At 43.8% G+C, this 144,179-nt stretch overlaps 1 protein-coding gene across 1 annotated transcript; it reads left to right on the forward strand.

The window, feature by feature from the left end:
* The first annotated feature begins 7,689 nt into the window (after positions 1 to 7,689).
* LOC121005192 (oocyte zinc finger protein XlCOF7.1-like) lies at positions 7,690 to 83,459 on the forward strand. Its single transcript, XM_040437779.1, has 7 exons — positions 7,690 to 7,741; positions 36,894 to 37,046; positions 67,292 to 67,480; positions 67,563 to 67,686; positions 68,137 to 68,234; positions 74,833 to 74,944; positions 82,092 to 83,459. Exons 2-7 carry the CDS (start codon positions 36,966 to 36,968, stop codon positions 82,808 to 82,810), a joined length of 1,323 nt encoding a protein of 440 aa, XP_040293713.1. The 5' UTR covers positions 7,690 to 7,741; positions 36,894 to 36,965; the 3' UTR covers positions 82,811 to 83,459.
* The last annotated feature ends 60,720 nt before the right edge of the window (positions 83,460 to 144,179 follow it).

Here is a 144,179-nt window from a genome sequence, read left to right on the forward strand (position 1 = left end):
CACATGTGGTATCGCCGTACTCAGGAGAAGTTGGGCAATGTGTTTTGGGGTGTCTTTTTACATATACCCATGCTGAGTGAGAGAAATATCTCTCTAAAAGACAACTTTTCCCATTTTTTTATACAAAGTTGGCATTTGACTGATATATTTATCTCACCCAGCATGGGTATATGTAAAATGACACCCCAAAACATATTGCCCAACTTCTCCTGAGTATGGCGATACCACATGTGTGACACTTTTTTGCAGCCTAGGTGCACAAAGGGGCCCAAATTCCTTTTAGGAGGGCATTTGTCACAGCTGAGGATGGGGAAAACCCTCAGCCGTGCGCTGCCACGAGATGTAAGTGGCTGCTCGGCCAGGACCACAGAATTAGGGATCAGGTCACCTCCTATGGCATCCCTAATCTGACCCTGACTCCTAGCTGCATGAGCCGACCTTGAAGGTAGGAGGGCTCATGCTCAGGAATCTCGGATCCCTACTGACCCTCCGCCGATCCCTGAACTAGGAGCTGGGTAGACCACCTGTTCCTCCTGGATGCGGAGAAACAGGAGTCTAAACTGGCCGATCTGCAAGGGGATATAAACATAAACAGACTATGGATATGGCAGGAGAGTGAAAGACTTCCACCCCTACCTGCCACAGACACACTGACTGGATCCCTGGACACAAGTGCTGAAGTCCACACACAGACATAAAAGGACACAGCACACATAAACACACAGGAAGCCAGAACCATAGCTGCACTAATAACAGACACAGTGCATACACAAAACTACACGTTGCCAACGACAACCGCATGCATGGACAGCAAGTCGCCCAGCAACCAGCTCAGGCTGCTTCACTGCCCAACAGCCACAAGTTGCCAGCGGCAACCACACGTGAGGCAAGATACTAGCCCTCACCTGTGGTTGACAACAATACAAGACCGCGGGCAAATGCATGCGGCTTCGAAGGAGTCACGACCATGACCATAGTCGTGACACTCCCACCCCTCAAAGCCCCCCCACCAAAAAAAAGGAAACTGGAGCGGGACCCAGCAAGGGGATAGGAGAAAGGGAAAATAAAGGAAACAGCATCAGTACCTGCGAGTCTCCCCAGGACTGCTGCCGGATCCTGGAGCAACACACAGGAACCAGGATCCGACTGCCAGCCTCTGGAGCAACACACAGGAACCAGAGACCAGCAAATAAACAGCCCGAAGCGACCACACTGACACTGCGTCCACTCTCTATTAACGTCCCTACTCCAGCCGCTGCCAACAGACACTCCTACCCAGCACACAGCCGGAACACTAACGGAACGCTGCCAGCAGACGACCAGAGATAGGAATGTAGAGAGGGACATGGGATCACCAACACGGACACGGAAGACATGGTGGCGGGGAAAAGCCACCAACCGCGCCGTTAACGGTGATCCCCGGAACGCTCTCCCTCCGGAGAACGGGCATGCACCCCACAAAGATGGCGATGCATGCTGCACCCTCTTTCGAAGGTGTGCAACCGCACACCACACAAACAAGGGTAAAAGAATAAAAATAAGGGGACACCAAGACAGACAACGGTGAAGGAATGGCGGGGAAAAGCCACTCACTGCGTCGTCAGCGGCGAAACCCCCAAAACTCTCTCCCTCAGGAGAACGCGCATGTACGCCGAAAACAACTGGCAATACATGCTGCACCCTCTTTCGAAGGTCTTGCCACGTGAGGAGCCATTGTGGTCATACTGTCACGGCTGAGGATGGGGAAAACCCTCAGCCGTGCGCTGCCACGAGATGTAAGTGGCTGCTCGGCCAGGACCACAGAATTAGGGAGCAGGTCACCTCCTATGGCATCCCTAATCTGACCCTGACTCCTAGCTGCATGAGCCGACCTTGAAGGTAGGAGGGCTCATGCTCAGGAACCTCGGATCCCTACTCACCCTTCGCCGATCCCTGAACTAGGAGCTGGGTAGACCACCTGTTCCTCCTGGATGCGGAGAAACAGGAGTCTAAACTGGCCAAGCTGCAAGGGAATATAAACAGACTATGGATATGGCAGGAGAGTGAAAGACTTCCACCCCTACCTGCCACAGACACACTGACTGGATCCCTGGACACAAGTGCTGAAGTCCACACACAGACATAAAAGGACACAGCACACATAAACACACAGGAAGCCAGAACCATAGCTGCACTAATAACAGACACAGTGCATACACAAAACTACACGTTGCCAACGACAACCGCATGCATGGACAGCAAGTCGCCCAGCAACCAGCTCAGGCTGCTCCACTGCCCAACAACCACAAGTTGCCAGCGGCAACCACACGTGAGGCAAGATACTAGCCCTCACCTGTGGTTGACAACAATGCAAGACCGCGGGCAAATGCATGCGGCTCCCAAGGAGTCACGACCATGACCATAGTCGTGACAGCATTTTTAGACATTTAGATTCCAGACTTCTTCTCACGCTTTAGGGCCCCTAAAATGCCAGGGCAGTATAAATACCCCACATGTGACCCCATTTTGGAAAGAAGACACCCCAAGGTATACCGTGAGGGGCATGGCGAGTTCATAAAAGTTTATTTTTTTTGGCACAAGTTAGCGGAAATTGATTTTTTATTTTTTTTTCTCACAAAGTCTCCCTTTCCGCTAACTTGTGACAAAAAGTTCAATCTTTCATGGACTCAATATGCCCCTCAGCGAATACCTTGGGGTGTCTTCTTTCCGAAATGGGGTCACTTGTGGGGTATTTATACTGCCCTGGCATTTTAGGGGCCCTAAAGCGTGAGAAGAAGTGTGGAATATAAATGTCTAAAAAATTTTACGCATTTGGATTCCGCGAGGGGTATGGTGAGTTCATGTGAGATTTTATTTTTTGTCACAAGTTAGTGGAATATGAGACTTTGTAAGAAAAAACAAAAAAACTAAAACAAAAAAATCTATTTCCGCTAATTTGTGACAAAAAAAAAAAATCTTCTATGAACTCGCCATGCCCCACAAAAGTGATCTTTTTATAGCGCCGCAGCGATTTTACTGTGTTTTTGCAGTGATCAGAAAATAAAAATTTCTGTCACTGCGGTGGGGCGGACTGAACGCAAGTGTGCGCACAAGATCAGGCCTGATCGGGCGAACACTGCGTTTTTTGTAGAGCCTATAGAACATGTCCTATTCTTGTCCGCAATTGCAGAAAAGAAAAGGCATTTTCTATATAGTTCTGGCAATGTGCGGATCCGCAAAATGCGGAAAGCACATTGCCGATGTACGTGTTTTGTGGATCCGTGGATCCGCAAAACACATACGGACGTCTGAATGGAGCCTTACAGGGGGATGATCAATGACAGGGGGGTGATCAGGGAGTCTATATGGGGTGATCACCCCCCTGTAAGGCTCCATTCAGATGTCCGTATGTATTTTGCGGATCCGTGGGTCCGCGGATCCGCAAAACACATACGGACGCCTGAATGGAGCCTTACAGGGGGGTGATCAATGACAGGGGGGTGATCAGGGAGTCTATGTGGGAATAGAAAAAAGAAAAAATGTAGCAGCACTACAAAGAATTAATATTGTTCCTTACTGTGGTGGTGCCCGCTGTGTCAGAAGCCAGTCTTGTACTTTCCAAATCCAGACGCAATTGTAACAAAACTGCAGCACTTTGTTACAATGGAGTCTATATGGGGTGATCACCCCCCTGTAAGGCTCCATTCAGACGTCCGTATGTGTTTTGCGGATCCGTGGGTCCGCGGATCCGCAAAACACATACGGACGTCTGAATGGAGCCTTACAGGGGGGTGATCAGGGAGTCTATATGGGGTGATCACCCCCCTGTAAGGCTCCATTCAGACATCCGTATGTGTTTTGCGGATCCGCAAAACACATACGGATGTCTGAATGGAGCCTTACAGGGGGGAGATCAATGACAGGGGGGTGATCAGGGAGTCTAATATGGGGTGATCACCCCCCTGTCATTGATCACCCCCCTGTCATGCTTCATTCAGACGTCCGTATGTGTTTTGTGGATCCGCGGATCCACAAAATACATACGGATGTCTGAATGGAGCCTTACAGGGGGGTGATCAATGACAGGGGGGTGATCAGTGACAGGGGGGTGATCAGGGAGTCTATATGGGGTGATCAGTGGTTAATAAGGGGTTAATAAGTGACAGGGGGGGGTTAGTGTAGTGGTGTTTGGTGCTACTTTACAGAGCTGCCTGTGTCCTCTGGTGGTCGATCCAAGCAAAAGGGACCACCAGAGGACCAGGTAGCAGGTATATTAGACGCTGTTATCAAAACAGCGTCTAATATACCTTTAAGGGGTTAAAAAAATTGGATCTACAGCCTCCCAGCGAATGATCGCCGCTGGCAGGCTGCAGATCCACTCGATTACCTGCAGTTCCTGTGAACGCGCACGCCCGTGTGCGCGCGTTCACAGGAAATCTCGCGTCCCGCGAGATGACGCGCCGGCGCGTCTTCTCGGAATAACAGGGCCGCCGCAAAGACGCAATCCTGCGTACGGCGGTCCTGTAGTGGTTAAGGCCCCTTTCACACGGGCGAGTATTTCGCGCGGATGCGATGCGTGAGGTGAACGCATTGCACCCGCACCGAATACCGACCCATTCATTTCTATGGGGCTGTGCACATGAGCGGTGATTTTCACGCATCACTTGTGCGTTGCGTGAAAATCGCTGCATGCTCTATATTCTGCGTTTTTCACGCAACACATGCCCCATAGAAGTGAATGGGGTTGCGTGAAAATCGCAAGCATCCGCAAGCAAGTGCGGATGCGGTACGATTTTCACGCACGGTTGCTAGGAGACGATCGGGATGGAGACCCGATCATTATTATTTTCCCTTATAACATGGTTATAAGGGAAAATAATAGCATTCTGAATACAGAATGCATAGTAAAATAGCGCTGGAGGGGTTAAAAAAATAATAATAATTTAACTCACCTTATTCCACTTGCTGGTGCTGCCGGCATCTCGTCTGTCTCCTTCTTTGCTGAACAGGACCTGTGGTGAGCATTCATTCCAGGACCTGTGGTGACGTCACTCCGGTCATCACACGATCCATCACATGATCTTTTACCATGGTGATGGGTCATGTGATGACCGGAGTGACGTCACCACAGGTCCTGGAATGAATGCTCACCACAGGTCCTGTTCAGCAAAGAAGGAGACAGACGAGATGCCGGCCGCGCCAGCAAGTGGAATAAGGTGAGTTAAATTATTATTATAATTTTTTTAACCCCTCCAGCGCTATTTTACTATGCATTCTGTATTCAGAATGCTATTATTTTCCCTTATAACCATGTTATAAGGGAAAATAATACAATCTACAGAACACTGATCCCAAGCCCGAACCTCTGTGAAGAACTTCGGGTTTGGGTACCAAACATGCGTGATTTTTCTCACGCGAGTGCAAAATGCATTACAATGTTTTGCACTCGCGCGGAAAAATCGCGGGTGTTCCCGTAACGCACCCGCACATTTTCCCGCAACGCCCGTGTGAAAGAGGCCTAAGTGTTCCCTTTATTTTTTTGAGCAGTGTATATCTACATGAGAGGAAATATATATACGGCCATACAGGAAATATATACTAACTATAAGGGGACACATATAAGGGGGGCACAGATCATATAAGGGGGCACAGATCAACCAGGGACCACATATTTCCCACAGGGGCCACAATGAGCCCCTGTGGGCCACCAAGGGCAGTTGTGCGCAGATGCTGGGCACATCTGCGCACATCATCCTATGATGTGGCAGTCAATGCATGCATATATATCATACATGCATGCACGTGTTTGCATGCATATATGGATATATATGCATACGTCTCAACCCTTCCTCAACAATATATATATGAATATACATACACATATGTATATATACATATTTATATACATATATTTACACACGTGTGTGTGTGTATACATTGCAATGCATGGGTGCCGACAGTGTGTCCACTGTCTGCAGACATGAACCCATTCTTTTAAATGGGGTTTGCAATCTGCATCCGACAGTACTTTTTCGCAGTGCAGAGGCATAGACAGAAAACCCATGGATGCACTCCATAGGTTTCCGATCTGTGCTTCCATTCCAGACCACACCGTATCTTTCGGATTTCAGACCCATCACTTGATACGGTGTGCACACGGCTGGTGCCTGTATATTGCAGACCCCCTGTTCGCTGGCCACAATACAGGCACAGGCAGGCTATGGTCATGTGCATGAGGCCTAAAGCCATACCTCCTTCCAGTATCTGGCAGGACAGTGCCGGATTTCAGTGGCGGTCCTGGCACGGGGGAGGTATGTTGAAAATTGATCAGTTTTGCCCTATTTCATTCTGAATGGAAAAGGATCCATTCAGAATGCATCAGTTTGCCTCCGATCAGTCACCATTCCGCTTTGGAGGCGGACACCAAAACGCTGTCCGCCTGATGAAACTGAGACAAACGGATCCGTCCTGGCACACAATGTAAGTCAATGGCGACGGATCCGTTTTCTCTGGCACAATAGAAAACGGATCCGTCCCCCATTCACTTTCAATGATGTTCAAGATGGATCCATTATGGTTATAGAAGACCTAATACAAATGGATCCGTTTATGACGGATGCATGCGGTTATATTATGGTAACAGAACCGTTTTTGCAGATCCATAACGGATCCACAAAAAACACAAGTGTGAAAGTAGCCTTGGGCACGTAGTGTCCCTCTTCCTTCTATTCTAAAGTTGGGAGGTATGCTAAAGCACTGATGAAATGACCCCTAATGTGCTGTTGTCACTATGGCATCACAAGTAGGCAGAGATGTCATGTGACTGCTCCCCTGGAGACGCTTTGCTGTGATGCATGCTGGGATTTTTACTTTCACTTTGCAGCTGCTCTGCCCAAACAGCCTCTCATTAATGGGAGCATGCTATGCCGAATGCAGTAGAAAAATGATATATATACAGTATATCTGTCATGATACAAATTGCTCTTGGCTTTAGTTATTGTCTGGGGCACTTTATTGTTTTTTATACTTATGGTGGCCAACCCCTTTGACTTTGTCTACATGATGAATGCCGTTTGCTAAAGTGAGACAATCACTTCAACAAAAAAACAAAAAGTACAAATTATGTGAATAAGGCCTGTTTCACACTGGTATTAATGGTTCTGTCTGCCTGTTCAGACAGGGGAACAGCCTGCCTGATCTGTAACTACCGCGTGTAGCTGTACGCTGCCTGAAGTCTGCCCAGCCCCATTCACTATAATGGGGACCGGTGGAGATCCGGCTGCAGCATGGCAACACACCATAAATGGGGCCTGAGGGACTTTCAGCAACACACAGCTGCACATAGTAGTTATGGGTCCAGCAGGCTGTTTGCCAGTATGAAGCAGGTCTAAGAAACCAACTATAGGCAGAATAAGAAACCATTGAAAGTAAAATTCCATGATCAAGAGATGTGTTCCAATAGTTTTGTCTATAGTGTATCTGTAGTCTGTGTTCACACTCTGGTCATATGAGCCCAAGACAATGTTATAGCATGCCTGCAATAATCACTGTGGCCATAAGATGTCAGTACATACCACAAAATGTTGTCATTTTCTTTGTGACCTCAAGAGGTAGAACCACCTCTACAGGAAGAAGCAAGGCACGTTGGGAATTGTAGTTCAGGACAATTCAAAAAGGGCTTGGAAAGCTGAGACAGGAAATGGTGCCAAAGAGCTTCCGGGTGAGAAGTTTAAACAGAGAAGAGAGATTGACCAGACTTGCAGTGGGTACCTGAATGCTTATACAACCCTATTGTATGTCAGTAGTTTGTTACAATACAGGTGGAGTAGTCACTGGTGTACTTTATCTGGTTATTGTTATACAGGAATAGAAAACTATGACGTCTAGTGTCTGGTTACTATAATACAGGGAGAGCAGACTATGGTATCTAGTGTCTGGTTACTATAATACAGGAGGAGCAGACCCTGGTGTCCTGTATCTGGTGTTATAATACAGGGATAGCAGACTATGGTATCTAGTGTCTGGTTACTATAATACAGGAGGAGCAGACTATGGTATCTAGTGTCTGGTTACTATAATACAGGAGGAGCAGACTCTGGTGTCCTGTATCTGGTGTTATAATACAGGAGGAGCAGACTATGGTATCTAGTGTCTGGTTACTATAATACAGGAGGAGCAGACTCTGGTGTCCTGTATCTGGTGTTATAATACAGGAGGAGCAGACTATGGTATCTAGTGTCTGGTTACTATAATACAGGGAGAGCAGACTATGGTATCTAGTGTCTGGTTACTATAATACAGGAGGAGCAGACTATGGTATCTAGTGTCTGGTTACTATAATACATGAGGAGCAGACTATGGTATCTAGTGTCTGGTTACTATAATACAGGAGGAGCAGACTATGGTATCTAGTGTCTGGTTACTATAATACAGGAGGAGCAGACTATGGTATCTAGTGTCTGGTTACTATAATACATGAGGAGCAGACCCTGGTGTCCTGTATCTGGTGTTATAATACAGGAGGAGCAGACTATGGTATCTAGTGTCTGGTTACTATAATACAGGGAGAGCAGACTATGGTATCTAGTGTCTGGTTACTATAATACAGGAGGAGCAGACTATGGTATCTAGTGTCTGGTTACTATAATACAGGAGGAGCAGACTCTGGTGTCCTGTATCTGGTGTTATAATACAGGGATAGCAGACTATGGTATCTAGTGTCTGGTTACTATAATACAGGAGGAGCAGACTCTGGTGTCCTGTATCTGGTGTTATAATACAGGAGGAGCAGACTATGGTATCTAGTGTCTGGTTACTATAATACAGGAGGAGCAGACCCTGGTGTCCTGTATCTGGTGTTATAATACAGGAGGAGCAGACTATGGTATCTAGTGTCTGGTTACTATAATACAGGGAGAGCAGACTATGGTATCTAGTGTCTGGTTACTATAATACAGGAGGAGCAGACTATGGTATCTAGTGTCTGGTTACTATAATACAGGAGGAGCAGACTCTGGTGTCCTGTATCTGGTGTTATAATACAGGGATAGCAGACTATGGTATCTAGTGTCTGGTTACTATAATACAGGAGGAGCAGACTCTGGTGTCCTGTATCTGGTGTTATAATACAGGAGGAGCAGACTATGGTATCTAGTGTCTGGTTACTATAATACAGGAGGAGCAGACTCTGGTGTCCTGTATCTGGTGTTATAATACAGGGGTAGCAGACTATGGTATCTAGTGTCTGGTTACTATAATACAGGGATAGCAGACTATGGTATCTAGTGTCTGGTTACTATAATACAGGGATAGCAGACTATGGTATCTAGTGTCTGGTTACTATAATACAGGGATAGCAGACTCTGGTGTCCTGTATCTGGTGTTATAATACAGGGATAGCAGACTATGGTATCTAGTGTCTGGTTACTATAATACAGGAGGAGCAGACTGTGGTGTCCTGTATCTGGTGTTATAATACAGGGATAGCAGACTATGGTATCTAGTGTCTGGTTACTATAATACAGGAGGAGCAGACTCTGGTGTCCTGTATCTGGTGTTATAATACAGGGATAGCAGACTATGGTATCTAGTGTCTGGTTACTATAATACAGGGATAGCAGACTCTGGTGTCCTGTATCTGGTGTTATAATACAGGGATAGCAGACTATGGTATCTAGTGTCTGATTACTATAATACAGGAGGAGCAGACTCTGGTGTCTTGTATCTGGTGTTATAATAAAGCGATAGCAGACTATGGTATCTAGTGTCTGGTTACTATAATACAGGAGGAGCAGACTATGGTATCTAGTGTCTGGTTACTATAATACAGGAGGAGCAGACTCTGGTGTCCTGTATCTGGTGTTATAATACAGGAGGAGCAGACTATGGTATCTAGTTTCTGGTTACTATAATACAGGAGGAGCAGACTCTGGTGTCCTGTATCTGGTGTTATAATACAGGGATAGCAGACTATGGTATCTAGTGTCTGGTTACTATAATACAGGAGGAGCAGACTCTGGTGTCCTGTATCTGGTGTTATAATACAGGGATAGCAGACTATGGTATCGAGTGTCTGGTTACTATAATACAGGAGGAGCAGACTATGGTATCTAGTGTCTGGTTACTATAATACAGGGATAGCAGACTATGGTATCTCTAGTGTCTGGTTACTATAATACAGGGATAGCAGACTATGGTATGTAGTGTCTGGTTACTATAATACAGGAGGAGCAGACTGGTGTCCTGTATCTGGTGTTATAATACAGGGATAGCAGACTATAGTATCTAGTGTCTGGTTACTATAATACAGGAGGAGCAGACTGTGGTGTCCTGTATCTGGTGTTATAATACAGGGATAGCAGACTATGGTATCTAGTGTCTGGTTACTATAATACAGGAGGAGCAGACTCTGGTGTCTTGTATCTGGTGTTATAATACAGGGATAGCAGACTATGGTATCTAGTGTCTGGTTACTATAATACAGGAGGAGCAGACTATGGTGTCCTGTATCTGGTGTTATAATACAGGGATAGCAGACTATGGTATCTAGTGTCTGGTTACTATAATATAGGAGGAGCAGACTCTGGTGTCCTGTATCTGGTGTTATAATACAGTGATAGCAGACTATGGTATCTAGTTTCTGGTTACTATAATACAGGGATAGCAGACTATGGTATCTAGTGTCTGATTACTATAATACAGGAGGAGCAGACTATGGTATCTAGTGTCTGGTTACTATAATACAGGAGGAGCAGACTCTGGTGTCCTGTATCTGGTGTTATAATACAGGGATAGCAGACTATGGTATCTAGTGTCTGATTACTATAATACAGGAGGAGCAGACTCTGGTGTCCTGTATCTGGTGTTATAATACAGGGATAGCAGACTATGGTATCTAGTGTCTGGTTACTATAATACAGGGATAGCAGACTATGGTATCTAGTGTCTGGTTACTATAATACAGGAGGCACAGACTCTGGTGTCTTGTATCTGGTGTTATAATACAGGGATAGCAGACTATGGTATCTAGTGTCTGGTTACTATAATACAGGAGGAGCAGACTCTGGTGTCTTGTATCTGGTGTTATAATACAGGGATAGCAGACTATGGTATCTAGTGTCTGGTTACTATAATACAGGAGGAGCAGACTCTGGTGTCTTGTATCTGGTGTTATAATACAGGGATAGCAGACTATGGTATCTAGTGTCTGGTTACTATAATATAGGAGGAGCAGACTCTGGTGTCCTGTATCTGGTGTTATAATACAGTGATAGCAGACTATGGTATCTAGTTTCTGGTTACTATAATACAGGAGGAGCAGACTCTGGTGTCTTGTATCTGGGTGTTATATAACAGGGATAGCAGACTATGGTATCTAGTGTCTGGTTACTATAATACAGGAGGAGCAGACTCTGGTGTCCTGTATCTGGTGTTATAATACAGGGATAGCAGACTATGGTATCTAGTGTCTGGTTACTATAATACAGGAGGAGCAGACTCTGGTGTCCTGTATCTGGTGTTATAATACAGGGATAGCAGACTATGGTATCTAGTGTCTGATTACTATAATACAGGAGGAGCAGACTATGGTATCTAGTGTCTGGTTACTATAATACAGGAGGAGCAGACTCTGGTGTCCTGTATCTGGTGTTATAATACAGGGATAGCAGACTGTGGTATCTAGTGTCTGGTTACTATAATACAGGAGGAGCAGACTCTGGTGTCCTGTATCTGGTGTTATAATACAGGGATAGCAGACTATGGTATCTAGTGTCTGATTACTATAATACAGGAGGAGCAGACTATGGTATCTAGTGTCTGGTTACTATAATACAGGAGGAGCAGACTCTGGTGTCCTGTATCTGGTGTTATAATACAGGGATAGCAGACTATGGTATCTAGTGTCTGGTTACTATAATACAGGAGGAGCAGACTATGGTATCTAGTGTCTGATTACTATAATACAGGAGGAGCAGACTATGGTATCTAGTGTCTGGTTACTATAATACAGGAGGAGCAGACTCTGGTGTCCCTGTATCTGGTGTTATAATACAGGGATAGCAGACTATGGTATCTAGTGTCTGATTACTATAATACAGGAGGAGCAGACTTTGGTGTCCTGTATCTGGTGTTATAATACAGGGATAGCAGACTATGGTATCTAGTGTCTGATTACTATAATACAGGAGGAGCAGACTCTGGTGTCCTGTATCTGGTGTTATAATACAGGGATAGCAGACTATGGTATCTAGTGTCTGGTTACTATAATACAGGAGGCACAGACTCTGGTGTCTTGTATCTGGTGTTATAATACAGGGATAGCAGACTATGGTGTCTAGTGTCTGGTTACTATAATACAGGAGGAGCAGACTCTGGTGTCCTGTATCTGAGTGTTATAATACAGGGATAGCAGACTATGGTATCTAGTGTCTGATTACTATAATACAGGAGGAGCAGACTCTGGTGTCCTGTATCTGGTGTTATAATACAGGGATAGCAGACTATGGTATCTAGTGTCTGGTTACTATAATACAGGGATAGCAGACTATGGTATCTAGTGTCTGGTTACTATAATACAGGAGGCACAGACTCTGGTTTCCTGTATCTGGTGTTATACTACAGGAGGAGCAGACTATGGTATCTAGTGTCTGGTTACTATAATACAGGAGGAGCGGACTGTGGTGTCCTGGATCTGGTGTTATAATACTGGGAGAGCAGACTATGGTATCTAGTGTCTGGTTACTATAATACAGGAGGAGCAGACCCTGGTGTCCTGTATCTGGTTACTATAATACAGGAGGAGCAGACCCTGGTGTCCTGTATCTGGTGTTATAATGCAGGGATAGCAGACTATGGTATCTAGTGTCTGATTACTATAATACAGGAGGAGCAGACTCTGGTGTCCTGTATCTGAGTGTTATAATACAGGGATAGCAGACTATGATATCTAGTGTCTGATTACTATAATACAGGAGGAGCAGACTCTGGTGTCTTGTATCTGGTGTTATAATAAAGCGATAGCAGACTATGGTATCTAGTGTCTGGTTACTATAATACAGGAGGAGCAGACTATGGTATCTAGTGTCTGGTTACTATAATACAGGGATAGCAGACTATGGTATCTAGTGTCTGGTTACTATAATACAGGAGGCACAGACTCTGGTGTCTTGTATCTGGTGTTATAATACAGGGATAGCAGACTATGGTATCTAGTGTCTGGTTACTATAATACAGGAGGAGCAGACTCTGGTGTCTTGTATCTGGTGTTATAATACAGGGATAGCAGACTATGGTATCTAGTGTCTGGTTACTATAATACAGGAGGAGCAGACTCTGGTGTCTTGTATCTGGTGTTATAATACAGGGATAGCAGACTATGGTATCTAGTGTCTGGTTACTATAATATAGGAGGAGCAGACTCTGGTGTCCTGTATCTGGTGTTATAATACAGTGATAGCAGACTATGGTATCTAGTTTCTGGTTACTATAATACAGGAGGAGCAGACTATGGTATCTAGTGTCTGGTTACTATAATACAGGGATAGCAGACTATGGTATCTAGTGTCTGGTTACTATAATACAGGAGGAGCAGACTCTGGTGTCCTGTATCTGGTGTTATAATACAGGGATAGCAGACTATGCTATCTAGTGTCTGGTTACTATAATACAGGAGGAGCAGACCCTGGTGTCCTGTATCTGGTGTTATAATACAGGGAGAGCAGACTATGATATCTAGTGTCTGGTTACTATAATACAGGAGGAGCAGACTCTGGTGTCTTGTATCTGGTGTTATAATACAGGGAGAGCAGACTATGATATCTAGTGTCTGGTTACTATAATACAGGAGGAGCAGACCCTGGTGTCCTGTATCTGGTGTTATAATACAGGGATAGCAGACTATGGTATCTAGTGTCTGGTTACTATAATACAGGAGGAGCAGACTCTGGTGTCCTGTATCTGGTGTTATAATACAGGGATAGCAGACTATGATATCTAGTGTCTGGTTACTATAATACAGGAGGAGCAGACTCTGGTGTCTTGTATCTGGTGTTATAATACAGGGATTGCAGACTATGGTATCTAGTGTCTGGTTACTATAATACAGGAGGAGCAGACTGGTGTCCTGTATCTGGTGTTATAATACAGGGATAGCAGACTATGGTATCTAGTGTCTGGTTACTATAATACAGGAGGAGCAGACTGTGGTGTCCTGTATCTGGTGTTATAATACAGGGATAGCAGACTATGGTATCTAGTGTCTGATTACTATAATGCAGGAGGAGCAGACTCTGGTGTCTTGTATCTGGTGTTATAATACAGGGATAGCAGACTATGGTATCTAGTGTCTGGTTACTATAATACAGGAGGAGCAGACTTTGGTGTCCTGTATCTGGTGTTATAATACAGGGATAGCAGACTATGGTATCTAGTGTCTGGTTACTATAATAGAGGAGGAGCAGACTCTGGTGTCCTGTATCTGGTGTTATAATACAGGGATAGCAGACTATGGTATCTAGTGTCTGGTTACTATAATACAGGAGGAGCAGACTCTGGTGTCCTGTATCTGGTGTTATAATACAGGGATAGCAGACTATGGTATCTAGTGTCTGATTACTATAATACAGGAGGAGCAGACTATGGTATCTAGTGTCTGGTTACTATAATACAGGATGAGCAGACTCTGGTGTCCTGTATCTGGTGTTATAATACAGGGATAGCAGACTATGGTATCTAGTGTCTGGTTACTATAATACAGGAGGAGCAGACTTTGGTGTCCTGTATCTGGTGTTATAATACAGGGATAGCAGACTATGGTATCTAGTGTCTGATTACTATAATACAGGAGGAGCAGACTCTGGTGTCCTGTATCTGGTGTTATAATACAGGGATAGCAGACTATGGTATCTAGTGTCTGGTTACTATAATACAGGGATAGCAGACTATGGTATCTAGTTTCTGGTTACTATAATACAGGAGGAGCAGACTCTGGTGTCTTGTATCTGGGTGTTATAATACAGGGATAGCAGACTATGGTATCTAGTGTCTGGTTACTATAATACAGGAGGAGCAGACTCTGGTGTCCTGTATCTGGTGTTATAATACAGGGATAGCAGACTATGGTATCTAGTGTCTGGTTACTATAATACAGGAGGAGCAGACTCTGGTGTCCTGTATCTGGTGTTATAATACAGGGATAGCAGACTATGGTATCTAGTGTCTGGTTACTATAATACAGGAGGAGCAGACTATGGTATCTAGTGTCTGATTACTATAATACAGGAGGAGCAGACTATGGTATCTAGTGTCTGGTTACTATAATACAGGAGGAGCAGACTCTGGTGTCCTGTATCTGGTGTTATAATACAGGGATAGCAGACTATGGTATCTAGTGTCTGATTACTATAATACAGGAGGAGCAGACTTTGGTGTCCTGTATCTGGTGTTATAATACAGGGATAGCAGACTATGGTATCTAGTGTCTGATTACTATAATACAGGAGGAGCAGACTCTGGTGTCCTGTATCTGGTGTTATAATACAGTGATAGCAGACTATGGTATGTAGTTTCTGGTTACTATAATACAGGAGGAGCAGACTCTGGTGTCTTGTATCTGGGTGTTATAATACAGGGATAGCAGACTATGGTATCTAGTGTCTGGTTACTATAATACAGGAGGAGCAGACTCTGGTGTCCTGTATCTGGTGTTATGATACAGGGATAGCAGACTATGGTATCTAGTGTCTGGTTACTATAATACAGGAGGAGCAGACTCTGGTGTCCTGTATCTGGTGTTATAATACAGGGATATCAGACTATGGTATCTAGTGTCTGATTACTATAATACAGGAGGAGCAGACTATGGTATCTAGTGTCTGGTTACTATAATACAGGAGGAGCAGACTCTGGTGTCCTGTATCTGGTGTTATAATACAGGGATAGCAGACTATGGTATCTAGTGTCTGGTTACTATAATACAGGAGGAGCAGACTCTGGTGTCCTGTATCTGAGTGTTATAATACAGGGATAGCAGACTATGGTATCTAGTGTCTGATTACTATAATACAGGAGGAGCAGACTCTGGTGTCCTGTATCTGGTGTTATAATACAGGGATAGCAGACTATGGTATCTAGTGTCTGGTTACTATAATACAGGAGGCACAGACTCTGGTTTCCTGTATCTGGTGTTATAATACAGGAGGAGCAGACTATGGTATCTAGTGTCTGGTTACTATAATACAGGAGGAGCAGACTGTGGTGTCCTGTATCTGGTGTTATAATAAAGGGAGAGCAGACTATGGTATCTAGTGTCTGGTTACTATAATACAGGAGGAGCAGACCCTGGTGTCCTGTATCTGGTTACTATAATACAGGAGGAGCAGACCCTGGTGTCCTGTATCTGGTGTTATAATGCAGGGATAGCAGACTATGGTGTCTAGTGTCTGGTTACTATAATACAGGGAGAGCAGACTCTGGTGTCCTGTATCTGGTGTTATAATACAGGGATAGCAGACTATGGTATCTAGTGTCTGGTTACTATAATACAGGGATAGCAGACTATGATATCTAGTGTCTGGTTACTATAATACAGGAGGAGCAGACTCAGGTGTCCTGTATCTGGTGTTATAATACAGGGATAGCAGACTATGATATCTAGTGTCTGATTACTATAATACAGGAGGAGCAGACTCTGGTGTCTTGTATCTGGTGTTATAATAAAGCGATAGCAGACTATGGTATCTAGTGTCTGGTTACTATAATACAGGAGGAGCAGACTATGGTATCTAGTGTCTGGTTACTATAATACAGGGAGAGCAGACTCTGGTGTCCTGTATCTGGTGTTATAATGCAGGGATAGCAGACTATGGTATCTAGTGTCTGGTTACTATAATACAGGAGGAGCAGACTATGGTATCTAGTGTCTGGTTACTATAATACAGGAGGAGCAGACTCTGGTGTCCTGTATCTGTTATAATACAGGGATAGCAGACTATGGTATCTAGTGTCTGATTACTATAATACAGGAGGAGCAGACTATGGTATCTAGTGTCTGGTTACTATAATACAGGAGGAGCAGACCCTGGTGTCCTGTATCTGGTGTTATAATACAGGGATAGCAGACTATGATATCTAGTGTCTGATTACTATAATACAGGAGGAGCAGACTCTGGTGTCTTGTATCTGGTGTTATAATAAAGCGATAGCAGACTATGGTATCTAGTGTCTGGTTACTATAATACAGGAGGAGCAGACTATGGTATCTAGTGTCTGGTTACTATAATACAGGGAGAGCAGACTCTGGTGTCCTGTATCTGGTGTTATAATGCAGGGATAGCAGACTATGGTATCTAGTGTCTGATTACTATAATACAGGAGGAGCAGACTCTGGTGTCCTGTATCTGGTGTTATAATACAGGGATAGCAGACTATGGTATCTAGTGTCTGGTTACTATAATACAGGAGGAGCAGACTATGGTATCTAGTGTCTGGTTACTATAATACAGGAGGAGCAGACTCTGGTGTCCTGTATCTGAGTGTTATAATACAGGGATAGCAGACTATGGTATCTAGTGTCTGATTACTATAATACAGGAGGAGCAGACTATGGTATCTAGTGTCTGGTTACTATAATACAGGAGGAGCAGACTCTGGTGTCCTGTCTATATAATACAGGAGGAGCAGACTATGGTATCTAGTGTCTGGTTACTATAATACAGGAGGAGCAGACTCTGGTGTCCTGTATCTGGTGTTATAATACAGGGATAGCAGACTATGGTGTCTAGTGTCTGGTTACTATAATACAGGAGGAGCAGACTATGGTGTCCTGTATCTGGTGTTATAATACAGGGATAGCAGACTATGATATCTAGTGTCTGGTTACTATAATACAGGAGGAGCAGACTTTGGTGTCTAGTGTCTGGTTACTATAATACAGGAGGAGCAGACTATGGTATCTAGTGTCTGGTTACTATAATACAGGAGGAGCAGACTCTGGTGTCCTGTATCTGGTGTTATAATACAGGGATAGCAGACTATGGTATCTAGTGTCTGGTTACTATAATACAGGAGGAGCAGACTATGGTATCTAGTGTCTAGTTACTATAATACAGGAGGAACAGACTCTGGTGTCCTGTATCTGGTGTTATAATACAGGGATAGCAGACTATGGTATCTAGTGTCTGGTTACTATAATACAGGGATAGCAGACTATGGTATCTAGTGTCTGGTTACTATAATACAGGAGGAGCAGACCCTGGTGTCCTGTATCTGGTGTTATAATACAGGGATAGCAGACTATGGTATCTAGTGTCTGGTTACTATAATACAGGAGGAGCAGACTATTGTATCTAGTGTCTGGTTACTATAATACAGGAGGAGCAGACTCTGGTGTCCTGTCTATATAATACAGGAGGAGCAGACTATGGTATCTAGTGTCTGGTTACTATAATACAGGAGGAGCAGACTCTGGTGTCCTGTATCTGGTGTTATAATACAGGGATAGCAGACTATGGTATCTAGTGTCTGGTTACTATAATACAGGAGGAGCAGACTATGGTATCTAGTGTCTGGTTACTATAATACAGGAGGAGCAGACTCTGGTGTCCTGTATCTGGTGTTATAATACAGGGATAGCAGACTATGATATCTAGTGTCTGGTTACTATAATACAGGAGGAGCAGACTTTGGTGTCCTGTATCTGGTGTTATAATACAGGGATAGCAGACTATGGTATCTAGTGTCTGGTTACTATAATACAGGGATAGCAGACTCTGGTATCTAGTGTCTGGTTACTATAATACAGGAGGAGCAGACTATGGTATCTAGTGTCTGGTTACTATAATACAGGGAGAGCAGACTCTGGTGTCCTGTATCTGGTGTTATAATGCAGGGATAGCAGACTATGGTATCTAGTGTCTGATTACTATAATACAGGAGGAGCAGACTCTGGTGTCCTGTATCTGGTGTTATAATACAGGGATAGCAGACTATGGTATCTAGTGTCTGGTTACTATAATACAGGAGGAGCAGACTATGGTATCTAGTGTCTGGTTACTATAATACAGGAGGAGCAGACTCTGGTGTCCTGTATCTGAGTGTTATAATACAGGGATAGCAGACTATGGTATCTAGTGTCTGATTACTATAATACAGGAGGAGCAGACTATGGTATCTAGTGTCTGGTTACTATAATACAGGAGGAGCAGACTCTGGTGTCCTGTCTATATAATACAGGAGGAGCAGACTATGGTATCTAGTGTCTGGTTACTATAATACAGGAGGAGCAGACTCTAGTGTCCTGTATCTGGTGTTATAATACAGGGATAGCAGACTATGGTGTCTAGTGTCTGGTTACTATAATACAGGAGGAGCAGACTATGGTGTCCTGTATCTGGTGTTATAATACAGGGATAGCAGACTATGATATCTAGTGTCTGGTTACTATAATACAGGAGGAGCAGACTTTGGTGTCTAGTGTCTGGTTACTATAATACAGGAGGAGCAGACTATGGTATCTAGTGTCTGGTTACTATAATACAGGAGGAGCAGACTCTGGTGTCCTGTATCTGGTGTTATAATACAGGGATAGCAGACTATGGTATCTAGTGTCTGGTTACTATAATACAGGAGGAGCAGACTATGGTATCTAGTGTCTAGTTACTATAATACAGGAGGAACAGACTCTGGTGTCCTGTATCTGGTGTTATAATACAGGGATAGCAGACTATGGTATCTAGTGTCTGGTTACTATAATACAGGGATAGCAGACTATGGTATCTAGTGTCTGGTTACTATAATACAGGAGGAGCAGACCCTGGTGTCCTGTATCTGGTGTTATAATACAGGGATAGCAGACTATGGTATCTAGTGTCTGGTTACTATAATACAGGAGGAGCAGACTATGGTATCTAGTGTCTGGTTACTATAATACAGGAGGAGCAGACCCTGGTGTCCTGTCTATATAATACAGGAGGAGCAGACTATGGTATCTAGTGTCTGGTTACTATAATACAGGAGGAGCAGACTCTGGTGTCCTGTATCTGGTGTTATAATACAGGGATAGCAGACTATGGTATCTAGTGTCTGGTTACTATAATACAGGAGGAGCAGACTATGGTATCTAGTGTCTGGTTACTATAATACAGGAGGAGCAGACTCTGGTGTCCTGTATCTGGTGTTATAATACAGGGATAGCAGACTATGATATCTAGTGTCTGGTTACTATAATACAGGAGGAGCAGACTTTGGTGTCCTGTATCTGGTGTTATAATACAGGGATAGCAGACTATGGTATCTAGTGTCTGATTACTATAATACAGGAGGAGCAGACTCTGGTGTCCTGTATCTGGTGTTATAATACAGGAGGAGCAGACTATGGTATCTAGTGTCTGGTTACTATAATACAGGAGGAGTAGACTCTGGTGTCCTGTATCTGGTGTTATAATACAGGGATAGCAGACTATGGTATCTAGTGTCTGATTACTATAATACAGGAGGAGCAGACTCTGGTGTCCTGTATCTGGTGTTATAATACAGGGATAGCAGACTATGATATCTAGTGTCTGGTTACTATAATACAGGAGGAGCAGACTCTGGTGTCCTGTATCTGAGTGTTATAATACAGGGATAGCAGACTATGGTATCTAGTGTCTGGTTACTATGATACAGTAGGAGCAGACTCTGGTGTCCTGTATCTGGTGTTATAATACAGGGAGAGCAGACTATGGTATCTAGTGTCTGGTTACTATAATACAGGAGGAGCAGACCCTGGTGTCCTGTATCTGGTTACTATAATACAGGAGGAGCAGACCCTGGTGTCTTGTATCTGGTGTTATAATACAGGGATAGCAGACTATGGTATCTAGTGTCTGGTTACTATAATACAGGAGGAGCAGACTATGGTATCTAGTGTCTGGTTACTATAATACAGGAGGAGCAGACTCTGGTATCTAGTGTCTGGTTACTATAATACAGGAGGAGCAGACTGTGGTGTCCTGTATCTGGTGTTATAATACAGGGATAGCAGACTATGGTATCTAGTGTCTGGTTACTATAATACAGGAGGAGCAGACTCTGGTGTCCTGTATCTGGTGTTATAATACAGGGATAGCAGACTATGGTATCGAGTGTCTGGTTACTATAATACAGGAGGAGCAGACTATGGTATCTAGTGTCTGGTTACTATAATACAGGGATAGCAGACTATGGTATCTCTAGTGTCTGGTTACTATAATACAGGGATAGCAGACTATGGTATGTAGTGTCTGGTTACTATAATACAGGAGGAGCAGACTGGTGTCCTGTATCTGGTGTTATAATACAGGGATAGCAGACTATAGTATCTAGTGTCTGGTTACTATAATACAGGAGGAGCAGACTGTGGTGTCCTGTATCTGGTGTTATAATACAGGGATAGCAGACTATGGTATCTAGTGTCTGGTTACTATAATACAGGAGGAGCAGACTCTGGTGTCTTGTATCTGGTGTTATAATACAGGGATAGCAGACTATGGTATCTAGTGTCTGGTTACTATAATACAGGAGGAGCAGACTATGGTGTCCTGTATCTGGTGTTATAATACAGGGATAGCAGACTATGGTATCTAGTGTCTGGTTACTATAATATAGGAGGAGCAGACTCTGGTGTCCTGTATCTGGTGTTATAATACAGTGATAGCAGACTATGGTATCTAGTTTCTGGTTACTATAATACAGGGATAGCAGACTATGGTATCTAGTGTCTGATTACTATAATACAGGAGGAGCAGACTATGGTATCTAGTGTCTGGTTACTATAATACAGGAGGAGCAGACTCTGGTGTCCTGTATCTGGTGTTATAATACAGGGATAGCAGACTATGGTATCTAGTGTCTGATTACTATAATACAGGAGGAGCAGACTTTGGTGTCCTGTATCTGGTGTTATAATACAGGGATAGCAGACTATGGTATCTAGTGTCTGGTTACTATAATACAGGGATAGCAGACTATGGTATCTAGTGTCTGGTTACTATAATACAGGAGGCACAGACTCTGGTGTCTTGTATCTGGTGTTATAATACAGGGATAGCAGACTATGGTATCTAGTGTCTGGTTACTATAATACAGGAGGAGCAGACTCTGGTGTCTTGTATCTGGTGTTATAATACAGGGATAGCAGACTATGGTATCTAGTGTCTGGTTACTATAATACAGGAGGAGCAGACTCTGGTGTCTTGTATCTGGTGTTATAATACAGGGATAGCAGACTATGGTATCTAGTGTCTGGTTACTATAATATAGGAGGAGCAGACTCTGGTGTCCTGTATCTGGTGTTATAATACAGTGATAGCAGACTATGGTATCTAGTTTCTGGTTACTATAATACAGGAGGAGCAGACTCTGGTGTCTTGTATCTGGGTGTTATAATACAGGGATAGCAGACTATGGTATCTAGTGTCTGGTTACTATAATACAGGAGGAGCAGACTCTGGTGTCCTGTATCTGGTGTTATAATACAGGGATAGCAGACTATGGTATCTAGTGTCTGGTTACTATAATACAGGAGGAGCAGACTCTGGTGTCCTGTATCTGGTGTTATAATACAGGGATAGCAGACTATGGTATCTAGTGTCTGATTACTATAATACAGGAGGAGCAGACTATGGTATCTAGTGTCTGGTTACTATAATACAGGAGGAGCAGACTCTGGTGTCCTGTATCTGGTGTTATAATACAGGGATAGCAGACTGTGGTATCTAGTGTCTGGTTACTATAATACAGGAGGAGCAGACTCTGGTGTCCTGTATCTGGTGTTATAATACAGGGATAGCAGACTATGGTATCTAGTGTCTGATTACTATAATACAGGAGGAGCAGACTATGGTATCTAGTGTCTGGTTACTATAATACAGGAGGAGCAGACTCTGGTGTCCTGTATCTGGTGTTATAATACAGGGATAGCAGACTATGGTATCTAGTGTCTGGTTACTATAATACAGGAGGAGCAGACTATGGTATCTAGTGTCTGATTACTATAATACAGGAGGAGCAGACTATGGTATCTAGTGTCTGGTTACTATAATACAGGAGGAGCAGACTCTGGTGTCCTGTATCTGGTGTTATAATACAGGGATAGCAGACTATGGTATCTAGTGTCTGATTACTATAATACAGGAGGAGCAGACTTTGGTGTCCTGTATCTGGTGTTATAATACAGGGATAGCAGACTATGGTATCTAGTGTCTGATTACTATAATACAGGAGGAGCAGACTCTGGTGTCCTGTATCTGGTGTTATAATACAGGGATAGCAGACTATGGTATCTAGTGTCTGGTTACTATAATACAGGAGGCACAGACTCTGGTGTCTTGTATCTGGTGTTATAATACAGGGATAGCAGACTATGGTGTCTAGTGTCTGGTTACTATAATACAGGAGGAGCAGACTCTGGTGTCCTGTATCTGAGTGTTATAATACAGGGATAGCAGACTATGGTATCTAGTGTCTGATTACTATAATACAGGAGGAGCAGACTCTGGTGTCCTGTATCTGGTGTTATAATACAGGGATAGCAGACTATGGTATCTAGTGTCTGGTTACTATAATACAGGGATAGCAGACTATGGTATCTAGTGTCTGGTTACTATAATACAGGAGGCACAGACTCTGGTTTCCTGTATCTGGTGTTATACTACAGGAGGAGCAGACTATGGTATCTAGTGTCTGGTTACTATAATACAGGAGGAGCGGACTGTGGTGTCCTGGATCTGGTGTTATAATACTGGGAGAGCAGACTATGGTATCTAGTGTCTGGTTACTATAATACAGGAGGAGCAGACCCTGGTGTCCTGTATCTGGTTACTATAATACAGGAGGAGCAGACCCTGGTGTCCTGTATCTGGTGTTATAATGCAGGGATAGCAGACTATGGTATCTAGTGTCTGATTACTATAATACAGGAGGAGCAGACTCTGGTGTCCTGTATCTGAGTGTTATAATACAGGGATAGCAGACTATGATATCTAGTGTCTGATTACTATAATACAGGAGGAGCAGACTCTGGTGTCTTGTATCTGGTGTTATAATAAAGCGATAGCAGACTATGGTATCTAGTGTCTGGTTACTATAATACAGGAGGAGCAGACTATGGTATCTAGTGTCTGGTTACTATAATACAGGGATAGCAGACTATGGTATCTAGTGTCTGGTTACTATAATACAGGAGGCACAGACTCTGGTGTCTTGTATCTGGTGTTATAATACAGGGATAGCAGACTATGGTATCTAGTGTCTGGTTACTATAATACAGGAGGAGCAGACTCTGGTGTCTTGTATCTGGTGTTATAATACAGGGATAGCAGACTATGGTATCTAGTGTCTGGTTACTATAATACAGGAGGAGCAGACTCTGGTGTCTTGTATCTGGTGTTATAATACAGGGATAGCAGACTATGGTATCTAGTGTCTGGTTACTATAATATAGGAGGAGCAGACTCTGGTGTCCTGTATCTGGTGTTATAATACAGTGATAGCAGACTATGGTATCTAGTTTCTGGTTACTATAATACAGGAGGAGCAGACTATGGTATCTAGTGTCTGGTTACTATAATACAGGGATAGCAGACTATGGTATCTAGTGTCTGGTTACTATAATACAGGAGGAGCAGACTCTGGTGTCCTGTATCTGGTGTTATAATACAGGGATAGCAGACTATGCTATCTAGTGTCTGGTTACTATAATACAGGAGGAGCAGACCCTGGTGTCCTGTATCTGGTGTTATAATACAGGGAGAGCAGACTATGATATCTAGTGTCTGGTTACTATAATACAGGAGGAGCAGACTCTGGTGTCTTGTATCTGGTGTTATAATACAGGGAGAGCAGACTATGATATCTAGTGTCTGGTTACTATAATACAGGAGGAGCAGACCCTGGTGTCCTGTATCTGGTGTTATAATACAGGGATAGCAGACTATGGTATCTAGTGTCTGGTTACTATAATACAGGAGGAGCAGACTCTGGTGTCCTGTATCTGGTGTTATAATACAGGGATAGCAGACTATGATATCTAGTGTCTGGTTACTATAATACAGGAGGAGCAGACTCTGGTGTCTTGTATCTGGTGTTATAATACAGGGATTGCAGACTATGGTATCTAGTGTCTGGTTACTATAATACAGGAGGAGCAGACTGGTGTCCTGTATCTGGTGTTATAATACAGGGATAGCAGACTATGGTATCTAGTGTCTGGTTACTATAATACAGGAGGAGCAGACTGTGGTGTCCTGTATCTGGTGTTATAATACAGGGATAGCAGACTATGGTATCTAGTGTCTGATTACTATAATGCAGGAGGAGCAGACTCTGGTGTCTTGTATCTGGTGTTATAATACAGGGATAGCAGACTATGGTATCTAGTGTCTGGTTACTATAATACAGGAGGAGCAGACTTTGGTGTCCTGTATCTGGTGTTATAATACAGGGATAGCAGACTATGGTATCTAGTGTCTGGTTACTATAATAGAGGAGGAGCAGACTCTGGTGTCCTGTATCTGGTGTTATAATACAGGGATAGCAGACTATGGTATCTAGTGTCTGGTTACTATAATACAGGAGGAGCAGACTCTGGTGTCCTGTATCTGGTGTTATAATACAGGGATAGCAGACTATGGTATCTAGTGTCTGGTTACTATAATACAGGAGGAGCAGACTTTGGTGTCCTGTATCTGGTGTTATAATACAGGGATAGCAGACTATGGTATCTAGTGTCTGATTACTATAATACAGGAGGAGCAGACTCTGGTGTCCTGTATCTGGTGTTATAATACAGGGATAGCAGACTATGGTATCTAGTGTCTGGTTACTATAATACAGGAGGCACAGACTCTGGTGTCTTGTATCTGGTGTTATAATACAGGGATAGCAGACTATGGTATCTAGTGTCTGGTTACTATAATACAGGAGGAGCAGACTCTGGTGTCTTGTATCTGGTGTTATAATACAGGGATAGCAGACTATGGTATCTAGTGTCTGGTTACTATAATATAGGAGGAGCAGACTCTGGTGTCCTGTATCTGGTGTTATAATACAGTGATAGCAGACTATGGTATCTAGTTTCTGGTTACTATAATACAGGAGGAGCAGACTCTGGTGTCTTATATCTGGGTGTTATAATACAGGGATAGCAGACTATGGTATCTAGTGTCTGGTTACTATAATACAGGAGGAGCAGACTCTGGTGTCCTGTATCTGGTGTTATAATACAGGGATAGCAGACTATGGTATCTAGTGTCTGGTTACTATAATACAGGAGGAGCAGACTCTGGTGTCCTGTATCTGGTGTTATAATACAGGGATAGCAGACTATGGTATCTAGTGTCTGATAACTATAATACAGGAGGAGCAGACTATGGTATCTAGTGTCTGGTTACTATAATACAGGAGGAGCAGACTCTGGTGTCCTGTATCTGGTGTTATTATACAGAAATAGCAGACTATGGTATCTAGTGTCTGGTTACTATAATACAGGAGGAGCAGACTCTGGTGTCCTGTATCTGGTGTTATAATACAGGGATAGCAGACTATGATATCTAGTGTCTGGTTACTATAATACAGGAGGAGCAGACTCTGGTGTCTTGTATCTGGTGTTATAATACAGGGATTGCAGACTATGGTATCTAGTGTCTGGTTACTATAATACAGGAGGAGCAGACTGGTGTCCTGTATCTGGTGTTATAATACAGGGATAGCAGACTATGGTATCTAGTGTCTGGTTACTATAATACAGGAGGAGCAGACTGTGGTGTCCTGTATCTGGTGTTATAATACAGGGATAGCAGACTATGGTATCTAGTGTCTGGTTACTATAATACAGGAGGAGCAGACTCTGGTGTCTTGTATCTGGTGTTATAATACAGGGATAGCAGACTATGGTATCTAGTGTCTGGTTACTATAATACAGGAGGAGCAGACTATGGTGTCCTGTATCTGGTGTTATAATACAGGGATAGCAGACTATGGTATCTAGTGTCTGGTTACTATAATACAGGAGGAGCAGACTCTGGTGTCCTGTATCTGGTGTTATAATACAGGGATAGCAGACTATTGTATCTAGTGTCTGGTTACTATAATACAGGAGGAGCAGACTCTGGTGTCCTGTATCTGGTGTTATAATACAGGGATAGCAGACTATGGTATCTAGTGTCTGGTTACTATAATTCAGGAGGAGCAGACTCTGGTGTCCTGTATCTGGTGTTATAATACAGGGATAGCAGACTATGGTATCTAGTGTCTGGTTACTATAATACAGGAGGAGCAGACTCTGGTGTCCTGTATCTGGTGTTATAATACAGGGATAGCAGACTATGGTATCTAGTGTCTGGTTACTATAATACAGGAGGAGCAGACTATGGTATCTAGTGTCTGATTACTATAATACAGGAGGAGCAGACTATGGTATCTAGTGTCTGGTTACTATAATACAGGAGGAGCAGACTCTGGTGTCCTGTATCTGGTGTTATAATACAGGGATAGCAGACTATGGTATCTAGTGTCTGATTACTATAATACAGGAGGAGCAGACTTTGGTGTCCTGTATCTGGTGTTATAATACAGGGATAGCAGACTATGGTATCTAGTGTCTGATTACTATAATACAGGAGGAGCAGACTCTGGTGTCCTGTATCTGGTGTTATAATACAGTGATAGCAGACTATGGTATGTAGTTTCTGGTTACTATAATACAGGAGGAGCAGACTCTGGTGTCTTGTATCTGGGTGTTATAATACAGGGATAGCAGACTATGGTATCTAGTGTCTGGTTACTATAATACAGGAGGAGCAGACTCTGGTGTCCTGTATCTGGTGTTATGATACAGGGATAGCAGACTATGGTATCTAGTGTCTGGTTACTATAATACAGGAGGAGCAGACTCTGGTGTCCTGTATCTGGTGTTATAATACAGGGATATCAGACTATGGTATCTAGTGTCTGATTACTATAATACAGGAGGAGCAGACTATGGTATCTAGTGTCTGGTTACTATAATACAGGAGGAGCAGACTCTGGTGTCCTGTATCTGGTGTTATAATACAGGGATAGCAGACTATGGTATCTAGTGTCTGATTACTATAATACAGGAGGAGCAGACTCTGGTGTCCTGTATCTGGTGTTATAATACAGGGATAGCAGACTATGGTATCTAGTGTCTGGTTACTATAATACAGGAGGCACAGACTCTGGTTTCCTGTATCTGGTGTTATAATACAGGAGGAGCAGACTATGGTATCTAGTGTCTGGTTACTATAATACAGGAGGAGCAGACTGTGGTGTCCTGTATCTGGTGTTATAATAAAGGGAGAGCAGACTATGGTATCTAGTGTCTGGTTACTATAATACAGGAGGAGCAGACCCTGGTGTCCTGTATCTGGTTACTATAATACAGGAGGAGCAGACCCTGGTGTCCTGTCCTATATAATACAGGAGGAGCAGACTATGGTATCTAGTGTCTGGTTACTATAATACAGGAGGAGCAGACTTTGGTGTCCTGTATCTGGTGTTATAATACAGGGATTGCAGACTATGGTATCTAGTGTCTGGTTACTATAATACAGGAGGAGCAGTCTCTGGTGTCCTGTATCTGGTGTTATAATACAGGGATAGCAGACTATGGTATCTAGTGTCTGGTTACTATAATACAGGAGGAGCAGACTCTGGTGTCCTGTATCTGGTGTTATAATACAGGGAGAGCAGACTATGGTAACTAGTGTCTGGTTACTATAATACAGGAGGTGCAGACTCTGGTGTCCTGTATCTGGTGTTATAATACAGGGAGAGCAGACTATGGTATCTAGTGTCTGGTTACTATAATACAGGAGGAGCAGACTCTGGTGTCTTGTATCTGGTGTTATAATACAGGAGGAGCAGACTATGGTATCTAGTGTCTGGTTACTATAATGCAGGAGGAGCAGACTATGGTATCTAGTGTCTGGTTACTATAATACAGGGATAGCAGACTATGGTATCTAGTGTCTGGTTACTATAATACAGGGAGAGCAGACTATGGTATCTAGTGTCTGGTTACTATAATACAGGAGGAGCAGACTCTGGTGTCCTGTATCTGGTGATATAATACAGGGATAGCAGACTATGGTATCTAGTGTCTGGTTACTATAATACAGGGATAGCAGACTATGGTATCTAGTGTCTGGTTACTATAATACAGGAGGAGCAGACTCTGGTGTCCTGTATCTGGTGTTATAATACAGGGATTGCAGACTATAGTATCTAGTGTCTGGTTACTATAATACAGGAGGAGCAGACTGGTGTCCTGTATCTGGTGTTATAATACAGGAGGAGCAGACTATGGTATCTAGTGTCTGGTTACTATAATACAGGGAGAGCAGACTCTGGTGTCTAGTGTCTGGTTACTATAATACAGGAGGAGCAGACTATGGTATCTAGTGTCTGGTTACTATAATACAGGGATAGCAGACTATGGTATCTAGTGTCTGGTTACTATAATACAGGGAGAGCAGACTATGGTATCTAGTGTCTGGTTACTATAATACAGGAGGAGCAGACTCTGGTGTCCTGTATCTGGTGATATAATACAGGGATAGCAGACTATGGTATCTAGTGTCTGGTTACTATAATACAGGAGGAGCAGACTCTGGTGTCTTGTATCTGGTGTTATAATACAGGGATAGCAGACTATGGTATCTAGTGTCTGGTTACTATAATACAGGAGGAGCAGACTATGGTATCTAGTGTCTGGTTACTATAATACAGGAGGAGCAGACTATGGTATCTAGTGTCTGGTTACTATAATACAGGAGGAGCAGACTCTGGTATCTAGTGTCTGGTTACTATAATACAGGAGGAGCAGACTCTGGTGTCCTGTATCTGGTGTTATAATACAGGGATAGCAGACTATGGTATCTAGTGTCTGGTTACTATAATACAGGAGGAGCAGACTTTGGTGTCCTGTATCTGGTGTTATAATACAGGGATAGCAGACTATGGTATTTGGTGTCTGGTTACTATAATACAGGAGGAGCAGACTCTGGTGTCCTGTATCTGGTGTTATAATACAGGGATAGCAGACTATGGTATCTAGTGTCTGGTTTCTATAATACAGGAGGAGCAGACCCTGGTGTCCTGTATCTGGTGTTATAATGTAGGGATAGCAGACTATGGTATCTAGTGTCTGGTTACTATAATACAGGAGGAGCAGACTATGGTATCTAGTGTCTGGTTACTATAATACAGGAGGAGCAGACTCTGGTGTCCTGTATCTGGTGTTATAATACAGGGATAGCAGACTATGGTATCTAGTGTCTGGTTACTATAATACAGGAGGAGCAGACTCTGGTGTTATAATACAGGGATAGCAGACTATGGTATCTAGTGTCTGGTTACTATAATACAGGAGGAGCAGACTCTGGTGTCCTGTATCTGGTGTTATAATACAGGGATAGCAGACTATGGTATCTAGTGTCTGGTTACTATAATACAGGAGGAGCAGACTATGGTATCTAGTGTCTGGTTACTATAATACAGGGATAGCAGACTATGGTATCTAGTGTCTGGTTACTATAATACAGGGATAGCAGACTATGGTATCTAGTGTCTGGTTACTATAATACAGGGAGAGCAGACTATGGTATCTAGTGTCTGGTTACTATAATACAGGAGGAGCAGACTCTGGTGTCCTGTATCTGGTGTTATAATACAGGGATAGCAGACTATGGTATCTAGTGTCTGGTTACTATAATACAGGAGGAGCAGACTCTGGTGTCCTGTATCTGGTGTTATAATACAGGGATAGCAGACTATGGTATCTAGTGTCTGGTTACTATAATACAGGAGGAGCAGACTCTGGTGTCCTGTATCTGGTGTTATAATACAGGGATAGCAGACTATGGTATCTAGTGTCTGGTTACTATAATACAGGAGGAGCAGACTCTGGTGTTATAATACAGGGATAGCAGACTATGGTATCTAGTGTCTGGTTACTATAATACAGGAGGAGCAGACTCTGGTGTCCTGTATCTGGTGTTATAATACAGGGATAGCAGACTATGGTATCTAGTGTCTGGTTACTATAATACAGGAGGAGCAGACTATGGTATCTAGTGTCTGATTACTATAATACAGGAGGAGCAGACTATGGTATCTAGTGTCTGGTTACTATAATACAGGAGGAGCAGACTCTGGTGTCCTGTATCTGGTGTTATAATACAGGGATAGCAGACTATGGTATCTAGTGTCTGGTTACTATAATACAGGAGGAGCAGACTCTGGTGTCCTGTATCTGGTGTTATAATACAGGGATAGCAGACTATGGTATCTAGTGTCTGGTTACTATAATACAGGAGGAGCAGACTCTGGTGTCCTGTATCTGTATCTGGCGTTATAACCAGGGCTGTGGAGTCGGAGTCGGGGGAAATTTTGGGTACCTGGAGTCGGCAAACAATGCACCGACTCCGACTCCTACTAAATTTAGATTGGAATAAAATAAAAAAAAGCAAGTTTAAATGTCCCAATTCACAAAAAGTTATAATTAATGACTTCTCTACTGTAAGAATAAAGACCAATGCATGCAGTGCCTCACGTAACCGCAAAACGAACACGTTAAGTGACCGTGAAGAAGCATGCTTTTCATGTGCTTCACTATATGACACGCAACGCACAATTAGGAGCTGCAATACTTATACTTTCCATAGTGTTGTGTTCTGCTTTTACAGGGAACGCAGCGTCCATGTGTAACCTAGCCTCTCACTGATAAGGGATTAAATAAATATGTTTTTTGCAGCACTAGAGAGTGAGACACTTGTATAAGTGAAGGGAATGGAGGGCCAATAGTTCAAGACTGAAGCTGTAAACCATTGGAAAAACTGCTGTCATTTAGCTAAGGCTATAAAAACTTGTTGGCTTCCCAGCCAGTAGTCCTGTGGTAGGTTGCGTTTCTTTCCCTCAAGGAATGTATAAAATACATTCGCATATTAATACAGAGGAGTCTGAGTCGGGGAGTCGGAGTCGGAAGTACATAAAACTGAGGAGTTGGAGTCAGAACATTTATCTACCGACTCCACAGCCCTGGTCTGCTATCCCTGTATTATAGTAATCAGACACTAGATATCAGTCTGCTCCTCCTGTATTATAACACCAGATACAGGACACCAGAGTCTGCTCCTCCTGTATTATAGTAACCAGACACTAGATACCATAGTCTGCTATCCCTGTATTATAGTAACCAGACACTAGATACCATAGTCTGCTATCCCTGTATTATAACACCAGATACAGGACACCAGAGTCTGCTCCTCCTGTATTATAGTAACCAGACACTAGATACCATAGTCTGCTATCCCTGTAGTATAACACCAGATACAGGACACCAGAGTCTGCTCCTCCTGTATTATAGTAACCAGACACTAGATACCATAGTCTGCTATCCCTGTATTATAACACCAGATACAGGACACCAGAGTCTGCTCCTCCTGTATTATAGTAACCAGACACTAGATACCATAGTCTGCTATCCCTGTATTATAACACCAGATACAGGACACCAGAGTCTGCTCCTCCTGTATTATAGTAACCAGACACTAGATATCATAGTCTGCTATCCCTGTATTATAACACCAGATACAGGACACCAGAGTCTGCTCCTCCTGTATTATAGTAACCAGACACTAGATACCATAGTTTGCTATCCCTGTATTATAACACCAGATACAGGACACCAAAGTCTGCTGTCCCTGTATTATACACCTACAGACAGGACACCATAGTCTGCTCCTCCTGTATTATAGTAACCAGACACTAGATACCATAGTCTGCTATCCCTGTATTATAACACCAGATACAGGACACCAGAGTCTGCTCCTCCTGTATTATAGTAACCAGACACTAGATACCATAGTCTGCTATCCCTGTATTATAACACCAGATACAGAACACCAGAGTCTGCTCCTCCTGTATTACAGTAACCAGACACTAGATACCATAGTCTGCTATCCCTGTATTATAACACCAGATACAGGACACCAGAGTCTGCTCCTCCTGTATTATAGTAACCAGACACTAGATACCATAGTCTGCTATCCCTGTAGTATAACACCAGATACAGGACACCAGAGTCTGCTCCTCCTGTATTATAGTAACCAGACACTAGATACCATAGTCTGCTCTCCCTGTATTATAACACCAGATACAAGACACCAGAGTCTGCTCCTCCTGTATTATAACACCAGATACAGGACACCAGAGTCTGCTCCTCCTGTATTATAGTAACCAGACACTAGATACCATAGTCTGCTATCCCTGTATTATAACACCAGATACAGGACACCAGAGTCTGCTCCTCCTGTATTATAGTAACCAGACACTAGATACCATAGTCTGCTATCCCTGTATTATAGTAACCAGACACTAGATACCATAGTCTGCTATCCCTGTATTATAACACCAGATACAGGACACCAGAGTCTGCTCCTCCTGTATTATAGTAACCAGACACTAGATACCATAGTCTGCTATCCCTGTAGTATAACACCAGATACAGGACACCAGAGTCTGCTCCTCCTGTATTATAGTAACCAGACACTAGATACCATAGTCTGCTATCCCTGTATTATAACACCAGATACAAGACACCAGAGTCTGCTCCTCCTGTATTACAGTAACCAGACACTAGATACCATAGTCTGCTATCCCTGTATTATAACACCAGATACAGGACACCAGAGTCTGCTCCTCCTGTATTATAGTAACCAGACACTAGATATCATAGTCTGCTCCTCCTGTATTATAGTAATCAGACACTAGATACCATAGTCTGCTATCCCTGTATTATAACACTCAGATACAGGACACCAGAGTCTGCTCCTCCTGTATTATAGTAACCAGACACTAGATACCATAGTCTGCTATCCCTGTATTATAACACCAGATACAGAACACCAGAGTCTGCTCCTCCTGTATTACAGTAACCAGACACTAGATACCATAGTCTGCTATCCCTGTATTATAACACCAGATACAGAACACCAGAGTCTGCTCCTCCTGTATTACAGTAACCAGACACTAGATACCATAGTCTGCTATCCCTGTAGTATAACACCAGATACAGGACACCAGAGTCTGCTCCTCCTGTATTATAGTAACCAGACACTAGATATCATAGTCTGCTCCTTTTGTATTATAGTAACCAGACACTAGATACCATAGTCTGCTATCCCTGTATTATAACACCAGATACAGAACACCAGAGTCTGCTCCTCCTGTATTACAGTAACCAGACACTAGATACCATAGTCTGCTATCCCTGTATTATAACACCAGATACAGGACACCAGAGTCTGCTCCTCCTGTATTATAGTAACCAGACACTAGATACCATAGTCTAAGCAGACTATGATATCTAGTGTCTGGTTACTATAATACAGGAGGAGCAGACTCTGGTGTCCTGTATCTGGTGTTATAATACAGGAGGAGCAGACTATGGTATCTGGTGTCTGGTTACTATAATACAGGAGGAGCAGACCCTGGTGTCCTGTATCTGGTGTTATAATACAGGGATAGCAGACTATGGTATCTAGTGTCTGGTTACTATAATACAGGAGGAGCAGACTCTGGTGTCTTGTATCTGGTGTTATAATACAGGGATAGCAGACTATGGTATCTAGTGTCTGGTTACTATAATACAGGAGGAGCAGACCCTGGTGTCCTGTATCTGGTGTTATAATACAGGGATAGCAGACTATGGTATCTAGTGTCTGGTTACTATAATACAGGAGGAGCAGACTGTGGTGTCCTGTATCTGGTGTTATAATACAGGAGGAGCAGACTGTAATATATAGTGTGTACAATCCTGAAAGCATGGAAGGTGCAGCAGCGCTATTCGCCTGCGTTTTCCATCAGCTCTGCTTTTCTCGTATGCCATATAGGGATCCATAGAAAGTATATGGAATCTGCATACTGGGAAAGCCAAGGCTGCAGATCGCTCTGACAAGTGCTGCTGTACTTTCTGCGCTTTCAATTAAAGTGCTGCTGTAGACGCAACACAGATGATTAAAACGGTACCTTTATATGCTTTTGTGGACTTGTAAAACTGTCAAAAACGAACTTTGATGTATATGTAAATGAGTGCTTGCAAGTGCCCAGGGGCGAAGTCCACCGCGTTGGTGCCCAGGCAGTTTTTCCTCTTCGGCTCTTATCCCTGCCCAGTCTCTTCCTCTGCCCGCACATCTGTTTTCTCTCCCCCTCAGCGGGATCCCGCGCCTGCGCGCTGACTTCCTTGGCCGGGGCATGCGCACTGCGATGCCCATTGCTGGCACGGCATCGCAGTAGCTTATGCGCATGCGCCGGCTAACGGATCAAATGGATAAATGTACCTCTGTTGGCTCTCTGTGTCTGCAGTTACAGCTGCTCGCTCGACTTTTCTCTTCTTCTCCTGCGCCGATGGACCGCCTCCTTTCTGCAGTTTTTGCGCTGTTAGCCGGCGTATAAGCTACTGCGATGCCGTGCCAGCAATGGGCATCGCAGTACGCATGCCCCGCCCAAGGAAGTCAGCGCGCAGGAGCGGGATCTCGCTGAGGGGGAGAGAAAACAGATGGGCGGGGATAAGAGCCGAAGAGGCAGAGCTGCCTGGGCACCAACGCGGTAGACGCCGCCCCTGGGCACTTGCAAGCACTCATTTACATATGCATCAAAGTTCGTTTTTGGCAGTTTTACAAGTCCACAAAAGCATATAAAGGTACCGTTTTAATCATCTGTGTTGCGGCTACAGCGCTATGGGAACTGTTAAAAAGGGGTAAATGTGCTGACAGACTCCCTTTAAAGAGGACCTTTCACCTATTATGACACTGTGAACTAACTATACAGACATGGAGAGCGCCGCCCGGGGAACTCAGTGCACTTACTATTATCCCCGGGCGCCGCTCCGTTCTCCTGGTATGCCCTCCGGTATCTTCGGTCACAAAGTTATGGTAGGCGGAGTCTGCCCTTGTTCTGCTGTAGCGCTGGCCCATCGCATTGCAGAGCTCACAGCCTGGGAGAAAATAACCTCCCAGGCTGTGAGCTCTGCGCTGCGATTGGCCAGCGCTACAGCAGAACAAGGGCAGACTCCGCCTACCATAACTTAGTGACTGAAATCTCCGCCTACTATAACTTAGTGAGCGGAGATACCGGAGGGCATAACGGGAGAACGGAGCGGCGCCCAGGGATAACAGTAAGTGCAGTGAGATCCCCGGGCGCCGCTCTCCATGTCTGTATAGTTAGTTCATAGTGTCATAATAGGTGAAAGGTCCTCTTTAAGGTTTAAGTGCTTTCTGGGAGAAAGAAGCCCCCATTCTGTTATTGGGGAAACTTTTCTGAGAGTCCAGGAGGTCTCTCCTTTTTCCGGGAACCTTACGGACATTCTATGGGATCGGCAATTCTCATCTCTGCCTTGTTGCACACTCTGGTTATTATTCCATGGGATAGGCGGATGCTGACGTTCTGTGAGTGGTTGTTTTAGCACAGTCCGAGGGGTGTGTGGTGCCTGGTTCCCTTTTGGATTTTCTCTGTTACAATATCAGACACTGGGAACATTTGTGGTTATTAGGATAGCAGGTGATCCTGTATTAAAATACCCAGGGGCTGGCAGACCACCAAATTCTGCCCTCTCTGTATCACAATCTCTAGGAAAGGATGTGGAGTTGACTTCAGTGCCCCTTCTTGTGTTTGTTTTTACTACATAAAATAACTTCAATCTGTACCTAAACAGTTATGTCTGTCCACGGATTCTTGTGACCACTATTCACATGGTCAACTAATAGCCTCAATTTGCAGCCCCCTGTCCATAAAGAGGTGAGTAACCGCTCACTCCCTTTATATTGAATTACGAATTACAATATTTCTCCTAACAACCATTTTACCCTTATTTCTAGAGGGTACCTTCTGGTCACCTGGCACTGGCATCAGACTTAAGGGTCCTGTGTAAATCACGCCATTTACCGAGGATGGATGAGGACATAAATTGTATGACTGAGAGAATTATAATAAACCTTACCCTTGAGATCATCTATATCCTGACCGGAGAGGTGAGGAATTCTAAGAATGATGATGTTGTGATATCTCTGTTACCTTATTACTGAATCATGGAAATCATTAGTGTGGTAGGCATACGAGAGATTGACTGTTTTGTGAGCTTAAAGGGAACCTGCCACCATGAAAATCCAGTGCAATTTGCCAGAACCATGTTATAGAGCAGGACGAGCTGAGCAGGTTGATTTATAGTTTTGTGGGAAAATATTCAGTAAAACTTATTTATTCATTTAAATTCCTCCTCTTTCTGAGCTTTAAAGTCCAGGAGGCGGTCCTACAGTGACTGACAGCTCTCTCTGTATACACAGTCATAGAGGGAAGACTGTCAATCACTGATAGGACCGTCTCCCTGACCTTAAAGCCCAGAATGAGCAGGAATGAAAATGGGTAAATTACAAGTTTTACTGGATATTTCCCAACAAAACTATATATCAATCTGCTCAGCATTTGCTGCTCTAGAACATGATGCCTTGCTGTCAGATTTTATGTTCAAGCTAACATAGTAACATGGGGGGTCATTTACTATGCTGAAATACTAGGCTACTTTCACACTAGCGTTAATATTTTCCAGTATTGAGATCCGTCATAAGGTCTCAATACCAGAAAAAAACGCTTCCGTTTTGTCCCCATTCATTGTCAGTGGGGACAAAACGTAACTGAACAGAACGGAATGCTCCAAAATGCATTCTGTTCCGTTCTCATACCGGAGAGAAAACCGCAGCATGCTGCGGTTTGCTTTCCGTCCTGGGATGCGGAGCAAGACTGATCCATCATGACCCATAATGCAAGTCAATGGGGACAGTTCATGACGGATCTGTCTTGGTTATGTTAAAGATAATACAACCGGATCCGTTCATAACTGATGCCGATGGCTGTATTATCAGTAACGGAAGCGTTTTTGCTGAACCCTGCCGGATCCAGCAAAAACGCTATTGGGAAAGTAGCCTAAATTAGGTGTATTTCAGGCACAGATGGCGGCTTTGGTTTCTACAGTTTAGTTTAATGTCCACTAAAAGTCCTTTTCCTTGTCCGTGTTACCCGGTGGTTTTACCATTTAGTATGTACAGGTGACTTGCATTACTCCTACCCACGTGCATAACCTTACATTTGTCAGTGTTAAACCTCATCTGCCACTTTTCTGGCCAAGCCTCTAATCTTACGGACAAAGATGGGACAGTTCTATTATGGGCCTAATGTTCCGTTCCACAAGATGAGGAGCATCTGTGTTTTGTGGACCACAAAAATGGCTACGGCCGTGTGAAACTTTAAGAATATAGTAACTAAAAAAACAATGATGAAAATTACTTTTATTCTATATTTAGGCTGCCATTTATCCTGCATAAAAGAAGGCATCAAGCAGAGAGGTAAAACTAAAAATATGCAATTGATCATTACCCAGTTCCTGACCGCCCATAGACTGTAGAAATCCTGCCAGTCGGGACTATTCTCTACAAAGGTCTGGTATGATCTTATGGGTGCACAATACAAAGAATAAAAAAAATTAAGTGTTTGAAAAATAAAAAAAACTGGATTAGGCCTCTTTCACACTGGCGTGTGCGGCCCGTTGCCCTATTGTGGCCCGCAATACACGGGTGCCGTTTCGTGGGCATTCCGCATCACGGATGCGGACCCATTCACTTGACCGCGACCACGGGCCGCACACACCAGTGTGAAAGAGGCCTTACACTTACCGGTAATTTCCTTTTCATAAATCCTCCACGATGGCATACCATGAGAGATGACATTCCTCCAACCAGGTAGGGACAGAAAGTTTAAAAGTAGGCAATCCTCCATCTCGCCTTCAGTGTCTTTCTGGACTGAAGCCTAGAGAGCCTTATCATTCATCCCACAACCAGACTTATCTATAAATACCTATTCTATTTCATAGGTGAACAAACCCATGTATAATATCATACATACATAATATAAATATATATGATCATCACTCTTTAATTTTTATATTTTTTCTCAAGTATATTTGCGCCATATACTTATCCATAGCATTGGTGGAGGATTCATGAAAAGGAAATTACCGTTAAGTGTAATCCAGTTTTTCTATTTCATTCTCCACGACGGCATACCATGAGATGTAACAGACAAAGTAATCTAGGGAGGGACAGTGGCCTGCAACACTTTTTGGCCAAAGGCTAATTCCTGCCCAGAACTAACATCTACCCTGTAGTAGAGTTGTTGCGATACCAAATTTTTGATTCTATTTCGATACCATAAAAAGGTATTGCAATACTCAATACCATTCGATACCACGCGAAAAAAATAAAACGCCAAAAAAGCCACGTGCATTCAGCATTAAAAAAAATGGCGAATCTCGCCGTTTTTATTTATTTCTTTTTTCTGTTCTGACGTTCACCGCATAGATTTTTTTAAATATTGTAATAGTTTGGACTTTTCGGGCGTGGCGATATGTAATATGTTTACTTATTTATTGTTTATATATTTTATATGTAAAATTGGAAAAGGGGGTGATTTATACTTAATATTTTGGTGTTTGTTTTTTTTAAACTTTTTTTTTCTTTTATAACTATTAGCCCACTTAGGGACTAGAACCTGGGATCTTTTCATCCCTTGTCCTATTCACACTGATAGAGCTCTATTAGGTTGAATAGGATATCACACTCTCCCAGCTGCCCTGTGCATAGTACACACAGCAGCAGGGAGATTACCATGGCAGCCAGGGCTTCAGTAGCGTCCTGGCTGCTATGGTAACCGATCGGAGCCCCAGGATTACACTGCTGGGGCTCCGATCAGAAGCTGCCACTGCCACCAATGAGAAGGTGAGGGGACCCTGTGGCCACTGCCACCAATGAAGAGGAGGGAAGGGGACCCTGTGGCCACTGCCACCAATGATTTTAATAATGTTGAGGGGGGCGGGTGCACTGCGCCACCAATGATAATTAACCTTTAATACAGGAGGCGGGTGCCAGAAGCAGATCAGCGGCAGTTAACCCCTCAGGTGCCACACCAGAGGGGTTAACTGCCGCTGATCGCATCTCCCTGTCAGAGGCAGGGTGCTGGCTATGTGATTCTGCTGCCGGCACCTGCCTCCTGTATTAAAAGTTATAGACTACCTTTCATGGGTTCGGACGTTGTTAAATTAGCAGGCTACATAGAGTGGTCCCCAGGGATCTCCCTGCACCTACTATTATTCCCGTTCGCCCGCTGTGGCCCAGTTACTGTCTCCTCTCCATTGCTCCGATAGTAGTACTTAACATACGGAGCAGGAGACAGTAACTGGGCCACAGCGGGCAAACTGAGATCCCTGGGCGCCGCTCTATGTAGCCTGCTAACTTAACAACGTCCGAACCCATGAAAGGTCCTCCTATCATTGGTGGCGCACTGCACCCGCCCCTCTCTCTTTATTGGCAGCGCGGCACAGGGGGGAGGGAGAGACTGCTTCCTTCTCCCCTGTGCTGCTGAGGGAGCAAGAGCGCGCTGACAGCAGCGCGCTCTTGTTCTGTGATACTAGAGTGTGCAGCAGCGCAGCCCAGTATCGAAAAAATGGAAAAGTATCGATTGGGTATCAACATTTCGATACCCTCAACAACCCTACCCTGTAGAGTTTGATAAAAGTATATGGAGATGCCCATGTGGCTGCTCGTCAAATTTGCTCAACCGAAGCATAGGCTTTCTCGGCCCACGAAGCCGCCACTGATCTGGTAGAGTGAGCTTTGAGGAACCCCGGTGGATCTTTCCCAAATGTTTTGTATGACTCAGATATGGTGGATTTTACCCGTCTGGAAATAGATCCTTTAGTAGCTTTTTTTTCCCCTTATTGCCACCCTGAAACTGGATAAATAGGAAATCAGTCTACCTAAATGGACCTGTAGACTCTAAGTACTGTAGTGCTGCCCGTCTCACATCAAGGGAGTGAAATCTACATTCCCCTGAGGATTTAGGATTCTCACAAAAAGAGGGAATGAAGATCTCCTGCCTATGGAATGTGGACACCATCTTTGGGAGAAAGGAGGTATCTAAGTGGAATACTACTTTGTCAGGGAAAATCCTGCAAAATGGCTCGATCATTTTTAAAGCCTGGATTTCACAGACTCTACGGGCTGAGGTGATGGCTACCAGAAAAAACAATGGCATAACCAATGGAGGCCTCAGACAGAGGTTCAAACGGGGATTCTGTGAGGCCTGAAAAAACTAGATTAAGGCCCATGGAGGCACTATAGTATATAGACGACTTTTATCAAGGCATGCAGGTTTTTGTGTACTGGAAAAACCTTCCTTTTCTTTTGTTCTAAGCCGCTAAACATTTCGTCTTGAATAGATCTATGAATCTTTTTGTCTGAAAGATTCATAGTGGTTCTGACGGCTTTAATAAGCTCTCTGGTATCCTCAGAAGAAAACAAATAGCGTTTAAACTCTAAGTCGTATCCGGTTGAATCATCCGGATCTACCGGCTCTACCTCCGAATCTGAGTCCGATGATGAGGAGTCAGAACCCACTATTTTGGTCTCTCTCTCTTTTTAGTTGAACAAGAGGAAGAGGGCTTAAAAACTGCAGACCGCATTTCTTGTTTAAGGACTTCCCTAAGTTCGTCCTTAACGGAAGGAACAATATCTTTAGCGATTTTACTAGTGCATCTAGAACATAATCTGCTTAAGGAAGATACTGACAATTTAGAATAACAAACTGCGCATTTCCTAGCAGTTGTTTTAGGCTTATGAGTACCATCTCTATCACTCTACACACACACAGGGAGAGAGAAAAAATATATATACCCCTTTACTTACAGACCTCAGATCAGCTGGGCTTCCTTCTGGGCTGGTAATACATCTTGTTTGGTCATTTGACCATAAAGCGTTTTTTTACATGTGCTGCTAGTTTAAAAGTTCACTTTTATTTTGTTCTCATTAAATGAAATACTTATACAAACCATAGCTTACAAAAAAAAAACAGCTTACAGCTATAGCTTACAAAATATTTCAGTAAATATGAGGCAGATAGCCTTAATAAGATTTTTCATCTGAGATATGTAAAGTGTTGCTGTTTGTATTTTTCCCAGCAACACTTAACTAATCGCAACTCTGTAGCAATGAACAGCCAGTGCGTGCTCTGGCTGGCTAAATTTTATTTCTGTTTGCCTTTGATTGTAAACACTTATTTCCTTTAACAGGCTATCCACTTCCTACTAATTCTAAAATTACATACAGATGCACACCCTGCCTCCCGTCTTCAGGGGATTGTGCAGGTATGTATGTTGGGGGCGGGGACCATCTTTTATTAGATATGGCTTCATTACACTGGTTCCTTTTTTTCCCACAGCTATCTTCTTTCCTTATATTTATTTTGAAATTGACGGTGTTATTAATCACGTACTTTTTATTATACATTTATTATGTACCATGTCGGATATACCAAAAAAAATTATCTTTCAAGAAACTATTACAAAAATAATGCGTATGTAAAGCCTTCATTTATTCCCAATGGTGAAAGGGACTAGAGGCGATAAATCCACTTAGTTTCCTCTTGTTGCAGTCTTATATCAATATCACCTTGTCTTGGGCCTATTTAAATGTTTTGTATTCCCCATATTTTGAGACCTGAAGGGTTCCCTCTATAGTTTTGATTTTTATATGTTTAGAGAGTGGTGTCTCTTCCTTGGTATTTCAATTGCTAAAATGTTTCGATATACATCTCCCCAATTCTTGAATTGTCTTCCCAATATATAGTTTGGGACACTCACATTGGATGGCATACCGCCTAGTAGTCCTACAGTTTATATAATCTTTGATGGTATACTTTTTTCCATCGGTTGGGTTTAATAAACTCTTTTTTTGGGAACATATAGTTACAGAACGTACAACTACCACAGGAGTATGATCCCTTCGCCGCCAGCCAAGTTTCTGTTCATCTTTGCTGTTTTTGAAAATGACTACCAAATATGTACCATTATTTCCTTTAGATTTTTACTTCTCCTATAAGTGATTGTTGGGCTAACTGAAAAAACTTCTTTCAATTCCCTATCCGCTCGCAGGACATGCCAATGACGCTTCAAAATCCTATACACAGTTTAAGTGATGGTGGGTAGAAGCTTCCCCAGTGTAGAAAATTGTTTGTTGGAGTGGATTTTCTATATGCTTCAGTCGTGATACTACCATCAGGTTTTAGGGCAATCTTCAAATCAAGGTAGTTGAGTCTCTCTTTTTGTATTTCTGCTGTGAAAGTAAGTCCAGGAGACTATCGGTCTTCCCGGGATCGGCTGCCGTTTTTTGTTTACTTTTGGTATTGCATAAAATGTAGCAATGGTGGGTCGAGGTTTATACAAATCTTCATTGGTAATTTAATTGTTTTTCTTTTGCATCCAATAGTAAACTTTTAAGTTCACTGTTGAACTTCTTTTCGGATTATACTCTAATTTCTTATGTGGTTGTATCATTCAGTAATGTCGTCACCATTGCTACATAATCCATCTGGTCTATCAGCACTACACCCCCCCCTCCTCCTTTATCTGATGGTTTTATTATTAGATCATCCTTATCCGTTAGTTCTCTGATAGCTCCCCTCTCTTCCTTGGATAGATTCCCCCCCACCATACTTGTTTTGGTTTTAATTTTCTGGAGGTCTGTAACTAGATCAACAAACGTCTGTACATTGGCATACCCTGCGAACAGAGGGGTAAATCTGGATTTGGGGCTCATCTTACTGAAAGGTGCTTGGGGATTTATTGCCTCTCCAGCTCCCTCTTTGGACAGCTGTTCTAAAATATTAAAGGCTTCCGCTTCTCCTTTAAATTTCGCCAATGTTTTGTTCTCTGCTTTTAAATTCCTTATGCAATGCTAACTTTCTAGCAAATAGATTAATATCTTTTACCCATGAGATACCATCAAAATGGGGAGCTGTATTGAACGATAGACCTTTCCGTATAAGAATTTCATGCTCAGGTTTAAGAACAGTATGTGGTAAATTTATAATTTGCATTGCTGAGTTATCTGAGTTTCTCATTAAGTTTTTTTATTGTAACCCCATTTGTCCTGATCTCTTAGGGCTGTTTCACACGAGCAGATGCCGTGCGTGACATCCGCTCCGTGAATGACAGCCAAGACCCGATGCAGACTGCAGAAGCACGGAGCATTAACATGATTGATAATGCTCCGTGCCTCTCTGTGATCTCTTTACTCCGAAATCACAGTGACAACTTTATCTCACTGTGATTTCGTAGTAAAGAGGTCACAGAGAGGCACGGAGCATTATCAGTCATGTTAATGCTCCGTGCTTCTGCAGTCTGCATCGGGTCTTGGCTGTCATTCACGGAGCGGATGTCACACACGGCATCCGCTCGTGTGAAACAGCCCTTAGGGCTCATGCACACGACCGTTGTTTTGCGGTCTGTTTTTCACGGATCCGTTGTTCCGTATCTGAGGGTTTTATTTCTCTGATTTAAGTCCTCTTCCATTCCGTTATTTCACAAAATATATCCTTATAGTTTCCGTATGTGATCTGTTTTTTGCGGATCGGATTGAAGACTATAATCCCAGCAAGCGTATCCGTTGTTTGTAGTATACTTTATTCCAAATACATCATCAATTTACAGGACGCGTTTCGGCCCGTCCAGCCTTCCTCAACTGCACAATGTGAACTGACACCATACAGCATTTTATAGGTACAAATTACAATCACATTACCATGACCTCATCAAAATGACATCACTATATAATAACAAAATAAACCTCTTATCCTGATCCATATCCATCCCGACTATGATCGTGGTGCTGTAGTCTGCAAGAGAATATATACCTCACATTAAAATCAGAGACACATAAGCTCATAATCTCTATGTAACCCTTTTAGGATGTAACGTATCCAAAGTGTGGATCCAAAACGCCTCTCTGCGTAGTAATAGCTTTTTCAAATTTCCTCCCCTCCTTGGTTGTTTCACCTGTTCTATGACCTGATATTTTAATTGTGCAATTGAATGGTTACAACTGTAAAAGGGAGAAGGAATCGGTAACAATAGATTCTTTTTGCGTATTGTGGATTTGTGTTTACATACACAATCCTTTACCATTTGCATTGTCTCCCCAACATACAGCAGTTCACATAGGCACTTAATAAGATAGATCGGATCGAAAACGGAAACGGTAACTTATTTTTTAAATCAGATAATTTTTATTCATTTTCCAAGAGGTAGAAGTAAATTACAGTATGAGGTATACATAATCTCTGTTAATTGACATATATTATCTCAGCAGTAATACAAATTATGCATATTATCAAACAACTGTGCAAGATATCAATGATTTCTTATCAGTGAAGAATGGTAGCTATTATAACCTATTCACTCTTAAAACCCTCAACCTCCATCAACCCCAACCCTTCCCCCCGGGCGATGAGACGGGCACTACATCAACTGTTCAGTTGAACTCCATAGGATAACCAACCTTCCTAAAGTACCATACCAGATCACCAATCATATCACCCCTTCCGTGTATGACTTCCATTTCTAGGCATGAGCACATGTACACCCAACACTATATTGCCTTCGTATGTAGGCAACTCCACAGTGAGAGACCTAATTACATTGCATCATTCCTATAGTCCACCCATTTGTCCCAGATTTTGTTAAATTTTCCCAGGCACTGCCTCTTAAGATATATTTCCTTTTCTAGACGAATGATATCAGTCATTCTGTTTATGAATTCTGGCCTCGATGAGGCCAGGGGTCTAAGCCAGTGTTTTAGCAATCAGTTTTCTGACTCTGCACTCCCAGACGATAATGACTGTTTGTTTGTTTTTAATGTCCAGTATTCCCAGTACACATGTCCTTGGGTTAGCCGAGACCTCAATATTGTACGCGTCTTTAATAGTTACCAACACATGGGGCGTGGTCTGCACGTTGATGGCAGCGGCTGCTTGAGAGTGTAGCTCCGCTTCCCGCATATCCACAGCGGCTCACAAATTACTCCTGAGGGACCACAGAATACTCTACACTCGCCTACCTGGCTCCCAGAATGGGCAAGATTAAGAAAAGACAGGTGCCGAAGAAAATGACAGAGTTTTTCCCCAGAACACCATCGTCAAGCGCCGGAGCTGAGGGATCTCCCGCTTCCTCTCCCCGGCTCTCTGTGACTCCTACCTTCTCCCCTGCAGCATGCGGAGGCCCGCCGCTTTTCCTCTCTGCTGAGGCTGGGGCTCTCCCGATTACAGAGGAGACCCTGCGCACACTGCTGGACTCCCTAAGATCCTCGCTGAAAGCTGACATCTCCAGCATGATCAAAGATCTGCAGCGCGATATACAGGGTGTAGGAGACAGTCACCCACGTGGAAAGCAAGATGACCGAATATGCTGCGTCACACAACTCTCTGATTGATGCGCATGATGCGCTTGAGGTAGATGTGGCGGCCATAAAAGATAAGATCCAAGATCTGGAAGACCGCCACAGACGCAATAATGTGCGTATCAGAGGTGTTCCGGAGGCGGTAGGCCCAGCGGGAGTTTTATTTGCAAACTTTGCTTAAAGAAGCTGTGCCTGAGTTAGCTGAGCGTGATCTACTGATTGATATGATTCACCGCACCCCTAAGCCAAAAGGACTAGATCCTTCTCTCATTCGTGATGTCATAGTGCAAATTCACTTTTATCACGCCAAAGATTATTTTCTCTGGAGCCTGCGGCAAAATCCGACACCAACTGCAACCTTTAAGGATATTAAAGTATTTGCAGATCTGTCCGCAGCCACGCTAGCAAAGAGAAAGGAATTTGCGCACTTTAAACGAGTTCTTCGTGACAAGAACATCCGTTATCGCTGGGGCTTTCCTGTAAAGCTACTGATCTCGGTGAAGGGTCAGATGATCGCTTGCAGCACACAACAGGATGCATCTGCCCTCCTACACAAGATGGGACTGCTTTCAGTCGGGGACAATGCCAGAGGGGATTATGGAAACAAGCCTGCCAGAATTGGGCCCGAATGGGAACAAACGCGATTTCCTGGACTCCCTCTCCTACTTCTGGATGTGCAGGATAGGAGATACGTAAGAACTCTATCTAGCCCCCCCCCCCCCCCCCCCCCCCCACAAGATGGGACTGCTTTCAGTCGGGGACAATGCCAGAGGGGATTATGGAAACATAATGTGCAGGATAGGAGATACGTAAGATACGTAAGAACCCCCCCCCACAAGATGGGACTGCTTTCAGTCGGGGACAATGCCAGAGGGGATTATGGAAACATAATGTGCAGGATAGGAGATACGTAAGAACTCTATCTAGCCCCCCCCCCCCCCCCCCCCCACAAGATGGGACTGCTTTCAGTCGGGGACAATGCCAGAGGGGATTATGGAAACAAGCCTGCCAGAATTGGGCCCGAATGGGAACAAACGCGATTTCCTGGACTCCCTCTCCTACTTCTGGATGTGCAGGATAGGAGATACGTAAGAACTCTATCTAGCCCCCCCCCCCCCCCTAGGTCTGCTCTTTTGGTGTTAGGGTGTTCACCCTCTATACAGACCCCCTTTTTAGACTCTATGATCCTGCTCACTGCAGTTCTGTGATGTCTAATTGCCTTCTTCTTTTTACTGGTTCTGTTTCTGTTTATCATCAGTTTTATGTTGTTTTTTGTTGTCCTATTTTGCTTGCGCTTTCCTGTGTGGCCCACATATTATCTCTGCCTCAGCCTCATAGTGCCCCTCACGGCTACACCTAGTACGTTACACACTTACTTATGGCGGGGTTGAAATTTTACTCCAATAATGTACATGGCCTGAATTCCCCATTCCGGCGCTCCCAGATGTGGCGGGATCTGCTCCGCAGCAAATGTGATGTGGCTTTAATACAGGAGACGCATTTGGTGGGAGCAGACCAGCATAGATGTACTCATCGTTTTATGAGTGCATCTATGCACATATTTTTTACTCCCCTGCTGCCCAAAGGCGCAAGGCTGGCACCCTCATATGTATAAGGGGCTCTGTTGCTTTCACATTACACCAATGCATCACTGACAGGGAAGGCAGGTATGTCATCTTGATATGTTCCCTCGAAGGTAAAATGTGCATGGTAGTTTCGGTCTATGCACCAAATGTTAGACATATTTCCTTTTTCAACAGATTGCATAAGAAAATCTTGTAGGTGGCGAAAGGAGCTATCATATTGGGCGGGACTTTAATGTCCCAATTGATGTGGGGATGGACTGTCTCACCCATGCTGGATCCCACCGGAAGAGCCTAAAAGAAGCTCTTAAAAACACCTCCTTACACAACATCTGGCGGTACCAGCATGGGGGAGAGAGGGATTATACACATCTCTTCCTCACATCACACACAGTCCCGTATCGATTACTTCCTGGTTTCTAGGGACATTTTGCAGGGGGTGCTTAGAATGGATATTCTGCTAGCTACTTGGTCGGACCATGCCCCCGTAACGATGGAACTGAATATGGGTCTACCTCCCCAATCACCCCCGGCATGGCGGCTAAACTAGTACTTACTTAAAAGTTCTAAGAGACTGGATGAATTCCGCGCTAGCTTGAAGGAATTTCTCCTTCTAAACAGCACTCCTGATATTTCGTCCTCTACTCTGTGGCTGGCTCATAAGGCCTTTATGAGAGGTATATTTTTTCAGACGGCCTCTCGTTTGAAAAAAAATAGAGACCAGCAACGTAATGAGGCGTTATCACAGTTAGAATCAGCACACCGACGGTATAGGGATAATCCCTCTCCAGCACATCTCTTGGAGCTACAGAATGTCCGCTCTAAGTTGAGGTCGCATCTCTTATATGAACATGAACGAGTAATTGGCAGGTTTAAGATGACTCACTATCATATGGGGGATAGGGCAGGCTCTTTATTAGCAAACAGGCTTAAAAAACGGGCGGTTAACTCTAGAATAGAGAAATTACACTATGATGGGTCCTTAATTATGCATCCACAAGAAATAACTAATGCCATAGCTTCATATTATGCAAAACTTTATACCTTGAAGGAAGATGTTGCAACCCCTCAACCAACAGATGCATCTATTGCAGACTCCCTAGAGCATTTGAAACTCCCCACGCTGTCAGATGCGCAGTTATCCAAACTTAATTTACCAATCACGGAAGCAGAAATACGAGCAGCTCTAAAGACCACCCCCACAGGGAAAGCACCAGGGCCGGATGGCTTTATTGTGGCATACTATAAGGAGTTCATGCCCCAGCTCCTTCCCAACCTGTGCTCATTATATAACACTTTTTTGCAAATGGGGGTTATTCCAACAGAGATGCTTTCGGCCATGGTAGTAACCCTTCCGAAGCCGGGTAAGACCCCAGATGCTCCTGCCAATTTCCGTCCCATCTCCCTGCTTAATGCGGATCTAAAACTGTACGCAAAAATCTTAGCTTCCAGGATTAATCAGTTTCTACCCGAATTGGTAGACCCAGAACAGGTTGGGTTTGTACCGGGAATGCAGTGCAGGGACGGCACCAGGCGTATGCTTGACCTGATCCAGATATTGGGAAAGTCCAGGACCCCCACAATGTTTATTTCCCTTGATGCTGAAAAAGCATTTGAAAGGGTGCATTGGGGGTTCCTGGACCGGGTGCTTCAGGCTTTTGGTTTTCAGGGAAATATTAGGACGGGTGTGATGGGCCTATATACGACCCCCTCAGCCACAGTTCTCGCCTCAGGATATATGTCAAGGCCTTTTAACCGCCTCCAGACCGCCTAACGCAGGATCGCGTTCCGGAGGCGGCAGCCCTGCGCAGAGTCACACATATACGCGTCATCTCGCGAGACGCGAGATTTCGCTCAAAGCCGGCCCGCGCATGCGCATCGCGGGCCGGCAAAAGTTAGAGGGGGGTCGGGTCATCAGCTTGCCAGCCAATGATCGTCGCTGGCAAGCTGATGATTTTTTAAAAATCGAATGAAAAGCCAGATAACACATCATATTTGTAAATATAAGGTGTTAAATGGCTTCTCTGCTCCTCTGCTGGTCCTTTTCGTCAGTTGGTTCCAGCAGAGGAGCAGACATCACAGTGAGTAGCACCAAACACTTCACTTAGCCCCAGATCACCCCCCATCACCCCAATTAACCCCTTGATCGCCCCTGTCAATCACCTAGTGAAAGGAAAAAAGTGATCAGTGTAAACTGTCACTTTTTTTTTTCACTGGTATTATATGGCACTGGTATGATAGGTTTTAGGATAGTTTAGGCCCCTTGGTTAGGTAGTTTAGCGTCAGTTAGCGCCCAGCCCACCGCACCGCAGTCACTGATTCCCTGATTAGCGTATCGCTAATCAGCATTTGTACTTTTATAGTATCTGTAAGTGATCAAAACTGATCACAGTCAGATCTATAATTGTATTAGTGTCACCTTAGCTCGCCCTCCACCCAAAACGCAGTGTTTGCCCGATCAGGCCTGATCAGTCGCCCACACGTGCGTTCACCCACGCCCGCCCTGCCGCAGTGACAAAAAATATTATATTTTTTGATCACTGCACAATCACTTTCCAAGCGCTGCGGCGATAAAAAAAAATCAGTTTTGATATTTTTTATCAATCGCAGCGGCCTCTGGTACTTCGCTAGCCTCCCCTTTGTAAGACAGGCTTGCTTTTTTTTCTTGGGTGGTCTCAGGGAATACCCCTAAATTTAGTAGTCCAAATGTCAAACAGGGGGTATTCTTCTGAAGAGGCCTACAGGCTTCTGACCCAGTCGGATGAGGAATGGGAACCCTCATCTGACGAATCTAGCGGGTCAGAATATGAACCTGTAGAGAGCAGTGGCAGTCTGACCCAAAGTTCGGACGAGGAGGTTGAGGTCCCTGATAGCACCAGGCGTACCCGGCCCCGTGTCGCTAGACCACAGGTTGTGCAGGATCCGTTTCAAGAGCAGCAGAGTGGGGCTGGCGCTGTGGCATACACCAGCAGCGCAGCCCTCCCTGGACCTAGTACCAGCACTGCCGTACAACATGGTGAAGTGGCGAGCACCAGAAGGGCAGTTGAAGCTGGTACGGTGGCACGTGCAATAGTTACCCCGTCGCAGCCACCGCAAAGACAGACCCGTAGAGCACCTAGAGTCCCTGAGGTGCTGGCAAACCCTGATTGGCAGTCACCAACTTCAGCCGCACCTGTAGTTCCCCCTTTCACTGCCCAGTCTGGAGTTCGGGTTGAGACAGCTCAGATCGGTTTGGCCCTGGGATTTTTTGAGCTGTTCTTGACTGCGGAGCTCTTGGACTTAGTCATGGCATAGACAAACCGGTATGCCACACAATTTATATCCGCCAACCCGGGAAGCTATTATGCCCAGCCTTTCAGGTGGAAACCAGTCCAAGTTTCCAAAATTAAAATTTTTCCGGGCCTTCTCCTGAACATGGGTCTAACCAAAAAGCATGAATTGCGGTCATATTGGTCCACGAACCCGATTCATCACATGCCCATGTTCTCTGCTGCTATGTCCAGGGCACGTTTTGAGACCATCCTGCACTTTAGCGACAACAGCACCTCCCGTCCCAGATGCCACCCAGCTTTTGACCGGCTCCACAAAATTCGGCCCCTCATAGACCACTTCAACCAGAAATTTGCAGATTTGTATACCCCCGAGCAAAACATCTGCGTAGACGAGTCCCTAATACATTTTACCGGGCGCCTTGGCTTCAAACAATACATCCCAAGCAAGCGTGCCCGGTATGGGGTCAAATTGTATAAGCTCTGTGAAAGGGCCACAGGCTATACCCACAAATTTCGGATCTATGAGGGAAAAGATCAGACCCTGGAGCCGGTCAGTTGCCCTGACTACCTGGGGAGCAGTGGGAAGACAGTCTGGGACTTGGTGTCACCCTTATTTGGCAACGGGTACCATCTTTATGTGGACAATTTTTACACAAGTGTGCCCCTCTTCAGGCATTTGTTCCTAGAACAGATTGGCTGCTGTGGCACCGTGCGACCTAGTCGCGTGGGCTTCCCCCAACGGCTCGTTACCACCCGTCTTGCAAGGGGGGAGGGGGCTGCCTTGTGTAACGAAGAACTGCTCGCGGTGAAATGGAGAGACAAGCGTGACGTTTACATGCTCTCCTCCATTCACGCAGACACGACAATACAAATTGAAAGGGCAACCCGTGTCATTGAAAAGCCCCTCTCAGTCCACGACTATAATGCGCTCATGGGAGGGGTGGACTTCAATGACCAGATGTTGGCTCCCTATTTAGTTTCCTGACGCACCAGACGCTGGTATAAGAAGGTGTCTGTATATTTGATTCAATTGGCGATGTACAATAGTTTTGTTCTCTACAGTAAGGCTGGGAGAACGGGATCCTTCCTCAAATTTCAGGAAGAGATCATCGCGAACCTCCTGTATCCAGGAGGTTCCGTGGCTCCATCCACCAGTGTAGTTAGCCGTCTACACGAGCGACATTTCCCCAGTGTCGTTCCTGGTACCTCAACCCAACCGTCACCCCGAAAAAGATGTTGTGTCTGTAGCAGGAGTGGAATAAGGCGTGACACCCGCTATTTCTGTCCTGACTGCCCTGACCACCCTGCCCTATGCTTTGGAGAGTGTTTCCGGAAGTACCACACACAGGTACACTTAGCATAGGGATTGCATCTCACAGGACAGGCACACAGGGCTATTAGGGCCCTTTCTCTCACAGCTGCTGCAAACCTCTCCTTTCACCTGGGATAAAGTGCATAATGTACTTCGCATCATCTTTGGGCGATTTGCGCTTTGCACATTGTCCCATGGGGAAGGAGAGGTTTGTCCTATAAAGGTAAAAAAAAAAAAAAAAAAACACCAGTAAGCAAAAAAGTTAACTTTCAGTTCAAAAAGTAAAAAAAAAGTTTGTTCTGTTGAAAAGTTATTATAAAGTTAATAAAAATTTATTGCGTTGCGGCCTGGTTTTTTCTTTTTTGTTTTGTTTTTTTTACCTTCCACGTGGACCAACCGATCGACTAGCTGCAGCACTGATGTGCATTCTGACAGAAGTATGCGCTGCTGTCAGATTACACACAAGTCTGTGTATGCGGCGCTGCAAGACGAGATTTCTCCTCTGCAGTAAAAGATACGTTTGCCGAGGCATATGAGCTGAGGAGGCGGCGGTGTTCATATGCTTTGGCAAACACTTTGTATATATAAAAAAAAATAAAAAATCCCGGCAATGATTTATTCATCCACATCGATTGATGTGAATGGAGAAATCTGGTTTGCCAGGGCATATGGGCTAAGTGGGTATGGATGTTGGGCGGAGCTCCTAAGTCCTGGCAGACGCCTTTCCCCTCCTTTTTTTTTTTTTTTTTTTTTTTTGGCAGAGATTTTTTCATCCACATTGATCGATGCGAATGAAGAAATCTGTGCCGTTCATTTTTTCTTTCAGCCCTAAGGCTGAACGGAAAAAAAAAAATCTCATTACCCGTATGCTCAATATAAGGAGAATAGCAGAAACTCCTAATGCTGGCCATACATGTAATGATTGCGGAGACCCTCAAATACCAGGGCAGTACAAACACCCCACAAATGACCCAATTTTATAAAGAAGACACCCCAAGGTATTCACTGAGGGGCATATTGAGTCCATGAAAGATTGAAATTTTTGTCCCAAGTTAGCGGAAAGGGAGACTTTGTGAGAAAAAAACAAAAAAAAAATCAATTTCCGCTAACTTGTGCCAAAAAAAAAAAAATTCTATGAACTCGCCATGCCCCTCATTGAATACCTTGGGGTGTCTTCTTTCCAAAATGGGGTCACATGTGGGGTATTCTGCCCTGGCATTTTAGGGGCCCCAAAGCGTGAGAAGAAGTCTGGTATCCAAATGTCTAAAAATGCCCTCCTAAAAGGAATGTGGGCCCCTTTGCGCATCTAGGCTGCAAAAAAGTGTCAAACATGTGGTATCACCGTACTCAGGAGAAGTTGGGCAATGTGTTTTGGGGTGTCATTTTACATATACCCATGCTGGGTGAGAGAAATATCTTGGTCAAATGCCAACTTTGTATAAAAAAATGGGAAAAGTTGTCTTTTGCCAAGATATTTCTCTCACCCAGCATGGGTATATGTAAAATAACACCCCAAAACACATTGCCCAACTTCTCCTGAGTACGGAGATACCACACGTGTGACACTTTTTTGCAGCCTAGGTGGGCAAAGGGGCCCACATTCCAAAGAGCACCTTTCGGATTTCACCGGCCATTTTTTACAGATTTTGATTTCAAACTACTTACCACACATTTGGGCCCCTAGAATGCCAGGGCAGTATAACTACCCCACAAGTGACCCCATTTTGGAAAGAAGACACCCCAAGGTATTCGCTGATGGGCATAGTGAGTTCATAGAAGTTTTTATTTTTTGTCACAAGTTAGTGCAATATGAGACTTTGTAAGAAAAAAATAAATAAAAAATCATCATTTTCCGCTAACTTGTGACAAAAAATAAAAAGTTCTATGAACTCACTATGCCCATCAGCGAATACCTTAGGGTGTCTACTTTCCGAAATGGGGTCATTTGTGGGGTGTTTGTTCTGTCTGGCCATTGTAGAACCTCAGGAGACATGACAGGTGCTCAGAAAGTCAGAGCTGCTTCAAAAAGCGGAAATTCACATTTTTGTACCATAGTTTGTAAACGCTATAACTTTTACCCAAACCATTTTTTTTTTGTACCCAAACATTTTTTTTTTATCAAAGACATGTAGAACAATAAATTTAGAGAAAAATTTATATATAGATGTCGTTTTTTTTGCAAAATTTTACAACTGAAAGTGAAAAATTAAATTTTTTTGCAAAAAAATTGTTAAATTTCGATTAATAACAAAAAAAGTAAAATTGTCAGCAGCAATGAAATACCACCAAATGAAAGCTCTATTAGTGAGAAGAAAAGGAGGTAAAATTCATTTGGGTGGTAAGTTGCATGACCGAGCAATAAACGGTGAAAGAAGGGTAGGTCAGAAGTGTAAAAAGTGGCCTGGTCATTAAGGGTGTTTAAGCTAGGGGGGCTGAAGTGGTTAAAATAACCAACGGGATCAGACAGGGGTGCCCGTTGTCACCGTTGATTTTCGCGTGGGTTATGGAACCCCTGGCCGCTAAAATACAGGCATGCCCCAGTATACAGGGAATTAAAGCAGGGGGTGACTCGCATGTGATCGGATTATATGCAGATGACGTTATATTAACGATATCGAACCCTGAAAGCTCCTTGATAGCGCTATACCAAATACTGAAGCAATTTTCAGATAGTTTTTTATTACAAACTAAATGAAAGTAAAACCAAAGTTTTAGATTTCTACTTACCTGTAACCACAATGAATAGGTTAAAGCAAAAATACCACTTCCAATGGACAGACCGGTCCATTCCATATTTAGGGATAGAGTTGGCACGAAGCTCGGCTGAGACCGTTGCCATTAACTTTAACCGCCTAAGGAAGGACCTACAGTGTGATTATTCCCGTATGGCGCAGGTCCAGTTATCCTGGGTGGCGAGAATCAATGCTTCAAAAATGCTATCCCTACCAAAAGTACTTTATTGTTTCAGATGTGTCCCGTTGCAAGTCCCTAAAAAATTTATAATAATGCTCCAAAAAGATCTCTTGGCGTTTATTTGGCAGAATAAGCACCCTAGAATTCCGAGAGCTTCCCTATATCCTTCGGTCAGAGCTGGAGGGTTTGGGGTACCGGATTTATATAAATACTATTTGGCCTCTTTGGCGGAGCAGGCGCTGGAGTGGTGGTCTCCATCTGCACCTCACAAGTGACTTGAGATAGAAAGGACGTTTGTTAAAAGTCACTCACTCCCAGCCATCCTAGCAGCTCACGAATTGGGAAGACTTATTTTTGAGGTTTCTCCCCCTACAATGCAAGCCTCTCTTTTCGTATAGTCATACCTGAGAAATGTAAAGAAGTGGTTTATGGTACCAAAAGATAACATCCCTCTCGTAGCACTTGAATACCATATTTCTGATCTGAACCTGAGATTGTGGGCGGATAGAGAATTGGATAAACTGGGGAGTCTTTATACAAGCTCTGGCCTAAAAGACTTTCAGACCCTGCATGACACCTACTCCATCCCTAACACCCATTTTTTATCAGTTCCTACAGATACATCACTTGTTAAATAGCTCCCCATTAACTCAACCCCATTCTTGTAGGAGTGCTTTGCAGCCCTATGTCGCATCATCCTCGTCATTTCGCGTGAGAATATCTGCTATATACTTAAACTTGTTATTAGACCCAGATGGTGGGAAGCAATCTTTTATGTTAAGATGGGAACAAGAACTGGGTGCTGTGTACTCCATTAGTCAGTGGAAAGAAGCAATGTCATGGTCCTTTTAGGTGCACCAAATATCTGAATCATATAGAGCAAGCTAGGAGAATACAACTCAGATGGTACTTAACCCCCAATAGGTTAGCCCACTGTTCACCCGGCTACTCTCAGCTATGTTGGAGGAATTGTGGGTTAGTTGGTACTCCCTTACATATGTGGTGGGAATGCCCCTATACCCGTAAATTCTGGCACATGATGGAAGCTTTAATCCGGTGGGTCACGGATTCAGCACTCACTCTAACCTCTGCTCTTTCCATTCTGGGAATAGGTCTAGAGGTCATTCCTTAAAAAATAAGATGGGTAACGGCTCATATGCTCAGCGTAGCATGGAATGTAATAGCCCGTCAGTGGAAGTTACCTCGTACCCCATCACTGTCGTAAGTGGTTGAGTCCATTAATCATCATATGCATTGTGAGTTGATGTTTGCTACTTCTTCCACCCGCATACGTTATCTTAATCACTGGATGCCTTGGTTATCTAGTCCTTATGCTACACCTCTGCCGGATTGTCTCTGGTGACTTGGGTACATTTGGTGGGTTTGGGGAGGGTTGGCTGGGAACTTGGGTAGGGATTTACATAATTTTACAACATCTGCCTCAGCATGGGCAACATCAGCGCGAGATTAGATGGGACCTCATTTGTTCCTCTGTTATGTAATATATGTTTGTTTTCTATTAAATGCACTTTGATATGCTTTACATTGTGATATTGTGTCATGTTGGACACGCATTTTCTGTTTTGCAAAATACTTTATAAAAAACTATTGAAGACTAATAGTTACCAACACATCAGTCCAGAATTTATTAAGCTCTGCAGAGTCCCAGAACATATGTAGCAAGGAAGCAGGACTTGCTCCACATCGAGGACAGGATGCATCAGATCTAACTCCTATCTTGAACAGAAATGCTGGAGTCCTATATACCCTGTGAACAAGAAACAGTTGAGACATGCGTTGGCCTTCACAAAGCGACAACCGAGGTGTCAATGCCAATATCAACTTCCATTGTTCCTCTGATATTGGTCCAACTTCCCCCTCCCATTTATACTTGACCACTAGTGTATCCTGTTTCACTGATTTCACAAATTCCTATAAATGGACGAAATTAATCCACTCGAGGAGTAGCCCGTGAGGATTTGTTGGAACAGTGGGACAGTCGTACATTTAAGTGACATAGATTTCGCCTGGACCTGTCGTTGCTGCAAAAACTGATAAAAGGCTGTATGAGGAAGAGCAAACTCATTTCTAAGTTGCTCAAAGGACTTAAACTCGCAATCTTTCTGCAGCTGATATAAGAATTTCACGCGCTTACGGTCCCAGGGCGAAAAACCTTCTAGGCAAAATATTTCAGGCAACTGGGGGTTCTTCCACACAGAAGTGACCTGGGTGAAGCCTTGTATAGACACCTCTGTCAGACTTTATGTATCATACTGAGTGTAGGGTGTTCCACTATCTTATCAGAGAAACCACTATTTTCCAGCAAAGCTACCGGTGAGTCATGACCTATGATATATGCTATCAGCCGGGCAGACGCAATGTCCCGAGGGATCCTTCCCCACTCCCTCAACTGATGCAGCTGCGAAGATATATAATATAGCCAGGAGTTAGGGATAGAGAGCACCCCTGCATCTTTTCCTCTCTGCAACATATCTAGTCGGATCCTAGCAGTTTTTTTTGCACCAAATCAGATTCCTAAATAGTCTATCTATTCTAATAAAGATCAGACGAGGTACCCATACAGGGGAATTATGCAGGACATAGATACGTTTTGGCATAAGAACCATTTTAAGGAGATTGTTCCTACCAATTTCTGACATTGGGAGTTTGCACCATGCCTTAATTTTTTCAGATATAATGTCCAGGATCGGCTCTATATTGTTTGTCAAATTATGCCCCAGGTTCGTTGAGACCACTATTCCCACATATTTGAATTGTTGAACAATCTGCAGCTGAGTGGACCGCAGGAGGGAACTATCTGAGGACACATCTAGCGGCAACAGAGTGGATTTATCCCAATTAATACAAAGACCAGACCTGTCACCAAAATCTTTTATGAGGGACATAATAGGACATAGCGACTTCTCTATGTTCCCCACATATGAGCATGTCATCAGCGTAGAGAGCTACCCGCTCTTCCCCATCTCCCATAGGAAATCCTACAATTTTTTTTCTGAGGAACGGAGTAAACATGCCAACGGCTCAATCGGAATGGCAAATAAGAGAGAGGATAGCGGGCACCCTTGACGCATTCCGCTCCCCAGCTTAAATGCCTCTGATATCCCCCCATTAGCTCTAATCCTAGCTGTGGGGCCCCGGTATAGTAAATGAACCCAAGATATAAAGGTTCCCCAAAAGTCCATGACTCGTAACACTGCCCAGAGATAGTTTCATTCTACACTATCAAAGGCCTTGGCCGCACCTAGGGAGAGTATGGCCCGTCCTCCATCCGATTCTGCCCTCCTTTTGAATATTAAGAAAGAGTCTTCTAAGATTTACCGAAGTGGATTTATCAGGCATGAATCCCGCTTGATCACTATGTATAATGGTCGAAATGACCATTTGTAACCGGTTTGCTAGAACTTTCGCTAAAATCTTAACATCAGAAGTCAATAGTGAGATTAGCCTATACGAGTCAAGGAGATTTGGATCCTTTCCAGACTTGGGCCGTACCACTATTATGGCCTCCTTCATGGAAGCAGGCATTTCTCCTGTTAGTAGGAAAGGAGTTTTTTTATTTGGAAAGGATTTAAGTGCCAATTCTAACTCGGGCAGCATCAAGGGCCGGTCTAGATAGGCCACACTCTCCACAGAGAACCGTGTAACACTAATCCCAGCAAGATATTCAGTAATATTAGAGGATTCAACTGTAAGCTGTGTTCTATATAGGCAATCGAAATATGTATGAAATACCTCCAGGATATCAGTGTCTGCTGTAACCACAGAGCCATCAGTACCTCGGATAGACAGTATTTTAGATGGCCCATCTTGCGCCCTGACAACTCTGGCTAATAACCTCCCAGCACTTTCCCCCGCTTCTAAATATTTTTGTTTCAGAAAGAAACGTTTATATTCGGCGGTGTTCAGGAGATGTTGCTTTAAATCTGCCTGAGCTGCTATAAATGACTCTTCATGAGCACTGGAGGGGTGATTGACATACCTTCCCTCCGTTTCTACCACTAGAGCCTGCAGTTTTCTTGAGTGTCCCTGGATTTCGTTTTATGACGACTTATCCTTTGAATGCAAAGGCCCCGGATAAATGCCTTGCATGTATCCCACACTACCCCAACAGGCGCCGACCCAGTATTAGTAGTGCAGCACGCCAGACCTGCAGGGTATTGCGATTGTGAGGTCACGGTTATGGGCAATCGAGGGTTACTCACTGTTTGGAGGAGAACCCTGGGCAGGCATGCGGCAGTGAAGGAGAGGCTGACACAAAATTCCTCTGGGGCACACTCTGTATGTAGGGACCAGGCCTGATGGTGGATGAGGTGCCCTGGATGTTACAGGTATTTCGAGTGCCTGGGGCAAGGTTCCTTTAAGGGTCGTGACGCCAGTGCCTGTAACGGTGGCACACAGATTTATAGGAGTAGTAATTGAGGTACACAGATGGTATGATGAACCAAACGTTGCTTTACTTAAAACAGTCCAAACTTTGTACATACAGTTGGTAATGATGCAGTCCCTTTTATCATATATTCCACAAGCAGGCTTACTTTCAATAATGGCAGGTATAATCTTGCAAGATACTTGGAGGGTATACAATTAATGCTTCACAGTCCAGGCTGACTGTGAGGACACAGAGAGCCCTTCAACGTATATCATATTCTCTTTTAACACTTCACTACTATAAGGGGGAGTAACATATACTGCCACTAAAACAAAGGAGAAATTATTACATGTACAGTGCAAACACACATACCTTCCTGCTGAGTCTATACGGGACGAATGACAGACAAACGATATAGAGTTGTGCACAAGGATACTCCCACCCCTAGAATGCGTGAAAAACGTGGAGTGGTAGGAATGGCCTACCCATGGTTTGTGTATGACATAGGTAGTAGTGGGAATCAGATGTGTCTCTGATAAGCAGATTATTGCAGGCTGGAAATGTTGTAGCGCTAAAAACATCGCAGCTCTCTTAGTTGGGTCCCCCAATCCTCTTATGTTCCATCCTATCATTTTAAGCCTGTCAGCAATATTTCTCAGAGTTATATGTAGTGACAAGGGGTACCTCAAGTATACTAAAATTACCTTTCGGCCACTTCCACTCCGACCCAATATGTCCCATGCCCGTCTCATCGCCAGACCCACGCAATCCCAACCCCCGTAATGCAACCATAGACATTAATACAGCTTCAAAGGATGGGCTCCAAAAAGGAGGCATCCCAACATTTAAAATAGCAAGTAGAGCGAAAATATACCCTGCAACCGGGTACCCACACTGCAAAGTAACTGTCAAAAACATAAGAACTGATCAAATCAATTACTATGCAGCGGGTTGGTCTTACAGACCTGCCCTATAGATTTAGAATTCTGCAGCGCGCCAGAAGTAAACAGACCACAAAATTGCAGTCCGAATGATCTAAGAGTAACAGAAAATTCTAACAGAAATAGCGTAGTGGCTACTGAACAGATGCTAGTGCAATTTGCATCACTAATGCCGCTATAAACAATAGTCCTTTTGATAAGGGAAAAAGAAAAAGATAAAAACACACAACCACGCCTTGTGATACTTATCAAGCGCATCTTACAGCTCTCATAGGATTCAGCACGGTTCCAGAAACCTTGTATGGGGAATGTTTATCCCTTGTTCGCCGATGCTTTAAGTGCTGGTTCGTTGGCGTCCACCCACTGTGCCGCGTCCAATGGAGTTTCGAAAATGCAGACTTCTCCATGTGCCACGACTCTCAACTTGGCCATATAAAGCATAGAGTAGGGAATCTGCAGGTCCCGAAGACAGCATTTCACATCTTAGAACTTCACTCTTTTCCTTTGAACCTCGGCAGAAAAATCAGGATATATAGCAATTTTATTTCCATCAATTAGAAGCTCAGGATGATCTCTCGCTTTCTTAAGGATAGTGTCTCTATCTCTAAAATGCAGTAGTTTCATCAAAACTGGGCGCGGGGGGCTTCCGGTGGTGGAGCACGGAATGGCACCCTATGTGCTCTCTCAATGGCAAACATACAGGATAAAGAATCTTTGCCAAATTTAAGCGTGAGCCAATCTTCAAAAAAAGACACTGGATCAGAACCTTCTGCCTTTTCCGGGACCCTAACTAGCCGCAGGTTGTTTCTCCGGGACCTGTGCTCCAGGTCATCAGTTTTAGACATCAGCAGAGTCACATTATGTATAATCCTACCAAGATCCCTCTTAATAAGGGGCAGTTGATCTTCAATAGTACCCACTCTGATTTCAACCTCTGTAATCCTCTCACTGACTTTAAGATCTTGTCTGATGAGGGAAACCTTCTCCTGCAAGCTGCCCATATGTGTGGTAAGTAGAGTCAGAGAGCTGCTGCAATGTTGCACAGCAGCATATATATCTTTGGATGTGGGTTCACTACTCTCGGTAGCAAGCTGGCCATGCTTCATAAGGACATACCCAGCATCATAGGGAGGAATCTGTAGGCCAGAGGCTCCTGCCATTGCAAGCTGCTGGGTCTCCAATCCAGAGATCTCGGGCGCAGAGTCAGCGCCAGCGGCAGGGATTGATGCGGTTTCCTCAGGGGGCTTGGAGGGAGTGGTGGTTACAACTGGAGGGGGCATAGAGGATGAGCGGGCATATTTGCCCAGGCGGGCCGCAACCACCGCAGCTCTCGCCTCCGATGCGGCGCCATCTTGTTTTGACGGTGTAGGAGGCCGGGCGTCCCTCAGTTCCTTTTCCCTCTTCCCGGCGTGGGTCATAGTGGCACAGGCAGGATCCGCTCCTCCAGCGATGTCCCCCAGAGCACTTTTGTTGTCAGCGAGCCCTGTAGAAGGAAGATGGGTAAGGATTATAGTCGGCAGGCTCGGAGCTTCCTGCAAGCACGTCCTCTTACATGCCCGACCAGGCCACCCCCGAAACAGTAACTTATTAATCACCAAACACATGACCAATATGGGCTGGGCATAGCGTTTCTACAGTATGGATCTGCAAAATACGGATGATATACAGATGTGTTCCCTGTGCGTTCCGTATTTTTTGCAGACCCATTTACTTGAATGGGGCTTCGGACCGTGATTTGTGGACAATAAAAGGACATGCACTACTTTTTTACGGAACGGAAATGCTGAAACTGAATGCACATGGAGTACCTTCTGTTGTTTCTGCGGACCCATTAAAGTGAATGGATCCGCATACGTTCCGCAAAAAATACGGAAAGGAAGCGGAAAGAAAATGTATGCATGAGCCCTTAGCTGTATGCCTTGCGGTAAAAAAGATGTATTTAATGTTGTCGTTAGGGGCATTGTTGTTGAGGTACTCGATGCTGCTGTTAATACTGAAGCAGAAGGCAATGATGGCAATGATTGTTGTGATCCTATATTGGGTGTTTGAATACTCTGATTTAGATGTTGTCCTTATTGCCATTCTTGGTTACTGCTTGGATTAGGGGGATTTTTTTCTCTGTGAATATCCTACTTTATTTCTCGCCTTTCTCTTAGTTCCTACTTTCTGATTAATGGTGCTCCCTTTTGATTCTGAGATCTCAGACTCTATATGGTTTCCAATTTGTCATGGGGACCTACTTGTTGCTTTAATGTATATATGACCTGTGTCGAAATCTCTTTTATCTCTATCATACTTTCGGTGTTTTCTCTCTTTAATTTCTGTTTGTAGATTTTCTATATTTTTCTGTAATTTTAATTCAAATGTACTAAATTCCGACTGTGACCTAAATATTTGTATATCTTGGATCTCTTTTTCTAATTGTGCTGAAATTTTATTTAATAGCTTTTTTTTCATACTCATGCCTGCATGCGTAATGAGTTCTCAGTCAGTAGGGATTTTCAACCTTTGATAAATTCGGTGTCCTACTGATGTGAGTTGGGCGTAATATTTATTCTTATCCCTCTATACACTATCTTCTGTTGGAGATATGTCTCTAAGCTAGTTATTTCCCATATGGATCTCATATACCTTTTGTAAGTTTTATTATTCTCTTTGAACGCCTAAGTTATGTCAAGGGTATTGATTGGGAGACTTTCAGTAGAGAAAACTCCTTCTGGGCTGGCGTGCTTTTTTTCAAACTTTAGACTCCGCCCTCACATCACGCCCATATGCCGGGTACCGCTGCAGGCCGGATCCACATGGCCCTGCTCCCCTGCGCTTTCCGGTGGATCTCTGCTAGTGCCAACTGATAGATGACAGGGACTGCTTCACATCACGACCGGTGGGACTCCCTGAGAGTCCGGCGTTCCATGGGGCCTTCCTACTACGCCTGCAGGAAGGAGAAAACAGATGTCGGGCCAGAAGCACCGCTCCAGCTCCCGCAGCACCAGGTACCCAAGTTAGGGGTTGTGGTTGCCGTCTGCCTCCATGCAAGTGGCAGATTTTTTTATTTCTTCACTTCCACCCAGCACTGCCCCCTGAGTGGTCCCATAGCAAATGCCATGAGAGATGGCCTCTCCCCACCTAGAGGGACAGTAAGACACTGAAGGTCCTGTCCTGTCCCTACCTGGTTGAAGGAGGGTCAACTCTCATGGTATGCCGTCATGAAGGATGAAATGGAAAATTAAAGTTTCAAGTTTAAAAAAAAAAAAAGTACCCCTGTCCCCTATATCAAGTCATTTAAAAAAAAAAAAAAAAAAATTATAATTATGCCAAAACATTTATTTTGTTTGTCAGCTCACCTCCCAAGAAACTTGAATAATATCAAATGATCAAAAAGTCGTATGTACCTCAAAATGCTACCAATGAAAATGTCACCTCATCCCACAAGAGTCTTTACACAAGACCCATCGCCAAAAAAATAAATAAAAATAGGGCTCCAAGAAAATGGCCACAAAAAAAACTTATTGTATAAAACTAAAAAAAGGCATATTTGGTATCACCTCATCGGCAACCACCAGCTCTATGACAATATGACATGATAGTGATATTCTCCTTTTATCCCTTCTGAAAAATAAAGTTTGGGCCTAACGCACTATTTTCTTGTAAAAATGATTTTTTAGTTTTCATTTTCACAGCAAAGTGTTTTTAAGTAATGAAGCACTTGTTGGGTCAAAGTGATCACTGCACCCTTTAAAAATTCCTTTGGAGGTGAAGTTTCCAAAATGTGGAAACTTTTTTTCGGGGTTTCTACTGTAGGGGTATCTCGGGGTCTCTTCAAATGCAACATGCCGCCCAAAGACCATTTAGCAAAATCTGTCCTCCAAAAACCATATAGCGTTCCTTGACTTGAGCGCTGCCGTGTGCCCATACAGCATTTTACAAACCTATATGGGATGTTTCTATAAACTGCAGAATTGGGGTAATAATTATTGAGGTTTGTTTTGCAGTTAACCCTAGCTGTGTTACAGGAAAAAAAAATCATTAAAATAGATAATCTGCATAATTTCACCTCCATTTTGCTTTCATTCTTGTAGAACACCTAAAGGGTTAACAACATTTCTAAAATCTGTTTTGCATAAATTGAGGGGTAGTTTCTATAATGGGGTTATTTATGGGTGCTTTCTATTCAAATCTGAACCAGCCCTGTACCTCACATAGATCTAGAGATCTCCCCATTCATTGTTCTGCTAGATTTAGATCAAGCTGACAGCTCAAGGGGAGTGTCTTTTCTGCTGCAGCTAAGGGGCGTGTCTTAGCTCTCCCTATCACAGCTTCGGAGGCAGCCAAAGAATGAAACTGAGCATGTGCGGCCTTCTCGGTGAACAGGTCAAAAAAATAAGAAGAAAAAAACAGCAGGTTGCGCTATACAGATACATTTTATTAAATAACTCAGTGGCTATGCAAAAATTTTTATTGCATGCAATTACAAAATTATTCAGATCCAGGTGCTGGTTTGAAAACTGTAGAATATTTTTCATGGGACAACTCCTTTAATAGATAACACTTACTAATGTATTGTTATTGTCCATATTACCTCCTTTGCCGACTAGATTCATTTTTCCATCACATTATACACTGCTCATTTCCAGGGGTTACATTAATTTTGTCTACATGATAAATGCCATTTGCTGAAGTGAGACATCCTCTTTAAGGCCCTCCCTTGCCTTTCAGGACCGTTGTGGAGACTGGAATAACTGTTTACTCTAAAACTAAATGAGAGAATGGAAATGGCAGCATGTCGCCCACTGGTCACTGCAAGACTTTTCCTGAGATAACTGTAGGGTTAAGGACCATTTACTTGGGAGAGCTGTCAGGAAAGAACTTTTGTACAAACTATCATTCCAGATTATCGGTCCATGTAAAGGTACACCTAAGGCCTCATGCACACTGCCGTTGTTTTGGGGCCGCAAAAGATGCAGACAGCACTCAGTGTGCTGTTAGCATCCGTTGCTCCGTTCCGTGGTCCGCAAAAAAAATATATCCTGTCCTATTCTTGTCCTCGTTTTGCGGACAAGAATTGGCAGTTATATTAATGGCTGTCTGTGCCGTTCCTTAAATTGCGGAACGCACACGGACGCCATCCGTGTTTTGCGGATCCGCAAAACACACAACGGTCGTGTGCACAAGGCCTAAATCATGGTTTCATTGGTGATCTGCTGCCCAGAAGCAATGAATCTGTATGGGGATGAGCAACTGCACAGCGGAGGTTATTTCTTCAAGTAACTGCAGCTCTCACCTCTGATAAGCTGGCAGTTATCGAAAATGAATAGTTTGTTCCCTATAATTGCCTGTTCAATCAGCCACTGTAGTTTGACAAAGATTTTTTTGGTATGAAGCAGTCATGAATTGTGATGAATGAGGCAGCACAAACAAGACAGCAACATATGGCCAAGATCGCAACCAAGAGGCTGACATGTAAGGCACAAGTTCCACCACAGTGCTGCTGGTCTGAAGTCGGGGTCGGATTCACATATCTTACACCAGAGTTGTCAAGGGTGTTTACAGAGCATGGAAATGATATAGCAAAGTGTTCAAGAGACATTTGAATTGAGAAAAGGACATTTCAAAAAAGCTTTATTATATGTGATTTTGAGTGGGCCTTCTCACTTTAGGTATATCTGTTTAAGTTCAGTAGTACAAATGTACTTTAAAGGGAACCTGTCCCTGGGATTTTGTGTATAGAGCTGAGGACATGGGTTGCTAGATGGCCGCTAGCACATCTGCAATACCCAGTCCCCATAGCTCTGTGTTCTTTTATTGTGTCATCTCAGGTTAATTTGCATATGTATCAGGGTTTTTTAGACAATAAAAGCACACAGAGCTATGGGGACTGGGTATTGCGGATGTGCTAGCAGCCATCTAGCAACTAATGTCCTCAGCTCTATACACAAAATCCCAGTGACAGGTTCCCTTTAATCGGAGGATTCTTGTATAATAAATCGAGACGGCTCACATACTGACATAAGTACTTGGTAGGAGACGGCAGCACATGAACTTGAGCTTACAAGGAAGTGCATAGCAAATAGAAGCTGATGAAGCTGGTGGAGAATACATATTTAAAGATACCAGTCAGCTTTTTTTTGTAGTATAGGGTATACCTTATACAGGTTATGAATTGCTGCACAACACCCCAATGAGACTTAAAATAAGAATTTAAGGGAGGATCTTAAAAATCTTGTCTCCTGGCCACACATCTACCTCCTGGCATCCCTGGCAAACAGCTGATGGCTTTGGGGAAGCCAGGACCAGCCAGACATTTTTGGTACAGTGGGGCTTCAGGTGAAATAAAGTATATACAAGAATGACTTGAGTATGCCAGAACGAGAGCCCGTTCTTAGCTCTGGCTGATTGATGAGCTTCCCCATCCCACCACTGTGACATCCTCATACCCTAATTTATGCTTCCTAGTATAAAAATGGGACACAGCTGAATTCAGGGACTGTATATAGTTTTATTCATCATTCTGTCTTTTCCCATATACAGGATTACACAGTAGTGAAGAAGACTGGTATGGAGTGTGTGACACCCAGCAGCACTCGCAGCATGTTAGTAGGCTGGAGACGAGCTCAGAGCTCCTTTACTGTGCCTTCACCTCACTCGTTACTTGAGAGAAACAAGAATGTGAAGATCCTAGAACTTACCAATAAGATCAATCAGCTGCTGACTGGAGAGGTGAGCTCTTATGAGTATTAAGTGTAAAATAACTCCATGGGCTCTGTCTGGATGATGATGGTGATTTCATTATGTGTGTCAGGTTTCTATAAGGTGTCAGGATGTCACAGTCTATTTCTCTATGGAGGAGTGGGAGTATTTAAAAGAACATACGGATCTGTACAAAGACGTCATACAGATTAATCACCAGCCCCACACAGGTCCAGGTAAAGCTTATTTACTATGAAGTTTCAATTTTGACCGACTTTGATTACTCCGCATTGAAGGAGACCACGGCTATTACATGCAGCGATCTCCTCCATAGTATGGGGAGAATTGATCACTAATGCCATCGCTTGTCCCCATACAGAATGATTATTTGCCAGCAGTAGTACATGAATAGACAACACGATCTGCTGCCAGCAGTGATTTATATAATTATTTTTTTTATGGACTGCATTAAATTTGCGATTACCTGATGAATGATGTTCATTGTGTAATTAATTGCAATTTTACACCAGCAAATCATCACTAACAAGCGTTCCTACGAGTGCTTGTTAGCACTGATTTGGCCGAACCCTCGGTCAGTGTAATACTGTCCTTAGATTTGAGGGTCATCATCAGATAAACTCTTGTAAGTAATCTATTTAGCTGCTTTGTTTGTATCTCTACGACAGATGGATCCAGTGATATTACTAGCCTAGGAGGATGCTTCAGTTCTCCTTATACCGAGGGTTGTCCAACAGAAAGTCCCTGTACCATGCCAGATCGTCAGGTAGGCATGCTTGATGTCTTAGGAAACAGAAAACTAAATGCACATTGAATAGTTTTTAAAAGCTAGATGGTTGATTTGTGCTCGGATCGGCTCATGCTGAGAGGGTACCCTACCTAAGCCTATACTCCACCCCCCCAACCTAGTAGCAGCAGAGTTATGCCGGAACTGCTTATCGAAGGGTAGCCTAAAGGGGGCTACCCCAATGATGAGACCTGAAAGAAGGGAGGGCTCCTGGGTGGGTTGAAATCGTTCGAACCGACAAGTGGGGGGAGGAGGGCCAGGTTTAAATAGTGAACGCCCCGCCTCCCCTCACACAAATACGGCACTCTTAATTGCCTACCACTTGTGCTCGGATCGGCTCATGCTGAGAGGGTACCCTACCTAAGCCTATACTCCACCCCCCCCAACCTAGAAGCAGCAGAGTTATGCCGGAACTGCTTATCGAAGGGTAGCCTAAAGGGGCCAAAAGAACCATGCATAGGAGTTTGAAAACTAGATAACAGAAACTACAGACCAAAACTCGAAAGCCAATGATATTTCGTATAAGGATCCGGGATATTACGCATGGAACACGTGGAACTGCGACGACCCAAATGTTTGATGACATGTACTGGCACCTTATGCATGGACGCCGCTGCTGCCGTGCCCATGCGGAAGGAATGTCCTGTGATCCAGCGAGGACCGACCCCTGAACCTGTCAACTAACCTGAATGTACGTAAGAAAGGCCGCGGTGGTTAGCCGGGCATTGCCTAGTTCGAGTACGGGAGAACATGCCGCTTGGACTAAATACTACGCAGTCAAGCCTTCAAGGCCTGCCCGGACACCATCTGCTGTCCGTGGGAAAGTATCTGACCGCCACTGATTGCCCCGGCCGTGACGTCTTGGACGAGGCCAAGGTGAGGACATAGATGGACCCGCGCCGGATGAGCTGACCTTTCCGCAAGCACCCAGCCAGCGTATTGGTGCCCATGAGCTCGCCTGACCTGAGGAATCCATGGAAAGCCAGGTACAAGGCTGTTTCTACCAGAGCGCTAACCTGCGGCCCGAACGGTTTGCCCCTGCAGTTTGCCTGTCATGGCCTGAACAAGCTACCGGTAAATGGCTGACGCCCATGTCGTTTCACAACAGACATCTTGCGCAAACCCTTCAACGCCGCTTTGATCGGGTGGGCAGAGAAGAGTGACGGTAGGTCCGGATGTAGCCTGTACCAATGGTGCTGAATACCTGCCATGTATAGTTAACAATGCTATAGGACAGGTTTAATTGAGAGTGGCAAAAACCCCGACAAAGCCCAATAGGTGAGTGATAGGTCCCCGGCCAGCAGCCGGGTAGGTGTTCTCATATCTCTGAAACAGGCGCCAAGCTGTCTTGTAAGCCCTCAGAGTGTTACTGGCCAAGGAATTGGCCATCAGTCTCTTAGCTATGGTGAGATGGGAGACTAGTCCCAGCGCAGCTGGGCCTGGTGAGGAATTATTATTATTATTTTATTTATTTTTTACCTCCATGCGTGAGAGACTCTAATGGCGGAGTCCTGTGTGTAAACCTAAAGCGGAGAAGCCATGCGCGAGAGACTAATGGAGCCATGCGTGAGAGACTAATGGCGGAGTCATATGTGTAAAACTAAAACGGAGAAGCTCTGCGTGAGGGACTCTAATGGCGGAGTCATATGTGTAACCTAAAACGGAGAAGCCATGCGTGCGAGACTCTAATGGCGGAGTCATATGTGTAACCTAAAACGGAGAAGCCATGCGTGAGAGACTCTAATGGCGGAGTCATATGTGTAAACCTAAAACGGAGTAGCCATGCGTGAGAGATTCTAATGGCGGAGTCATATGTGCCAACCTAAAACGGAGAAGCCAGGCGTGAGAGACTCTAATGGCGGAGTCATATGTGTAAACCTAAAACGGAGAAGCCATGCGTGAGAGACTCTAATGGCGGAGTCATATGTGTAACCTAAAACGGGGAAGCCATGCGTGAGACTCTAATGGCGGAGACATATGTGTGAACCTAAACGGAGAAGCCATGCGTGAGAGACTAATGGCGGAGTCATATGTGTAACCTAAAACGGAGAAGCCATGCGTGAGAGACTCTAATGGCGGAGTCATATGTGTAAAACTAAAACGGAGAAGCTCTGCGTGAGGGACTCTAATGGCGGAGTCATATGTGTAAAACTAAAACGGAGAAGCCATGCGTGCGAGACTCTAATGGCGGAGTCATATGTGTAACCTAAAACGGAGAAGCCATGCGTGAGAGACTCTAATGGCGGAGTCATATGTGTAAACCTAAAACGGAGAAGCCAGGCGTGAGAGACTCTAATGGCGGAGTCATATGTGTAAACCTAAAACGGAGAAGCCATGCGTGAGAGACTCTAATGGCGGAGTCATATGTGCCAACCTAAAACGGAGAAGCCAGGCGTGAGAGACTAATGGCGGAGTCGTATGTGTAAAACTCACACGGAGAAGCCATGCGTGAGAGACTCTAATGGCGGAGTCATATGTGTAACCTAAAACGGAGAAGCCATGCGTGAGAGATTCTAACGGCAGATCCGTATGTGTAAACCTAAAACGGAGAAGCCATGCATGAGATACTCTAACGGCGGATCCGTATGTGTAAAACTAACACGGAGAAGCCATGCGTGAGAGACTCAAAAATGTATTTTTTTTATTTTTTATTTATTTATTTATTTTTTGACTATCAACCACTTAAGCAGCTCCCGTATGGGCACAGCTCTGAGTACGAGCATGAAGAGCATGGTATAACGCAGATCACCTGCACGGACTAACTAACATCTTGTGCCTAAATAACCCCCTTGGAACCTTATGTACGGCCGGCAGCAGGAAGCCAGCCACCGCCTATGATCTGCTCCCCCTGACCGAGCCTAGTACTCCTTCCCCTGATCCCTGCCTACCTAACAGCACGGCGGCCCGTGCCAGACTTTATTGAAGATGAGGAGCCTTACCCCCCAGCCGCGTGGGGAGCTCACGCTGCTCCCTGGCAGAATGCACCAGTGCGGGGGAGCCCCCCTCCTCAGCTAGGGCCGACCCACCGCCGGCTGGACACTCGTACCACGTGGGGAGCAGCGCCACTCCCTGGCAATGTGCATCGGATCAGAGGGAGCCCTTCCTTTACCGTGGGCCCCGGCCCCCGCTGGTTTGAAGAGTGTGCCGCGTGAGGAGCCGCACAGCTCCCTGGCATTGTGTGCCGGTGCGGGAGTGCCCCCCCTCACCTAGGGGCTGGTTATTGTGACTGGAACCCGCTGGGAGACTGAAGCCTAACTGGACCTACCTGTGACCGTGAAGGCTGACCTCCCAGGCCGTGGCTGACCCACGTGCGTAGTCGTGACGCAACTACCCGTAGATGCCCACCCAGTGCCTGTAGTTAACGGGAGTGCGACCGAGTCTGTGGATGTGACCGACTACCCCCTGTAGTCGTGAGGGGAGCCTACATCGAGAGTAGCGGTAACGGACCATCGCCTGTAGATGTGGTAGTATTACCTCATGAGTCTGTTGACATGAGACTAATGCCTGCAGTCGTGGCCGGTCTTAATAATGAGTCTGTAGTCGTAACGGATTTGTGCCTGCAGTCGTGGCAGGGCTTTAGAGCGGGTCTGTAGTCGTGACAGACTGATGCCTGCAGTCGTGGCAGGACTTTATAACGAGTCTGTAGTCGTGACAGACTGATGCCTGCAGTCGTGGCAGGGCTTTATAACGGGTCTGTAGTCGTGACAGACTGATGCCTGCAGTCGTGGCAGGACTTTATAACGAGTCTGTAGTCGTGACAGACTGATGCCTGCAGTCGTGGCAGGGCTTTATAACGGGTCTGTAGTCGTGACAGACTGATGCCTGCAGTCGTGGCAGGGCTTTATAACGGGTCTGTAGTCGTGACAGACTGATGCCTGCAGTCGTGGCAGGGCTTTATAAGGAGTCTGTAGTCGTGACAGACCTGGCAAAGCAACATTCCTATCTATACCATTATATATATATATATATATATATATATATATAAATATTTTTTTATTATTTTTTTTTTTTTACCCCCACCAAAGGCCACGACTGTAGGCGCCACCCTGTAAGAGATGCGCCAGAGGCCTGGACATAATAGTCCACCATCCCCCGTCCCCCAAGCCTATGCAGGAGAAAAGAGGGGGTTGGCCCCCGCATGCACCACCCCTGACTCACCTGGCGGCCATGACAGCCACGAACCCCACAGTATCGTAAGTTAGCCCACCACCTGTGGACCTGAATAACCAAGGACAGACGTGTGAGTGAGCGCACGCCGGCTGGGCGACCCTTCACTCATGCCACCGCTCCCTAGCTAACCACCGGATTATTGTGACTGCGCCCGAACCAACCCCCTGACTGACCGTATGGGCTTACGGGCGGCCCGGCTGCGTGCGCAAAGTGACGTGGCCAGCCCCCCTCCTTGAAGCCCTCTTTATATTTGATCCTTGAACATATTCCAAATTTATTTTAAATTTTTTTTTTTTTTTTTTTTTTTATACTCCTGCCTTAGTACCTAGCCACTGTGCCTGAGCAGAGGAGCCCTGCACCAGGACTGCAGTACCAGTATGGGCCTGTAGGTGTCGCCCTCTATCAGTCAGGACCTGCTGGAGCGCAGCAAGCCAGTGATTCCCTTCTAGGTTAGAATTAACCATTGAAATCCTAACTTGTTATACAGTGCACATGTCTGAGTATCTGCTCATCTCGTCTTGCCTGAGTTTGGCGCAGTAAAGAAGACGAGTTTATTCTGCAGCGGATTCCTAGCCTTGACTGAAAGTCACATAAGCATGTCCACCTTCACTGCCTCGCTAATTGTAATTACCAGGAGAACGTGCATCAGGATCGGCTGTGAGGGATTTGCGCTCCGCCATGTGGAACATTGCATCCCGTGCCCACCGCTATCGACTATTTGTACAGGGAAAGCCGCGGCGTATTAATCGCCTATAGGTTTCGGCTTCCGCCCCCTGATCCTGCAGCTGGACCTCCGCTTACTGATTGCAGCTAATGAATAGATCCCTGTGTGAGCGGACGGCGTTTTCCTCTACGGTGGAACGAATGTTTATGTTCTGATAAGGGAGTGAGTGATATATAACGCTGCGTCGTGGAGCCGACGGCCGGCGTGACCGATGCTCAGGGTATGCGAGCGGACGTCGGGATCCGTCGCTGCTGAGCCACAGGTGAGGGGTGCCCGCCTGGGGGACGCTGCATGTGGGAGCGGGGGTGCTTAGCGCAGGGCCTGGAGCGGATCGGGGTGCCTGTCTCGGGGTGCCGGAAGCGATCAGGAGTGCGGGCAGTCTCCAGCGCAGCTGGGGACCGGCGGCACGCTCGGCAGCCCCACATGTTATACATAGCGAGACGGGTGTGCAAGTCACCCTGCCTACCTAATCACCGTAGCGACGAGCCCGACGCAGCCGATCCCCCGATCCTCCAGTGACGCACGCCCTTCTCTGGCACCAACCCACAAGCCGATTCGAAATCGTTCGAACCGACAAGTGGGGGGAGGAGGGCCAGGTTTAAATAGTGAACGCCCCGCCTCCCCTCACACAAATACGGCACTCTTAATTGCCTACCACTTATACTGCTATTCTAATTAAAGGGTTTCTGTCATCAAAAAAATGTGCTAATGTCAGCAGAACATAACGGTATGACTTGTATCTCCCTGCCTGCCGCCAGTCGCGCTAAATAATGACTTTAATAATATGCAAATGAGCCTCTAGGTGCTAGTGGGGCGTTGCTGCAGCACCTAAAGCAGGCATCCTCAAACTGCGGCCCTCCAGCTGTTGCAAAACTACAACTCCCAGCATGCCCGAACAGCCTACAGGTATCAGCCTTCAGCAGGGGATTGTGGGAGTTGTAGTTTTACAACAGCTGGAGGGCCGCAGTTTGAGGATGCCAGACCTAAAGGCTCCGTCCTCTCACCGTTTGGCACACCCTTGTAAAGGTGATTGATTTCCTCGGTCTCCTCCGTGCCCTGAAATTCCCGCGCCGTCCATTTTAGTATTAGGCACAGGTGCAGTGAGTGAAGGACGGCAGCAGGTGAGCAGCCTTCACTCTTCACTTTTAGCAAATGAGGCAGTGAAAAAGATGGCCCAAGGGTCATTTAAAAGGGGTTTAGGCAGAAACCCTTCTGTCCTATGTGGGGGGGCTGGTTTGATCCTTGCTATGGGGTCCTTACTTCTCTATATACGCCACTGGCTGGATACCTTGGAATCGGAGTTTCATTAACCCCCAGAAGTGTTGAAATGCGTAGAGCCCGATATCCTATTAGTTCAGTCCAGCATGGAACGGAGAAGGGCCTTAGAATAATTACAAATGGTTTCAGGTGATCACATATTATACTGCTGCACGGCCCCTTTAAATGTGCATACTCACCCCCATTCACTGTTGTGTCACTGCAAACCTGAAGAAAAATACATTGTGAAAACGTATAAGCTGCTCATACATAAATGATAGGACTTCTAAGCATGCGCCTCATAAGTCATCCAAATATATTTCAGAAGCAGTTTGTGTGCGAATGGGGGTGAATATGCACATTTAGAGGCTTGGAGTGAGGTAAAACTGTTATTTATATTTTTGTAATGGCAATTTGTCTTTTTAGGGGAAAGATTTGATTAATATTAAAATTGAAGTAATAGACGATGAAGAAGAAACCTATATGAGGAGTGATCAGCAGTGTAAGGAGGAGAACACTAATGCTTATATCTGTCCAGGTGAGTAATTTTGAATGAAGGCTGAAGGGCTTTTCTACTTGCTTGGTCTCTACTGCAGCCTCAATGCGGGCATATTTGAACATGGGACCAACACAGATGCCTTCAGCTGCCAAGTGCATATGCAACAGGTCAGCCAGTTTCAAAGGTACAAACCTGCTGACAGATTCCCTTTAACTCTTTGTTACTCTCATTAATCAGGAAAGTTTGTGAAACCTTGTGAAATTTGTATGTCTGTATACATTTGAACTAAAACCACATCAGATTTTGACACAAGTCCTAAAAGTAGATAAAGATAACAAAATCAAACAAGAGTCAAAAGTATTAGAGTCATTTCCAATCCCAGTGTTGTCTTGCAGCCTGTTCAGATTAGACGCTAAGTACATGTCAGCCAGATCTCCATTACAACTTTATTAAATCCTGTGGTATATCAGTGTCCATGATTGCATATAATAGTTACATACTTGTGCATCATTACATGTGTACAATATTTCATGTGCTAACATAAAGTGCTAAGTGCTATTCATATTAAAAACGCTTGGCCACAACATTTATAAAGACTCACAAGGGCATATCGCAGGCTGAACACTCCACCAAGGGCTGTAGAACGGGCACATATGCGGCGCGCACCAGCCAGACGCGCCAAAACCTGTGCGTCTTCCTACTCGCAATGCGCATAGTCCCATGTGTCCGCTGACAGCAAGCGCCATCTTAAATAAGGGCAAACTGATGGGAAAATGAACAAGAATGCATAATTAAAGGAGAACATCAGACTTCACTTCCACAAATAGACTGAGTAGATCGCATACTGGTCATTACCTCCACTACCATAGTGAAAGTCGCAGCGCCCCCTAGGTTGGTGGGATCACAGCTCGCACACCACAGTGGATGGATCCAATTATACATTTAACCCGTCGCGGGCATCAGTCGCTATGCAAACTATTCAGTCAAATACGCCCCAATAATAATACAATATGTTCAGCTGTTGTATGTCTATCTAGTCCATCTTCTGTGACTGTTATCTTCACAACTACTCCCCACGTTCCAGGCCGGTTTTTGATTAGGGATATAAAAACCCAGCCAGCAGTCTCAGCTGTGTGGATTATCCTCCATTTCACAGTGAAGCTGTGGAGGCTTTGTGGTTTTGGGATCTGCATGAGGTGTGCCATGCTAAAGGGCTGAGAGCCGCATTGCTGGAAAACGGGCCCCTAAAGCCTGCTGTGGATGGCTGATGAAAAACAGCTAACAAGGTGAACGTTTGTGTTCTGTGGACTTTCCATGGTGTGAACTTAAACCAACACTGCAAACTGTTATTTTGTTTTGCCTTCTATGTGAATAAACACTGAACTATTTACGTTACACTTTGTGATTGCCTCTATACTGCATCTGCTAAGCTGCCTACCTCAGTGAATCCCCACTATATATATATATATATATATATATATATATATATATATATATTGGGGATTCACTGAGGTAGGCAGCTTAGCAGATGCAGTATAGAGGCAATCACAAAGTAAATATATATATTAATCAGTACAGACCAAAAGTTTGGACACACCTTCTCATTCAAAGAGTTTTCTTTATTTTCATGACTATGACAATTAATTAACACATGTGGAATTATATACATAACAACCAAGTGTGAAACAACTGAAAATGTCATATTCTAGGTTCTTCAAAGTAGCCACCTTTTGCTTTGATTACTGCTTTGCACACTCTTGGCATTCTCTTGATGAGCTTCAAGAGGTAGTCCCCTGAAATGGTTTTCACTTCACAGGTGTGCCCTGTCAGGTTTAATAAGTGGGATTTCATGCCTTATAAATGGGGTTGGGACCATCAGTTGTGTTGAGGAGAAGTCAGGTGGATACACAGCTGATAGTCCTACTGAATAGACTGTTAGCTGCTTTTTTCTTGCCATAATACAAATTCTAAGTAAAGAAAAACTAGTGGCCATCATTACTTTAAGAAATGAAGGTCAGTCAGTCAGCTGAAAAATTGGGAAAACTTTGAAAGAAAGGGCTATTTGACCATGAAGGAGAGTGATGGGGTGCTGCGCCAGATGACCTGGCCTCCACAGTCACCGGACCTGAACCCAATCGAGATGGTTAGGGGTGAGCTGGACCGCAGAGTGAAGGCAAAAGGGCCAACAAGTGCTAAGCATCTCTGGGAACTCCTTCAAGACTGTTGGAAGACCATTTCAGGGGACTACCTCTTGAAGCTCATCAAGAGTGTGCAAAGCAGTAATCAAAGCAAAAGGTGGCTACTTTGAAGGACCTAGAATATGACATATTTTCAATTGTTTCACACTTGTTTGTTATGTATATAATTCCACATGTGTTAATTCATAGTTTTGATGCCTTCATAGTCATGAAAATAAAGAAAACTCTTTGAATTAGAAGGTGTGTCCAAACTTTTGGTCTGTACTGTGTGTGTGTGTGTGTGTGTATGTATATGTATGTGTGTGTATATATATATATATATATATATATATATATATATATATATATATATATATAGTCAGGTCCATAAATATTGGGACATCAACCCAATTCTAACATTTTTGGCTCTATACACCACCACAATGGATTTGAAATGAAACAAACAAGATGTGCTTTAACTACAGACTGTCAGCTTTAATTTGAGGGTATTTACATTCAAATCAGGTGAACGGTGTAGGAATTACAACAGTTTGCATATGTGCCTCCCACTAGTGAAGGGACCAAAAGTAATGGGACAATTGGCTTCTCAGCTGTTCCATGGCCAGGTGTGTTTTTCCCTCATTATCCCAATTACAATGAGGACATAAAAGGTCCAGAGTTAATTTCCAGTCTGCTATTTGCATTTGGAATCTGTTGCTGTCAACTCTTAAGATGAGATCCAAAGAGCTGTCAGTATCAGTGAAGCAAGCCATCATTAGGCTGAAAAAACACAACAAACCCATCAGAGAGATAGCAAAAACATTAGGCCTGGCCAAAACAACTGTTTGGAACATTCTTAAAAAGAAGGAACGCATCGGTGAGCTCAGTAACACCAAAAGACCCGGAAGACCACGGAAAACAACTGTGGTGGATGACCGAAGAATTCTTTCCCTGGTGAAGAAAACACCCTTCACAATAGTTGGCCAGATCAAGAACACTCTCCAGGAGGTAGGTGTATGTGTGTCAAAGTCAACAATCAAGAGTAGACTGTACCAGAGTGAATACAGAGGGTTCACCACAAGATGTAAACCATTGGTGAGCCTCAAAAACAGGAAGGCCAGATTAGAGTTTGCCAAACGACATCTGAAAAAGCCTTCACAGTTCTGGAACAACATCCTATGGACAGATGAGACCAATATCAACTTGTACCAGAGTGATGGGAAGAGAAGAGTATGGAGAAGGAAAGGAACTGCTCATGATCCTAAGCATACCACCTCATCAGTGAAGCATGGTGGTGGTAGTGTCATGGCGTGGGCATGTATGGCTGCCAATGGAACTGGTTTTCTTGCATTTATTGATGATGTGACTGCTGACAAAAGCAGCAGGATGAATTCTGAAGTGTTTTGGGCAATATTATCTGCTCATATTTAGCCAAATGCTTCAGAACTCATTGGACGGCGCTTCACAGTGCAGATAGACAATGACCCAAAGCATACTGCAAAAGCAACCAAAGGGTTTTTTAAGGGAAAGAAGTGGAATGTTATGCAATGGCCAAGTCAATCACCGGACCTGAATCCGATTGAGCATGCATTTCACTTGCTGAAGACAAAACTGAAGGGAAAATGCCCCAAGAACAAGCAGGAACTGAAGACAGTTGAAGTACAGGCCTGGCAGAGCATCACCAGGGATGAAACCCAGCGTCTGGTGATGTCTATGCGTTCCAGACTTCAGGCTGTAATTGACTGCAAAGGATTTGCAACCAAGTATTAAAAAGTGAACGTTTGATTTATGATTATTATTCTGTCCCATTACTTTTGGTTCCTTAACAAGTGGGAGGCACATATGCAAACTGTTGTAATTCCTACACCGTTCACCTGATTTGGATGTAAATACCCTCAAATTAAAGCTGACAGTCTGCAGTTAAAGCACATCTTGTTCGTTTTATTTCAAATCCATTGTGGTGGTGTATAGAGTCCAAAATGTTAGAATTGGTTGTTACGATAAAAAATGTCAGTTAAATATATCATATAGGAGACACACACAGTGATATTTGAGAAGTGAAATGAAGTTTATTGGATTTACAGAAAGTGTGCTATAATTGTTTAAACAAAATTAGGCATGTGCATAAATTTGGGCACCACAAAAAAGAAATGAAATCAATATTTAGTAGATCCTCCTTTTGCAGAAATTACAGCCTCTAAACGCTTCCTGTAGATTCCAATGAGAGTCTGGATTCTGGTTGAAGGTATTTTGGACCATTCCTCTTTACAAAACATCTTTAGTTCATTCAGGTTTGATGGCTTCCGAGCATGGACAGCTGTCTTTAAGTCACACCACAGATTTTCAATTATATTCAGGTATGGGGACTGAGATGGCCATTGCAGAACGTTGTACTTGTTCCTCTGCATAAATGCCTTAGTGGATTTTGAGCAGTGTTTAGGGTCGTTGTCTTGTTGAAAGATCCAGCCCCGGCGCAGCTTCAGCTTTGTCACTGATTCCTGGACATTTGTCTCCAGAATCTGCTGATACTGAGTGGAATCCATGCGTCCCTCAACTTTGACAAGATTCCCAGTCCCTGCACTGGCCACACAGCCCCACAGCATGATGGAACCACCACCATATTTTACTGTAGGTAGCAGGTGTTTTTCTTGGAATGCTGTGTTCTTTTCCTCCATGCATAACGCCCCTTGTTATGGTCAAATAACTCAATTTTAGTTTCATCAGTCCACAGCACTTTATTCCAAAATGAAGCTGGCTTGTCCAAATGTGCTTTAGCCCACCTCAAGCAGCACTTTTTGTTCTGTGGGCAGAGAAAATGCTTCCTCTGCATCACTCTCGCATACAGCATCTCCTTGTGTAAAGTGCGCCGAATGGTTGAACGATGCACAGTGACTCCATCTGCAGCAAGATGATGTAGGTCTTTGGTGCCGGTCTGTGGGTTGACTCTGACTGTTCTCACCATTCGTCGCTTCTGTCTATCCGAGATTTTTCTTGGTCTGCCACTTCGAGCCTTAACTTGAACTGAGCCTGTGGTCTTCCATTTCCTCAATATGTTCCTAACTGTGGAAACAGACAGCTGAAATCTCTGAGACAGCTTTCTGTATCCTTCCCCTAAACCATGATGGTGAACAATCTTTGTCTTCAGGTCATTTGAGAGTTGTTTTGAGACCCCCATGTTGCTACTCTTCAGAGAAAATTAAAAGAGGAGGGAAACTTACAATTAACCCCCTTAAATACTCTTTCTCATAATTGGATTCACCTATGTATGTAGGTCAGGGGTCACTGAGCTTACCAAGCCAATTTGAGTTCCAATAATTAGTTCTAAAGGTTTTGGAATCAATAAAATGACAACAGTGCCCAAATTTATGCTCCTGTCTAATTTTGTTTAAACAATTATAGCACACTTTCTGTAAATCCAATAAACTTCATTTCACTTCTCAAATATCACTGTGTGCGTCTCCTATGTGATATATTTAACTGACATTTTTTATTGTAACAACCAACGATTTATACAGGAAAATCATGACGATTAACAAGGTTGCCTAAACTTTCGCATCCCACTGTATGTATATATGTATGTGTATATATATGTGTATATATTTTATAAACGAAAACAAAATATATTGGCCAAAATTTACCACTAACATAAAGTACAATGTGGGACATTTACTAAGACCAGTGATTTAGATAGATAACTTAGGTGCATGATCCGATGGCGGTTCAACAATATTAAATCTACAGATTTAAGTCATTTTCTACGTCAAAAACAGGCGTAGAAAAGGATGAATGAGACGGGTCTGCTGGCCCTCTCTCGTTCCCGCCTATGCCACGCCCTCTTTTCTTAGAACTCAAGAAAAGAGTGTTAAGTGCGTACATATGGAAAAGGCACAGATTTTGCCACAAAACATCTTTGCAACAAAATCTGTGCCTCAAATACACCCAAAAGTGTCATTAGAAAAACAGCCGCTTGCAGAAGTAAAAAAAAATTCGAAGATATTACTATGTAGTGAGACATGTCAGATTTGAAAAATGATCTGCGACCTTAAAGGGGTTTTCCAATACTTTAATATTGGTGGCCTGTCCTCAGGATAGGCTATCTATATCTGATTATCAGGGGTCAAGCACCCTGAAGTTCACCAATCAGCAGTACTGCAGTATCTCTGGCGTCTCCATCCATTTCTGTCATGGACAGAGATAGTTACTAAAGCACAGCTCCCATTCACTTAGTGGGAACAACATTGCAGTAACCAGCTCCATACACTGTGACAGAGCTGTGTACTTCAGGCCCCTAATCCCTTTACAGACACAGCAAGTTTTGGCATTATAGGGGTTTTTGGGTATTTCTTCAGGATATGTAATCAGTTGGGTCTAATACCCCACAGCCCTGCCGATCAGCTGATCTTGCTACTGCAGATCAGCTGATCAGCAGGGCTGTGGGGTATTAGACCCCACTGATTACATATTTCTTCGGGATATGTAATCAGTGGGGTCTAATACCCCACAGCCCTGCTGATCAGCTGATCTGCAGTAGCAAGATCAGCTGATCGGCAGGGCTGTGGGGTATTAGACCCAACTGATTACATATCCTGAAGAAATACCCCAAAACCCCTATAATGCCAAAACTTGCTGTGTCTGTAAAGGAATTATTCCATGATGAACATCTATCTCCTATCCACAGAATAGAGAATGTGTCAGAGCCGCAGGGGTTCAGCCATTGGGCCACATGTAGATCATGAGAACAGGAGCCTATGTTTCCCTGTTTGAATGAAGAGGCGGTCACGTATGGGCGATTCCTTGGAAAGATAGTGGTGGCCAATTTAGCTATATCCAATATTGTTTTATACATTTTATATACTTTTATTTTGTTTTCCATGGGTTATGTTTGAGGCAGCTCCCTTTAGTTAGAAGTGATAATATCTAGGAGTAATCCTTTTCTGTATACTAGACTACTATAGGTTATGAGCAGTAAGAATAATGAATTTTGTATTTCTGTTTTAAATATCCATTAGGTAAACAGAGCAGAAGAAATATAGTAAATGGACATTTAAATTTTTCTTCGGATTGTGAAACAGAAGTTAATATCTCTTCTCAAGTTCCACCAGGAGAAAGCTCCACTACCCCAAATCTACCCCCAGTTGTCCATAGCACATGTCTATTTTGTGATTCCTCTAATCACGAAGAACAGTCTCTTGATACGTTGCCTATTGATACACAAAGTGCAGATCATACAGAAAGCAAAATTTATCCGTGTTATGACTGTAGAAAAAAGACAAACCTTATAGCACAGCAGAGAATTCTCGTAGGGGAGAAGCCATTTTCATGTTCAGAGTGCGGGAAATGTTTTACGTCGAAAGCTAATCTTCTTCAACATTGGAGAATTCATACAGGAGAGAAGCCATTTAGATGTGCTGAGTGTGGGAAATGTTTTACCTGGAAATCAAGCCTTCTGGACCATCAGAGAGTTCACACTGATGACCCACAATTTCGATGTTCTGAGTGTCCAAAAAGCTTTGTGCATAAATTGTCTCTTGTTAAGCACAAGAGAATCCATACTGGAGAGAGGCCATTTTCCTGCTCTGAATGTGGGAAATGTTTTTCACAGAAATCTGATTTTATTAAACACCAGAGAATCCACACAGGGGAAAGGCCATTTTCATGCTCTGAGTGTGGGAAATGCTTTACACAGAAGCCACATCTTGTGCGGCATGAAATGATTCACAAACATTAACAGGACATTTATTAGGACTTTTTATAGTTTTAACATTTTTATTTTTTGTAAATATCAGGAAAACAACTCACAAATCACTAGATCTAAATTATTTGTCCATGCTGGATACAGACTCAGACTTACAAAGACCGACTCAATGAATCAGAACCTTGTGTGAGTTGTAAGCTATTCAGTCCTTTGTTCTGTCTGCCTAGGGTTTTATTATAGGCCTCAAGTGTACAGCCATATTCATACAAGCTTGGAGTTATAATATGGCAACCAGGAAGGTATATGAAGTGTTACTGTGCCTCCAATTTCATACAAAATTCTACAGAAAGAAAAATTGTGGCACGCTAATTCAGATACTGTATTATATATAGTCTTATTCATCCTAGAAGCATTGGTTCCCAGAGAGATTATCTCCATAATATGGTGTCATACAGCGGCACTACAGCAGTATGGTATGGAACTGCAAGGATATACAAGCTCCATGCATACTCTCTGCTGTGTCTATAGGCCTTAATCATATTTTAAGACATGAAATGCTCTTGGTATAATATCCTTTTAATTTATATATTTCAACATTGTTTGTGTTTGGTCTTGTTGTGACACTGCAAGTAAAACTATACCTTTTGAGTTGGGTAAACAAATTTTGGATAGAGGTTGTATTCAATAATACTTGTTTATGCAACATATGTAATCATAAATGATTTAAATCAAGTTTTTGTAAAAAAAAAAATTGAACTTTTGGTGAGATGTCCAAAAAGAATCCCTGCTATTATAGTTAAGAAAAAAAATCAAAATTTTTTTCACTGGCCACCAAATCTAATATGTCAAGTCTTCCTGTTTTTAGATATATATTTTACAGCAGCCTCATAGTACATAGACACAATAAACTCAAGGGGACCTAACTGACTTCTGTTGGTGTGTTTTCTAGCCACCTCTGCAGAGGTCATTGTAAAAGGGTAGTAGGTGATTTATTAATTTTTTCACCTGTGAATGGTGAATTCTGTGTTATCTATACAAGGCTTATCTGTCATTGTAATCCTCCCTGTGTTGATAACAAGATGACTACTGACCTGTACTGAACAGGAAGTTTCTACACATTATTAGGGTAAGTGGCCAGTGCGAAATTGCTGAATTTGTTTAATGAAAAAAAAAAATATTTGTAAAAAATATGTTTAACATGAAAAGGTAATTTAAACAATAGGTAATCTCCTGCCGACCCATTGCCTGTGTGGACCCCACCCAGCCCTGGTATGGTCACTGCTGTTCAGCCAATAATGCCATCATTATTCCTTCAGTACTTCTGTTTTGGTGCCCCACCACCAGAGCTGTGGAGTCTGTAAGTCAAACTTTTTTCACTCTCCAACACCATCATAAGTGGTTCATGTGTAATAATTAGTAATAAATTTACAGCAGTAAATTGATAATAGGCTTTACATCACCATCATGTCAGTAATCAGGTTATTTAAAATATCTTTAAACCAAATTGGCCAAACAACAAGGTACACATAACCTTTCTTGTAAATACACTAGTGTGTAGAATCAAGTAAATAATAATAATCTTTATATAGCGCCAACATATTCCGCAGCGCTTTACAGTCTGGGGGTTCATGTACAAACAGTCATAAACAACATAACAGACAAGTCAATAATTACAACAAGAGGAATGAGGACCCTGCTCGCAAGAGCTTACAATCTGAGGAGATAGGAGTGACACAGAAGGTAAAAGTGCTTGTTTTGTACAATGGTCCATCCACCTGAGTAAACTATACAATGACTGGTAAAGGCTCCAAAAGAATACCACAAAAACCCACAGAAATGAGCCACAAAATACCAAAAATGTATGAATATGATTATTAACACAATAATAATAAATAAAATGACATAAAATAAGGATGAGAAGCAGAAAAAGGGGTTACCACTGGCAATCAAACACCACATAAGCGTGTATAATCATGTTTGTTAAAGAGGTTGTCCGTTTTTTTTTTTTTTTTTTTATATTGATGACCTATCCTCAGGATAGATATCAGATATGAGAGGTCTGACACCCAGCACCCCTGTCGGCACGTGCCTCCTGCCTTCTCTTGCCCGTTGCTGCTCTCCCGTAGACATACAGCAGCAGACAGGAAGGGAGACGGTGCATGTGCACTGCACGCGCTGTCTCCCTGTACAGCTGATCGGCAGGGCTGCCGGGTGTCGGACCTCCACCGATCTGATATTGATGACCTATCCTGAGGATAGGTCATCAATATTTTAAAAAAACAGACTACCCCTTTAATGTATCGGTAAGATGGCTTGGGCAGGATATAGTCCCATAACATACACTGTAAGCCCATACGTTCAAGTCAAAATCAAATTAGAAGTAACCTTACCAGTGGTGTGTGTAAGCAGGATGGCGCCACCCCAATGTGTTTCGGCGTACCTTTCCCTGGTGGATATTGAAAATATCTTTATATATTCTGTATGAATCTGCCCCAATGGTAGCCTTCAGATAAGAACACAGCAGCAGCCTTTTAGTGGTGAAAACAAAGCAACGGTTTTCTTTTATTCTTGACAAAACAATAAGGCAGTAAATGGTAGTGACCGGCTTGCTCCAGCCGGTTTCAAAGAAACAATAAAGTCCGTATCGCATATAGCATAACACAGGTATGGTTTTGCACAGTACCATAACCCCATGGGGTGTACTGTATGTGGACCTCGCTTTCACCTCAGTCTTTCAGGCACTGCAACTCCAGCTCAGACTCTGATCCAACACAGCACTCCCCAGAGCTCCACTGTCAGACACTTAATCACCACCACTAGACACTGCTGGCTGTTTTTGTAGGCCAGTCAAAACCTGACCTGTAACGTGGAGAGTAGTCATCCACCCAGCACTATAACTACTCCCAGTAAGAGCCATCCCGGATCAGCTATTCATAGCTATAGTAAATAAACAAAGTGTCAACCACCTACTTCCGCTGACACACCTGAAATACTGGCTCCTACTTCACCGAGGCCAGGTACCTCGATGACATGTGTCTACCATCAACGATGATCCCTTGTGCCTTCCTACATACCCCCCTGCCCAAAGTCGGGGGTCTAGGCAACTTCAGCGAGCATGCAATGTAATCTAGAGAGGGCATCTGCGTTCCCTTGAAGTTTGCCCGGCCTATGCTCCACAGAAAACCTAAAATCCTGTAGAGCCAGAAACCAGTGGGTGACCCGGGCATTGTTACTCTTTTTCTCCCTTAGCCATTTCAGAGGGGCATGATCTGTTACCAGCTTAAAGTTCCTCCCCAGGAAGTTGTATCTGAGGTAATCAAGCGCCCACTTAATGGCCAAGCATTTTATCTCCATTATTGAATAATTCTGCTCTGTTGGGGACAGCTTTCTGCTGAGATAACACACGGGATGTTCCTCCCCATTTATGAGCTGAGACATCACTTCCCCTAGGCCTATCTCTGATGCATCAGTCTGAATGATAAACTCCTGGGAGAAGTCAGGAGCTACCAAGTCTGGCTGTCTACAGAGAGCCAACTTAAGATTCTGGAAGGCCTCTTCAGCCCCAGGGGACCACTTGATCATGGCAGACTTTCCTCCCTTTGTAAGGTTGGTCGGGGGTACTGCTATTTCAGTGAACTTGGGGACAAATTTCCTATAATATCCCACAATACTGAGAAATGCCTTAACTTGTTTCTTGGTAAGTGGACGGGGCTATTCTTGGATAGCTTCCACCTTATTTACTTCCCAAAATGTATCCCAAGTACCTGGCCTCTTCAATCCCCATGGCACACTTATTTGGATTTATAGTGAAGCCGGCCTTTCTTAGCGCATCCAGGACGGCCTGAATTTTACTCGGGTGACTCTCCCAATCACGACTGAAGAATACTATGTCATCCAAGTAAGCTGCCGCATATTCCCTATGTGGGCATAAGATCTGGTCCATAGCCCTCTGGAAAGTGGCGGGGGCCCCTTGCAAACCAAATGGCATCCTGTTGTACTGTAGGAACCTTCTGGTGTGAAAATTGCTGTCTCTTTCTCTAGCTTCTTTCGATAAAGGAATTTGCCAATACCCCTTAGTAAGATCTAGGGTAGTTATATAGCGAGCTGGCCCTAGTCTCTCAATAAGCTCATCCACCCAGGGCATGGGGTATGCATCTACCTTGGACAGCTTTGTTTAACTTGCAGTAGTTGTTACAGAATCGCCACTCTCCATTGGGCTTTGGAACTAGCACTATTGAACTGGACCACCCACTTTTAGATTCCTCAATCGCCCCCAGCTTTATCATTCTCTGGACCTCCTTGGAAACTACCTCCCTACGGGCCACAGGAATCCTATACGTTTTTAAATTTACTCTCGCATGAGGCTCCGTAATAATATCATGTTCCATGACATTAGTTAACACTGGTGTTTCTGTAAACAAGTCCCTATTCTGCTGCAACAGGAGCTTGCATTGGTATTTTTGGGAGGGTGACAGGGCTTCTGCAATCTTCGCATTCTTTAAGGTGGTGTTTGGTTGGGTCATCAGACACAGGGCCTCAGGAGGGTCCCTATCTTTCCATGGTTTAAGCAATGGTCAACCAATATTAACCGGACAGAATGATATCAAAACATCGGACCCCCAAGGAGTCATAATAATCACCAAAATTAAATAAAACGAATTTTCGTATGTATGAAAATCCAAAAAGCTTTATTGTAAATATATATATATAAACAGTACATACATGTATTGTAAAACAGGCAGCACGAGGCGGGACACACAGAGGAGGAGCAGGACCCAAGGAGAGGCCGGGAGATCAATGCAAAAAAATACAGGGAAAAAGAATACTAGCTGAAAGAGCATACCTCAGAGTCTCATAGCAGCAACGCCCCAAACACAATGCAACAGAGGCGATTGTGGAGACTGAGGTTTAAGATGGAAGGAACACAATTAAACATACCCTGAATGGTGCAAAGATCTCTCGGCCAACTCCTGACCCAACGCCGTTTCGCCAGTAGATCTGGCTTCCCCGGAAGAAGCCAGATCTACTGGCGAAACGGCGTTGGGTCAGGAGTTGGCCGAGAGATCTTTGCACCATTCAGGGTATGTTTAATTGTGTTCCTTCCATCTTAAACCTCAGTCTCCACAATCGCCTCTGTTGCATTGTGTTTGGGGCGTTGCTGCTATGAGACTCTGAGGTATGCTCTTTCAGCTAGTATTCTTTTTCCCTGTATTTTTTTTGCATTGATCTCCCAGCCTCTCCTTGGGTCCTGCTCCTCATCTGTGTGTCCCGCCTCGTGCTGCCTGTTTTACAATACATGTATGTACTGTTTATATATATATATATATATATATATATATATTTACAATCAAGCTTTTTGGATTTTCATACATACGAAAGTTAGTTTCATTTTTTTTTTTGGTGATCATGGTTTAAGCAAGTTGATATGTTAAATCTGATAGGGCTTTCTTCTACCTGGCTGATGTACCCGATAGTTAACTTCACCCACCCTCTCAACTATCTCATAGGGCCCTTGCCATTTTGCCAGGAATTTGTTCTTCACTGTGGGCACTAGGACTAGAACCCGGTCCCCTGGACTAAACTGTCTAAGACAGGCCAATCTGTCATATATTTTAGCTTGTGCCTCTTGAGCCTGGAGAAGGTGCTCCTTCACAATGGGCATTACCTGAGCTATTTTCTCTTGCAGTGTAGTGACATGTTCAATCACACTTTTTTAAGGCGTGACCTCGCTCTCCCAGGTCTCCTTAGCTATATCTAACAGCCCTCATGGATGCCTACTATATAACAACTCAAAAGGCGAGAACCCTGTTGACACTTGAGGCACTTTTCTGATTGAGAACAGTAGGTAAGGCTACAGGTAATCCCAATCCCGGCCATCCTTTTCAACTACTTCCTTCAACATAGTCTTCAAGGTTTTGTTAAAACGTTCTACCAAGCCATCTGTTTATGGGTGGTAAACCGAGGTGTGTAACTGAGTAATTTTCAGTACTTTACAGAGATCCTGCATTACCCTTGACATGAACAGGGTTCCCTGGTTGGTCAAGATCTCCTTGGGCAGCCCTGTTCTGGAAAAAATCTGAAACAGTTCTCTGGCGAAAGCCTTGGAGAAGGCCTTTCTCAAGGGCACTGCCTCAGGGTACTGGGTGGCATAATCCATAACAACTAATATATATTCGTGCCTCCTAGCGGACTTCACCAAGGGCCCTACCAAATCCATTGCTATTCTCTCAAAGGGGACCTCGATAATGGGCAATGGTATTAGAGGTCCGTGGAAGTTTGCGACCCGGGAGGTTACTTGGCACATAGGGCAGAACTGGCAATAATCCATAATTTCTCGGTAACACCCTGGCCAATGAAACCTTTATAAAACCCTTTCAAGTGTATTTTCTGCCCCCAAGTGTCTATAACTGAATGGGGCTAATAGTTACAAAAGCCTCACCGATATTTCAAGGTTCTATATGTGAAGGGGCCCACCACAGAATGTGTGGGGAAATATCCTTATTAAAATATAACTTTTATACGATATGCAATAAAATACAATACACCAGAGGATGCATCAACATAACACACATACAAACCTGTAAGGGGTCCAAGCATAGGTACCCCACTGCTGGTAGAGCAAAGGTAAATAAATAGATCTGCCGCGCCTGTGTGGACGCCAGCAGTCTTACCCGACCAACCAGATGGCTAGGATCAGCTTGGCTTAGGTGAAGCCTGGACCGGACGGTGTCTTGTGTTGGCGTGTAGTCAGAGGGAGTCGTGGTGCTGTGCCCTATCTCACCCTAAACACTTGGGGGAAGGGGGCTGCTCCTATACTGCCTGTCTACACAGAGCACTCGCCCTAGAAAGGGCGACCCCGTCAGGATACCTGTCCCTAGTTATGGACCTGGTCACTAGCCTATTAAAAATGCAGAATCTTCAGACCTCCCGACGTGGCACGTTTCTGTCGTGTCGACTCCTCAGGGGAAGTTTGTATATATAGAAAAAACACACACAGCATGTAACATATGCGACCGTGGGTAAAAAAAAGGGAGATAAACCCTGCAGTCAAAAAGTTGCAAAGGTGCTCTATCAACTAGAGTGAGAGCCTGTGGGCAGACACCCCTGGTGTTGGAGTGCCATGCTGCAGAGCAATAGATGTTCCTCTGCACGTTGGTGTGTGGGGATATGGTGGTCCTCACTTAAAGTAATGTCCCTCTAGTTCTGGGGGTTCCTTAACATCTACCAGCCACACTGATACATACCTTTGTGGGATTTAAATAGAGCCCATCCGCTCCTCTCTTGGAAGGACCGCCCTGTGATCGTCGGCGTCTGACGTCATGCGCCGCGCGGCAAGACGCCGGCGCCAACACCACGTGATAGCGGCGGCCAGTCACAGTCATGAGGAGGCCGTGGAGAGAGAAGGTTGCCTTGGAGACCATGTCAACAGATGGGCAGCCGTACGGAACGCCTCCTGATAGAGGCGTCCATGATTATGTTGTGACACAAAATCGCAGCTAGATTAAACTGATATTTCTTGCAGGAATATAGGAAACAAGATAAGTCGCAGAGAATACTGGAAGTTGCGCCGGATACATAGGGGAAACCTAGATATGTTACATAGGTTCCTCACGTCAGTTTATATAAAGCACCCATAGTCCAGCCTTTCATTAAGGCCCAGGGGTGCAGAGGTTTTTAGACAGAAAATCCAGCGAGATTCGCGCTGCAGGAGATATTTGTCCCAATCACCCCCTCTAATGGGAGGCTTCACAACGTCAATACCCATAAATCTCAAAGAGGTTATACCATTATGGGCAGTGTGTACATGTTTGGATAGTGGGGTGTCCCGTTTGTGTGAGATGTTCCCCTATCCGCCTCCTAAATTCTCGTATCGTCTTCCCTATGTATTCCATCCCACATTCACACTGAATGCGGTATATAATCCCTCTGGACTTGCAGTTGATGAAATGTTGGATGGAATATGTTTTGCCTGTCACGTGGCTTACAAATGATTTTGTGGTCTGTATACATTTGCATGCTATACAATTGCCACATTTGTGACAGCCCACAATCTTTGACCGCAACCAGGTGGATTTTATGCAATTGGGAGCATAATGGCTATGTACGAGTTTATCACGTAGATTGGGCCCCCTTCTGTAGGTAATTTGAGGCTGGTCACCCAGCACATCTATCAAATCTGGGTCCATTTTAAGGACCTCCCAGTGGCGTTGTATGATGTGCTTAACTTGTTTGGACCCTCTATCAAAATTGGTGATAATTCTCATTACTTTAGCTTGGGGGGTGGAAGATTGATTCGGAGTTAATAGAGAGGATCTTGGTCGGGACAAAGCGGTCTGATATGCAGACCTCCAAGATATGGTCGGAGTATCCCCTTGACAGGAATCTCCTCCTAAGATCAACTGCCTGATTGATGAAATCATGCTTGTCTGAGCAGTTGCGTCTGAGTCGCAAGTATTGGCCCCTGGGAATTCCTCTCCTGAGTGGGAGAGGATGGTTGCTCTCCCACCTCAGGAGAGAATTCGTGGAGCTGGCCTTCCTATAAATGGAGGTGTCAAGTTCACCCCTGTTATTCTTGGAAATTTTTATGTCCAGGAATGGTAGACTCGTAGGATGCGATTCACAAGTGAAATGCATGCCTATCTGATTCTGGTTGAGGTGCTGGACGAAGGCCTCAAAGCCCACTTGATCTCCATTCCAGAGGATGAAAATGTCATAGATGTATCGCGCCCACAAGCCAATTTCAAAGTGTCTCCCTAAGACATGGCTGTGCGCCAGGTCCATTACCATGCGTCTATATGGCTTGGGAACCACAAGCTGTTCCACTAATTCTTCACAGATTTTAGTCACCCTGTACAACAAGTTTCCATTCATGGCAAAGTGAGGGTTCCTTTCCCCTGGCTCTTGAGGTGCCCCATTGACTATCCCCACATTATTTAAGGCCCCTTTTAAAGTCTTATCTCAGAGTTGAGTGGTGACAAAGTTTCCCCGAGATACTTCTAAGTCGGGGACCGTCTCCTCAAGGGCAGACCCCTCCACGTTATCACCTACCATGGCCGAGAACGGAAATTCGGGGACCACCTCAGGGCCAATGAGCACGGGGCTGTCTTTGCACGCAGGGCGTTGTTGTGGTACCGCCCTGGCCCAAAGATCCCAGAACAAAGAACAATCTTGGCCAATGATCATCTGCATCAGCCCCTGCACAATCCCTACCTGGTGGGACACCGTACCCTCCTCTGTCTTTAAGGTGACCTGGGCCACTTGGTAAACCTTGGTATCACCATGAATGCAAGTGACCCCCAAGGTTTTCCCAGGGACCAAGCTATGAGGGATACGGGCCATTAGGAGCGTGACCAGGCTCCCCGAGTCCAGTTGTGGGGGTGTCATTAACGCTGATTGAACAGAATGGAAGTACAAACCGGAATCCAAAAAAGTTGGGACACTAAACAAATTGTGAATAAAAACTGAATGCAATGATGTGGTGATGGCAAATGTCAATATTTTATTTGTAATAGAACGTAGATGACAGATCAAACGTTTAATCCGAGTAAATGTATCATTTTAAAGGAAAAATACGTTGATTCCAATTTTCACGGTGTCAACAAATCCCAAAAAAGTTGGGACAAGTAGCAATAAGAGGCTGGAAAAAGTAAATTTGAGCATAACGAAGAGCTGGAAGACCAATTAACACTAATTAGGTCAATTGGCAACATGATTGGGTATAAAAAGAGCTTCTCAGAGTGGCAGTGTCTCTCAGAAGCCAAGATGGGTAGAGGATCACCAATTCCCACAATGTTGAGCAGAAAGATAGTGGAGCAATATCAGAAAGGTGTTACCCAGCGAAAAATTGCAAAGACTTTGCATCTATCATCATCAACTGTGCATAACATCATCCGAAGATTCTGAGAATCTGGAACAATCTCTGTGCGTAAGGGTCAAGGCCGTAAAACCATACTGGATGCCTGTGATCTCCGGGCCCTTAAACGACACTGCACCACAAACAGGAATGCTACTGTAAAGGAAATCACAGAATGGGCTCAGGAATACTTTCCGAAACCATTGTCAGTGAACACAATCCACCGTGCCATCCGCCGTTGCCAGCTGAAACTCTACAGTGCAAAGAAGAAGCCATTTCTAAGCAAGATCCACAAGCTCAGGCGTTTTCACTGGGCCAGGGATCATTTAAAATGGTGTGTGGCAAAATGGAAGACTGTTCTGTGGTCAGACGAGTCACGATTCAACGTTCTTTTTGGAAATCTGGGACGCCATTTCATCCGGACCAAAGAGGACAAGGACAACCCAAGTTGTTATCAACGCTCAGTTCAGAAGCCTGCATCTCTGATGGTATGGGGTTGCATGAGTGCGTATGGCATGGGCAGCTTGCATGTCTGGAAAGGCACCATCAATGCAGAAAAATATATTCAGGTTCTAGAACAACATATGCTCCCATCCAGACGTCATCTCTTTCAGGGAAGACCCTGCATTTTTCAACAAGATAATGCCAGACCACATTCTGCATCAATCACAACATCATGGCTGCGTAGGAGAAGGATCCGGGTACTGAAATGGCCAGTCTGCAGTCCAGATCTTTCACCTATAGAGAACATTTGGCGCATCATAAAGAGGAAGGTGCAACAAAGAAGGCCCAAGACGATTGAACAGTTAGAGGCCTGTATTAGACAAGAATGGGAGAGCATTCCTATTTCTAAACTTGAGAAACTGGTCTCCTCGGTCCCCAGACGTCTGTTGAGTGTTGTAAGAAGAAGGGGAGATGCCACACAGTGGAGAAAATGGCCTTGTCCCAACTTTTTTGGGATTTGTTGACACCATGAAATTCTGATTCAACATATTTTTCCCTTAAAATGGTACATTTTCTCAGTTTAAACTTTTGTTCCGTGATTTATGTTCTATTCTGAATAAAATATTAGAAGTTGGCACCTCCACATCATTGCATTCAGTTTTTATTCACGATTTGTATAGTGTCCCAACTTTTTGGGAATCCGGTTTGTACCTCCCCAGAGTTTGGAACAGCGCTACATGCAGACATGGAGCTCTGTCTCCCCATGGAACAATCCATTTGGTCCGAGCTGTGGGGGCACTGGGCCGCCATATGTCCCGGTGCATGGCATCTCCAGCAGATGGTCTCTCTTGGCATGAACTCTGGTATGCTCTTGGACTTAGGACGTCCTTCGAGTTTTTAGTCCCTTCCTCTGGCCTTTGGAGTCACGCCGGGCACTCCAGTACAGGGAGGACAGAGACCCTGGATCAGCCATGGTGTTCTCCACTGCATAATACCTCTCTACCAAGTCATCCGCAGTTGGTGGGTTTCCTTGTGCAACCCAGCACTGTACTGGCTTGGGGAGAGCGTGCATGAAGCGGTCCATTACAACCCGCTCCACCATTTTAACTGGGGAACAGACATTCTGCTGTAGCCATTACTGGATGAGGTGCAGAAGGTCAAACATTTGGGACCGGGGGGGCTTGTCTCTCCTAAACCCCCTGTGGCAGGCGCAGCACTATGAAGTGCCTTTTGCGCTGTGGCATTAAAATAATTTTGATATCTCTGACTTTTAGTCTAACCAGACTATCTATTACTCTGTAATTCCTCTAGCGCTGTTCTATGGCAACAATAGGTTTAAAGAGCACACCAAATACTTGAAATAACTTTATTTTTTAACTTCAACTTTTCTTCATATATAACACTGCCGCCTCCGCAGCAGAATAGTCCATGTGCGTTGAAAATATATCACAAAATGGCGGTATGCATAAGATGGTGGTTCAACTGTTTAATCTTGTCATTCAACATAAAATGGTTGATATATTTCTCTCTTCAGTACCAGTACTGTCACTTTAAGTTATTTAAGCACTTTATGATCTCTCTGAGAGATATATCTGAGGTCTAACTAATAGTTCTAATTGCAGTATGCAGTTAGCAGTGACTATTTACAGATTGGTTGAGTATGATCTGGTATGGTTGTATGCAATTTGGATTGCAATATGGAATCTGAATGCTTGCAATTGTATTCTTGCAATTTGTATTTGCAATTGTATGGTTGCAATTGAATTTGGTGGAACTGTAAGTAAACACACATATAACTGGTTCAGTATACAGTTCTAAACACAATACTAACAATATGAACTTTATATAACTGTTTTAACTACCTATTTTGGCCTCTTGTTCCCATAGAACTCAGCTCTCAGTGGAGTGAATGTCTCTTCAGCTCCTGTCTCTGGTAAATAATTATTCTAGCAGCAGGAGCTGGGGGAATTCCCAGACGGGGCTGTGTGTGAGGCTGGCTGTGATTGGTGAAAACTCTTGCTGTGTGAGAAGCTGGCTGTGATTGGTTTAGACTTCTGCCCAGCAACAACAGATTAACACTATGCATTCTATTTCTGCTGTGTCACTAAGCTTACCTTACATTACAAAATGAATCTTAAAAGGCATATTATCTTTTTCTGCTTCTGCGAACACAAAATATAACAATTATGACATCCAAAACATGATGTCACAGTAAATAACTCTGCTTTTGTCTTTAAAGTATAACTGTCGTATTTTTTTATTTTTTTTGGAGTATTGGATTGTGGTGATTAATATCTCCTTGGTGGCCCTATTTCAACTTTTCACTGTGTATTCAATTACCTCTTAATTCCACATTTTTGTTCCCTGTACTGCCTACTTTTACCTATGCTTAAAATAGGGTTGCTAGCAGTGGCGGATCCAGAGCCTGGTCTCGGGAGGGGCACTTTCAGATTTTTTTTGTCATATTTCACATGAAAACTTACAATTACTTGGCTTGGCTCTTGAGGACCTCGGACGCCACTTCAACACTTTGGCCGGGGGCTCGGCAGAGCTGATGTTGTGTTTTATCCTAATGAGAAAGATTTCATAATAAGGATTTGGAAAAGGGGCAGAGGGATAGCAGAGCAGGGAGAGGCTGGTGCTTCTACTAGGGGGTCATTCCATGGGGGAGTAATAAAGCGCCCCCCCCCCAGAGGAAATAATTCTCCTTATAATGTGACAGTGCAAAAAATACCCCCTTGTAATGCCCCCAGTTGAGCTAATGTCCCCATAGTGCCCCCATAATGTCCCAGTATAAAAAAAAACTATATAGTGCCCCCAGTAAATGCCCCCATAGTGCTCCACACCCTCCTTCCTCCTAGTGTCCCCCATAATGTACCAGTATAAAATGCTCCAGTAGATGCCCTCAGTGTCCCCCATAATTTGCAAGTATAAAATACACCTTCTTAGTGCCCCCCGTAGATGATCCCATAGTACCCACCATAATGTGTCCCAGTATAAAATTGTACTGTACAGAGCGCCCATATAAAATACCCCTTCTTTGTGGCCTCAGTAGATGCCCCTATAGTGCCCCCAATCATGTGCCAGTATTAATAACAGCCCCCCATGTGCCAGTATTAATAACAGCCCCCCATGTGACAGTATTAATAACAGCCCCCCATGTGACAGTATTAATAACAGCCCCCATGTGACAGTATTAATAACAGCCCCCATGTGACAGTATTAATAACAGCCCCCATGTGACAGTATTAATAACGGCCCCCCATGTGCCAGCAATAACAGCCCCCCATGTGCCAGCAATAACAGCCCCCCATGTGCCAGCAATAACAGCCCCCCTGTGCCAGTAATAACAGCCCCCCTGTGCCAGTAATAACAGCCCCCCTGTGCCAGTAATAACAGCCCCCCTGTGCCAGTAATAACAGCCCCCCTGTGCCAGTAATAACAGCCCCCCCTGTGCCAGTAATAACAGCCCCCCCTGTGCCAGTAATAACAGCCCCCCCTGTGCCAGTAATAACAGCCCCCCCTGTGCCAGTAATAACAGCCCCCCCTGTGCCAGTAATAACAGCCCCCCCTGTGCCAGTAATAACAGCCCCCCCTGTGCCAGTAATAACAGCCCCCCCTGTGCCAGTAATAAAAGACCCCCCTGTGCCAGTAATAAAAGACCCCCCTGTGCCAGTAATAACAGCATTGTATATATAAAAAAAAACAAAAAAAAAACACATACTTACCTCCATGTCAGCGATGCGATGCAGGCCTCTTCTGGCCTGTGTCCTGCGCTGTATGGCTCAGGCGACGCGATGATGTCATCGCGCTGCCTGCGCCGGCCTCTGATAGGCTGCAGGCACTAGGCCGGCAGCCTATCAGAGGAGGGGAAAGGGACACACCTCTCCCTCCCCTGCCGCAGCACAGGCATCTGTATCGCTGTCCTGAGGACGGCGATACAGATGACTGGAGATGAACGCTTCCACAATGGAAGCGCTCATCTCCCTGTGCTCCGCCGCCGCCAGCTCGGGTGGGGGGGGCAATTGCCCCGTTGCCCCCCCCCCCCCCCTGGATCCGCCACTGGTTGCTAGGCATGTTCAGTCTATCTGTTGAAGGACGGAGGGCGCAGAAGCAGGCTGCGTGCAAGGTCAGATTACTGTCAGCCAGGGACTGTAAGTAAATGATTAAAGCCAGGTCCTCCCCAGCAGCTGATAACAGTGCCTGGGCTGTGTGCACTTCTCCCTGTCCCTGCGCTTGGCAGACGCTCCCTCACTCAGCAGAGCTGGAGAAGGCAGAGTTGATTCAGCGCAGACCAGGGAAGGGAGATCTGCCATCTGCTCAGTGTATAAATGAAAGCAAGATGTGGTAAGAGGACCCATTTGTGCTGCAGGAGATTAACCCTTTAGGTGGAGGGCTCTGGTTACTGACACTTTTGGGGGCTATTGTTACTGGCTAGTGAGGGCAGGCGGGATTAGCCTCAGGGTGAGGGCAGTGGCGGCCATCTTAACTGAATAGTGAAATTGCAGTTTTATGCAGACTGGTTGCTAAGGGCTGAATCTTATTAAATATGGGGTAAGTCAGTCTAATGGTAACTGATTCTGGAATATCATGTTATTAGTAACTGCATATATGAAAATTGAAATTAGGGTCTAAGTGTGACAGTTATCCTTTAACACCTAAACATAGGAACTGTATTTAGGTTATTGGCAGGTCTGGCTATATACACATATAAGCTATATTAGCAACCTAGGACAGGTCTTAGCTGGCCAGCTACACACCCATTGATGCACCCTCGGAGCCAGGACAGTGACGGTTGCCCTCAGACGTGCTAAGATCTCCCCCTTTAGTTTGGGGTATTCCCCAAAATATGCTATTATTGTGTTAAAGTGAAATTAATTAAAAAAAGTATATATATTAGGTATCGCCGCGTCCGTAACAACCAGTTCTATGAAAATATCACATGACCTAACCCCTCAGCTGAACACTGTAAAAAAAAACTGTGCCAAAAAAGCCATTTTTTCTCACCTAACATCACAAAGTGCAACACCAAGCAGTCAAAGAGGCATATGCCCCCCAAAATTGTACCAATCAAACCATCACCTCATCCCGCAAAAAATGAGACCCTACCTAAGACAATCTGTCAAAAAAGAAAAAAAATTATGACTCTCAGACAATGGAGACACTAAAATATGATTTTAAATTTTTTTTTGCTTCACAACTGCTATTATTTTGTTAAAGTGGAAAAAAAAAAAAAGGTATTAGGTATTGCCGCATCCGTAACAACCTGCTCTATAAAAATGTCACATGACCTAACCCCTCAGGTGAGCGCTGTAAGCATAAATAAAAAGAAAAACCGTGCTAAACAGCCATTTTTTGGTTACCTTGCCTCACAAAAAACGTAATATAGAGCAATTAAAAATCATACGTACCCCAAAATAGTACCAATAAAACTGGCACCTTATCCCTTAGTTTCCAAAGTGGGGTCACTTTTTGGGAGTTTCTACTGTAAGGGTGCATCAAGGGGGCTTCAAATGGGACATGGCATCTAAAAAATAGTCCAGCAAAATCTACCCTCATAAAACCATATGGAGCTCCTTTTCTTATGCTGTGTGCCCTTACATCAGTTTACGACCACATATGGGGTGTTTCTGTAAACCACAGAATCAGGGTAATAAATATTGAGTATTTTTTTGGCTGTTAACCCTCGATGAGTTAAAGGAAAAAAAAATGGAAAATCTGCCAAAAAAGTGAAATGTAGAAATTTCATCTCCATTTTTCTTTAATTCTTGTTAACGCCTAAAGGGTTAACAAAGTTTGTAAAATCAGTTTTGAGTAACTTGAGGTGTGTAGTTTCTACAATGGGATCATTTTTGGGGGGTTTCTACTATGTAAGCCCCGCAAAGTGACTTCAGACCTGAACTGGTCCCTAAAAAGTGGGTTTTGGAAATTTTCTTAGAGGGAGTCTGTCACCACATTTGAGCATATTAGACTGATCAAATAGCGTTATATGTGCCACCCAGAACTTAAAAACGGTACCTTTGTTGTATCTAATGGAGTTTTCTTTCAGCCAAAAATGAACTTTTAAGATTCTGTAAATGCGCCCTCTCAAGTGCCCAGGGCGGCGTCTCAATCGTTCGAGCCCCAGGCAGCACCTCCTCAACGGCTCATAACCCCGCCCTCCGTGTGCCTCTGCCCGCCCGTTTACTCTCCTCCTCTCTCGTTTTCCACTGCGGCTGTGCGGTCAAATTCGTAGCGCAGTGGAAAAGGAGAGAGGAGGAGAGTAAACGGGCGGGCAGAGGCACACGGAGGGCGGGGTTATGAGCCGTTGAGGAGGTGCTGCCTGGGGCTCGGACGATTGAGAGGGCGCATTTACAGAATCTTAAAAGTTCATTTTTGGCTGAAAGAAAACTCCATTAGATACAACAAAGGTACCGTTTTTAAGTTCTGGGTGGCACATATAACGCTATTTGATCAGTCTAATATGCTCAAATGTGGTGACAGACTCCCTTTAAACATTTTTAGAAATGCTTCTAAAATTCTAAGCCTTCTAACGTCCTAAAAAAAAAAATGACATTTACAAAATGATCCAAACATAAAGTAGACATATGGGGAATGTTAAGTAATAAATATTTTATGAGGTATCACTTTGTTTTAAAAGCAGAGAAATTGAAATGTTGAAAATTGTGAATTTTTCAAAATGTTTGATAAATTGGGGATTTTTTCATAAATGAAGGTGAAATATATTGACTCCAATTTATGACTATCATGAAGTACAATGTGTCACAAGAAAACAATCTCAGAATGGCTTGAATAAATAAGTGTTCCAAAGCTATTACCACATAAAGTTACACAATGAGATTTGCAAAAAATGGCCCGGGGTAGAAGGGGTTAAATGTCCAACACAAACAATTCGGCTTCCGGCCCTTTATCTTGCTGTTGCTCCTCGCAACAATTGCGGCGCCCGCATCCTCCACTAATTGTAGAGATCTGACCCAATGGTAGCCTTCAGATAAGAGCACAGCAGTAGCCTTTTAGCGGTGAAAACAAAGCAATGGTTGTCTTTTATTCTTGACAAAACAATAAGGCAGTGACCAGCTTGCTCCAGCCGGTCTCAAAGAAACAATAAAGTCCCGTATCTATAGCACAACACAGGTATGGTTTTGCACAGTACCGTAATCCCACGGGGTGTATGTGGACCTCGCTTTGGCCTCAGTCTTTCAGGCACTGCAACTCCAGCTCAGACTCTAATCCTACATAGCACTCTACAGAGCTTCACAGTCAGAGAAAGGTTATCACCACCACCTGATACTGCTGTCTGTTTTTGTAGGCCAGTCAAAACCTGGCCTGGAACATGGGGAGTAGTCACTCACCCAGCACTATAACTACTCTCAGTAAGAGCCATCCCGGATCAGCTATTCATAGCTATACTAAATAAAGTGTCAACCACCTACTGCCGCTGACACACCTGAAATACTGGCTCCTACTTCACCGAGGCCTGGTACCTCGGTGACACATATCTACCATCAATGATGGTCCCTTGTGCCTTCCTACAATTCATATTAATGAATACAAGTTTCCAATTTCTTAACAAAAACCTTTCTAAATTACTTAAAGTGACCAGTTTTATGGTGTCCTGACTAAGGACAACATAAACTAGTGGCAGATCCCCTTTGCAAAATGCTGGGTCACTTTCATCTCGAGGTTCATTCTCCAGGTTAGTACAATTTCAACAATACCACATATGTATAGTTTTCCTTGCGTTTTAATACTGAGAAAGAAATGTATATTTTTATTTTTTATTTTTATATATATATATATATATATATATATAATATATAAATAATAGTATGGGTGTTTTTCATGCAGCGATGCCCATGATTTTTTCTTTTAAATGAATTTGTGAAAAGATGGGGTGATTAGAATAAAAAAAATTATATATTTGTTTATTCCCTTTTTTTTTCCAGGTCCCCAAGGGGATCCCAACATCCAATAATTAGATTGCAATTTGTATAGCGTAATGGAATTTTCTACATTACTCTATACATAGGTTGCTATGTTACAATTCAGTGCAGCCATCTACTGGCTCTGGCTCATTACAGACATGGAACGCCTTCCACGATCTCTGCCCGGGGGGAGGCGTTTCTGCCCGCTTCCGGGTTTTCAGCCTCTCGGATACCTTGGTCACATTTGACCAATGGCATCTCAGGGGTTAAATGTCCATGATTAGCCCCAGGTTTCTGCTGTGTGAGAAAGCAGGCACTCGGTAGCTATGGTGCTCGCTCTGCTCCAGAGACCCAACATCCACCATACATGTACAGCAGATGTAGGGAAGGGGTTAAAATCTTGTGCTAAACAGCTCCAGCGTATGCTGAACGAGTCTCCATATTCATTCTGGCTTTCCCTGCATACCTGTTGCAGATTCATATGGAAGAAAAACTGTCAATCACAGGCAGGTGGGCGGGGAGAGCCATGAACTCATGAATATGGGCACTCGGCATGTGCTGAAGCTGTTAGAATCTAGCAGCATAAAACTGGTGACCTATTCCCTCTAAAGTAAATGTGTAGTACATTATGCATTTATTAGTTTAAAGGGGTTGTCCAAGTTATTCTTATATTCTTTGTATGTTTCTATCTAAACAAAAGTAATGGATTTTCAGTTGATTCACTTCTACAGAGGCCCTTTTCTCATATTTCGCCAAACGTCACAACTTGTGACATCTGCTTCTTTGCCTGCTCTGATGAAGTTCCATGCACCCTAAGGGCTCACGCACACGACCGTATGTATTTTGCGGTCCGCAAAAGATACAAATGACGTTCGTGTGCATTCCGTATTTTGCGGAATGGAACAACTGGCCCCTAATAGAACAGTACTATCCTTGACTGTAATGCGGACAATATTTTTTGCGGAACGGAAATTTTGAAATACGGAAACGAAATGCACATGGAGTAACTTCAGTTTTTTTTTTTTTGCAGACCCATTGAAATGAATGGTTCCTCATACGGTTCGCAAAAAAAAATGGAATGGACACGGAAAGAAAATACGTTTGTGTGCATGAGCCCTAAGGCTGCAGGAGGGAGCAGTCCTGCTCTATATACGTAACGTCACTCAGGTCTGATCTGTGGGCCATGCCCCGATGAACGGGTCATCACGGCTGATGTCTGCAGGTTTAGGCCTGTTTCACACTTGTGCTGTGGCATTCTGGCTTTGAGATCTGGCAAATCTGTGCCATTTTATACATCCGGATGCATCAGTTTTGGCCAGATCCGGTTGTATTAAATCAAAACCGAAGCATCACTGGGGCAGTGCGAGTCTATCTGCAAGTGCTCTTTTTTTAATTTTATCTATATTGGGGGCACAAATGTTGCTTGTGGAGGCACTAATTAGGAGCTTTATATACAATATACTGATGGCACTATAGGGGCTATTATACTGTATATACGGGAGACAAAAAGGAGGCAATCTTTATACTAAGGGCACTGTGGGACACAATATATACTGAGGGCACTAAATGTATGCTTAGGATGAATTCACCATTTTTAATTGCCATTTTTCATCATTTTTGCATTTTTTGTGGTGTTACGCAACGCAATAGAAGAAAAATACCACTACCATTTGCTGCTGACTTACAGCTAAAACTCAGCTGCAATGTTTTTTGCTGCTGTCAAAAAAAGCCAGCAAAAAGTACACTATTTTGGCAAAAAAGACTGAGAAATCAGCCTACGGGTGTTTTCACAATACATAATTTTATGCAAAAAGCTAAATTTTTGTGAATCTCTCTCGCGTAGTTCATTGGGGGACACAGGACCGTGAGTATAGCTGCTTGCTGCCACTAGGAGGCGACACTAGGCTGAAAAGTGATAACTCCTCCCCTGCAGGCTATACCCCCTCCAGCCTGGAGAGAGCATATCAGTGTGTGCCCAAGCAATAGGAGTAGGAGAAAAAAAACATACAGTAAACAACCAATAACTGACAAACATCAGCCGGATTGAACCATAACTGAGGACCATCCTGGTCCACCAACCGCCAATATTTGCGGCAAACAGAACACTAGGTGGGAGCTGTGTCCCCCAATGAACTACGCGAGAAAGAGATTTTACAGGTGAGTTCACAAAAATCTCGTTTTCTCGCTCGTATCATTGGGGGACACAGGACCGTGGGACGTCCTAAAGCAGTCCACGGGGAGGGAAACAAATCACACGCCCATGGAGAAAAAACGACCTAGAGGACGCGTAACCCACTGCCGCCTGCCAGACCTTGCTGCCTGGAGCAGCAGCCGCCCGTAGGAAGACACCCAGTAAAACTAGGTGAACGTGTGCCCGGAAGACCAAGATTCTGCCTTCTACAACCGGAAAGCTGCTGCATGACGGAGATAAATCTGAGAAACACAGGCCGCTGGTCGGGTGGGCCAAGACTCAGCGAGCGATGCCTTACCCCGGGAGCTGAACGCCCGAGTAGCTGTTAAACGGATAAACTTGGAAAACAACTGTGGGAGTAGAACTAAAATCCAGGTCCGCCGGATCCTCCTCCGGCCAAGAGAACGCTCCCTAGGAAGCGGAATATTGGTAGACCAATGTCCTTACAGCTGTAGGGGCTTGTGGTGAGATTTCTAGCGAGAAAAGCTGCTTGAGAAACCACAGAGAAAAAAACGCCTGAGCCGGGAATGTCCCACTGCCTCGGAGAAAGGAAAAGGCAAAGCCAATGAGAGCATCACCGGTGATGGGAAGCCCAGTCAGTGACCCTAAATTCACCATGTGTCAACCCTGCCTGGACAGGCGGATGAGTGGCACAAAGATGAGAGAAAAACTCTTGCCGGGTGGAGTGCGAATACGACGTCCAACACCTCCACCGTACCCGAGGAACCCTGGGTGCGTGGAAAAAATGGAGACTGGCTTCCAGAGTCGTACGACCCATGGCAACTGGTCAGCCAGACAGAGGAGAAGGCGAACAGTTATCCAGCTCGAGGAGGGACAGGGAAGGAAAAGTGTGTTCCCTCCCAGGGACGAAACCCTTAACAGCAGTGAAAAGGCGTGACGGACACGCGCTCTAGCTATCATGGGAGACTCTCAGTCCACCACTGAAATGAGCAGTGAAAGAATGACCACCGTTGGCTTGGTGTGACATAGACATTATCCATACCAGAAGAGAGGTAGCACCGATGGTGTCACGGCATCAACCATTAAAAATCCAAGTCCCGCTTATAATGGCAACCTAGTGGTTGACGAGTGCCGCAGGGACTAAGCTACCCAGTAGAACGCACTCGAAGGTAGGTGCTGATCAGCAATGGCAATTACGCCATCGCCACGCCTGAGTTGACGACAGAAGGACAACAGTTGCCAGAACAACAGGCACTCATAGGTAGTGTAAACCAGAAAGAGGCCAGAGCTAAAGCCCATTGCCTCTGAGACTGATGCTCTACAGAATCTATAGGTAATGCAATACTCCGCCTAAAAGATGAGGCCATACAAGGGAAGCCACAAGAGTAATGCTAAGGCCATACTCCAGCAGAGGTGGAGGTCACCCCGTAGAGGTCCCCGATTCCAGTGTGAGAAGAATCCGTCACCTGAAGAAAGCTGTGCAGCAGGAACCCTAGCATGTAATGGTGACGCAAACACCCCTTGTGCAGTAGGAGCTACCGCATGCTCCGCCAGCGTAACATGAAAAGGGGCGCTGAACAGGAGCAACCGCCGAAGCAGTGGTAGGGTAGAACCCTTACCTGAGGGGGCTGCCCCACTACAGCGATCACGATCATCTAGCTCTAGCATGAAGACTTTCCATGCAAAGGAAAAGCCCCTTGTAGTGGTCACTGCAGAGTGCTAGCATAAACCCCTCACCTAGATAAGGAAGAGTGGTGAACAAGAATCCATAGACAATGGAATACTCTGCTTGCTGGATCGTAAACACAGCATCCTGGATAATGTGATTGACCTGAACGGTGGATGCCCATGGGGATGGGGGGTCTCTAAGACACATAAGTGTTGCTGGGAGACCCCCCTGAGAGCACAAAGGTCGACATTTTCTTGCCCCCAACCCATTCCGGAAGAACAGAAGGATACGATCTGGAAGTAGCCATAGAATCATGTGGCCATATCCATATGCCACTAGAAGGAGATTACCAGGAACAAGAGGTACCGACTGTTAACACGGACCACTTTGAAGGAAGCCAGGCATCTAGTGTCGTGGCAAAGCTAAATTATAGCATGCAAAAAATGCTAGCGATTCCCCCGTAAAGGAACATTAGTAGAGGGTAATGCCACAGGGAGCATGTGATGGCAAATGACTAATAAAATAGCATCCAGTGGTAGTGCGATCCTCTGGTTAAGGAAGGGGGTAGCACGATAGCCAGAAACACAATCCACAGAAGTGTAATTACCCCACCTATGGAGGGGGGGGATGACTACGGTAAGCACTGCACTCAGTGGCAGAGCAATCACTCGACCTATGACAGGGAGTAACGTATTCAACAAGTACTGTAACCCGAGGTAGTGCAAGTACCTCACCTACCGAAGGGGGTAACGCATACAGCAGGAACGAGTTCAGTACCCGGCGGGGAGTGTCCATTACTTCACCCAAGTAAGGAGGCAATGTATACGTAAACACTGCAACGGCAGTGAGAATGCCATAATGCCACCTATACAAGAGACTAATAAATACAGACAGTACTGTGCCTAGTGGAACTGCAATTCCGCCACCTACGGAGCTGGGGACGCCTATGGCTGGCATTGAGACCAGTGCTAGTGCGGTCAGTCCACCTAAGGAAGGAGGTAGTACATAAAGGTAAGTACTGTAACCAGTAGTGGTGCAATACCGCCTATGGAAGGAGGTGATGTATACACTAATCTTGGAAGATTGAACAGGATTCATGTCAGTGTGTGAACGCCTATGGCTGGCATTGAGACCAGTGCTAGTGCGGTCAGTCCACCTAAGGAAGGAGGTAGTACATAAAGGTAAGTACTGTAACCAGTAGTGGTGCAATACCGCCTATGGAAGGAGGTGATGTATACACTAATCTTGGAAGATTGAACAGGATTCATGTCAGTGTGTGAATAACTGAACCCCCCCCCGGAACTAACCCCTCCATGATCCTAGGGAGGAAGGGTGGGCGTGCGAAGGTGAGCCAGGAGGAATATATGCCCTGTTCTGGCCCGCTCGTGCGCAGTTCCACCTCTCAGCCTCTAGCCCATGGCTGTCGCAGGCCGCACCGGTATTGATATAACAACCAAACTACCCCTTGGTTGGAATGGAACTCCTAAAGATCCACTTACTGGATTGCGCAGGCGGAGATCTATCAGCCAAACGACCCAGGAGGGTGGATTGGGAATTTCCAGGGGTCTTAAAAATTTCAGTTGTTCTGCACCGGCTTTTCGCAGGTGGAGCCTATCAACCAAACGGCCTCAGAGGGCGGATTGGGAAACCTTCAGATATACTCCACTGAATTTTTGCAGGTGGAGCATTATCAACCAAACGGCCCGGAGGGCGGATTAGGAATCATTCAGATGTACTCCACTGGATTTGCACAGTTGAAGCATCATCATCCAAACAGCCTCAGAGGGCGGATTGGGAATCCTTCAGATGTACTCCACTGGCTTGCGCAGGTGGAGCCATATCAACCAAACTGCCCGTAGGGTGGATTGGGAATCATTCAGATGTACTCCCCTGGATTTTGCGCAGATGGATCATCATCATCCAAACGGCCCCGGAGGGCGGATTGGGAACTGTGAGAAACCCTCCACTATCCGGGACGGACACAAGCCCTGGGAATAGAGAGCTGTGAGGAGGGCAGGCCTGTATGGGCGCACTTTTTTATTTAAAAGCCAAAAAAATATTAATATATATATATATATATATATATATATATATATATATATATAAAAAAGGGAAAGTAGCGGCGGCACTGGAAACAAGCAATATGGGTGCTATGTCCAGGGATATTGCTGCTTACCCCAGATGTACAGGAACGAAGAAAGGACAGCACTCCAAGTAAAAATATACTGGTCTTTAATCACCCATGCAGATGGCAACGTTTCAGCTCCAAACTAGAGCCTTTTTCAAGCGAAAAAAGGCTCATGTTTGGAGCTGAAACGTTGCCATCTGCATGGGTGATTAAAGACCAGTATATTTTTACTTGGAGTGCTGTCCTTTCTTCGTTCCTATATATATACACTCACCTAAAGAATTTTTAGGAACACTTGTTCTATTTCTCATTAATGCAATTATCTAGTCAACCAATCACATGGCAGTTGCTTCAATGTATTTAGGGGGGTGGTCCTGGTCAAGACAATCTCCTGAACTCCAAACTGAATGTCAGAATGGGAAAGAAAGGTGATTTAAGCAATTTTGAGCGTGGCATGGTTGTTGGTGCCAGACGGGCCGGTCTGAGTATTTCACAATCTGCTCAGTTACTGGGATTTTCACGCACAACCATTTCTAGGGTTTACAAAGAATGGTGTGAAAAGGGAAAAACATCCAGTATGCGGCAGTCATGAGGGCGAAAATGCCTTGTGGATGCTAGAGGTCAGAGGAGAATGGGCCGACTGATTCAAGCTGATAGAAGAACAACGTTGACTGAAATAACCACTCGTTACAACCGAGGTATGCAGCAAAGCATTTGTGAAGCCACAACACGCACAACCTTGAGGCGGATGGGCTACCACAGCAGAAGACCTCACCGGTTACCACTCATCTCCACTACAAATAGGAAAAAGAGGCTACAATTTGCACGAGCTCACCAAAATTGGACTGTTGAAGACTGGAAAAATGTTGCCTGGTCTGATGAGTCTCGATTTCTGTTGAGACATTCAAATGGTAGAGTTCGAATTTGGCGTAAACAGAATGAGAACATGTATCCGACCTCTGATGGCTACTTCCAGCAGGATAATGCACCATGTCACAAAGCTCGAATCATTTCAAATTGGTTTCTTGAACATGACAATGAGTTCAGTCACCAGATCTCAACCCAATAGAGCATCTTTGGGATGTGGTGGAACGGGAGCTTCGTGCCCTGGATGTGCATCCCTCAAATCTCCATCAACTGCAAGATGCTATCCTATCAATATGGGCCAACATTTCTAAAGAATGCTATCAGCACCTTGTTGAATCAATGCCACGTAGAATTAAGGCAGTTCTGAAGGCAAAAGGGGGTCCAACACCGTATTAGTATGGTGTTCCTAATAATTCTTTAGGTGAGTGTGTGTGTGTGTGTATATATATATATATATATATATATATATATATATATATATATATATATTTTTTTTTTTTTCTTTTATTATTATTTATTCGGGTGAGGACCTAACCTCAAATGGACAAGGGGCAGGAAAGGCTGCATACTGCAATATTAAGGCACATCGTGCCTGCAGATAGAGACCCAGGGTAAGGGTAATCTGGTCACTGGATTAGGAAGGGTTAAACTGTGCAAGGACTAGGGCCAGCTGGCTCCCGAGGAGAATTCGCGCCAGAAAATGGACCCGCCCCTCCATACTTGGTGGAAGTTGCGGTCTAGAAGGCCGCAAAGCCGGGAACTAAAGTTTTATGCAGGCTGACCGCCAGCCGAACACAGCAGTACCTGGATTAGTGCCAGAATGAGACTGCCTGTGCCCTCTGGCCGCGGAAGCCCGCCCCGTGGGCCGGGAAGAAATCGGAAGGCCCGAATGAAGCCGAGGCCTAGATTTTGTGGTGCCCGGCTGACTGGGATCTCCGCTTCGCCGCAATCCAGGTCCGCCGGATCCGGGAAACAAAGGTACCCCAAACGGCACTAGCAGGCGCCAAAGATTATACCTGCCTAAAAGGTACGGTGCTTGACCGACCGGGGAGCCCGCCCGGTCGGTCTGAGAAAAGGGGGGCACGGAATGGAGCGCAGCGGCGCCAGTTTCTGAGTGACCCCTGCTCGATATGAGCCACGTTAGATCGGAGGGGGGGAAGAATCTAAAATGCCGCGATTGGGTTTGGGATTAACCCCTTTATTACTGAATTATGAGGAGATATGCGGCGACTGATGGAGGACTCGCAGCCTCCTTAATAAAGGGCCATGGTGTGAGGGTGAAAGAGGGGGACAGTAATACTCACCTGTCTTCATATGTGGTCTTCACCCTTAGTCTTGTACCAGCAGGGCCACCCCACGACCATTGGCATCAGGGGTCCGGGCAGAGAAGGGCTGGAGAGGAGGTGGCCCTCTTGCTGGCGGGAAGCAGGGGAGCAAGGCTGCCCTGGTCCACTTTGTCTTCTTGGGGGAGGCAGGGCGGTGGAACAAGCAACACCGGCCAGCCTCCCAGGGAGACAGGGATGCAAGCGTGCCTGTGCCCCATCCATGAGATCTGTGAAAAATAACAAAATGAAGAAAATCAAAAAAGGCCACCCTGCAAAGCAGAGAGGTCTGCCTCCTACGACACTAAGCTAAAAACTGATATGCTCTCTCCAGGCTGGAGGGGGTATAGCCTGCATATCACTTTTCAGCCTAGTGTCGCCTCCTAGTGGCAGCAAGCAGCTATACCCACGGTCCTGTGTCACCCAATGAAACGAGCGAGAAACTTTTTTTTTACATTTTTGTTTCTGTCGCCGTGACAGACTGACATTCACGTGTCTCTTAAATCAACAACTAGTTTCTCTAAAATCCCAATAAGTGGTAAGTCATTGAGCCTGGATGAGCTGTGCTTACAGAGAAGACTGACTTTGCAAAGCTTGCTGAAAGAGAATAAAATCACAAAGCGGGGAGCTCCATGATGATGTACCGCATGTAAAGGAGCCCTCGGACAACAGGTAATTAATGAGGCCCATACTTACCTGGTCCCCACTGCTGGTTTCTGGCTCCATTGCTCCACCAACAGCTCTGCAGCTCTCATCTCTCTCAGCATCAACATCCTGTTGACAGGGGCACCTACCACTCTGATGTCTGCAAGAAAAAGTTAGATAACCCTTTTTAAGGCAGTTTTGTGTACAGATTTATTTTTGTATTATTTTTTTAAACACTGTTGCCAGATGTCAGCTTAACGTGAACCTGTCACCATTAAAACCCTTCTCAGTGCAAGCTTGTTATAGCACGGGAGAAGCTGAGCAGATTCATATATATATTTTTTTTTTTGGTGGGGGGGGGGATTCTGTAAAACTTGTATTTTTATATATTTAAGTTCCACAGTGGCGTGAGACTGTACTCTTATCTTTCTGTGCTTAGGAATAGTGATGAGCGGACCATTGGATGTTCGGGTTCGACGGGTTTGTTTGAACTTTGTTCCAAAGTTCGGTTCGGGTTCCGAACTTGACCCCGAACACCGAACCCCATTGAAGTCAACTTTGGGGTGAAAAATGCCTGTAAAAAAAGTCCTAAAAAGGGCTAGAGGGCTGCAAAAGGATCCAAAATGGGGAAAAGTAAAAGAGCAGTACCATTGCTATGCAAACAAATGTGGATAGGGAAATGACTTAAAATAACAAAGTACATAAAAATAATCATCTTGAACCAGGAGGTGGAGGTTCAAGTGGAGTAGGAAGTTGAGGAGGCTGTAGATGTGGGGGTCTAGGTGGAAGAGGCAGAGAAGGAAGCCAAAACTGTTTTTGTGTTTTTTATTTTATTTGTCTTTTAATTCTGTGTGTGACCTATAGCCATGTTTTGGGGTGCGGCCGGTATAATTCTCTACTCTACTAATATAAGACATAATAATCTTGAGCGTGGAGGAGGAGGTAGCCAACTTTTTTCCTTACATTTTTTTGTTTTTGTTTGTGGAGACCCCAAAACATTGGGAAATAGCAAAGAGAATGCACAAACTGGAGTATAAAAAAAGGCTGAATACGACTGGTATACTTCTGTACTCCTGGTTGCAAGATGCAAAGGCAGTGTTATGAACATCAAAAATTGCTTTGCTTTGTGTCACCGACACAATTAACAGACTGATTAGTCAGATGAAAATGTGGTATTATTTAAAAAAAAATTGCTTTGTCACCGACAATTTACAGACTGATTAAATCTATTACAGTTAGACGGATGAAAATGCGGTGTTATAATTTTTTTTTAAAAAAAGACTGATTAATTGTCTTATAACAGTAAGATGGATGAAAATGAAAAGTTTCGAACCCCAATAATGACTTTATGTCAACCACAGAATTAACAGCTGAATTAAGTATTGTATTTGTGTCAATGATGCAAAGGAGTAGTATTGCACCGACAAAAAATAACTACAGATAGAAAGTTCAAATAGTACAGTCGTGGCCAAAAGTTTTGAGAATTACATAAATATTGGAAATTGGAAAAGTTGCTGCTTAAGTTTTTATAATATCAATTTGCATATACTCCAGAATGTTATGAAGAGTGATCAGATGAATTGCATAGTCCTTCTTTGCCATGAAAATTAACTTAATCCCCAAAAAACCTTTCCACTGCATTTCATTGCTGTCATTAAAGGACCTGCTGAGATCATTTCAGTAATCGTCTTGTTAACTAAGGTGAGAATGTTGACGAGCACAAGGCTGGAGATCATTATGTCAGGCTGAAAGGGTTAAAATGTCAGACTTGACATGTTAAAAGGAGGGTGATGCTTGAAATCATTGTTCTTCCATTGTTAAAATGGCTTCACAGGCAAGGATTTTGTGGCTACTAAGATTGCACCTCAATCAACAATTTATAGGATCATCAAGAACTTCAAGGAAAGAGGTTCAATTATTGTTAAGAAGGCTTCAGGGCGTCCAAGAAAGTCCAGCAAGCGCCAGAATCGTCTCCTAAAGAGGATTCAGCTGCGGGATCGGAGTGCCACCAGTGCAGAGCTTGCTCAGGAATGGCAGCAGGCAGGTGTGAGCACATCTGGACGCACAGTGAGGCGAAGACTTTTGGAAGATGGCCTGGTGTCAAGAAGGGCAGCAAAGAAGCCACTTCTCTCCAAAAAAAACATCAGGGACAGATTGATCTTCTGCAGAAAGTATGGTGAATGGACTGCTGAGGACTGGGGCAAAGTCATATTCTCCGATGAAGCCTCTTTCCGATTGTTTGGGGCATCTGGAAAAAGGCTTGTCCGGAGAAGAAAAGTCGAGCACTATCATCAGTCCTGTGTCATGCCAACAGTAAAGCATCCTGAGATCATTCATGTGTGGGGTTGCTTCTCATCCAAGGGAGTGGGCTCACTCACAATTTTGCCCAAAAACACAGCCATGAATAAAAAATGGTACCAAAACACCCTCCAACAGCAACTTCTTCCAACAATCCAACAACAGTTTGGTGAAGAACAATGCATTTTCCAGCACGATGGAGCACCGTGCCATAAGGCAAAAGGGATAACTAAGTGGCTCGGGGACCAAAACTTTGACATTTTGGGTCCATGGTCTGGAAACTCCCCAGATTTTAATCCCATTGAGAACTTGTGGTCAATCCTCAAGAGAAGGGTGGACAAACAAAAACCCACTAATTCTGACAAACTCCAAGAAGTGATTATGAAAGAATGGGTTGCTATCAGTCAGGAATTGGCCCAGAAGTTGATTGAGAGCATGCCCAGTCGAATTGCAGAGGTCCTGTAAAAGAAGGGCCAACACTGCAAATAGTGACTCTTTGCATAAATGTCATGTAATTGTCGATAAAAGCCTTTGAAACGTATGAAGTGCGTGTAATTATATTTTACTACATCACAGAAACAACTGAAACAAAGATCTAAAAGCAGTTTAGCAGCAAACTTTGTGAAAACTAATATTTGTGTCATTCTCAAAACTTTTGGCCACGACTGTAGATGACTGCAGCAGATTCTTCCCAAAAATTATTTATTTGTAGTTACTCTATGAAAAATTTTACAAACAGGCCCATTTTGTACATTTTTTCATGGAGTAAGTACAAATAAAGAATTTTTGGGAACAATATGCTGTCGTCATCTACTATTTGAACTTTCTATCTGTGGATTACCTTGGATCGGGGATCAAAGACTGGCTGTTGTACATCTTCCATTACGAGTTATCAAGGTACTGAAGTGCTTCTCTATATGTAAAAATTATAAAAAACAAAAACAAACTACAGGTCACCCACAGACTAAACAGCCCGATTAAATATGGTGTTTCTGTGTCACTGGTGCAAAGGAGTTGTATTTCACCCCCATAAATGCCTACAAGTCACCCACAAACTTATTAAAAATAAATAAAAGCCTAACACTGTCCCTCATTGCAGCAGCGTCCTGTCCCTACACTAATCAGAGCAAAATGGCGGTGCACCACGTGATCCGGCATTTATGCATGCAGGGTCACATGGTGCATCGGCCAATCACAGCCATGCCAATACTAGGCATTACTCTGATGGTTTCCAAGTGCCCCCAGCTTAAACCCTTGTTGATTAGCTGCGCTGCAGCCTTTCAACAACCTTTATTTTAACTCCAAACAACGAACACGGACTTTCACGCCAATGTTTGGGTACCAGGACACCATAATGTTCGGTTCGGAACCCGAACAATGCGGTCGGGGTTCGCTGATCCCTACTTAGGAGTCATATGGGTTCCCTGTATTAACCCACAGGGTTAAATAACAGGTTATAATAAATGTTTTCAAATAACATAGTTTTCAGACTCACTTTTTTTCACATTTTGTTATATATTGTTGCAGCTTTGTGCTAAAATAAAAACAAATTGAGTTTTTTTTTGTTTTCCCTATAATTCTGCTCTTAACCTCTTGGGGACAAAGGGCGTAAAGGTACGCCCTGATGTCCCGGTACTTAAGGACACAGGGCGTGCATGTCTGATCACCGCCGCGCAGTGCGCGGTGATCGGAACTAGGTGCCTGCTGAAATCAATCAGCAGGTACCCTGGGACAATGCCGAGGGGGGTCCTGTGAACCCCGCGTATCGGCGATCGCAGCAAACCACAGGTCAATTCAGACCTGCGGTTTGCTGCTTTTCCGGGTTATTCGGGTCTCTGGTGACCCGATAACCTGAAATAGGATGGTGATCGGTGGTGTGATAATACACCACCAATTACCATCCTGCGATCCTGAGAGGTGATGGTGACATCACCTCTCAGGATCGCTTCCGATTGAATGCAGGGCTGGCGGGAGGTTTAAAATTACTGTAGCTCTGCCTCCTCCTTTCTGTGTCGGGATCCAGGAGAGAGAGCAGCCTACGTCGTCCAGCTCCGGAACCCAGCACCCTCACTGAGCCTCCATAGTGGCGGTCTACTTGATATAGCTTGCCTTGTACAACTCTTTTGTGTTGTCCCGGAGCACTGGCAAATCAGAGAAATTCTTGCAATTCTATGAGGCAGTCCTCAAGGCCCTGATCTTTTCTGACCGGGAAAGAGCAGGCCGGAGTACCTCGTGAACTGGAGGCGTCCCAAAAAAGTGCAGAGTGTGTCACAGGAGGGGGATACGGAAGGACACCACCACTCAGTGTGACACGTGCCCCGATCATCCGGGCCTCTGCATTGACGGTTGCTTCAGGGAGTACCACACTTCCATGGAGTACTAAATTTATAATCCCCTTCCCCAATTTTAATTCCATTTAGCCACTGACAATCGAAAAAAAACGATGGTTCTCAGACTTTAAACACCCCCCAAAATTTTTTTTTTCTAAAATGATATTTTGTAAAACTACAATAAAGAAAAAAGTAGACCTATTAGGTATCGCCGTGTCCGTAAGAATCTGCTCTATAAAAATACCCCATGACCTAACCCCCCCCGTCAAAAAATAAATAAAAAAAGTGCAAAAAAATGTATTTTTTTAATCTCCTTACATCACAAAATGTGTAATAGCAAAATGTGTAAAAAGTCATATGCCCCCCCAAAATAGTGCCAATAAAACCGTCCTCTAATCCCACCAAAAATGAGCCCCTACCTAAGACAATCGGCTAAAAAAAAATTTAAAAAACTGACTCAGACTATGGAGATACTAAAATGTTTTTTTTTTGTTTAAAAAAGGATAATTTTTTTAATCCATTTTTTCCAGTAACAAAGCAAGGGTTAACAGCCAAACAAAACTTACTATTTATTACCCTGATTCTGCAGTTTACAGAAACACCCCATATGTGGTCGTAAACTGCTGTATGACCAAACGGCAGGGTGCAGAAGGAAAGGAACGCCATATGGTTTCTGGAAGGCAGATTTTGATGGCCTTTTTTTTTTTTTTGCACCATGTCCTATTTAAAGAACCCCTGATGCACCCCTAGAGTAGAAACTCCATAAAAGTGACCCCATCTAAGAAACTACACCCCTCAAGGTATTATTCAAAACTGATTTTACAAACTTTATTAACCCTTTAGGTGTTCTTCAACAGTTTATGGCAAATGGAGATGAAATTTAAAAATTTCTATTTTTGGTAACCTTGCCTCACAAAAATGTAATATGATTTTTGGTTGCTCTATATGTACCCTAAAAATAGTCCCAACAAAACTGCCACCTTATCCTGTAGTTTCCAAAATGGGGTCACTTTTATGGAGTTTCTACTCTAGGGTTGCATCGGGGGTTCAAATGGGACATGGTATAAATAAACCAGTCCAGCAAAATCTGCCTTCCAAAAACCGTATGGCATTTCTTTCTTCTGCGCCCTGCCGTGTCCCCGTGCAGTAGTTTACGACCACATATGGGGTGTTTCTGTAAACTACAGAATCCAGGCTATAAATATTGAGTTTTGTTTGGCTGTTAACTCTTGCTTTGCAAAAGTAAAAAAAATATTAAAATGGAAAATCTGCCAAAAAAGTGAAATTTTGAAATTGTATCTCTATTTTCCATTAATTCTTGTGGAACACCTAAAGGGTTAACAAAGTTCTTAAAATCAGTTTTGAATACCTTGAGGGGTGTAGTTTATAGAATGGGGTCATTTTTGGGTGGTTTCTATTATGTAAGCCTCGCAAAGTGACTTCAGACCTGAACTGGTCCCTAAAAATTGGGTTTTTGAAAATTAATGAAAAATTTCTAAATTTGCTTCTAAACTTCTAAGCCTTGTAACATTCCCAAAAAATAAAATATCATACCCAAAATGATCCAAACATGTAGACATATGGGGTATGTAAATTAATAACTATTTTTGGAGTTATTACTATGTATTGTAGAAGTAGAGAAATTGATTGGTAAAATTTGTATTTTTTTTTATAAATAATTTTTTGGACTCAATTTTGCCAGTGTCATCAAGTACAATATGTGATGAAAAAACAATCTCAGAATGGCCTGGCTAAGTAAAAGCGTTTTAAAGGTATCACCACATAAAGTGACACTGACACTGGTCAGATTTGCAAAAAATGGCCTGGTCCTTAAGGTGAAATAAGGCTGTGTCCTGAAGGGGTTAAGATCTTCATATAATATAATATCGCCATATCTCCATATATGGCCCAGTTTATAGACTCCATGCTTCCACCAAAACTCTTGTTCAATTTCTTTTAGCTCTATTACGTGGGTATTATCCCACAGTATGGTGTCAGCATGTAGTCCAGCCTGGGTCCAGAAGGCCCTTGCTTCTTTCAAGACCCTTTCCATCAGCTCAAACAGCGGTATCTTTATACTTCCCTGTTGTGCCAACACACCTGCTTCTATGAGCTGAAAGATATACAGTTCTCCAACCTTGCGTTAATCCCTACTATCATGGACTTATATCTTTGCGTGTTACTCCACGTTATCATGTTTTTTATGTGGCCGGAAATAAAATATAATTCCAAGTCTGGGACTGATAGTCCCCCCCCTCCCTCTCCTGGATATACAATATTTGTGCTTTTATCCTTGGTTTTTTCTCTCGCCATATCATATCCAATAAAAGACTGGCAATTATTTTAAATATTTTTTGGGGGATTATTGCCGGTGCATTCCACAGGATATACCGTATATACTCGAGTATAAGACGGGTTTTTTGGCACATATTTTTGTGCTCAAAAAGCCCCCTCGTCTTATACTCGAGTCTAGGTCTTGGCTCCGGTAATAGCAGGCAGTGCGGGGGGCGGCGCTTACTCACTGACGTCACGCGCCTGCGCCGCTTAGTGGGAGCAGGCGCGTGACGTCAGTGAGTGAGCGCCGCTCCCCGCACTGCCTGCTATTACCGGAGCAAAGACAAAGTAAGATATCCAAAGTTAAAGGTTACTGATTAATTTAAATATACTGCTGTGAGCGTCAGGGAGGGGGATCTGTGGATGGCACTGTAGGGGGATCTGTGGATGGCACTGTGCCATCCACAGATCCCCCCTCCCCTAAACAGTGCCATCATGGCACTGTTTAGGGGAGGGGGGATCTGTGGATGGCACTGTTTAGGGGGGATCTGTGGATGGCACTGTTTAGGGGGGAGATCTGTGGATGGCACTGTTTAGGGGGGAGATCTGTGGATGGCACTGTTTAGGGGGGAGATCTGTGGATGGCTCCCTGTATTTAATGCAGAGTGTGTGTGTATATAATGCACACACTCTGCATTAAATACAGGGAGTCACCCTCTTGCAGATGTGTGTATATAATGTAGAGTGTTTGCATTATATACACATACACTCTGCATTATAGCTGCATTTCCCACTCTAGTCTTATACTCGAAATAATTTTTCCCATTTTTTTGGGGGTAAAATTAGGGGCCTCGGCTTATACTCGGGTCGGCTTATACTCGAGTATATACGGTAATTCAGGGAGGGTAATAAACACATTTTCACTAAGAAGATCCAACCTGCCATCGTGACATATAATCTTTTCCATAAGTCTATTATCTTCCTAATTTCTTGTATTTTAGGGATCACATTCAGCTGGACATATTCCTTAGGATTGGGGGTTATTTGAATACCCAGATATTTAACGGGTTCATTGCTCTTCTTGATTTCAAATGCACCTGGTATAAAATTGTTCAGAGGATCAATCGGGACGCAGGCCGATTTAGACCAATTTATCTTAAGACTGGCATGTTTGCCATACTGCTCAAATACCTGGAAAATCTTCGTAAGTGATCTATGTGAACCTACAAAACAGCATAATATCATCTGCATACAGAGCAATTTTTTTCCTCGTGCGCACCAAACCTGAACCCCACGATTTCTTCGTCTTGCCTAATCATATCTGCCAAGGGCTCAATAGCTAAAGCAAAAAGCAGGGGGGAAAAGGGACCCCTCTACCAATACCAATATTCTCAGAATATTCCCCATTTAGTATAACTTTTGCTGAAATTTCAGTATACAACAGCCTTACCCATGATATAAAGTTATCTCCAAAACCCATTTTCTTCAATGTTGTAAACAGAAAGGGTTATTCTACAGTGTCAAATGCCTTTGAGGCGTCTATGGTAACAATTAGTCATTCACCGCAATTCGTGGGTTCAAGCTGGGTGTTCACAAAATAGCGCATAACATTATCGGTTGTAGTTTTGCCTGACATAAATCCCGTCTGATCCTCCATGGACAAGTCCCGAAACCACACTTCTAAGTCTAACTGCCAAGATCCTGGCCAGAATTTTATTTTCGGTATTAATTAGTGAAATGGGACGATATGAGTCCGGAAGGGTTGGGTCCTTCCCCGGTTTTAGAATCAATGTAATTAGGGCTTCTCTCAATGAGTCTGGCAGCTTCCCTGCCTTCCTCGAATCCTCCCACATCTCCAGTAATTTGGGGATTAGTATTTTTTTATATTGAGCGTACACTTCAAACGGGATGCAGTCTATTCCTGGGGCTTTATTTTTGATGATGCTAGACAATATTTTATCGACTTCCAGGACATTTAGGGGGGCCTCCAATTTTTCACTTTGCTCTTTTGTTAGCGTGGAGATAGTAGTACCCTCCAGAAAGTATTGTATTTGCGTCGAGTTCTTATTTATCTTACTACTATACATACATGTCTTGAAAGTATTCTTTAAGCAGTTCTATTTTAGCCGCTTATTCAGTGGTTTTGTGGCCTGATTTATCTACTAAACAGTGAATATAATTTAAATTTTTTTTATCTGGGTCCCCACCAAGGCCGCTAACTTTTTTTTACCCGGTATATGTGCATATACAAACATATTTATCTCTCACATAGTTTTCTTTCTGTTGTTGTGCCAATAGAAGCCTCTCACCTTCCAGTTTGGGTGCTACCTCTATCCACTCCTTATTTTTATCTGTGGGGTTTCCAGTATACTCATTTTCATATCTTACCGCCTCTTGTTCCATGTCCAATATTTTTTTCCTTAAACCATTTTTATACCCTACTGTGTATTTTGTGAAAATCCCTCTAATATATGCCTTTGCGGCCTCCCGTACAATATTGGTTGCTGCTGAACCTTCATTCCAATCCAAAAACTCAGTTATCTCTTTCAAAATCTTATCGTGTATGCCCATTATATTTATCCACCCAAAGTTTATGTGCATCCCTCTTCTTTTTTCCTGTTTGTTTTTATATTTATAATGATTGGGTTATGATCCGAAATCCCACGCTGTCCATATTTAACCTTTTCGATTTCGGACGAACCCATATCATTAGTGAAGACTAAATCAATTTGTGATGAACTTTTATGAGTCTTTGAAAAACGTGAGTACTTTTTCAATTTAGGGTGCATTACCCTCCAAATATCTATTCAGCCCAATTCCTCTGTGATATTTTTTAATTTTGATACCGTGCTAAAAATGTGAACGTTCCCAACTCTACATCTATCCATTTTACTCTCCATTACATTATTGAAATCACCCATGACTACAAGTGATTTATTGCCTACCTTAGGTAAAAAATTGTGAATTTTTAATAAGACCTCCAACTTGAAAGGTGGCGGTATATAGACATGTGCAATTACCCATGGTCTTCCTTCCAAGAGACAGTCGATCAAAACATATCGCCCTTCCCCATCTATGTCTACTTCCCCTATTTTAATATCCACATCCCGATGTATTAATACACTCACCCCTCTGGCATATGATGAGTAGACTGAGTGAAAGGAGTGCTGTATCCATGATCTAACCAATCCATTTATCGTTTCACCTGTCAGATGCGTTTCTTGTAAACAGACTATCGCAGGTAAAAATCTGTGTATTGCATCAAAAACTGCCACTCTCTTTACACCCCTGCTCAAACCCCTAATATTCCAAGATATAATTCTCATAAAAGGCTATTTTTATATATCTGCCCATCTGAAGAGTGTACTTGAAAGACCCCCAGGGGGGCAGGGGAGAGAGAGAAGAGGAACAGGAAGAAGAAAAAAAAAGCAACCCATACAACAAGAACAAGCAGTGTAACCAAATACCAGCCCTACCCACCCCCAGCCCCTCTGAATGAGCCAGGATTCCAGTCCTGGTTCTCTACCTTAGCATACCCCTCCCGGATCGCACCCAGCCCAGGTGCCCCTCAGATCTTCCATTTACGGTAATCCACTCCTCTGCCTCCCCTGCCGAGTCAAAAAAAACAGGTTTTGTTATCCCTTTCTATTCGTAATCTAGCCGGGAATAACATTGAATATTTCAAGTTTTTTGAACGCAGCATTTTTTTTACTTCAATAAACTGACTTCTCTCCTTTACCGATTCTCTTGCATAGTCAGGAAAGAGCATTACTACTGTGCCAGAATACTCCAACTGTTCTGCCCATTTTGTGCATAATAAATGTGTGTAATGTGCTGTAAAGATTATACTGAAATGGTATGTTTGACGTTGCTGCCATCTAGTGGTCAAAGTTAGTTTCTACTTCGCCAGAACTTTACAGGAAGTGTATTGTTCTCTGAGTCAGAGGCAGTAACCTTTAACCTGGAACTGTATTTTCTCCATTTCATCACTGCTCCTGGATCTTGCAGGCTGCATGCAGAGGAGCTCTTGATCTATTCCTGGACTAATGATGGAATTGTCTGTGAGTACTCTCACTGATGGAGTGAGGCTGCTGTATTATGTGTAATGTATTGACACATATGTTTTGTTTATGTTTATATTGTAGTTTTACAAAGTTATTCAGAAAAGAGAATACATACAGATCTGATGTCTCACGTTTCTTGACTTCTGAATTATTGTTAAGCTGTCTGACTAGTGTTATACAACAGTTCAATAACGCGAAGCAGAACAGTAAAAAGACAATCCACTTGGCGGTCTGGAATAGCCAGTAAAAAGACAACCCACATGGCAGTCTGGAATAAACTGAGACACCATTACTGCAGCATGAGTCTAAGATCAGGAACAAAGTACCAGGCTGATGCCATGCTACCGCCGACACAGCAAGGCAGGGAGAACATTCCCAGTGCCCAGCAAGACGATGCAAAGTCGCATGTGTCCAGAACTTCGCGGGCTAGCAAGATGTCCTCAGCAAGTTCCTCAGCAGTTAGAGCTCGTGCCAAGGCAGAAGCTGCCCGCGTCCAGCTACAGTACGCAGAAAAAGAAGCCATGATGATGCAGGAGTTAGCAGCAAAGAAAGCTGCCATAGCACAAGAGAGAGCTAAGGAAGCAGCTAGGGAAGCTGCCATAGCACAAGAAGAAGCGGTTTTAGAATCAAAATCATCCTGCAGCGACAGACTGCAGCTGCAGCTGCTGAAGCAGTGGCCGCTGCCTACATGGGAACAAGTCGGTCAGGAAGTAAAAAATCATATAAAGACTCAGAGGTTCCAGAAAAACCTCTATTCTCTGCAGATCGTACAAGTGAGTACGTCCAGAGCCTTACTGATGCGCATACAAAGGAACAGTCTCTTAAACCTAAAGCAAAGGAATTCAGGCCAAGATCAACATACCCCCTGAGCAGGCCCAATCAACCACATGAGGTCAGCGGCTGCCAGCAAACCAAGAAGGAATCACCAGAAACCCCTAAGAACAAAAAACAAGTGTTCCCATCACCTCAACCTATAGATTACATGCGCGAACAACAATGTGCAGTGGATGTCACCAAATATCTCATCCGCAAAGAAATGGTTAGCTCAGGCTTTCTCCAATTTGATGACTGTCCTGAAAACTTTTGGGCATGGAAATCTTCCTTTCTGAATGCCACTGAAGGTCTGAACTTATCACCAGCAGAAATACTTAATTTAATGATAAAATGGCTTGGTACTGAGTCAGCAGAGCATGCTAAGAGGATGAGAAGAGCAAACCTGTTCAACCCTGCAGCAGGACTCAACATGACCTGGAGAAGACTAGAAGAAACGTATGGATCCCCAGAGGTAATAGAAGGAGCACTGTTGAAAAAACTTGAAGTCTTTCCCAAGGTGGGCTACAGAGACAACGTGCGGCTACAAGAACTAAGTAATCTTCTACTAGAGATAGACTATGCCAAAGAGGATGGCTACTTGCAAGGACTTTCGTATCTAGATACAGCTAGAGGCACTAATCCCATAGTAGAGAAACTACCCTCAAATCTGCAAGACAAGTGGATGTTTGTAGGAGGTAAATTCAAAGAAGATTATGGAGTCGCTTTTCCCCCTTTCTCTGTGTTTTCTAGGTTTGTCCGACAGCAAGCGAAAATCCGAAGTGATCCCAGTTTCGCCTTCACCACCAGCGGCAATCAATATCACAGACCTGAGAGACCTCACAGACCTCACGGTAGGACCTATGTATCCACACACAAAACAGCTGTACCTTCAGAAGTCACAGACTGCCAAAGCACCCACAAGGTACACACCATAGAAAACCCTGATAGACATTGTCCAATACACAAAAAACCACATCCACTAAAGAAATGCAAAGGCTTTAGAAGCAAACCCATTGCAGAGCGGATGTCCTTCCTTAAACAAAATGGCATCTGTTTCAAGTGCTGCGGATCTACTTATCACATTGCCAAAGACTGCAAAATACCAGTAGAATGTACAGAATGTGGCAGTAGAGACATATTGCAGCTTTGCACCCTGGCCCTGCTCCTGCCCCACTAGAGACTGTAGAACCCAGGAAAGATCAGGGCAGGGAGCCACAAGAGACCCCACTCTCCTCTGTAATGTCTAATTGCACGGAAGTATGTGGACAAGGCAAGAGTGCACGATCATGCTCTAAAATCTGTCTAGTGACTGTGTATCCCACTGGCAAGAGAGAAAGGGCGGTGAAAATGTATGCAGTGCTAGATGAACAGAGCAACAGATCCCTTGCAAAGTCAGATTTCTTTGATATCTTTAACCTTAAGGCAAGTGCAGTTCCATACACTCTAAGGACATGTGCAGGGACAATTGAAACCACAGGGAGAAGAGCTACTGACTTTACCATTGAATCCTTCAATAAAAAAGTGCAGTTCCCACTTCCTACCCTAATAGTGTGTGGCATGATACCTGACGACAAAACTGAGATTCCATCTCCAGAAGTGGCTCATCACCACCCTCACCTCCGCTCAATTGCTGACCTTATCCCAGTTGTTGAGCCAGATGTTCCTATCCTTCTACTTCTTGGAAGAGATATCCTTCAGGTACACAAGGTACACCAGAAATTCAATGGACCTTATAATGCCCCCTATGCACAGAGACTGGACCTGGGGTGGGTCATTGTAGGAGAAGTTTGCCAGGGGGCAGTGCACCAGCCTGACAACATTAGCACTTTGAAGACGTCTGTGTTAACAAATGGACGCACATCCCTTCTCAGTCCCTGTCACAACAACTTCATTGTCAAGGAAAGCTTTGGCAGGTCAACACAACACTGTGACTCTCCTACACTATATGGTAAAGAAGAAGTCAATTCCAACATTGAGAAAGACAATCTAGGGATAACAGTATTTCAGAAAACTAAAGATGATGATAAACAGGCCCTCTCTACAGAGGATCAAAACCCTGCAGATTATGCCACTAGGCCTACTCAAGCAGCATGCCTTCAGAACTCTATATGGTTCTCAGGCCCATCCTTTCTTTACCAACCACACTGTGAGCAGATAGACACTGCTAATGTTTTTCCACTCATAGAGCCTGAAGCTGACCCTGAAATCAGATTTGAAATTACAAGCTTCAGCACCAAAGCTTCTGAAGCCACACTTCACATACATTGCTTTGATAGATTTTCTTGCTGGAAGATATTAGTTAAGACCCTAGCCAGACTCATCCATGTCGCTAGAACCTTCCAGAGGGAAACCAGCAGCAATCAGGTCAGAAGGTGGGAAAGTTTCCATGAACAGGTCAATCTAGAAGAACTTACTTAGGCAAAGTCTGTTATAATCTCTTCTGTTCAAAACAAACATTTCCAGAAGGAAATTGACTGCATCAAAAAACAAAAGACATTCCCAAAACGAAGCCGTTTTAGGAAGCTTAGCCCCTTTTTAGACAAAAATGGGTTGTTGAGAGTAGGTGGACGTTTGTCTCTTGCAGAACTTACAGAGGAAGAGAAACAGCCTGTCATTATACCTTATGATCACCACATTGCGACACTGCTTGTTAGGTACTATCATGAACAAGTAGTTCACCAAGGGCGACACATCACAGAGGGTGCAATCAGATGGATTCTTGGTGGCAAAATTCTGGATTCTTGGTGGCAAACGCTTGGTATCAGCTGTCATACACAAATGTGTCACCTGTCGCAAGCTGCAAGGAAGGTTACAAAGTCAAAAGATGGCAGAGCTACCAGAGGACAGAGTAATTGCTCAACCACCTTTCACCAATGTGGGCTTAGATGTATTTGGTCTGTGGTCTGTTTTAACCCGCCGCACTAGAGGATGGCAGCGCAGACAGTAAACGATGGGTAGTCCTTTTCACTTGTTTGTCCACCCGAGCTGTTCACATAGAGCTACTTGAAACCATGTCAACATCAAGCTTTATTAATGCCTTAAGGAGATTCTTCTCAATTCGTGCTCCAGCAAAACTGCTCCGTTCTGACAGAGGAACAAACTTTGTAGGAGCCTGCAAGGAACTTAACATTTGTGCCAGCGAATCACAATTGCAAGACTTTCTACAAGACAGAGGATGTACATGGGTCTTTAATCCTCCACACTCTTCACACATGGGTGGTGTCTGGGAGAGACTTATAGGTATTGCCAGGCGAATCTTGGACGCTATGTTGCTACAAACTAAAACTGCTCACTTGACCCATGAGACTTTAAGCACCTTTATGGCAGAGGTTACAGCTATTATGAATGCCAGGCCTATAGTTCCTGTGTCCTCAGACCCAGATACACCTATGGTCCTTACCCCAGCAATGTTGTTGACTCAAAAAGTGAACTCTTTGTCTGCTCCATCCGGAACCATAAGTACAACACAAGTTAATGCGAAACAATGGAAGCAAGTACAATGCTTGGCAGACACCTTTTGGAAAAGATGGAAGAGGGAGTATCTGTCAAATCTGCAACGCCGTAGGAAATGGACTGAGGATCGCCCAAATGTAAAAGTGGGTGATGTTGTTCTGTTGAAAGACAGCCAAGAGAGCAGGAACGAGTGGCCTGTAGGACTTATTGTCAATGCTCTACCAAGCAGGGATGGCAAGGTTAGGAAGGTGGAGGTTAAGATTGCAAAGAATGGGACTTCCAAAATCTATCTTAGACCTATAACTGACATTATAGTTTTAGTTTCCGATTAGCTAGGATTCCATTTCCTGTTTACATGTTTTTCCTGCATAGCAGTAGTTATTTAGGTAGTGACATAATTAATTATGCCAGACAGGGAGTGTTCTGCCCATTTTGTGCATAATAAATGTGTGTAATGTGCTGTAAAGATTATACTGAAATGTTATGTTTGACGTTGCTACCATCTAGTGATCAAAGTTAGTTTCTACTTCGCCAGAACTTTACAGGAAGTGTATTGTTCTCTGAGTCAGAGGCAGTAACCTTTAACCTGGAACTGTATTTCCTCCATTTCATCACTGCTCCTGGATCTTGCAGGCTGCATGCAGAGGAGCTCTTGATCTATTCCTGGACTAATGATGGAATTGTCTGTGAATACTCTCACTGATGGAGTGAGGCTGCTGTATTATGTGTAATGTATTGACACATAAGTTTTGTTTATGTTTATATTGTAGTTTTACAAGTTATTCAGAAAAGAGAATACATACAGATCTGATGTCTCACGTTTCTTGACTTCTGAATTATTGTTAAGCTGTCTGGACTAGTGTTATACAACAGTTCAATAACGCGAAGCAGAAACACCAACCCTCCCTTCCCTCTGGACCTGCGCACTATCTCTTCCTTATCCCTAACTGATCTTAAATTAAATAATATTTGTCTTGGTCTTGTTCCGGGGAATTGGTTTTGCCGGCACCCTGTAGGCTCGTTCAACATAGTTTTTATATTCTGAAATATCCTGGCCGAGTTATTCTCTCAGCCAGGTTTGTATTAAAGCCACAGAGGTCTCGTCTTTCCACCCCCTCCGGCACCCGCAAACATCTCAAATTGGCCCTTCTAGACCTGTTTTCTAGATCTAATAATTTGTTTTTTTAATTCTCTGTTCTCATCCTTTTAATTAGTTTTGTTTTTTTTCCTTAACCATTGTCTGTAGAAGGTCCTCGAGTCTGATATTCTTTTTCTCTGCTTCTGTCAGGCCTGTCTTTATATTTTTGTAAATCTAGTCTGAGGAGGCCAACCGTCTCCTTGATATTTCCAGTTGGAGAGAGAGAGGTTCTTTTATCGCCGAAACTGCAGTACTTTATTTCCCGAAATATATCTTGCAAACTAGGTACCTGATTTCCCCTGCATTGGGGGTACTTCCCTCTCCTCGTCTGACTGCTTACTACCTTTCTCTCCAATCTGGAAATCCTTATCTACTATCTTCAAATATACTACTCTCGGCTGAACCAGAGGGTTCCCACTCCTGATCTTGAGGTATATCATCCTTTTTCTTCTGGCCTCGCATATTAGTCAGAAATTGCTGCTTTGACTTTTCTGTTTTTGTAAACCCATTAGATAAATTGAATATCAATTCTGGCTGCCCCCTCCCCCTCTTTCCCACCCCTTGTCAGCCATGCTTTCTTCCGTAATTAAACCAAGCTGGGACTCCCTAACAAAACAGCAAGCAGAAAAACCCCCCTCACATTAAGGGTATATAACTTATCACATTGAGTCAATATTATTTAGCCCGCTCCCTTTAGTCTTTACATTGCATTCTCTGTGTGTCCCGTTTGTGGCACACCGCCCCCCATCTCATAGCTATATTTAAAAATTATGCCACTAAGTTAATAAAGAGGAACACTCTTTTCAATTGTTGGGCAGCCGGCCACAAAGAAGGACAACACCTCTCCACACACATCCACAAGGAGCAATGAATAATATACATGTATATTTCAGTAGTAGCCCTGTTCTCCGTCCTTTGTCTGTATTGGCGCAATTGCGCCCACCATCTATTTGGAAGAAGCCCAAGTTAGTCTGGTTAACAGGAACAGACAGTCTCAAATAATCTCCCCCTTAGTGATACTTAGCGCTGTTGGTTATGGTCTGAATGATACAGTTAGTCCAATTGTGGTCTCAAGCCGTTTGGAATAGTTAGCACAGTTAAAAAGTTAACACCCCGAAAGAGCATGCAGTGGTAGAAAATATTAAATTACAAGGTGAGCAAAAACAGTCAATTCGATTTATCGGTTAGTACAATTAGTTTCCATTACACCCTTCCAACGTTTCCATAGCTTGTGATGAGATAGCCAGCTTGTACAGTTATTTAGTAGACGAGCAGTTGCAAGATGTACAAGGCAGTTAACTAAGTTAGTCAGTTAGTGTAATTATCTCCATTGCACTCTTTCCGCGTCTGCATAACTTGTGTAGATAGCAGGCTAAGGCTACTTTCACACTTGCGTTCAGAGAGGATCCGTCTGGTGTCTGCACAGACGGATTCTCTCCTATAATGCAGACGTTTGGATCCGTTCAGAACGGATCCATCTGCATTTAGTTTAGAAAAAAATTCTAAAGTGTGAAAAGTAGTTCAGACGGATCCGTCCAGACTTTACATTGAAAGTCATTGGGGCGGGATCCGTTTGAAAATTGAGCCATATTGTGTCATCTTCAAACGGATCCATCCCCATTGACTTACATTGTTAAGTCTGGACGGATCCGCTTGCCTCCGCACGGTCAGGCGGGACACCCGAACGCTGTTGTAGCGGACAGAGGAGGGAGAGACCGAAATTCCAGGATTCAAGTACAGTACAGCGGACAAGGAGACTGAAGCAAAAACCGTCTTTATTAAAGAACCAGATGTAACTGCCGGAAAATCGGATTAACGGTATATAAACAGGTTTACACAGATTACATAGAACACGAGTTAGAAATATATGCGTTCCACAGTATAGACATCAGAGTCCAGGCTACACTCAGCTAGTATACTCCTATCTAGCCCCTGCTACCCAGGGGACGCTTCTGCAGCGCACTGACTAAGTTCCTGACTCTATAACCTATCACAGATCAGCACCGGTGCCACTCACAGTTCTGCAGATTCTCTTGGATCCCATAAGATGCAGTCTGGCTCCAGGTCCGGTTACTTGCTTGTCTGTCTTTCTCTCTCTGGTTACAGCAGATGCAGCCCACTCCACTGTGCAGTCTCTTTCTCTGGGTCACAGCTGCAGCACTTCAGTTCAGAGTCTATCTTGGACTGTCTCCAGCACAGCCAGCTTCTCAGGACTCCATCAGTCAGGCTCCATGTCCCATCACTAGCCTTTACTTGGCTCCTAACATGGCAGCCATCCTCTCACAGCTCTCAGGGCACTCCCACCTCTAGCCAGGACTCAAACCCTGGGAACTTCTGGCTCCTCCTACCTCTTGTGCATCTCAGAAACAGTTCAGCTTCCTCATTCTCAGAGCCACAGTGGCCTCTAGTGGCTGAAATAAGTCATTACAGTCTATGTAGCACCATATTGTAGATATCTATGCAAAGAACATTATTCTAGGGGCTGACCTTACAGCTGCAAGCAGCGTTCGGGTGTCCCGCTTGCTGAGCAGAGCGGAGGCTGAACACTGCCAGACTGATGCATTCTGAGCGGATCCGCATCCCCTCAGAATGCATTGGGGCAGTACGGATGCGTTCGGGGCCGCTTGTGAGCCCCTTCAAACGGAGCTCACAAGCGGAGCCCTGAATGCTAGTGTGAAAGTAGCCTTAGACAGATTACCAGTTAGTCAAAATAGTGCTAGTACGCAATCTTGCATCCAGTCCTTCTAGCTAGTATACTGTTTCTGACATGGCTTCCTACTATATTCTTGCGTTCCCACCACACAAGAGGGAAAAAACGGAGGCTCCTGCATTTAATCAGCCAGCAACTAGTCTCCAATATTTCTTTGGCCCACTGACTTGGCAGACAAAATTACAGTAACACCATCCTATGTTCGCCCCTTTTTTTTTTTTCTCTCTCCCTTTAACGACCAGCCGTTAATCCATTTAATCCTTCCACAACCCCCCCTCACCCGAACAGGTATATACATCCAGGGGAGCACCAGCCGATCCCAGCACAGAGCCCTCAGCACAGTTTTAAGGAAACCTCAGTACCCCTCAATATATCGCCACCAGAATCAGCTGCCTCAATGAACTCCAGTCCAGCACAGATTCTGTACCTTCACCTCCCTCCTGCCCTTGGGGTCAAAAAAAGGGGGGGGTGGGAGGAGCGACAGAGAAGGCCACAAACTCTGCTTGGCAGCAAACAGCAGCATTGGAGAGGTGACATCAGTGGCGGTACAGTATAGAACATAATGCAGGCAAGCCCGCAGGAGATGTCTGGTTGAGTAGTGGGGGTAGCAACTGTGGAGAGGCGACATCAGTGGCAGTACAATGTGGAACATGATGCAAGCAAGGTCGCAGGAGATGTCTGGCAGAGTAGAGGGGGTGAAGAGACTCCATCTTGTCTTCTCTATGATGTACAGAATTGTTATATCTCACCCACGCACTCCCCCCCCGCTGTGAGTTAGGTTCAGGACAGATTCTGGGAATCTCCCAGAATTAGAACAAATGTTCTAATTCCCTCGGGGTCATTCGGCACAACTGCGTACATTCTTATATGTGACGTATTACATACCCATAAAAGGATGTTCCGGTAGTGTCTGTATGGGCGTCAATGTTTATCATTTTATGATTGGTTTAACGCTGTTGTTATGAAAACTTTTCTGCTGCCTATATGAGGCCAAGCTATAGCATAATAAAATTAGAGTGTTTCTCAGTGATGTGTGTGTCTATTATTGCCAACTGAGAAACATCTCTCCTGACGTCAGTGTCTCAAACCAAGGTTGTCGTAGAGGTCCAGAAAGGTCCAAATCCTTTCAGTTTGGGGGCTCTGTCCGGGATAGAGAAGGCCATCCTTGTGTCCGGTAAGAGAGACATCCCTTTTGTCCACTGCCGGGTCCGAGGGCACTGGCCACATCTCTACCCGTGAGTTTTTATTATGTATCCGGGATACATTGTTAAGCCTTAAAAATAAACTCCGGGAGTTTATAATAAGTACTTGGAGTACTTTCATGAATAAGGCCTGCACTTGGAGTTAGTGTCAGATTATGTGGGAAGGTGTATCACATGTTTGAGGAACAACCCAAACACCAATGTAACCAGATTGATTAAAACCCTAAGTGAAATTGAGGAAAAAAGTTGCTTGTAAGTCTCCTTGTCTTCCACAGGAACCAACTCGCCCATTCCAAGTGGGAGATATCGTGCTGATAAAGAAATTAAAGAAAGGAAAATTCGCCGGAGACTTCACCTATGGACCACCGACTACAGTGGTAGCCGCGACCCGCACAGCTGTACTTACAGAAGAAGCACCTACCTGGATCCACGCCACCAGAGTGAAACTGCTAAAGGAGGCACCCCAAAAGGAGGTAATAACGGGGACAGACAGTCCTGACCTCGAAAAAGGACAAAGTGAGGTACTAACGGGAGCAGACAGCTCTGACCTCCACCAGGATGCACTCCCTCAATTCTGGAAGATGGCACAGATGGTCCACTTGGACTGTGGGATTACTGACGATCCTAATGACTCTGCCGGAGGATAACAAAGCTGAAGTTGCTATAACTCAGAAAGGTGGAATCACTACCTTCTGGTACAATTCCTCCAGTACTCAAGTTGCAACTTACTCCTTCTGTTTATGCAGCATAATGAAGTACAGTCCTTCCACGAGATGCGGCAACCACAATAAGAATGGACCTCAGAAACAAACAAACCCCCTCAAACCCCGTATCTTAACTTTTAACAATATGAGAGCAATATCTGACCCAACATATGAGGAGGCTCTTGCAGCAGAAACTGGGTTCTCTGATGCAACCTATGGTTAGATTTGATGAAGTACAGTGCAGCTTCAGTAAATAAAAGTAATTGTTATATATGTGGGTCCGCTAAGCCTCACCTAGGTACTGTGCCCTTAATATTGCCCTCTAGTGTTGAGGAATGTTTTTTGCAATTATTCTCAAATTCATCTAGTAACCAGTCTGCATGTGAAGAATGGAAGCAAAAATACCCACTCCTCATAAAAACTCCCCGCCCTGGTGCAGGTATACGTATCTATCCTGGTAACTATACCTGCCACAGAGGGGGAGATCAAGGAAGATCCCTGGGTAATTTCACTGAAGGATACTGTGCAACTTACAGTGAAACAGATACCTCCCTCACACAGAATCAAGTATACTCAATTGGAGATGTATAGTGGATCTGTGGGGATGGAAAGATAAGATCTAGATAGAGGGTTCCTGGAAAGGTGAATGTGCCCTTGCTAAAGCCATCATGAACATACACATCTTCACTGAAAATGAAAAAGACACCAACACACATATATATGCAACCGTCGTGCCCTCCCAAAAGGTAGCTTTGACCCACACGTGTATATTGATGCAATCGGGGTCCCAAGAGGGGTCCCTGATGAATTCAAGGCCAGAGGTCAGGTGGCAGCAGGATTTGAATCCATAATTCCCCACATAACAATCAACAAAAATGTAGACTGGATCAACTATATTTACTATAATCAACACAGGTTTGTAAACTACACCAGGGATGCGTTACAGGGTGTAGCAGAAGAGTTACAGGCAGATTCCATTATGACAATTCAAAACCGCATGGTACTCGATATGATACTTGCAGAAAGAGGTGGTGTCTGTAAGGTATTGACAGACCCCTCATCATGCTGCACGTTCATACCCAACAACACCGGCCCTAATGGTAAGGTCACACTGGCAATAAAGAAACTCGACGATTTATCAATCGAGCTCAAAAGAAACTCGGGTATCGATAACCCTTGGGATCAGTATTTTGGCTGGTTCACTAACTTGAAACAGGCACTTGTACAGTTGGGAATTATTATCCTGATAATTATTATAGTAATAGCATTAGTTGCAACATGTATCATACCATGTGTACGGAAACTGATAATGAAAGGAGTATCAAATATGTCATTTTATGAGACTCTGCTGCCTAATCCTGAAGACAACTCACATGAAGGATATAGAAAATATCTGGCGGTATACAGGGAAAAGGGCAAGGGTAAGAACCATATTATCTAAGAAATTTGGTTCTAAGAGGGGATTGAAGAGACTCCATCTTGTCTTCTCTATGATGTACAGAATTGTTATAATATCTCACCCACGCACTTCACATACACCCCCCATCTCCTAGACACATTACTAGGAGATGGGGGCAGTGAAGACAGATGTCAGTGAAGGCGGAGATGTGAATAGAAAACTGGAGAAGGAGGAGAGCCAAAAGAAAATCATGGCAACGTCATTGTCAGAGGTAACGTCGTCCTGTTAACGACTCAGTCATCCTTTTCTACAATTTCATTTGCTTCTTCCATAAAAACAGCAGCCCTACAGCTAGTGGAGACACTTGTTAATACTGACTGGAAGGCTGGTGCCGAGTCCGACTACTGCCAAGGCTACAGCCACTAACATTACTGGCAGATGATGTGGCAGGGGTTTTCCTCCATTATCCTGTCCTTTTGCCTTTTTCTTTTGCGAAATATTTTTTAATCAAATGTAACTTTTTGCCACTACACTAAAAGAGTTCAAGAGGGGCCTGGAGGTATTTCTGAAGTGTAATAATATTACAGGCTATAGCTACTAGAGATGATTCCGTATTTTGCGGAACGCCACAGCTGGCCCCTAATAGAACAGTCCTATCCTTGTCCGTAATACGGACAATAATAGGAAATGTTCTATTTTTTTGCGGAACGGAAATACGGACATACGGAAACTGAATGCACACTGAGTACCTTCCGTTTTTTTGGCGGACCCATTTATAGATTGCTTCTGCATACGGTCCGCAAAAACACGGAACGGACACGGAAAGAAAATACGTTCGTGTTCATGAGGCCTTATTCTGATATTGCCCGATTGGAGTCGGGATGGAATTTTTTCCCCTAAAATGAGGATAATTGGCTTTTACCTTACAGGTTTTTTTTTTGTCTTCCTCTGGATCATCTGGCAGGATAACAGGCTGAACTGGATGGACGGATGTCTTTTTTTTCATTCCTATAAACTTTTACACACCAAATTTCAGTTTGATGATTACCACATGTGTAAAAATGCCAGTTTCACAGAAAAAAAGCACCAATATTGGTTGGCACTGCACTAAAAAGAGTGCCAGTGTGCAGTCACTAAATTGTCAATTCTCTTTGGCACAGACTGATTGAGATAATTTGTGAATGTGATGCAGTCCAGTTAGTGACACTCAGCCTGTGTAAATGGCTGCTATGACCCTGCCTGGTACACTGTGCAGAAAGTAGAAACATAGAATGTGTCGGTAGATAAGAACCATTTGGCCCATCTAGTCTGCCCAATATACTAAATACTATGGATAGCCCCTGGCCCTATCTTATATGAAGGATGGCCTTATGCCTATCCCATGCATGCTTAAACTCCTTCACTGTATTTGCAGCTGCCACTTCTGCAGGAAGGCTATTCCATGCATCCACTACTCTCACAGTAAAGTAATACTTCCTGATATTACTTTTAAACCTTTGCCCCTCTAATTTAAAACTATGTCCTCTTGTAGCAGTTTTTCTTCTTTTAAATATTCTCTCCTCTTTTACCTTGTTGATTCCCTTTATGTATTTAAAAGTTTCTATCATATCCCCTCTGTCTCGTCTTTCTTCCAAGCTATACATGTTAAGGTCCTTTAATCTTTCCTGGTAAGTTTTATCCTGCAATCCATGTACCAGTTTAGTAGCTCTTCTCTGAACTCTCTCCAAAGTATCAATATCCTTCTGGAGATATGGTCTCTAGTCCTGCGCACAATACTCCAAATGAGGTCTCACTAGTGCTTTGTAGAGCGGCATGAGCACCTCCCTCTTTCTACTGGTAATTCCTCTCCCTATAGACCCAAGCATTCTGCTAGCATTTCCTACTGCTCTATGAATTGTCTGCCTACCTTTAAGTCTTCTGAAATAATGACCCCTAAATCCATTTCCTCAGATACTGAGGTTAGGACTGTATCACTGATTTTATATTCTGCTCTTGGGTTTTTACGCCCCAGGTGCATTATCTTGCACTTATCAACATTAAATTTTAGTTGACAGATTTTTTTACCATTCCTCTAGTTTTCCTAAATCCTTTTCCATTTGGTGTATCCCTCCAGGAACATCAACCCTGTTTCAAATAGCTCTACTTGGAATAGAAAGGAACTGTACAAAAAAGATGGTTTGCATCTTTCTCTCAAAGGAACAAATGTACTTAGTGAACAACTCCAAGAATTTGCGAAAGAGTATTTAAACTAGGAAGGGGGGGCAAAAGAGTGAAAATAAAAGAGTCCAATTGCCCCCCGAAACAATGCCAGAACAGGCCAGAAGCACTGAGGTTAAGAAATGATAAGCTCAGAGTCCTGTCTACAAATGCTCGCAGTTTAGGTAAAAAAATCAATGAACTTGGGTCAATAATGGCATCTGAGAATGTAGATTTAGTGGCTGTTACGGAGACATGGTTTAATGAAAGAAATGACTGGGACATAACCATACCAGGGTACTCTTTATACAGAAGAGACAGAGAAGGCAAGAAAGGAGGAGGAGTGGCCCTGTATGTGAAAGATAGCATTAAATCTAACCTAATACAAGTTGGTGAGGCCAACATAGAGTCAGTTTGGGTTACGTTGCAGTTTGCTAACCATGCAGTAACTCGTGTAGGTGTGATATATAGACCACCTGGTCAAGTTAAAGAACTAGATGATCTACTAGTTGAAGAAATAGCTAAAATGACAATGAAAGGAGAAGTTATCATTATGGGAGATTTCAATCTTCCAGATATAAACTGGAAAACCAAAATAGCAAGTTCTACCAGGAGTACAGATATTCTAAATTCCCTACTGGGGTTATCTCTACAACAAGTGGTTGAGGAGCCAACCCGGAGGGAGGCCATTTTGGATTTGGTATTCACAAACGGGGATTCGGTATATGATGTCATTGTAGGCGAAACCTTGGGATCTAGTGATCACCAGTCAGTGTGGTTTAATATAAGAACTGTGAAAGAGTCCCACCACACAAAAACAAAAGTTTTAGATTTTAGAAAAACAGACTTTTCAAAAATGAAATTAGTCATAAATGAGTCCTTATCAGACTGGAACGGATTACATGGAGTCCAGGAGAAATGGGACTACTTAAAAGGTGCATTATTGAAGGCAACAGAAAATTGCATTAGACTCGTCAGTAAAAGCAAAAAAAGGAGGAGACCAATGTGGTACTCAGCAGAAGTGGCCCAAATCATTAAAAATAAAAAGCTAGCATTTTGTAATTATAAAAAAACCCAGAGCAATGAAGATAAGGAAATCTACAAGATTAGGCAGAGAGAGGCCAAGCAAGTTATAAGAACTTCTAAAGCGCAGGCAGAAGAAAAACTAGCTCAGTCTATGAAAAAAGGGGATAAGACATTCTTCAGATATATAAATGAAAAAAGGAAATTAAAACAAGGAATAACTAAATTAAAAACAAAGGACGGAAGGTATGTAGAAGAGAATAAAGGGCTAGCCGACTGCCTTAATGAATACTTCTGTTCAGTTTTTACAAAAGAAAAAGGAGAAGGACCTCCACTAGAAAGAATGACTATTAAATCGTTTGATGCATGTATCTTTACAGAGGAAGATGTTCTAAGTTTGCTGTCTAAGGTGAAGACAGATAAGTCACAGGGGCCTGATGAGATACACCCAAAATTATTAAAAGAGCTTAGTGGTGAGCTGGCAAAACCGTTAACAGATTTATTTAACCAATCATTAGTAACAGGAGTCGTCCCGGAAGATTGGAAATTGGCAAATGTCGTGCCCATTCACAAGAAAGGTAGTTGGGAGGAATCGAGCAACTATAGACCAGTGAGTCTGACATCAATAGTAGGCAAATTAATGGAAACCCTATTAAAGGATAGGATTGTGGAACATCTAAAATCCCATGGATTGCAAGATGAAAAACAACATGGGTTTACTTCAGGGAGATCATGTCAAACAAATCTTATAGATTTTTTTGACTGGGTGAATAAAATAATAGACGGTGGAGGTGCAGTAGACATCGCATATCTAGATTTTAGTAAGGCTTTTGACACTGTCCCACATAGAAGACTTATCAATAAACTGCAGTCATTGAGCATGGACTCCCATATTGTTGAGTGGATTAGGCAGTGGCTGAGTGACAGACAACAGAGGGTTGTAGTCAATGGAGAACATTCAAAACAAGGTAATGTTACCAGTGGGGTTCCACAGGGATCTGTACTGGGACCGATTTTGTTTAATATCTTCATAAGTGATATTGCAAAAGGCCTCGCTGGTAAGGTTTGTCTTTTTGCTGATGACACAAAGATATGTAACAGGGTTGATTTTCCTGGAGGGAAACGCCAAATGGAAAAGGATTTAGGAAAACTAGAAGAATGGTCAGAACTCTGGAAACTGAAATTTAATGTGGATAAGTGCAAGATAATGCACCTGGGGCGTAAAAACCCAAGGGCAGAATATAGAATATTTGACACAGTCCTGACCTCAGTATCTGAGGAAAGGGATTTAGGAGTAATTATTTCAGAAGACTTAAAGGTGGGAAGACAATGTAATAGAGCAGCACGAAATGCCAGCAGAATGCTTGGATGTATAGGGAGAGGTATAAGCAGTAGAAAGAGTGAAGTGCTTATGCCGCTGTACAGAACACTGGTGAGACCTCACTTGGAGTATTGTGCGCAGTACTGGAGGCCATATCTCCAGAAGGATATAGATACTCTAGAGAGAGTTCAGAGAAGAGCTACTAAACTAGTACATGGATTGCAGGATAAAACTTACCAGGAAAGGTTAAAGGACCTTAATATGTATAGCTTGGAAGAAAGAAGAGACAGAGGGGATATGATAGAAACTTTTAAATACATAAAGGGAATCAACTCGGTAAAGGAAGAGAGCATATTTAAAAGAAGAAAAACTACCACAAGAGGACACCGTTTTAAATTAGAGGGGCAAAGGTTTAAAAGTAATATAAGGAAGTATTACTTTACTGAGAGAGTAGTGGATGCATGGAATAGCCTTCCTGCAGAAGTGGTAGCTGCAAATACAGTGAAGGGGTTTAAGCATGCATGGGATAGGCATAAGGCCATCCTTCATATAAGATAGGGCCGGGGGCTATCCATAGTATTCAGTATATTGGGCAGACTAGATGGGCCAAATGGTTCTTATCTGCCGACACATTCTATGTTTCTATGTTTCTATGTAAATCTTTGTGTCATCAGCAAAAAGACACACCTTACCATCGAGGCCTTCTGCAATTTTGCTGATAAAGATATTAAGGTGTTAAATTGCTGTTGGGGGAGGAGCTTTTGTGGGAGAGTGTGTATATATGGCCACATAGTACACTGCTCAAAAAAATAAAGGGAACACTTAAACAACACAATGTAACTCCAAGTCAATCACACTTCTGTGAAATCAAACTGTCCTCTTAGGAAGCAACACTGAGTGACAATCAATTTCACATGCTGTTGTGCAAATGGGATAGACAACAGGTGGAAATTATAGGCAATTAGCAAGACACCCCCAATAAAGGAGTGGTTCTGCAGGTAGTGACCACAGACCATTTCTCAGTTCCTATGCTTCCTGGCTGATGTTTTGGTCACTTTTGAATGCTGGCGGTGCTTTCACTCTAGTGGTAGCATGAGATGGAGTCTACAGCCCACACAAGTGGCTCAGGTAGTGCAGCTTATCCAGGATGGCACATCAATGCGAGCTGTGGCAAGAAGGTTTGCTGTGTCTGTCAGCGTAGTGTCCAGAGCATGGAGGCGCTACCAGGAGACAGGCCAGTACATCAGGAGACGTGGAGGGGGCCGTAGGAGGGCAACAACCCAGCAGCAGGACCGCTACCTCCGCCTTTGTGCAAGAAGGAACAGGAGGAGCACTGCCAGAGCCCTGCAAAATGACCTCCAGCAGGCTACAAATGTGCATGTGTCTGCTCAAACGGTCAGAAAAAGACTCCATGAGGGTGATATGAGGGCCCGACGTCCACAGGTGGGGGTTGTGCTTACAGCCCAACATCGTGCAGGACGTTTGGCATTTGTCAGAGAAACCCAAGATTGGCAAATTCGCCACTGGCGCCCTGTGCTCTTCACAGATGAAAGCAGGTTCACACTGAGCACATGTGACAGACGTGACAGAGTCTGGAGACGCCGTGGAGAACGTTCTGCTGCCTGCAACATCCTCCAGCATGACCGGTTTGGCATTGGGTCAGTAATGGTGTGGGGTGGCATTTCTTTGGAGGGCCGCACAGCCCTCCATGTGCTCGCCAGAGGTAGCCTGACTGCCATTAGGTACCGAGATGAGATCCTCAGACCCCATGTGAGACCATATGCTGGTGCGGTTGGCCCTGGGTTCCTCCTAATGCAAGACAATGCTAGACCTCATGTGGCTGGAGTGTGTCAGCAGTTGCTGCAAGACGAAGGCATTGATGCTATGGACTGGCCCGCCCATTCCCCAGGCCTGAATCCAATTGAGCACATCTGGGACATCATGTCTCGCTCTATCCACCAACGTCACGTTGCACCACAGACTGTCCAGGAGTTGGCAGATGCTTTAGTCCAGGTCTGGGAGGAGATCCCTCAGGAGATCGTCCACCACCTCATCAGGAGCATGCACAGGAGTTGTAGGGAGGTCATACAGGCACGTGGAGGCCACACACACACTACTGAGCCTCATTTTGACTTGTTTTAAGGACATTACATCAAAGTTGGATCAGCCTGTAGTGTGTTTTTCCACTTTCATTTTGAGTGTGACTCCAAATCCAGACCTCCCATGGGTTAAAAAATTTGATTTCCATTTTTTTATTTTTGTGTGATTTTGTTGTTAGCACATTCAACTATGTAAAGAACAAAGTATTTCAGAAGAATATTTAATTAATTCAGATCTAGGATGTGTTATTTTTGTGTTCCCTTTATTTTTTTGAGCAGTGTATTAGCTTGCCTAATTATAGCTTGCTGAATTTTCAAAGTGCTGATTTTTATAAGTGCATTGGAGATATTCAGGAGGTAATCTGGAGGTGGATATAATCTAAACAAGTAAGATTTGTTTGTCTAAAATCTTTCCCCTCTTTAGGGTCTATTCACACGTCCTGATTTTTTATCCTGATCCGATCCGATCCGTTTTTTTTGCGGATATGATGCGGTTCCATTCATTTCAATGGTTCCTGGAAAAAAACGGACAGCACACCGTGTGCTGTCCGTTTCCGTTCGTCCGTTCCGCAGATCCGCATAAAATAATCAACTTGTCCTATTATTATCCGCAAATTGCGGTCTGTAGCCCAATGAAAGTCTATGGATCCGAAAAAAACGGAAGACATTCGGATGCACATCCGTATGTCATCCATTTTTGCGGATTCCGTTCAAGGAAGTGAATCCAGCCCACAGGCCCAGGCAGACTTTGAGTCAGTGCAGCAGTGAGCTTTGGTACTGAGCAGAAGTTTAGAAGTGCAGTTAAAAAAAAATGTCATCATTTGATGTTGAGAAATTTATTATTCTCATACATGGGACACAAGGTCTGATGAGTACCATGACCGGATCCGTAGAGACCGGTCATGGGAAGAAATTGAAAAGAATTATCAGGATCTGAATGGGACCAGTTCAATTGCAAGAAAAGACTGAACATTAGTAAGTGAAATTATTCAGTATAAAATATGTTTGAACATCTAAAGTATAAATGCACATTATATTTTATTGCTGGCCAACTTGTGTTTCCCCACCTGTTTTAAAACTACAACTCTCAACATGCAGAGCTGTAGTGAGTTGTAGTTTAACAACCGAAGTAGAGAAAAATCACAGCAGGAAAGAAGCATATTGCTCATGGCTAAAATCTTACTTTATAGTTATATTAAGGCAAGATAAATGCTTTTTTAATATTTTTTTCTTTAGAAAAATAAATATAACATACTTTTTCTGAGGAATGCACCTATATACCTAATACTCTAGATGTGAAAGATAAAAATCACATATTCTTATGCATATTGATTGCAAAGTTAGCTAACCACTTTTTTTGAGGCTGCCTGGCTTAAAGGGTTTCTGTCACCCCACAAAACTCATTTTTTTTTTTTTGGATAGTTAGATTCCTCATAGCGCGATATAGGAGAATATAATAGTCTTACTTACTTTCATGCGGCCGATTCTTTATAAAACGAACTTTTATAATATGTAAATGAGGGCTCTACCAGCAAGTAGGGCGTCTACTTGCTGGTAGCCGCAGCAGAAAACCGCCCCCTCGCCGTGTTGATTGACAGGGCCAGCCGTGATCTCCTCCTCCGGCCGGCCCTGTCAGTAATTCAAAAATCGCGCGCCTCTGGTCATTCGGCGCAGGCGCTCTGAGATGAGGAGGCTCGTCTCCTCAGCACTACCTCAGTGCGCCTGCGCCGATGACATCACCGAAAGAGAAGACGTCATCGGCGCAGGCGCACTGAGGGAGTGCTGAGGAGACGAGCCTCCTCATCTCAGAGCGCCTGCGCCGAATGACCAGAGGCGCACGATTTTTGAATTACTGACAGGGCCGGCCGGAGGAGGAGATCACGGCTGGCCCTGTCAATCAACACGGCGAGGGGGCGGTTTTCTGCTGCGGCTACCAGCAAGTAGACGCCCTACTTGCTGGTAGAGCCCTCATTTACATATTATAAAACTTTGTTTTATAAAGAATCGGCCGCATGAAAGTAAGTAAGACTATTGTATTCTCCTATATCGCGCTATGAGGAATCTAACTATCCAAAAAAAAAAAAAGTTTTGTGGGGTGACAGAAACCCTTTAAAAGCATTTGCAAAAACATTAAAATCACGCATAGTTAAAGAAAAGTATAGATTTTTATATATGTTCATTAAAATCATGCATAGCAACTGTATTGTATAGATTTTATATGATTATCCTTTTTTGCATAGCATATAAACCCTTATAGCTAAAATATGTGCTTTGCAAACTGTTGCCTAGCAACAGCCAGGTCTAGCTGCCCATGTATCAATTTTTTTTGCCCTAACAAACTTTTAACCCCTTGCAGCAAACATTTAAACTTTTCAAAATGTGGCATAGAAACTACTGTGTGCAGCTGCATATGCATGATTTTAAGATTTCTTTTTATATATTTTTCAATTCTCATACTGCATTTTTAATTAAAATATATTTTTATTTTTAATTTTTTTATAGTTTCCAAGATCAAGAATCGCTGGAACTCTTGCAGAGACCAATTTCGGCGTGAAATAAACATGAAGAGAAAGAGTGGGGATGGTTCTTTATAAAAAAAAAACATATCTCTATACCAAAAATCTTCAATTCTTAAGGCCTATTATGGAATTAAGACCGTAAGTCATTGTAAAAAAAAAAAATCATCTAATGGCCTGTACAGCCCAATCATGATAAAGTTTAATTCCCTCTGTTATAACTGGCAGTATGTGCAGACGCATGCACCTTCATCAAGGTGCGTGTGCCAACACAGGTACACTCACCTATATCAGAAATGTAGCAACTGAAAATAGTGGCTGAAGCACTACTGAACAATAATTAGGATCTATGTATGTGATGAATGTGAGCATACATCACATGACTGGGGTATTTGAAATATATGCCCCCATTGTCTGAAAATTACAGGTTCAGCTTTAGCAATACATACCTAGAAGGATATTAAAATTTTTGAGCTCTATAGACTTAATTTTTAAATAACCGCACCTAGGCTGCGTTGTTATGGAAACCTGGAGTTTAACTGTGTATATATTGATGTTGATATATAAAGACCTCTTTCAGATGGGCGTTGTTGGAAAATGTGCTGTTGCGTTGCCGTTACATGCACGATTTTTCAGCGCGAGTGCAAAACATTGTTAAATGCGTTTTGCACTCACGTGCGAAAAAACACTTATGTTTGGTACCCAAACTTCTTCACAGAAGATCGGCCTTGGGATCAGTGTTAGTAGATTAGAATATTTTTCCTTATAACATGCTTTTATATATATATATATATATATATATATATATATATATATATATATAAAACCATGTTTTAAGGGTAAATAATAATAATAGAGTCTCCATCCCGATCGTCTCCTAGCAACCCAGCATGAAAATCGCACCGCATCCGCACTTGCTTGCAGATGCTTGTGATTTTTACGCAACGCACAAGTGATGGGTGAAAATCACAGCACATCTGAACAGCTCCATATAAAAGAATTGGTCGGTATTCTGTGAGGGTGCAATGCGTCCAACTCACGCATCGTAACCGTGCAGATAACTCATCCGTGTTAAAAGGGGCCAAAGAGAATAACTTGAAGGCTTGTATTGTGTAGTGATGGCTCATTTTTTTTCAATATACAGGAACTGAAAGTCCGAGAGAGATGAGACTTGGTCTAAAAACATGTCATACACCTAATGTAGCTGTGTGTCAAATTTTTGGACGATTGTTCTAGTCATTTCTGAGCACATAAAGAACTACATGACAGACGTATAGACAGACATTAAGAAAGACAGACTGATATTCATATATATATAAATTGAGTATAAAGTATATAAAAAAAACAATACATTTTTTTTATTTTATTTTTTTTATTATAGAACAGTGGGCAATCTTGAGGACGAACCACCAGCTCAAAATATTCCAGATCCAGCTGAATCCCAATCTGAACGTGATTGTGAGGCTACATTTGAAGAATCTGAACATGAAGCTCAAGTTTCACAAGCAATTGTGGATCCAGAGTTAGTAGTTGCTCCAAATATAACCCAGCCCGAGCAAGCAACAAGGCCAGTGACCACTGAGCAACATGAGGGTGAATTGCCACGTCGTTCATCTGGTAGACGCCAGAGGGGCGCTCAACATGATTCTGCTTTGGATACTTGAGCCATCATTGATTGTCGTGTGCTCGAGTATCTAAATCAGAATCGTGGTGAGAGTAAGGAGGAATGTTTTTTGAGGAGTTTGGCCCCCTATATGAAGTGTGTACAAGATGAACGACAACCGCGTTGTATAGCGGCTATGTCAATGCTCCTAGATCTTTTTGCTGGGCCTAGAGAACCTATGAATTTAGTTCATCAAATTGAACTTGCACGGGATGAATTAATTTCAGGTGTAGTAATTAGCCAACAAACTACTTCACCTCCTCCACCGCCTCCTCCACCACCTCCTCCAAGGTTCTTAGGTCGAACCCATGGTTACTCAAGAGATCCCTATTAGGCCTCTTTCACACTTGCGTTGTCCGGATCCGGCGTGTACTCCACTTGCCGGAATTACACTCCGGATCCGGAAAAACGCAAGTGTACAGAAAGCATTTGAAGACGGAACCGTCTTCCAAATGCGTTCAGTGTTACTATGGCACCCAGGACGCTATTAAAGTCCTGGTTGCCATAGTAGTAGTGGGGAGCGGGGGAGCGGTATACTTACAGTCCGTGCGGCTCCCGGGGCGCTCCAGAATGACGTCAGAGCGCCCCATGCGCATGGATGACGTGATCCATGTGATCACATGATCCATGCGCTTGGGGCGCCCTGACGTCACTCTGGAGCGCCCGGGGAGCCGCACGGACGGTAAGTACACTGCTCCCCGCTCCCCACTACACTTTACCATGGCTGCCAGGACTTTAGCGTCCCGGCAGCCATGGTAACCACTCTGAAAAAGCTAAATGTCGGATGCGGCAATGCGCCGAAACGACGTTTAGCTTAAGGCCGGATCCGGATCAATGCCTTTCAATGGGCATTAATTCCGGATCCGGCCTTGCGGCAAGTGTTCCGGATTTTTGGCCGGAGCAAAAAGCGCAGCATGCTGCGGTATTTTCTCCGGCCAAAAAACGTTCCGTTCCGGAACTGAAGACATCCTGATGCATCCTGAACGGATTTCTCTCCATTCAGAATGCATTAGGATAATCCTGATCAGGATTCTTCCGGCATAGAGCCCCGACAACGGAACTCTATGCCGGAACACAACAACGCAGGTGTGAAAGAGCCCTTACAGAGGGGAGTATGAATCATCTGGTAATGTTTTTGAGGCCAGTCGGCCACCATCCAACCCTGGTCCTTTCACTAGGGATCTGTTTGATCTT

This window comes from Bufo bufo, chromosome 6 (genome assembly GCF_905171765.1).
Source record: "Bufo bufo chromosome 6, aBufBuf1.1, whole genome shotgun sequence".
NCBI lineage: Eukaryota > Metazoa > Chordata > Amphibia > Anura > Bufonidae > Bufo > Bufo bufo.

What these genes read in the sequence shown, in the direction of transcription:
- LOC121005192 (XM_040437779.1), top strand. Translation starts at nt 36,966, where the DNA reads ATGGATGAGGACATAAATTGTATGACTGAGAGAATTATAATAAACCTT. An exon ending in ATCAGCTGCTGACTGGAGAG is followed by an intron (nt 67,481 to 67,562) that starts GTGAGCTCTTAT and finishes TATGTGTGTCAG; the next exon opens with GTTTCTATAAGGTGTCAGGA. An exon ending in TAATGCTTATATCTGTCCAG is followed by an intron (nt 74,945 to 82,091) that starts GTGAGTAATTTT and finishes AATATCCATTAG; the next exon opens with GTAAACAGAGCAGAAGAAAT.